We start from the raw sequence: 130346 nt of genomic DNA, 5'->3' as shown, positions 1-130346 counted from the left end.
ACTGAAAACCTTTTGACGAGTGCACACGGTATATGCTGTGCAATAATGCCAGCTACATCCGAGCACATATTTGACCGGTAAACCACCTCTGGGGAGTAAGAATTAAAAAAAAAAAAACTTCAATAAACTTATTTATTATAACTTTGAGAGACTTCAAGACACATGAAAATATACTTTGGATCGAGAAAACAATGTCATTTCAAAACATTTTTTTAATACATCACCTTCACTAATATCTCTATTTAGTTCATCTATATCACCAGTTGTGTACAGAAACTCCATAGCATCACTTGTAATTTACAAAAGAAGAAACGTTCACAGTTATATTTACGAAAACCAAATATTTATGGCTACAAAGGGCACAAACATCTATCCATTTCAGCGGCAATCGTAACACTGCTGTAACCTGTAAGCTGATGGCGCGCCAAACTCTTACACTGGAGTATACGCATTTCCGTCGGAGACCAACGCCATACTGAACTAAGATTTGTACGACGACACTATTTGAGTAACTGAAAAGGTTCCAAAAAAACGCCGCCAAATGTCATACTACGTCAGTAAGCAATTAATTCCTTAGTACTAGCCTAAAACTACAAATGCCGTGCGCACTCTATTGACTGTCCTTAGGTGCACTCGTCAATAGGTTAAGTTACATTTAACTGAATCGACACTGGAAAGTATGGCTTCCTTCTTAAAGAAATGTTACAAATTGTAGGCGTAGATACCAGTCATTGTCTCGATTGCACTGTGACATGTAATAAGTGCATGTGATGTTTAAGAATCTTAAAAGTTGGCTGAAGGGGACATCTATACAACCAGAACTGTTGAAAACAGTGGCTCAGTAAAGGTGGTTGTCAATATGGATTGATTGTATGTTATCGAGAATGTCTGGAGAAAGAAAAAGAGAGAATCAAACCCGTGTTTGGTGAAGAAAAGGAAATATAAGAAAAGACTTACGTTATATGAGACTTACACCCCTCTCACACAGCCTTATGGGTATCTCTCTACTATGGCAGTGTGCGCAGCACTTATTGCTATATTGAAGGAGAGGCTGGCGGTAGGAGTCTAAGCTGAGGGAGGGGTAGTGGTGAGAGGCTGGTGGGGATATTGGAGGTTCTATTCGTAGTGGGTTGGTGATTATTATAAAATGGAACGATTATGTCATATAAAATATTAGGCTTTTCATCAATTTCATTGAGGTTGTAATTGGCATTAAAATATTGTTCCAAATGAATAAAACAGCTTTCAAGAATATAGAGCAGAATACCTTTGTCCACAGCATTTAAAATGTACATATCTTGGCTAATAGAAGTAAACTTCTGATTTGAATCAGACATGCACTGACAAAAAAAGTTAAGGACCCAGGAGTGGTTGAAAGTTAATAAAACTACATATGCAGAGAGACCATGCGCCTTTATTGAAATTATTACAATATGGGATTAAACAGACAAGGCCGTTGGAAGTTACAGGTGGAATGTTGGCACCAGGTCGTTAGGGTGTCTCACCCCCCTCTGGCCACAGTGCATGCCCTTATCTGGTTCAGAATGATGTCAGACAGCCTTTGGATCCTCTCCTGAGGCAAATTTGTCCACAATTCTTGCAGCTGTCCCTCCAGATCCTGCAGTTTGGTACTGGGATGCAGTTCCCTTCCAATCTTCCAAACCCCCTGTGGGTGTGGGACGCAGACGAAGAATTCACCCACGGTATCCCCTGCCTGTCGTAAGAGGCGACTAGAAGGGGCGACCAAGGTATGATTGTATAAGAACCACGAAACTATTTGTGATTAGTACCACCACGCGGGGAACACCATGGATTGCTTTTACTTGCGCGTAGTACCACTATGTAGGGTACCAAATAGGTTTGTGATTAGTAGCAAACGAGAGCGCGATGGCTTTTACAGTACCTGTGATTAGTAGCACTATATGAACGACACCATGGGATGAGCAATCCCATGGTTCTGGCTTGCCTATGATTAGTACCCACTATATGAGGAACACCACGGGATAGTACGAGTCCCTGTGGTTAGTACCCTTATGTGATGAACACCATAGGTTTGCATTGCCTATAAATGGTGCCACAATGTGCGAAACAGCGTAGGTCTGTAATACATGTGCGAATTTCATTACATGTGAGTAGTACCATAATGTGTGGAATACCGCGAGTTTTCGCTACTCTTGATTAGTACCGCAACATGACAAATACCATGGTTCTACTTTTCTAGCGAGAAGTGCCATTGTGAGGACCTACTGACTTGGATTTTATCCCCTTTCGACTACAAGTATCATCAATTCAGTATTGTGCCATAGAAGCAGTCCCTCGGTCAGTAATACTAGTGTTCTACGCCAGCTTCTGTGCATGTGAGGCTCTGTGGGTCGCTTCCACTGATCGTTTTTAATTCATATCCATCCATTCATTCTTCGTCCTCACGTTCTGAATTGTGGTCAGTGGATGTTTTTCGGCTTTTAATTTGTCGTTTCATTTAGTCTCATTTCGTACTATTGGGGGCTGATGACCTAGATGTTGGGCCCCTTTAAACAACAAGCATCATCATCAACAACCAATCTTCCAATGTCATCCCACATGTATTCAATGATGGAAATATCCGGGGATCTTGCTGGCCACGGAAGGATCTCAACATGCTCTATCTAGGCAGTCCATAGATACACCTGCTGTGTATGGATGTGCATTATCTTGTTGGAACGCTGTCCAACTGTGCTGTGCCATAAGGGGTAGGATGTGCGGACGCAGAATGTCTGTGACATCACTGTGCCGTCAAAATCTACCGAAGCACTAAGAGGTGACGTGAATGCATATCCTATGGCACCCCACACCATGATGCCAGATTTTACGCCTGTGTGTCTTCCCAAAGTATGGGCAGGATCTGCCCTCGATGCCGCCAAACCTGCACACGATGGTCATCAGAGGTTATGGAGAAGCGGGACTCATCACTGAACATGATGTGACGCCAGTCGTCCTCTGTCCATGCCTCCTGGGCAAGGCACCACTCCAAACGCACGTGTTGGTGTTCTGGTGTCAATGGCAAGCGCCGCATGGGGCGGTAAGACCCCAATCTGACAGATGCGAGTCGTCGAGACACTGCGGTAACTCGCAGGATGTTTTAGAGTCTCCAGTACATGTTCGCGGATGGCGGGTGCCGAAATTATGGGATCCCGCAATGCTTGGCACACCATATGACGATCCTCCCTCGGGGTGGTGTTTCTTGGTCGACCCGAACCTTCTTCTTCTTCTTCTTCTTACTTGGACTCTGCTCTGCGCACTATGTCCAGCCACTGGGCTGATTTAAGTATTACTAATCACAGGTACTGTGCAAAAGAATAGAATAGAGTGGTATTGAGAAAAGGAAGTATGAACTATTTTATTGGAAGAGGTTGTTTATGGAAGATACGTTAGAAATATTCTAGTCTTCTACCGTACTGTTAGGGACAAGTATACTTTTGTTGGAGTACAAACACGACCAGATGACAAATAAGAGAGTCTGGATCACCCATATTAAATCATGATATTACATTTTTGAAAAAAATTTGTCAGTAACTCTGCTAGTTGAACTGTTGGATGATATACTAAACAAGAAATACTTAGAGGAAGTTGAAAGCCGAGTGATTTAACTTGGAAATGAAACTTTGTTACTTAGATGGATATTTATCGCATTGAAACAAGATATGATTTATAGTGCCGACATAATTAACACAAGTAGACAAGTTGTTATCCTTAATCTTTAAAAGATACAGATGTTCCAGTGTACAGGGATGATTCAAGCGAAGTGTGACTATAGTAGTTATATGACGTCTGGTATACTGTCCTGTTGCGAACCATGGTTTAGTAGCAATTGTATTTTGGATATTGTATAAATGTTTACCTTTAGATTGTGCTGATTGGCACCATTGTTCGTTCCACTTTTCTCGGATAGATTTCTTACACAATGTCAATGCGTCATTTTGTGGGATTGCAATATGATATTGTAAGCCTTGTCCGTCAGCTGCCTTGTTTGCCAGTTATCGGCCATGATATTGCCTTCTATTCCAGAATGTCCTGGAATCCACGTAAATAAGACTGAATGATTTAGTATGGTTAAATCATACAGTAGTTTTCTATATACCAATTGTTCGCCCTTGTCGGATTTTCTAATGCTTTAATAACACTGAGAGAATCTGTACATATCAGAGGTTTTTGGATAGTTGAATATTTAATAACACTTGACGAACTGCAAATATTTCAGCTATGTATATAGATGCTATATGGGGTAGTATGGATTTTTTGGATAATTGCAGCTGAGGGGAGTAAAAAGTGGCTCCAACATTGGATGTGTCACGTTTTGACCCGTCGGTATAAAATGGGATATATTGTTCGTATTGATCTAAAGTAATTCTTAATTATATATTTGTTATCTGTCTGTTGATATTCTCGGAAATACTGTTATACCAATATAAATTGTCCATTATTGGACATTATCAATTTTCCACCTAACTCATTCCTGGTTGCCAGCATTTCACCCCGTTGTGCTAAGTTGGGCTCATCAGTTGGTAAATAGCACACCACGCATGGCTAGTGCATACCGTGGAGGCCACTGCGTAGGCTACTTGGAGCCATTGGGAGTGCCGATGCTGCACTATGAGAGACTGTCTCATTACCAAAAATCGATGCCTGCCTGGCCATCAGATGATATAGATCTTGAGTCCCATAGGAAAACCAAAATATTTGTCCCTAATGAGTAAATTTATAATAGCAATATAAATGGTCCTTTATTGGACATTTGTCCAATACGAATGAAGGAAATTCATACTTAAATGTGGCGCGCTAAGCAGCCTGCAAGTGCCACATGCACCGTGACAACTGGCGTACGCAGTGTATGGTTCATGGAACCGAAGATAGCCGAAACATTCTGAGCGGCTCCACACTCTGCGCTCCCGAGACACATGGCAGTGTAGACGTCAGCTGTCCACTCACGCACACGAAAGCTCGAGCGATAGTAAACAAACATGACCGCCATCTGCTCTTCCAGTCATTATATGTTGTGTATGTCAGGTAACGCAGAAAACCACAGTATTCTCGCACCTCTGCTCCTTCCTTATACCCTAATGAATATATCTAATAGCATTTCACGATGTCTAAAAGTGAACTGGCGATGGTCGGCTTGTGTACCCTAACCCAACATGTGCCTGATGTTGACAGCTGGCACAATAATTATAAATCAACAGATCCAAATTTCAAGAAATCGCCGTTTACAGCGGTTTCAGCCTACAAACTACTGCGAGGTATGAAACCAGGGACTGAATAGAGTTTTTCAGTTGCTTTTTACCGATAATTTGTTTAGTGAAATTATTAACAAAACCAATCGGTATGCGATAACAAAAATATTATGTGCTTTTATTTGCTCCAGTATAGCTGGCTGTAAATGTGTATAGCCTAAATACATCATTTGAAAACAAGTGCTATCTCAAAAATCGTGAAAGATGAATACAGGTCATATAAGATAAAAATTCACATTTAAAATACAAGTAGTAGAGACAACACAGAGAACTTTAACTCAAGGGGTAAGGGTTCATATGTTGGCGATGTGTGCAATGTGGCTTACAAGATACGCACCATCCTCTGTTGACAAATTAGAACTGGTATTTCCAGTTACTGGACACTCATATTTGCCCCAGATAGGATTTTTGGACTCGCTGAGAAAGATGACGACCATATTAAGTCCTGATGAATATCTTGAGGTGTTCAAACTGTATGGCACAATGAAAGTGATTGGACAAACCTTGGAACCACTGAATTGGAAAGAACAAGCACAAATTTCTGCTAGTCAACTTCATTTCAAGATTTCAGAGTGTAAAAGAATTGTATTCAGGAGCACGAAAAGAGGCAATGTTGTAGTTAAAGATGAGGTTGAAACGGTTGATCAGTCTGTCCGCGTGTCTTGTACAGAGCGGGTCGTTCTTTAGCTGGAGTCTGGTGTTTGCTTTCAGTGACAAGTGGTGTGTGAGTGAGTGTCCGTGTAAGCTTCGACGATGAATACCGATAGTGGAGAAGATGGAAAATTCTAAATTTCCATAGAGGGAATTAGATATTTTTCACCAACAGAGCATGTCAAAACATATCAGATGTAAGGCTTTTCAGGTGTTTGCTCTATTAACCAGCGTTTCGTCTTAGGTCTGACACTAGACTCGTCAGAGTGGGATGTGTCAGACCCTACCCACTGACGCTGGGTGTATGCAGGTGAGCTTATCAGAAGCCTTATATGAGGCACAGTCTGATAACTGCATACGGGAGATATATCTCCACAATGGAATTATTGCCCGCCTAGCAATTCCGAATGGAATGGTTAATGGTTAATAGAGCAAAAGCCTGAAAAGCCTTACATCTGATATGTTTTGACATGCTCTATTGGTGAAAAATATCTAATTCCCTCTATGGGAATTTAGAATTTTCCATTCCCACTCTGACGAGTCTAGTGTCAGACCTAAGACGAAACGGTGATTAATAGAGCAAACGCCTGAAAAGCCTTACATTTGATAAGTGGAGGAGATGACGCACCAGATCCCTCTTCTAATGGAAATGTCGATCATGAAGAAACTGTGTCTATGCAAACTTAATCTCAATTCCAATATAAATTCGTTACAGCTGCCATTGACACCTCAACAGTCTAATGACATTCCGCCACCTCTGGAATTGGAGGTTTATCAACAAGCTCATTTTGGTCCTTTCATTGTCTTTATCTAAAAATATTGGATTACATCCAATGTCCCTTGGGCAATTGTTCTATGATAATATTTTCGTGAAAGGTATAACGCCCAAAGGCCGAAATAGATTACAGGTGGAATTTAGTTCTGTGATTCAAGCTAATTCCTTTTTACGCCATTCGATGCTTGAAACTCATTCTCTCAAAGCGTATATTCCCAGCTCAAATAACTTCCACGTTGGAATTATTCGCGGTGTGGAAACGAATGTTTCTGATTCTGACATTCTTAAAAATCTCAAATCCTCTGTTCGGGTCAAATCGGTATAGAGACTTAACTGTAAGGTTGTGGAACCGAGTGGAGTGTCGTATGTTCCTACAGGATCAATTAAGATTGTTTTCCGCTCTCAGAATCTCCCACAACATGTATCGTTGTTTCAAGTGCATTTGGAAGTTCACCCTTTCACATTCTCTCCGATAATATGCTCCAAATGCCAGCGATATGGTCATATGATCAAAAACTGTCAGGCCAAGTCACCCCGATGTGGTCATTGTTCGTTGCATCATCTTACATCTGAGTGTCAAGAAAACATTTGCCGATGTGTTCACTGTCAACAGGAACACTATACTGGTTCATCAACCTGTCCCACACATCGACAACAAACTGCTATGAAAAAACTTACGTGTACAGAAAATCTTTCCTTTTCTGAAGCATCTGCTAGAATGCCGTCAGCACAATTTGATCTGTCTAATAATTCCTATCATTTCCCACCTCTCCCTTCTAATCGCTCCTCTTCCCCAGTTGAAACCCCCAGGAGACGTAAATTTACACAGGTGGCTATGAAAGAGTCCCGTCCTCTTCCTCCACCTGGTTTTGAATAGCCCGGGTATCTCAATCTCATTAGATCTCTTCCAGTTTCCGCACATACCTCTGTCTTTGCATCCACATCATCTTCCTCCTCCCCATCCCCTATTCCGTCTAAGTCCCGAAATTCTCAGTGTCCCCCTTCTGTTCCTTCTCAATCATCTAATTCCCCTGTGCTACGCCAAAAGGCTCATCTCCAACATGGCATTCAACAACTACTCATTCAACTTATTCAATTATTAGGGGGTCAGCCCCATGTTACAAATACGCTTTATCAACTCCGTGATTGTGTTCATACCATGTTCTCTCTAGATGTTACGAATCCTGCAGTGGAATGCAAGGAGTATTATTCATAAACGAAATGAATTACAACTCTTGTTAACAAAAACTACCCCTTTAATCACAGCATTACAGGAGACTTGGTTTTCCTCTTCCTCTGAGTTTAATTAAACGACTTTAATGTCGAGCGTTGTGATGGTGTCTGCTTCGGTGGTGTCGCTTTATTTATTCACCATGTCTGTCTGTTAGGTCATCAGCCCAGAGGCTGGTTGGATCCTCAAATAGCACCATCAAAGGCTATGCACTTATAGGGAAACCTCAAAAACCAATGGCAGAACCCAAATAAGGCATACTAGGCAAGATGAGGAGTGAGGTAGTTTGCCATTGCTTTCCTCACTGGGCCAGCCGGTGCTACTGCAGCACGACTGATCCTATGAGCAACACTTTTCATAACACTCAGACACTAGTTGTGCTCCAAATGTCATTACTCAGCACCACCCATACCCCAGGAGCTTCCACATTGTCACAGCCATGGATGAGACTGGGACTTCGGTGGAAGCTACACTTTGCTCTGGCCTGTGCCAACAAACAGATACAAAAATACTGTGTCCATTAAGAAATGGCAACAGAGTTTATCATATCAACGTCTTCATCTCTCATATTGTATACTATATACCTTTGTAATCGGTATCCCCTATAATCGCCTTTTGATTATTAACCTTTACTGCCTTCCAGATCTTCATATATCTCATATTCAATTGCATCGATTCTTACAGCAATTTTCTTCTAATGATGAGCTTTTAATATTAGGTGATTTCAATATTCATCATTCTGTATGGGGAAGTAGTATTAATACTTACCAGGGTTCTTATTTCCTTGCTGCTTCTCAATCTCATGACTTTGTCATTTTAAATGATTGTTCTCCCACTCGCCTCACCCCTCCTCTCCAAGTGCCGTTGATTTATCATTATCTCGTACTGCAATGGTTTTGGTTGTAACTTGGCATTGCCTATCTGATACACGTACCAGCGACCATTTCCCTATTACTCTTACGTATGGTCCTGGACGGTTTCCTCACTCTCCTTCTACTCCTACCTGTGTCAGTAATGTTTGCTCCCTCCGTAATTTTGATCAAGTATCTTTCATCTCTTATGTTACTCATCGTCTTGAGTTTCTTTCAGATAATATTTTGCCCTTTTCTACTTTATTTCAAATTATACAAGATTAACTTGATCTTTACCATCCCTATAAACTTATTTCCCTCCACTCTACTCATCCCTATTCCTGTTTGCGATGGTGGGATTCCGAGTGCCACAATCTTGTTCTCAAACGACGCTGCTTATTTTGGATATATCGGAAAAAATTAGCCCCATCATTATTTCCGTCTTAAACAACATATTGCTTATTCTAGAAGAGGTTTTTTTCTAAGCGCTGTGCTGCATGGCTTCACTTACCCGAGCTTCTCAACACGTTCTGCCCTCTGTCACCCCTCTACAGATACTATCTATCTTTTTCAATTCGCTTACTCCCGATATTAATATTCCCATGTCTCCTTTCCCTTCTCACTTTTCTGTATTACTTCAACCCATACAACTCCCTGAACTTGAGGCCACCTTGTGTAAGGCAAAGAGTTTGTCTCCAGGCCCCAATTACATATCATATGACATGCTCCGCATCCTTCCCCTACGTGCTCAACAGGCTTTATTAGCTCTCTATGATAACATTCTTCTCACTACTTCTGTTCCCGCCTCTTGGAAATTTTTTTTTTTGAGCCCATCCTTAAACCCCGTCAACTTTCCACGGATGCTAACAGCTTTAGAGGGATTGTCCTTGGTTCGAGTATCCGAAAGACTTTTTTAAAAATACTCCTTCAGTGTTTCCTGTGGTCCCTTGAATATTATAACTTAGTTCCCAAATATCAATTCGCCTACTTTAAAGGTCGTTGTGCTCAGGATGCTGTTAACATTTTAATTCTCGATATCTTGTTAGCTAAAATTCGTAAGGAAAGTACCATTACTATTTGTTTGGACATTGCCTCTATTGGCCTTTGACTCCATACCCCTTCATCTTCTCTGGGAAAATCTTACGCAGAAAGGATTTCCTGCTCATTTGTTCATCTATCGGAAACTTTCACTTAAAGCCGCTCATTCTTCCCTGCCTTCTCGTCATTCGTTTGTTGGCGTTCCTCAGGGGGTTATTTTAAGTGGTCTCTTGTTCGGCCTGTATATGAGTAAACTTGAACACTTGGTCACACAAAAAGCTCGCATTCTCTCATAAGCTGATGATATTGACATTTATTATTCTCACAGTGACGTAGATGCGTGTCCTCACCATCTATATCAGCTAATGGAACAAGTAATTAGGTGGCTTACTTTCCATGGCCTTCAACTTTCCACCTCTATATGCTGTGCTATGCTTTTTACTTCTAAGCGTAGATTTAATTCTGAGCCACTTGTTTTCGATCCGCATGTGATTCCCTTTTGTTCCTCTCATAAACACCTCGGTGTACTTTTAGACCGCTCCTTATCTTGGAAACATCATATCAATTGGTTACGTAATTCCTCTGATGCGCATATTAAAATTCTCTAATCAGTTATGAGACGATTATGGGGTGCTGATCCGGGCACAGCTCAGTTATACTCGGCTACTGTGCGCATGTTATAGATACAGCGTCTGCTTCTTCTCTCAACCACTTAAATACTATACAATTTAAAGCCCTGAGAATTTGTGTTGGAGCCTTGTCGTCTCACCCCTACAAATGCCCTTCTTGTTGAGACTGGTGAGCTCCCTATTCCAATTCGTCGTAAAATGATGAAATCCAAATATTTATTTAAACGCTTTGCCGTCGCTTCCCAAATTACAGTTATTAAATGACTACTCGCTTCTATCGCAAGCCCGCCGTTGCAGGATGCCTGCTTTTTTTGTATGCCTATCAAGTTCTCCTCTCTTATAAAATTTCCATCTTACGCACTCTTGTTCCTCCATTTTATTCAGTTAATTTTGACTGTTTATTTTTCGTACCTTCTATCATTTTCTCCCCTGCATCTTGTTTTTCTTCCACTATTTCGGGTTCTTCGTTGAATGGTCCTCCTCTTAAAAAACTGTTTCCCTAAATGATCCTGGCTTCAATATATATATATATATACCTACTGATGGTGCCAAAAACTGTTTTGGCGTTGGAGCGGCGTTCTTTATTGCCAATACACATGTTGCTGAACTCTATTGTTTACCCGGCGAGTTTTCTATTTACACTGCGGAACTCTTTGCCTACCGAGCTCGATAGCTGCAGTCGCTTACGTGCGGCCAGTATTCAGGAGATAGTGGGTTCGAACCCCACTGTCGGCAGCCCTGAAGATCGTTTTCCGTGGTTTCCTATTTTCATACCAGGCAAATGCTGGGGGTGTACCTTAATTAAAGCCACGGCCGCTTCCTTCCCAGTCCTAGCTCTTTCCTGTCCCACTGTCGCCGCAAGACGTATCTGTGTCGGTGCGACGTAAAGCCAATAGCAAAGGCAAGAACTCTTTGCTATTTGCCAAGCACTCATGTATATTAAGCATCAGTCTATACCTAAAGCCGCTATTTATACGGATTCTCTCAGCGCCGTCCAATCATTAATGTCCTCTCATTTCTCCTTCAATTGGTATTTGTATCATGTTAAACGTCTTATTTATACCCTGCATCAATCTGGGATTGTTCTCACCTTTGTTTGGGTCCCTAGTCATATGGGTATCTATGGGAATGAATCAAGCTGATTTGTTTACTAAGCGAGCCGCTCGTGAAGGGAATTCCCAACTTCATCTTGTTGTTCCTCTGCCCGACTTTTACCCTTTTCTTAAAAATTCTGCCTATCGTCAGTGGCAAGAGGATTGGAATCATTCTGCCTCTTGTAAAGGTCGCTAATACTACAATATCTAGCCTTTTATTCCACCCCACCCTTGGTATCTGAAGGGTACTTATTCTTGTCGTCATATTACTAACATTATTCGCCTTCGCTTTAATCATGCCCTAACTCCTCTGTACAAATATAAATTTCACCTCTCCACCCATTCCTCCCGTATATGTGGTACACCGAATGCTGATGCAAATCATTTATTATTTTAATGTCCTGTGTTTGATTCTTTTCCTCTGGCTTTTCTTTCTTATCTTGTCAGTTTCCATACACCTCTCCCCACCAACATTTCCTGTTTGCTTACTGATATGTCTCTTGCCATAATACATGTTATCAATCAATATCCGGATGATGCTCATATTGCTTTGAAAACTTCAGTATTTTTCATCTTGGCAAGGTTACATACTCCTGCTTTCACTGTGTTCGATTCTGTGCACTTCCTCTGTTTTGTCTCTTGTTACTTATGATGTGTGATAAGAAATGGTGTTCAACTCTGTTCTTGCGCCCTTCATTGTGCAAATAATTGCGTGTGGTTATGCATTATCAGTGTAATTTCATGCTTATACATCTTGTCAGTGGGTAAAATAATAGAGCCCATAACTTCGCCAACAACAACAAAGGTGAGGTAGGCTACTATTTGGACACAGATATTGAGCACAAGATCACAAAGGCAGGAAGTCTAATGTTAATGAATCCTTTACCGACTGATATTGGCGTGAATGTAAACCCGCAGAAACATAAAGGTGTTGACAAATTACTAGGAAAGCACTTCGGAAAAGATTGGAAATTAAATGCCTCTCTTAAGTGGTATGTGGAAGTCATTAATAAGAACAGTTGTAGTGAAAATGAACAAGCTATTAATGATTATGAATGTGATTGGTTCATCAAAAGGGTCTCCAAAACAGAGGTATTTGCCCAGAAATACAGTGAAGCGAGAACTGAAATGAATATTAAAAATGTTGAAGTATAAGAATACCCTTATTTCTTTCATATTTTATTTTCTTTTAAAACTGAAGTTTACTTTCGTGTCATCCTGCAACTTTTTTTTTTTCCAAATATTGGGATAGTTTGTTTCAAAAGTGCACAATTACATGGATGTTTGTATAAAAAATGGACATAGTCATATTTGAACGTGTTTTACATTGACTTAGAATGAAATTCTTAAGTGTCGATCTTGGTTTTCTTGTTCATAGGGCTGGCAATATGGCATACAAATATTTTCACACTCATAACAGGGGGTTAACATAGAGAAATAAAAATGTGGCTCTACTGAAAAATTAACAAAATGGCTTTTGTCCATGTTTGATCCTAGGCACCTCATACGTATAAGATGTTCTGGATGGAGCATAGCATTGTGGACAGTAACCAGTGTACAAACAGAGAAAATGAACGTAGTGTTACAGAATGCTAAGGGTCAGATGGGTAGATTAGCTCACAAAAATGGAGAGATATTGAATCGAGTTGGCAAGAGGAGAATGATTTTATGAAATTTGATCAGAAGAGATGCAACAAATCTTGAGACTCCCAGGACTTGTTCAGTAAACTTATGAAGGAAACGTACGGGTAGCCCAAAATATGATGAATCCGACAGATTAGAGGAGATTTAGAATGTGGTTAGTTACTTTGAAACAAAAAGGTTAGCATAAGAAAAAGGATGTACAATATAATAGGTTAGGATCCACCTTTCAATACTCCGTAATAAGATGGTAAGAAGTAGTTACAACCTGTTTAATGGGACCGGTTTCAACACATTTTAAGTGTCATCATCAGCCAATTTTCGAAGATCTTAAAACAACTAGCACATTGAATACAGGCAAAAAATTAACAATGTATCATAACGTAGCAATTCAGTAAATGTTCAAAACACAATAATCACAGTCAAGAGAGTAAACAGAACATCACTATCTTGCGCCGAAAACAAATATAGCTGAAGTTCATAAGCAGGTCAAATATTCGCTTATGTAAAGTCGTTGCTAGGCAGGTCTTGTAGGCATTTGTTTTTCCGGCCGAAGAGCAAAAGGTGACGTGAATGAAGTCTTAGGAAAACAGTATAGGATTTAATTTCGTCAAATTTCAAAGTGGATATATAGGTTTTATAAAATAATTTAAAACGTTAAAAAAGAATAAAGCCAAATAAAAATATATTTAAAAAAAAAAATAGGGAGAAATAATGAAAGAAAAACGAGGTTCAACTCGAAACAACTTGCCGTAGTAATTGATAAAGAAATGATAAATAGAGAAAGGGGGGACGTTAATTAGAGGGTGGTGATGGTGGTGGTGGTGGTGGTGGTGGTGGTGGTTATTGTTATTAGAGGAAATATAATTGGGCAAAAATCCTTAATATAATATGAATTCGAAGAAAAAAGAAAAAAGAACCGACACTTCGAAAAATGAAGATATCGGTTAAAGGAAGACAAGGGCCACGAAGGGCGTGAAAATGAAAGACTCCCTAGCCCTCGCAAACCTAATAGCATCGGGGTCGGAAAAGAACAAGAATTGACCAAGGGAGGTCGGACAGGATAGATGAAAGTGAGGAGCCTGGCACAAGTAAGTGGAAGCAATGCCAGGACTCAGCTAAGGGCCCCGTGGTCGCCAATCCACGCTCTGAAGTTCAGAGCCCCTGGGGGATGGAGGATGGGAAGGAAAGAAAAAATGAAAAAATGGAAGGGATCCGATACTTCGAAAAATGAAGATATCAGCCAAAGGAAGACAAGGGCCACGAAGGGCGTGAAAATGAAAGACTCCCTAGCCCTCGGAAAACTAATAGCGTCGGGGTCGGAAAGGAACAAGAGTTGACCAAGGGAGGTCGGACAGGATAGATGAAAGTGAGGAGCCTGGCACAAGTAAGTGGAAGCAATGCCAGGACTCAGCTAAAGGCCCCCGTGGTCGTCAACCTACGTTCCGAAGTTCAGAACCCCTGGGGGATGGAGGGTGGGAAGGAAAGAAAAATGGAAGGGATCTGATACTTCGAAAAATGAAGATATCAGCCAAAAGAAGACAAGGGCCAACGAAGGGCGTGAAAATGAAAAACTCCCTAGCCCTTCGGAAACCTAAAAGCGTCGGGGTCGGAAAGGAACAAGAGTTGACCAAGGGAGGTCGGACAGGATAGATGAAAGTGAGGAGCCTGGCATAAGTAAGTGGAAGCAATGCCAGGACTCGGCTAAGGGCCCCGTGGTCGCCAACCCACGCTCCGAAGTTCAGAGTCCCTTGGGTGAGGAGGAGGAGAACTAAGGAGGATCAAGGGGGGTGTTGCGGAAGGGGGAAGTGGCATGAGAGGGTGTTGTGTAAATTGTGAAAGATTGATTCCTTATTTGTTGACTTCAGGTTATTTAAAAAGGAGATGAGAAAATCGAAAAGGGGATTGGGTTTCTCAGAAATATCATTCAGATTAAGATTTGGATTGAAAAACTGGTCAAGGTGTATAAAACAGTTTCTGAGAAACCCAATCCCCTTTTCGATTTTCTCATCTCCTTTTTAAATAACCTGAAGTCAACAAATAAGGAATCAATCTTTCACAATTTACACAACACCCTCTCATGCCACTTCCCCCTTCCGCAACACCCCCCTTGATCCTCCTTAGTTCTCCTCCTCCTCACCCAAGGGACTCTGAACTTCGGAGCGTGGGTTGGCGACCACGGGGCCCTTAGCCGAGTCCTGGCATTGCTTCCACTTACTTATGCCAGGCTCCTCACTTTCATCTATCCTGTCCGACCTCCCTTGGTCAACTCTTGTTCCTTTCCGACCCCGACGCTTTTAGGTTTCCGAAGGGCTAGGGAGTTTTTCATTTTCACGCCCTTCGTTGGCCCTTGTCTTCTTTTGGCTGATATCTTCATTTTTCGAAGTATCAGATCCCTTCCATTTTTCTTTCCTTCCCACCCTCCATCCCCCAGGGGTTCTGAACTTCGGAACGTAGGTTGACGACCACGGGGGCCTTTAGCTGAGTCCTGGCATTGCTTCCACTTACTTGTGCCAGGCTCCTCACTTTCATCTATCCTGTCCGACCTCCCTTGGTCAACTCTTGTTCCTTTCCGACCCCGACGCTATTAGTTTTCCGAGGGCTAGGGAGTCTTTCATTTTCACGCCCTTCGTGGCCCTTGTCTTCCTTTGGCTGATATCTTCATTTTTCGAAGTATCGGATCCCTTCCATTTTTTCATTTTTTCTTTCCTTCCCATCCTCCATCCCCCAGGGGCTCTGAACTTCAGAGCGTGGATTGGCGACCACGGGGCCCTTAGCTGAGTCCTGGCATTGCTTCCACTTACTTGTGCCAGGCTCCTCACTTTCATCTATCCTGTCCGACCTCCCTTGGTCAATTCTTGTTCTTTTCCGACCCCGATGCTATTAGGTTTGCGAGGGCTAGGGAGTCTTTCATTTTCACGCCCTTCGTGGCCCTTGTCTTCCTTTAACCGATATCTTCATTTTTCGAAGTGTCGGTTCTTTTTTCTTTTTTCTTCGAATTCATATTATATTAAGGATTTTTGCCCAATTATATTTCCTCTAATAACAATAACCACCACCACCACCACCACCACCACCACCATCACCACCCTCTAATTAACGTCCCCCCTTTCTCTATTTATCATTTCTTTATCAATTACTACGGCAAGTTGTTTCGAGTTGAACCTCGTTTTTCTTTCATTATTTCTCCCTATTTTTTTTTAAATATATTTTTATTTGGCTTTATTCTTTTTTAACGTTTTAAATTATTTTATAAAACCTATATATCCACTTTGAAATTTGACGAAATTAAATCCTATACTGTTTTCCTAAGACTTCATTCACGTCACCTTTTGCTCTTCGGCCGGAAAAACAAATGCCTACAAGACCTGCCTAGCAACGACTTTACATAAGCGAATATTTGACCTGCTTATGAACTTCAGCTATATTTGTTTTCGGCGCAAGATAGTGATGTTCTGTTTACTCTCTTGACTGTGATTATTGTGTTTTGAACATTTACTGAATTGCTACGTTATGATACATTGTTAATTTTTTGCCTGTATTCAATGTGCTAGTTGTTTTAAGATCTTCGAAAATTGGCTGATGATGACACTTAAAATGTGTTGAAACCGGTCCCATTAAACAGGTTGTAACTACTTCTTACCATCTTATTACGGAGTATTGAAAGGTGGATCCTAACCTATTATATTGTACATCTTATTTCTCTATTCAATACGGAACAATAATGAAGTTTTTAACTTTAAATAAGAAAAAGGAGCATGGAAGGCGCAACAAATCAGTCTGGTATTTTTGTTTTAAGAGGAAGTACAACTAGATAATCATTCTCTGAACAAATTATGAAGAAAAATAATATTTATTCAGCGAAGGAATTTTGAAATTAATTACAAAATAAAACACAGGATATTGTATTAAGCTGAAAAGCTCACAAACGGATCAAAACGGAACACAAGTAACAGACCACTTGAGATGTATATACCCTTGATTAATCCACTTAAGTGAATGGCGAGATCAGCAATATTCTCGTCATCGGGTATTATGAGTGTCTCCTGCAAGAGAGATCGGTGCCCTCTGTGTGGATGTGTGTGTTCCCTCTTTAGGAGGTAAGAGTGGGTAGATCTTCCATGACCTATTCTCGCAAAAAAACTATGGCCTCCCTCCGTGAAGGCCGGAAAGAGGAGCACCACAAGGAAGTTGTCTTCTTAACTGCACTCAGATTCCCAGGACGCCAAGATGGTTCGATGTAGCTGAGAACAAATATCCCCAGCAGGTACATTAACAGGTATAGGAGATAAAATTACCACTTCCTTTGCACCTTCACCCGCAATCTCACACAAAAGTGATTCTGGTGCGAACATCACATGACCTGGCTATTAGGTTGTGAATGATGAACCAAACAACAATGCATCCCTTAACAAGTTGCTTTATGTCGCACCGACACAGATGGGTCTTATGGCGACGATGGGATAGGAGTGGGAAGGAAGCTGCAGCATTTGCCTGATGTGAAAATGGGAATCCACAGAAACGTTATCTTTACCACCTATTGTATTGTGTATCGCCAGTGGAACACAGCAGCTCACAGAAAAGCCAAGCATGTACCATGGATGGTAGACATGTGATCAGAAGCCTTTTCTCATCAAAGCTACCTGCAGTTCTCTTTAGGAACATTAATACATCAGGTAATCATTAACATAGTGGTAAGGCTCCAGAGATTTATAAACTCAGTGAGTCTTCCCCATCATTATTGATGGTTCTGGGAGTTAATTCTCGTTGTATGTCCTACATTACTGCTGCCAGGTGCAGCCAATAGTTACACTGTCTCCTGGAACCATATCACAAGAAATGAATTCTCTGTTAAATCTGCTGAGAAGGCAGTATAAAAGCCTGCATCACCAGTGGTACATGCCATCGTGAAAATGGTAAGTAATGCATTTCCACAAGAAGATTCAACTCGACTTCTTGTACATAACAATGTCAAAACAGGGTAATTTCAATATTTGGCAGCATGGATTTTGTGAATTTAGAAGTAAAGGAAAGATTTTAAGGTGTATGACTAAGAAACACACAGGGGTCATTCCATATCAAATCTAACACTACTGACAGTCTGACATCACCAATGTTAACCCTGAGATGGTTATTTATTTCCATTATGGCTTTTAGTGCTGGGGCTGTCTGAGGAATGTTTGACTTGCCTGGTGCAAGTCTTTATTAATTAAGTTTCTGAAAATAGTATTTAAAATTATCATCAAAGGTCCAATGATAATACCCAGCAAGTGTCATCACTAGTGAAGACTGAGATATTTGCTAACCAAATACAATACTGCAAATGCATTAACAAGTAAATAAATAAATAAACAAAAATAAATTATATACCAAACCTTATTCCCAGTAAACATGACTGGATTGTTGACGAGAATATCAGATCATTTAAACTCTGAATATTTCTAAAGCATAGTTTAACATTCAGAGTTTAAATGATCTGATATACTCGTCAACAATCCAGTCATGTTTACTGGGCTGATTTATAACAGTACCTGGTTTGCTAGAGCGGATAAATGACAACAATTATGATGATGGGTTCTTATTTTTGTACCTTCATGAATTTTAAATTTATGAGTGGAGACAAAACCATAGAACTGGCACTATGTTGATAGAGATCTTTTTATTTCACTCTCCTTCTTCTAGACTTCTTTGAAGCTGTCTACTTGCAGATTTTTCATTTTCAATCTCTATGCCTTCTAGCACTTCTTCAAATCTAAAGCTCTCTACAGGCTTTCTATTATAATATTGCAGCATGAATTCAAGGGTCAAGAAATAAGATTTATATTTCTATACCACTGAAGGGCCTAACACACTGTGGCAGATGAACACTCAATATCAAAATATACATATGTTTTGGTAGTTCCTGCTCTCTGTGGCGCACTTCAGTCACGCTCCATTACTGCAATACTATCTTCCCAATATCAGACAGACATATTTCAAGCAACATCACAGCAAAATCAATAACTGATCGAATTCTTAGAAACAGTCATTGCACAACAAAAGGTAGCAGTAACCTAACAGAAATATAATAACTTCCTCTGAGAATAAGATTATGGGTTAGTTCTTGTCTTTTTTCCTTGCCTTGGAGTTAGAACAAATTTTACATTCTCAGGGATTATTCTCTTACATCGTTCACACAGCTCAGTATCTACGGATGTATAGCCACAATACGAACACACGGCCATTGCTTCTAAATCGTCGCGCGCTGCCATCTTAATTACATCGGCTTTCAGATAGGACGAGGACTGAGGTGGAGGCGTAGGCGTAGGCTGTTCTGATCTTGTCACTTTTGAAGCCTTCTTCTCGCCACATCTATTCCGATCGTCGGATGTGGGCACGCTCCCACAGTCACATCTCCGAATCTTCCTTTCCGGGTTCGAAACAGCTGCCTGAAAATATAAATATCACTTTGTAAATTAAAATAGAACACACAGTGCCAATTAGAGAGCAGACTTTTGCTTGTGTGTTATGGAAAGGGAGAGAGAAGTGAAAAAATTATGTCATATATAGATAGAAACAAATAGAAACACACAACACGACAAACACAATGACAGGTCAGCATCGGAAGAGGGAGCAATAGAAAGGAAGACAAGGACAATCTCCCCATCTTCAAATAGATAGGCTCTCTCCTTATCAATCTCTGTTCTTTTACACCCATCTCTTATTAGCCCCTGATGAGCTAGTTTCTACCTTCCAGCATCAACATGAGCGTGGACTTGAACACTCACCGACATCTTCTGTCATGACTGGGGAAATGTGTAAAAAGAAGAAAGTCAGACGAACACAGGAAAAGGGAAGAGACAAAACATTTTTTTTCTATTTGAAGACAACTCGATTGTGTGTGTGTGTGTGTGTATAAGAGTGTGTGCGTGCTGTTACAAATAAAACTAAGTCGGTTTTATTACTCTAATTCATTTCCAGCATGACCCAATCAGTGTTCTTCCTAGGACCTTTCTACTGGACACACTGCCCTGCTGTTTTTACAGACCGCCTGGCTTACATAACCTAGATACGTGCTATTTACATAATATTAATACATATTTAAGTCACTGGATGCTCCAAATTAAAGTGTATATACTGTAAAACTGGCTATTTACATGATAAATCTTCATTAATGTTAGCATAATTGCATCGGGGTTTAAATGTTTAGCTTGACTATCATGTAATGTCGTGCGCGAGAGGTGTCAGGATTAGCGTGGAATCGCATGCGAGCACTCGATACAGCATGTCGTCACAAATCGGTATGGCATTCCACAGCAACCGAGTGCGAAGTTCCGGCGTTGTAAGATTATGAACGAACGGTAGAATACTAGAAGTTATGTCTTGTTCATGATAATAACACTAAAATAGTTCAATTTTTCAGTTAATGCCACGCGTATTCGTAAGTATTTTCCCGTTTCACTAAGAGATGGCGTCAATGAGCAGCACGCAGCTTATGAATTTGACATATTATTATTTATAAATTTCATTTTCCGTATTGACAGATTCAAAGTATAGATAAGAAAAGTGTTTTTCCACCAATCAATACACAATTTATTTTAAATAGATTAAACTAGTACCGGTTTCGGCTCTTTAACGGCCATCATCAGCTAGTACATGATTTGTTTCAACCATTAGACGATTCACAAGTTGTTATTGTATTAGACATCCGGATGTCTAATGGGGGATGGAAATGTGTACAATAGCATGTAATTAAAATATCAGTAGTCAAGGTAAAAAGTTACAATAAGTTAGAACATGAGTATGTAGGACATATTAAAACATATGGGTCATAATATAAAACACTTAAAAATTTTTAACAAGTGTCTACCTATACTTACCAAATTTTAATGTGTTAAAACTTTTTAAGTGTTTTATATTATGACCCATATGTTTTAATATGTCCTACATACTCATGTTCTAACTTATTGTAACTTTTTACCTTGACTACTGATATTTTAATTACATGCTATTGTACACATTTCCATCCCCCATTAGACATCCGGATGTCTAATACAATAACAACTTGTGAATCGTCTAATGGTTGAAACAAATCATGTACTAGCTGATGATGGCCGTTAAAGAGCCGAAACCGGTACTAGTTTAATCTATTTAAAATAAATTGTGTATTGATTGGTGGAAAAACACTTTTCTTATCTATACTTTGAATTTGACATATACGTCAGTTTGTTCATCTGACCTTAACCTACCAACACACACAAGTTGAGTCCGCCAAACACTAGCGCCTGTATTGTATTGTTCAGTGATGATGTCGACAATTGTTCCTGAAAAAGAACATTTGCGGCACTCATTGCTTCTCTTATTTTTATTTTTTTTGCTTTACATCGCACCAACACAGACAGGTCTTATGACGACGATGGGACAGAAAAGGCCTAGGAATAGTTAGGAAACGGCCATGGCCTTAACTAAGGCACAGCCCCAGCATGTGCCTGGTATGAAAATGGGAAACCACGGAAAACCACTTCAGGGGTGCCGACAGTGGAATTCGAACCCACTATCTCCCGGATGCAAGATTACAGCTGCACGCCCCTAACCGCACAGCCAACTCGCCCGTTCTTTTCTTATTTCATCAAAAGAAAAAGGCTGTGGGAAGTCATCGTTTGATGGTAGAAATATATGGTGAAAACGTTCGATTGATTAGGTGAGACTCGGTTTCGACAATTTAAACGTGGTGATTTCAATGTGATAGACCATACTTTGTGTCTGGTGGGACCAGAGCGGTATTGTGTATTATGAAATCTTGAAGCCCGTTGTATTTTCATCACCATTATTTTGCTCTTCTACACACTGATTTTCATACCATATTTCACTGGGCGAGTTAGCCGTGCGGTTAGGGGCGCGCAGCTGTGAGATAGTGGGTTCGAGCCCCACTGTTGGCAGTCCTGAAGATGGTTTTCTGTGGTTTCCCATTTTCACACCAGGCAAATGCTGGGGCTGTTCCATAATTAAGGCCATGGCTGATTCCTTCCCATTCCTAGGCCTTTCCTGTCCCATCGTCGCCATAAGATCTATCTGTGTTGGTGCGTCGTAAAGGAAAAAAACAAAAAAAACCAACATATTTCTCAATATTGTCATTTAAAGCATCTAGTTGGATTTGAACTTCTGTACTGTTGACTCCCCAGATTACTATGTCATCTGAAAACAACAATATTTTCATATAGGCCTACCCCCATATCTTGCCTTTATTTCCTTCAGAATTTCATCCATAACCATTATAAACATAAGTGAAGACAACACACTTCCCTATCTTAGTCCGGTTTGGTTTCTAAACCAATCTGTTCTCCCCACTGGAGTCCGTACACAACCGAAATAATTACTGTGGCCTGATTGGTCACCAGGTGAGCGAGACAAAATTTCGTGGTCTTTTCGTTTCTTGTCAGTCCAGCGATCAGATGCACATTGGAGGATCCTCCCTCCCAGGATGGGCTGCCTTGGGTAAGCGCTGTTGGTTTCATTTCCACCTTAATTTATATTTAATGTACTTTCACACAGAGTTTATCCCTACTCGCCCCTCAATTCTTCAGATGCCTTAGCTTTTCAGCTGGGCCTTCCTGTTGATTTTGGAGGCATTCCCCTTTCTTTTAGTTTTGTAAATCATGTAATTAGTATATTTATTTTATTTCCATTGGGGGTTGCCTCCAGTAACTTTGTATCACTTGATGCACACTAGCTTTCCCTCTGCCCGCATCAGAAGTGTTTTTGGTGTGGGAGCAAGTTGAACTGGCCTCTGCATCAAGTTTTAAGTATTTCTGGTTTCCCCTTTGTTTCCATTATGTGGCACAATTCTCTGAAAGCTCTTTTTCTTATTGAAAGCAACTGTACTCAATACTCTCCTGCTGACTTGCTAGGCCTAACGCATAAGAGGATTTTCTTTCAGGGTTTACTCCCTTAGCCTTTGAGGATGCCTTTCTCGTCCTACAAGGCAGTAGGTTCCATCTGTACACCCCAGAAGGATGGGTTGCCTCTTCCGTCATCTCCACCGTACCGAAGTCCATCATCTCCGCCGTAGATGCCGTTGAGGTCTTCACCCTTAACCCAGGGCAAGGGCCCTCCATATTTATGACCCCTGGAGAGAGGGTGTCCCAGTATTTTAAAACCCACAGGAATTGGGCTACCTGTTGGTCCGCGGGTTGTATTGGTTATTTCAACCAGCCCTACATACTGTAGGGGCCCCCTATCCGCCACCTGGGGACGCGCTCTGTAAGGGTCAGGTTCCCCTGGTTACTTATTAGAAGTTAACCCCACCCACAAGGAGTAAGGTTGTATAGTGGAAACAGAAGCTGTGTTCAAGTAGGATGTGGTTTGTCGGACTGGTTTGAAACAAAGAGAGGAGTGCAGCAGGGCAGCTCATTGTCACCACTTCTATTTATTACTGTAATGGATGTAGTAATGAAATCAATTAAAAGGAAAGAACATGGAGATATCAAAGCCTTCACATTTGCAGATGATGTTGCGATCTGGAGTGACTCAGAAGAGGAACTGGGAGAGAGAATACAAAGCTGGAATGAGGAGTTTAAGAAATATGGTTTAAACATCAGCAAGACCAAGACGGTGGTGATGAAAGTGTATCGGGAAGGAGCAGAACCAATAGTCATGTTAAATGAAACTCAACTGGACACTGTTCCAGTTTTCAAATACTTGGGTAGCGTTATATCAAATGACAACCTAGCAAAACATGAGGTGAACAATCGAATCAATAAGGCAACACAATTTTACCACCAGGTAAGATACCTGCTGTGGGATGAGCAAATACCCATGAAAACAAAAATGACATTGTACAAGTATGTAAGCTTTGGGAAGGCATTCTTTCTGATTATATTAGACATGTTTGTGAAATTAATAACTGGTTCGATAGAAGGCAATTCGGTTTTAGGAAAGGTTATTCCACTGAAGCTCAACTTGTAGGATTCCAGCAAGATATAGCAGATATCTTGGATTCTGGAGGTCAAATGGACTGTATCGCGATTGACATGTCTAAAGCATTTGATAGGGTGGATCATGGGAGACTACTGGCAAAAATGAATGCAATTGGACTAGACAAAAGAGTGACTGAATGGGTTACTATATTTCTAGAAAATAGATCTCAGAGAGTTAGAGTAGGTGAAGCTTTGTCTGACCCTGTAATAGTTGAGAGGGTAGTTCCTCAGGGCAGTGTTATCGGACCTTTATGTTTTCTTATATATATAAATGATATGAGTAAAGGAGTGGAATCGGAGGTAAGGCTTTTTGCGGATGATGTTATTCTCTATAGAGTGATAGATAAGTTACAAGATTGTGAGCAACTGCAACGTGACCTCGAAAATATTGTGAGATGGACAGCAGGCAATGGTATGTTGATAAACGGGGCGAAAAGTCAGGTTGTGAGTTTCACAAATAGGAAAAGTCCTCTCAGTTTTAATTACTGCGTTGATGGGGTGAAAGTTCCTTTTGGGGATCATTGTAAGTATCTAGGTGTTAATATAAGGAAAGATCTTCACTGGGGTAATCACATAAATGGGATTGTAAATAAAGGGTACCGATCTCTGCACATGGTTATGAGGGTGTTTAGGGGTTGTAGTAAGGATGTAAAGGAGAGTGCATATAAGTCTCTGGTAAGACCCCAACTAGAGTATGGCTCCAGTGTATGGGACCCTCACCAGGATTACCTGATTCAAGAACTGGAAAAAATCCAAAGAAAAGCAGCTCGATTTGTTCTGGGTGATTTCCGACAAAAGAGTAGCGTTACAAAAATGTTCCAATGTTTGGGTTGGGAAGAATTGAGAGAAAGAAGAAGAGCTGCTCGACTAAGTGGTATGTTCCGAGCTGTCAGCGGAGAGATGGCGTGGAATGACATTAGTAGACGAATAGGTTTGAATGGCGTCTATAAAAGTAGGAAAGATCACAATATGAAGATAAAGTTGGAATTCAAGAGGACAAACTGGGGCAAATATTCATTTATAGGAAGGGGAGTTAGGGATTGGAATAACTTACCAAGGGAGATGTTCAATAAATTTCCAATTTCTTTGAAATCATTTAGGAAAAGGCTAGGAAAGCAACAGATAGGGAATCTGCCACCTGGGCGACTGCCCTAAATGCAGATCAGTATTGATTGATTGATTGAGCATGAAGTCCTATTATACACCAATTCTTACGTAGTCTCGAAACCAAAACACTGACCAATAGAGATAATTCCAAACTTCAGGCAGCTGAAATGAAATTCCTACGCACTATGATCCAGAAAACCAGGAAAGACAAGATTAGGAATGAGAAAATTAGAGAAGAAGTAGGAATAGATGATTCTCTCCTCAATAAGATTCAGATATCAAGACTGAAGTGGTTTGGTCACATGAAGAGGATGCCAATAAACAGAACTGCAAGGAAGGAATTTGACAGAAAGGCAGAAGGAAGACGACCCGTGGGAAGACCATGAAGGAAATGGATAGATTTAGTTAAGAACGATGTAATGCTGAGAGGTCATGATTGGGACAAGTTGGTGGAGGAAGAATGGTACAAGGACAGGATGAGATGGAGGAGGCTCATATACCACACCCGGGAAACTGGAGATGGTTTAGGATGATGATGAATTGTCTGAAAGCGCGTTAACTTTCTCTTAATTTTGTATTTGTATCATGTGCTTTCTATAAGCCTTAAATGTTGTATTCTGGAAGTTGCATTATGTTAAGGTATCTTTAGTTAGCCTCTTGACCTAAAAGAAAAGTCCTTGGCAAATTACATCTAATTTGTGGTTTGGAGATATCGTAACTGGATTTTTGAACTGATGGATTTTGTTCCAAATTTTCTTTGCAATGTTTATTTTGGAAAATAATATCACGGATCAAGGGATCACCGTAGATTTTTCTAAAACCCGCAACCTATGTATCCCAATGCCCCTGGCAGGGTTTCCATGTCCGCTCCACATCCTTTTATTATAGTCGTCACGTTGCCCAACTTGATGTTCATTTGTTTAGACTTGATGTAGTTTATCTGACGTTTGGTTTGGCGCTAACGACATTAAAGTGCCGTGTAATTTAATTTTTCCTTTTTCTTTGCTATGTATTGTGTAACCACCTGAAAGCCAGTTACAGTTCTTATACATTGATTTGACTAGTTCCCTTGATTGCCTTCTACATCCTTTTCTTTCCTGGCATTAAATTACGAGTTGCGGTCTTTAGTCGCCTATTGAGGGACACTATTGGCTTTTGGCCATCGGTAACGGAACTAGACCGGCCGTGAATTTGACTACAACTAGGCTGACCTTGAACCTTACCACTCACTGCTGCCATCACTGCTTCACTCACATTGTGATTCTTGTTCCTTACTCTCTTGACACTCTCTTCATTCCTTTTCCTACTGGGGGCCTTTCGCGATTTTACCTCAGTGGATATGTATTTCGGAAAATTTGGAAAAATATGAAGCACCATTCCTGGTTTTAATTTCCACCTCACACAAGGAAGTTCAACGTTTTTACTGTTCAGAATGAAACAGTTTGCCTTTTTAAGTTAATTATTGCTTATCTTTCCGCAGAATAACTCTCGTCCACTTTGGAAACAGATTATTTTCTTTTGGCGGTATAAAAAGTTATCTACCATCAGACTTCCTTCCGTAACCCAATTTATAACCAGGAACGAAACAATAGGACACTTTCTCAAAAGAACAGAAAACTAGTTGATTGCACGCACAAAACAATCCACAGATATTAATACAGTCTTTCAGACAATATCAAAACAAACAATTCCCTCGACAGGCGTTAAAATTGTTACCATGACTTCACACATGCACACTATTAGCTTCGTCAACAATTTGGCGCACATGTTGTTGCAGCTGGTTCATTGTGACTACAACGCCACACTCCAATGATAATGTTAAGAGAGCGTAGTGATCACAATAGGTATTCTATTGGTCATGCTAATACTATTCCCCGAGTATTGGGTTGCCTCTTCTGCAATCTCCACCATTCCAAAATCCATCTTCTCCACCGTAGATTCCATTGAGGTCTTCGCTCGTAACCCTTACCAGATGTGCCACCACTTGGGCAGGGCTGCCTCCAAAGAGGGTCACTACCTGCTACCCTGTATTATTACTATTAGATATTATAGTTGTTCATAATTTATTTTAGAGGTTCCCTTAATTAGTAGAATTTTACAGATAAAATTAGATATGTATTACCTTGTTTTAATGGCAGTTCCTTGATATTGCATTTATACTGTTACCAAAATCTTATATTGTTGCATTTACACAAGCTGTGTGTTCACAATTTCTTACCTTCACTGGCTTTACCTCCGCAGTTGTATTCTTGGAGACTGGAACAGTTTTCACTCGAGCAGGAAGCTTTCTTTTACAGCGCTGGCACCTATTGAAGTCCATCGACGTGTAGCCACAATGAGTGCACACAGCCATTATTTCCAAGTATTTAGGTACCTGAAAACATACACATTATCAGACTACCAAATCACTGCAAGTTAACACTGATCATGGCATAAACCTGTTTAAGAAATAAGAAAAGACAGTCACTTAAAATAGTCTGCAACACCATCATGATCACCTCAATTCCCCTTAACTAAATGCACCCAAATTGGAACATTTTATGACAAGAACTGTACTGATCACTTGAATCAGAAATCCCTCATGCCCAATTAAGGGTTTCTTTCAAGAGGAAAGGGAAAATTTCCACAATTATCTACCATCACATCTAAAGTTTGTGGATTAATGGACCTATCATACAACAAAATTTCAAGTTCATATTTGTAATAAAAGTTGAGGAAAACATTATGAAAATTGAATAAACTCACCAACAAAGGGTATTTCTGCAATACATTAGACAAATTAAAAGGTTAAGAAATAAGTCATGACAGGGCCAGCAAGACGGTGATGGATTAGACTTATTTTGTGCCAATTCTGACATATGGATCAGAAACGTGGGTGATGAAGGAGAGGGATAAAAGTAGAATACATTCAGTGGAAATGAAGTTTCAGAGGTGTCGAGTAGGTTTAACAAGAATGGACAAAGTAAGAAATGAGATAGTTTGGAAACCGGTAAGTGAGGTACCACTACAGGAAAAGATAGAAAAATCAAGACTGCAGTAGTATGGACATGTTAAGGGAATGGGAGAAAAGAGGATACCAAACAGAAATCGATGGAGAGGCTTATGTTCCAAGCAGACCCAGCCTGTGGTTGGAAACTGTTCCAGTTGAGGATGAAGAAATAAATAGTTCACTATGTCTAACTCCCTTACCACATGCCAGTAACTACTATCCTTTGCCCAGATGCAAACAATATTTACCCCTTGTGGATTGGCATCGCCACAAAATAAACTAATGAAGATATTCAGTGCTGTCTCTCTTCAGTGATCTCTTTCGTGCCATGTCATGATGCCGTAAAAATTTTTTCAGAGCCTGCACTGTGAGGTACGGATGGAAGAAAACAATGCACATCAGCAACAGGAAACAGAAGAAACCATCAGCTGACAGAAACATGGCTGGCAATATATGTCTTGAAATGTGCAGAAATCTGAACTTAATGAAAATGCCATTGTTCTATATTTGAGGAGTATAATGGACAATACAATTTTACAATGGAAACAAACAAAAAACTGATTACAGAGCCACACCAGGCAAGTAATTATGAAGCAGGAAAATTGTAGCTGTTCTCTGTTTTGCAAGCACCCAAGAACTTTGCAAGATGAGATCATTTCAATATTGGATTTTACAAAAACCAGAAAAAAACTCTGAATCAATTAAGTTATAGAACTGTATTGCAAGTGAAGGAAACAAATGCTTTTTACAAGAAACATTAAAGGATAGGAAAGGAACAAACAGGTGCCAAATCAAGGGGGATAGAGAGATATATATATAAGAAAGGAACACAGATAATAGGACGAACATAACAGCAGGTCAGATTGGGAAGAGGGAACAACAGAAATAGAGGAGGACAAACATAGAAGCACAAAAAGACTAGGACAATGTCCACATCTTCGTACACTGCTGTCTACAAATAGACAGGCCCTCTCTTCATTGATCGTAATTCTTTTCAGTCCCTGACAAGCTCATTTCTGTTTTCCAGCTTCATCACGAGGGCGGGCATCAAGGGGCCAACTTGACAGAGCTTCAGTCTTGATGTGGGTAAGTGTACGATAAGAAGAAAGCTGGATAAGTACAGGTAAAAAGGGAAGAAACATAAGACAAAGATAAATATATTGCGTGTGTTCCTTTCTTCTTCCTCCCTCTCTCTTTATTGTATATTATAGATAAAAACATTTGTAAAACGACAGTCTTTTCAAGTTTAGTGTCCCCTACACCAAGATCTTGCTCCATCATCATACTGCAAGTGAGCTCAGCCTTTCCAATGTTCAACAAATTTGACCATTTTCGGTCCTCACTCGGTCAATATTGACTAAGTACTACGGGCGATGGTTCGGTCCGCCCTGTCAATTTATCAAGTTGCTAATTTTGTATAATTATTTCACTCGTACATGTTTCTGGAGCCCCCACTCCCTTCATCAACAATTTCTACCTCATAAAGTAAGATTTCCCATATCTTAAGATCTAGGATCATTCAGCTATACATAAAACATTGTCAATACATAACATACATACAAAATGAACATTTCTTGATAATGTTTGTTACGTAACAGAACACTTTAAAGCACTTGTAAAACGTTCAGCTGGTTATTCTTATGTTATATGAGACTTTAAACTCCACTATTGTCCGGTCCCAAGTCCGGAATGGGAAAGGAGGAGGGTTAGCTGGCTTGGCAACAAGCTGTAAAAACAGCTAATGCCGAGTGTCGAGCAGCAGTAAATAACTCGACCCTCCCATAGGGGCCAACGGCTTCGGGCGGTTGAGCCCCTTTGGATGGGGTGATGGTCCCCTCAGTGTAGGGAATGACATTGGAACCCATCATCTGTGTCTTTGGCTGGGAAGACTTGGGAGAAAGGAGACGAGCTGCTCGACTAAGTGGTATGTTCCGAGCTGTCAGTGGAGAGATGGCGTATAGGAGGACATCAGTAGACGAATAAGTTTGAGTGGTGTCTTTAAAAGTAGGAAAGATCACAATATGAAGATAAAGTTGGAATTCAAGAGGACAAATTGGGGCAAATATTCGTTTATAGGAAAGGGAGTTAGGGATTGGAATAACTTACCAAGGAAGATGTTCAATAAATTTCCAATTTCTTTGCAATCATTTAAGAAAAGGCTAGGAAAACAACATATAGGGAATCTGCCACCTGGGCAACTGCCTTAAATGCAGATCAGCAGTGATTGATTGATTGTTTGGAGATGATTCTTGCAGCATGGCAGCCATGTACAGTGGAAAGAGTGTAAGAGCAAGCACACAGCCTTGTTTCAATCCATGAGTGATTGGGAACGAATCTGATACTGAGTTCCCATGAAGAACCTGTCCAGACATGCCATCATGAAGAGCTTGAACCAATTCCACATAACGTTCAGGACATCCAAAATGTCTCAATACTTTCCACATAGCAGATTTTGGTACTGAATCAAAGGCTTTTTCCTGGAGTTGTCTAGCACAGAAGGTCATATCTGTTGTACCTCTGGAGGTTCGGAAACTGCATTGAGACTCAGGCAAAATCCTGTCGGAGATAACTCGGAGCCAGTTTAATAGAATTCTTGCGATAATTTCACCTGCAATTGACAAAAGCGATATACCATGGTAGTTCCCACATACACTACGATTACCTTTCTTGAAGATAGTGATGATGGTAGCATTCTTCAAGTCGTCAGATACTTCTTGAGTTTCCCAAATCAAGACGATGAGTGTGAAAAGTCTAGTCTTCAAGGGTATACCTCCATTTTGTATCAGTTCCAGAGGGATGTTATCAGGACCAGGAGCCTTTCTTGGTTTTAGTTCAATGAGTGCTTTGGTGAAGTCTCTGTATGTAGGTGGAACTGCCATCCATGGTTGTTGGGGCTGCTGAGAGGCATGACGAAGAAAGTCCTCAGCAACATTGGAGATATGATTTAGAAGTGCAGAGAAACATTCCTTCCAAAGCTCTAAAATTTCTCCATTATCAGTTAAAATTTTTTTTGCTAGTTGTTTTACGTCGCACCGACACAGATAGGTCTTATGGCGACGATGGGACAGGGAAGGGCTAGGAGTGGGAAGGAAGCGGCCGTGGCCTTAATTAAGGTACAGCCCCAGCATTTGCCTGGTGAGAAAATGGGAAACCACGGAAAACCATTTTCAGGGCTGCCGACAGTGGGGTTCTTACCTACTATCTCCCGAATACTGGACACTGGCCGCACTTAAGCGACTGCAGCTATCGAGCTCGGTATCAGTTAAAATGATGGAGTTGTCAGCAGTCTTCAGTGTTCCCGATAACGATCGAATTGGACCATATATCTCCTTTATGCCAGCATAGAAGTTTTGCAGGTCACAGGCATCAGATAGTCTTTGCAGTTCTTGAGCTTTTTTTTTGCCACCAGTTATTCTTGATTTCCCTAATTTGTGCCTGATATTTTCCTTTAAGTTCCAAGAAATGTGATTTCTTCACATTGGTGATGGGCTTCCCATTTGGCATTGATCAGACATTTAATTTCTTCATTATTTTCATCAAACCAGTCATGTCGTTTTTTCCTCACAAAACCAGTTGTTTCCTCAGCTGACTCAGTGATGAGCTTCTGAAGCATGGCCCATTCCTGATTTGTACTATCACTGCTGACTGGATGACTAGCCAGTTTCTCTGACATTGCATTTCTATAATCTGTAGCAATGGATTCAGTTTGAAATTTAGAAGTGTTTAATTTCTTTCTGGACATGTTGTGGATGGATCTTTTTGGTTTTCGACAGATTGAGATTCTCAACCAGCAAAAAAGGAGCTTATGATCTGTCCAGCAGTCATCGACGTTTCTTGCGGTCTTTGTAACAAGGACATCTTTTTTATCACATTGCCTGGTGATGATATATTCAAGGATGTGCCAGTGCTTTGAGCGAAGATGCATCCAAGTGGTTTTGTAGCGATTAGGCAGGCAGAACTGAGTATTAGTAATGAAAAGTTCATGTTCAACACATAAACCAAGGAGCAGTAGACCATTGGCATTACAGTTGCCAAGTCCATGTTTTCCCATCACACTGCTCCATAATTATGATCTTCACCAACTCTGGTGTTGAAATCGCCAAGTAGTAAAAGTTTGTGGTACTTTGGTGATGGTAGTGCTCAGCAGGTTGTAGAATTGCTACATCAGCATCCAAGGTGAAAGCATATGCGGAGATGAGTGTCATAGATTTGGCTCCAGAGAGTGGGGATTCGGAGAATCATAATTCTTTCACTGACAGCGGTTTGAGTTAGCTGATAATCATTCACCAATGTGATCTTCACAGGGAATCCCACACCATGAATGCAGTGTTCTCGCTCATCTTTTTCCCTCCAGAAGATTGTGTAGCCTGAGCTGAACTCCGTTACGTTTACCTTTGCTGGACAGTCTGGTTTCACTTAAAGCAAGTATATCAATGTTCATTCATCCAAGCTCAAGGGTGACAAGTGCTGTTCTTCTCTCAGATCTGTTACTGTCTTTCAAATCAAGTAGGATTTGAACATTCCAGGTTCCTATAACCAAAGTTTTGGTAATCTTCGTTTTTCGACCGCATAAGGGGTGACCCGCTGGGTGCGGCCTCCCAGCTGGCTGAGAGTGTGACTACCGATGTTTAGCCCACATTTTCTAGGGCCTTCCCCGTTCAGGGTGGGCAGCGGTGATCCTAAATAGGCCTGCCCAAACACAGATGCAGGACCGAATTCCTGAATAGTCATGGGGTCTCAGAAAGATGACCATCACACATCTGCTGCCAACGTGCAGGTCCGACCTAGAGGCTTCCAGTTTCACCCGGAAACCTGCCTCCACCATTCTCATCCCATTGCCATTGGACTTGAGTTGAAGGGGGTGACAGCAGGAAAATGTGCTACAAGCGGAATTTTGCAGCTTGCAAGGAAGTGTCCCGCACACTATGATCTCGGAAGTACACCCTGCGGTACAAATGAAATGCGACATGCAGGTTATAGTACCACGACTGCAACAGACTGCCGCAGACTCGAAATACGATTGAGTTGCGCCTTCACAGCCAGTCAGGCATGACCTCATCTGCCTCCGCGACCAATGAGAACCAGAAAAAAAGAGGCCTTTTCAATCTGGCAAGACTTCACTCACAAAGATGTACTGTGGTTACCCGGGTGACAGAACTGCAGAACTGACACCGTATCTCTTACTTTAACACCTGCAGAAGTACAATAGTCAGTTAACGGCTTTAAAACTGCATGTGATCGCTTTGCTCTTGCCATTAATGGAACAAAAAAAATGAAGGTACTTGCACAACCTGCCCCAGGATTAACTCTTCCTGAGTTCAGTATCTCCATCTTAGACACAACACCGGAACAGGTTGATCACTTTTTGTATCTTGAAAGCATCTTGTCTAAATGGTGTACCTGTGAACAAAACATTGATAAAAGAATTGGGGCTGCTCGTGCAGCATGCGGACGGTTAATGCACAGAGTCTTCATGAATAACGATCTAAAACTGCATACCAAACTCACGGTGTACTTCGCTGTTGTCATTTCCACACTGCTGCATGGTTGTGAAACTTTGACACTCTATCGACGTGATATCAAAAACTTGAGCGCTTCCACCAACAGAATATTAAGTGGGAGGACTATGTGGCCAACACGGCAGTTCTCAACAAAGCGCAGTTAAATAGCATTGAGGCAACAATCATCGCTCATCAACTGAGATGGTCAGGCCATGTTCACCGCAAGGGTGATACCAGGCTTTCCTCCAAATTCTTTATGGTGAACTTTGCTCTGGCAGTAGACCTCATGGAGCTCCTCTTAAGCGTTTCAAGGACCAGTCAGTGCTTGTCCCCCACCCACTTCTTTGTTACATGGCCTGCCTGCTGCCTCCAGCAAGTCAGTGCTTGTTTCACATCAGACATTTACTTCTTTGCCTGAGGTCCTAAGTGAACTTAAAGACATCATATAATTACAAGATCATAACCACAAATTTTGTTATTGTATGTAATTTAATCTTATAATTATTTCTGCAACATTGTCTCTGTTATACATATGTTTTAGTTATCACATAACCTGTTTAATTTTATTTAGCTGAAGATGGCCACTAGGTGGCTGAAACTAGTCCCAAGACTGATGTAATATCACTTGATATATAGTATTGAAAAGGTCGACCCTCTTGTCAATTTATTTCTTATACTTAAGTTGTGGCAGTTCGAAATTGTCATTGCCTGGATCTGCCTGTCTGGGTTACAAGTATGCTCATTAGTTTTCATGATACATACATACATACATACATACATACATAACCCACGTCGTTCCATCTTAAGCGATGGGTCGGCAAACGAGGCTTCTCCACCAGTTGCGGTCCCTGAACTTCTCTCCTTCTTCCATGCTTTCCAAAGTATGACCGCTTTGTTGAATGTCAATCTTCACCATGTCCTTGTACCTGAGTCTTGGTCGCCCTCTTGGTATTTTGTCTTCAAGTTTTAGATCGTACATTTTTTTTGGTAATCTGTTATCACCCATGCGTCGCATATGTCCATACCATCTCAGTCTGTTATTTTGCACTGTTATTTTGTCCTGCAGTCTTACAACTTGAGCCTGCTTGCAGATTTCCTCATTACGGACTCTGTCCCTCCGTGTTTTGCCGATCATGCTACGGACAAATTTCATTTCTGCTGCCTGGATTCTACTAACATCTTTGTTTCTCATGGTCCATGTTTCACAACCATAGGTCAGGATTGGTACGTAATAAGTTTCATATATGACTCTCTTACATTTTGTTGGTATTTTCTTGTTCCATATGTCTTTAACTATTTTGTAAAAGTTGCTACCTGCCTGAATTCTGTGGGAAATTTCCTTATCTATGGAACCAGGATCAGAAATAACACTTCCAAGATATTTGAACTGATGGTTCATCTGTAGCTGTTTCCCCTCCATTTCAATGTGTCCCATTGGTTGCCCGTATCTCTTCATGACCATAACCTCACTTTTCTCTTGGCTGAAGATGAGTCCATATTCTTTAGCAGATTCTGCCCAGGAGTTTATTTGTCCTTGAAGATCTTCTTTAGAGTCTCCCCACAAGCATATATCATCCGCGAACAATATAACTTTCATTTCCTTACCTCCAATGGTTTGTTGAACTTTTCTCTCAATCTCGTTCATCACAGTGATGATACTGATACTGTAAGTTTAATTACAGTTTAATTTTTTCACTGATATTCCAAGTTTCAGCTGTTCTTCCTCATATATTTTTAAATATTTTTTTAATCCTTCTCATGCGTGCCGGGTCTCACTCCTCTTCATATTCACACAACACACGACACTACCAACCACCACAGAAACACGCACTAGTGATTACATCCCTCCATATAGGGTTGGCGTCAGGAAGGGCATACGACCGTAAAACAGGGCCAAATCCACATGTGCGACACAGTTCGCACACGCAACCCCACAGCTGGAGGAAAAAGCGGTAGAAGAAGAAGTGCATGTATCTGCTTTTATTTCAATGGCCAAACCAAGTTCAAGGCTGAAGTGCTCGAATATTAAAAATGCTTCAGACAGAGACAGTGACTTTACTGTTGAAAGCGATTCTGATTACGTGGAAAGTGACAACTGTAACTCCTCGAGATACCCCTAGAGTCAGAAAGTATCCGACAGTGAAGATGAGAGCAATCAAAGTGATGTGTGCAGCGAATAACTTTAAGCACGATACTTCACAAGGGAACTGCAGTTCACAAATCATACTGGCATAAAATTATTCGAAATTAACTGCTTTCCTTCAGGTTTAACAGGTAACAAGTCAGATAAGGTAATGTGTGATGTTTCTGTTGATGAAAACAACTTGTATCTTGTTTTTTTAAATTTTTAAATGCTATTTGTTCGGGGCGTCGACCCTTGTGGATCTTTTGCCCCTACTGGCACCATATGATATGAACCTGCGTGTAAAGTGGCAGGGCAGAACTGCAGAGTGTTATATGTGAGGAAAGGAACATTAAGGACGATACAAACACCCAATCCCCAGGCCAGGGATATTAATCATCTACAATTTTTTTTTTTTTTTTCCTAGGGGCTTTCTGTCACACTGACACAGATAGGTCTTATGGCGACGATGGGATAGGAAATGCCTAGGAGTTGGAAGGAAGCGGCCGTGACCTTAATTAACGTACAGCCCCAGCATCTGCCTGGTGTGAAAATGGGAAACCATGGAAAACCATTTTCAGGGCTGCCGATAGTGGGATTCGAACCTACTATCTCCCGGATGCAAGCCCACAGCCGCGCGCCTCTACGCGCATGGCCAACTCGCCCGGTAATCATCTACAATTAAAACCCCCTGACGCCACCAGGTGACAGGCAGACGCATTGCCCCCTACACCGCGGGGCCAGACATCTTAACCATGTTACTTATAAAAATACAACCAAGGTATTTTTGTCTAACTTGCTCATTGTTTTATATATCAGCGAGATATTGTCATTTGAATATACAGTGGAACCTCGATTCTCTGTTTTTAGAGGGAATGTGGAAAAAAGCGTACAACACGGGAAAAGGGAAAATCCGGGAACGAATTAAAACCGTCATCAATTTGGCTAAACATCACAAAAATGAAATATGTATAATTATAATCTTACAAACACTCCTCCACCAAACCAAACTACAGCTCTAATGGGCCTTTGCCTACCTAGCGACTGCTGCTAAGCCCAAAGGCCTGCAGATTACGACGTGACGCAGGGTCAGTGTGACGAATCCTCTCGGCCATTATTCCTAACTCTCTAGACCAGAGTCACCATCTCATCATTAGCTAGCTCCTCAATTAAAGGTAATCATGTAGGTTAAGTAGACCAGGAACCAGGCCTCATATCCAGGTAAAAATGCCTGACCTGCCCGAAAATTGAACCAGGGGCTTCCGGATGAGTAGCGGGCAAGCTAAACTGTGGAACTGGTTACAAACATTCATTACGCAAGTTAAAAATCTTGATGCTTTACATTCAGATTTACCGGGGAAACTTGGTCCCTTTTCCGTTAATACTTATTTCATGTCAGTAAATTTGATCAGCCAAACTCCTCAAAAAATCTAATAACGCCAAGCCAAATAACAATTGACCACAAGTAGGTTTTAAATTCTCTAATCTAATAATATATATTGCACATTAGGTACAAAAGCACCCATAATGACGATGAAATCCCTTCTTTTTATTTTATTTTGATCTTCTATTGTGATTTGGTCACCAGTATACAGTTCGTAGAAATTTTATGGAAATGATGTACCATGTAAATTAGGCCTACATCGAATTTTAAAGGTTGTTGATAAACTTAAGCACAATAGGTATTTTATTTGATCCTGTATTGACTTGTTTAAATCTATTAAAGAAACTATTTCGAATAGTTTATATTGGGTCCAACTTGTCAACACACTTTTAATGATTGAAAATTTTTTATTCTCTCATACATGTTTCAGGAACAATATGCACATTCCCTTCATTGGTGAAGGATTTGACATTTTCCTGAAACATGTATGACAGAATAAATCATTTTCAATCATTAAAAGTGTACTTACAAGGTGGACCCAACATAAACTATGTTAAATAGTTTCTTAATAGATTTTAAAGGTTATGTCGAACTCAAGAATATGGTTTCAAAGTATCGATTCTCAAAAGTTTTCGAATGCATTATATTCAATTCTGCCCGTCACTAATCACAATCAAATTGGAAAGCGAAAAAATACTAGTAATGTTCGTTATTTGTAAAGCTGTAAAACATGCTCGCTGCACAAGCCAGTACGAGTGGGAAATGTTACGATGCGCATATAAAACAAGTGTGGTTTTTTATGGCATTTTAACACAAATACATAAATGTAAAATTCCCCGTCTTATATTAGAACCAAAACAGTAACAGGCAATCCCAAGCCCTCCCATGGCTTTATGTATGTAATGATTTCAATTCCTGTCTGAAAGCCCAGTGCCTATACAGTGCCCTGTGGGAAGTGCCAAAAACTTGTTCAGCGATTCAACTGAAAAAAGAGAGTAAAAACAAAAACAAAAAACAAATCTCTAACCCTGGACATAATGTAGACGTTTTACAAGTACAAACATTTGACTAAACTCATTCTGACTCAAGTAGAACTGTTGAAATGTGCTGTCTCCTTCGAATCATTGTGGACACACTCTGCTTTATGATTTCCAAGGATTCCTTAAACAATACCAGCGAATGCGATTCTAAGATAATGCAAGTTCACTGTCGATCACTTTTCCAGCACTTGTTCTAACTATCGTAGTGACAGGATGTTAACGCCAAGATCCATACATATGCCGTAGCCGTCCTTTTGTGAGATAATGTTTCTTGAAAAATGCTTGACTGAGGATTTAGCGTTGATGAAACTGACATTTCTGGACAGTTGATCTGGGAAATTGTTTCTTTGAGGAACGAATAATGCCAGATTTTTACAACATGATTTAATTAGAATGCTCGCAGGACCACATAATCTGAACGAATAATCTGGAAAAACGTAGTTTCTGGGAATGGATAATCGAAGTTCCACTGTATGTTATACTGTTTGTGTGTTGATTCTTTTTACATTTCGGTAACAGAATCGAAAAAAAAAAAAAAAAAAAAGTGTCCGAGCTCCTTCAAGAAGATCCTGCAGGTAAGCACAAAGCAAGAAGGTTACGAGATAACATTTTCTAGTTCTTTATTAAGATCTAAATGATGACATTACTTACTTCTTGTGACTCAGGGAACTTTTTATCCTCAACAACACTAAGCTCCCTGAAAAAGAGAAAGGTAAATTATCAGTAAAAATATGAAACGTAATGTTTTGGAAAATGGAGTGAAAGGGAGACAACATGTTCAAGGATTAACATGAGGAACCAGAATAAAGATCTAAATGTAGAAGTATGGAAGATGAAAGTACAAGGAGGAAGACCATCAAAGACGCAAGGTTTTAATATTTCTAAAATGAAAGAGCTTAACCTTTAAGGAAAGTTGTCTACTAAAGCCATTACCAAGTTACATTTTAAAAACTAAAAAGTTAAAAGACTTTTTCTAAACTTAGTGCACATTTCTAACTATCCATGAAACACAAATATGACATTTATGGAACTACCTTATGGCGAGTTCCAATGGTCTTCAGTACCTTCACAATGTTAATTTTATGCCCCCTTTTCTCAGAAACTACTCAGGGAATTATGATTAAATGTTAACACTATAATCATAAGCATTCCTTATTACTTTACCATGGCATTTTTGTATTCCTATGCATATATCCATGTTAATAACATTTTTCTTCGACTCCAATATATTTCTAAAATTCTTGTCATAAAAATACCAATATTGTGAAATTTATAATTCTTACAACAATGTCCCATGTCAAAATGTTGCACATACTGCATAGAAAAGTGGTAAAAATTAAAGATGTTTAAAGTATGTAAAAGTTGAGAAAAGGGAACATATGATTTTAAAAATTTATAACACAATAAGGATTTAAAGCTTTGCAATTCAAGGTTAGTGTCTTCTGATATACTAGGCCTCCCTAGTGCATCTCTCAACAATATGATAGGCTGAGTAGATGAACCTCAGTGTGTTTAAAGGTGGGTGGGAGGGGGGTGTATGCAAAAAAAAAAAATGGGGATAAATTGTGAAATTCTTTTACTGCCTCATAATTTAGAAAAAAATGTCAGGATTATAAATCTCAAAAATTGTAATTCTATCGCCGACGTCGGCGGCAGTTACTTGTTTCCGAGTTTACAGATTTCCTGGCTAATAGCTCACTTCAATTCACAGCAGTTTGTGTTTGAACTTCCAGTGACTGTACAGGCCTATTCTTGTGTAGAAGATATGTCCACACATCACGCAGCTGAGGGACAGGAGAGATCTTGGCTGGGTTTGGCGAAGTTTGCGTTCCAGTCGCTTAATATCTTCATGTCTGCGGCGTTCTTGTTCGAAGTGTTGAACTGAGGCACAGACACTTTGCCGTCAAAGTAAACGGTCCTTGGCAAGTGTTTCCCAGGTTTGTGGTTTTATTTCTGCCGTCTTTAAGGTTTGTTTCAGTTGGTCTTTGAAACGTCTTAGGTGGACACCCCGTGGTCTTGAACCGCAGCCAAGTTCACCACAGAGGATCTGGTATGGTAGTCTGATGTCATTCATATGGCATGTCCTGCCCACCTGAGGCAATACCCAATGACCAATGCTTCTATTCTCTTAGCACACGCTTTCTCTAGAATATCAACATTAGAGACGTAGTTTTCCCATCTGATATTCATGATGGAGAGTAGTTTGATGGTGAAAGCTTTTCGATGTCATGGCAGTATAAGGTCCACACTTCATAGCCATAGAGAATTGTAGAGATGACCAAAGCCTGGTACACCATTAGTTTTGTGTGAATTGTAAGGTTTTTATGCCTGAAGACCCTGCGTGATAGTCGGCCAAAGACCACGTGGGCAGCACGAAGCCTGTTTTCCACAATCTTTTCTGAAGTACAGCTCTTTGACAAGATACTCCCAAGGTAAGTGAAGTGGTCTACTTGTTCTACTTTGGTGTTTGAGATGGTAATGTTAAATTCTGCGATGTTAGTCCCTGGTGCAGCCTGAGCAAGTGTGGCCAAAAAGGTCATATGCATCCTTGAAATTGTTGACTGACTGCTCACGTGTAATAACCGGTGATGCGGTATCATCAATACTGCTTTTCAGTTACTCTAGTAACACTGGTATGTCTTCGCAAGTGAAGTCTGGCGATGTTGAAGAGGCCACCATCAAAACGGTATTTAATCTCTACGATGGGGTTGTCTGTTGTTTCATAAAGCATGGCCGCCAGATACAAGGCAAACAAAGTTGGAGTAGTCTGATGCAATCTCTGTGCCTAACCCTGCGCGTCTCAATCTCATATGTGCCACAGGATATAGCTTTGAGACCATCGTGCGAGGGTCACTTCCTGGCAAGTCGGGATCCTCCTTAAAAAAATCCACGCCAGTGGCACTTTTCCTGCTACTTTCTTCACTTCGATCAAGTTCAACGGCGATGGGGCAAGGATGGTGGAGGCAGGTTTTGGGTAAATTGGGAGCCTCTAGTCCGGACGTTGGCGGCAGACGTGTGATGGTCCTCTTCATAATTCTATAGACATGTCTATAAGTATGGGCCGTGAAAGCATCAATGGTAACATTATAGTTCTATTCTGTCTCTAAGTGTCAGAATGTATTAAATTGCATTTCAAGACTTTTTTAGCCACACAACAATATATATATATATATATAATATTTTGAGAAAACATAAGTTTTACTGTGCTGCTGCTGTTTCTCAGATACCTCCCATCAAAGTTATCTACGGTAATGGTCGAACTGGATTACTGCAGATGCAGCAAACACCCATCAAGCAACCCCAACACCACAATTACAAACCAGAGACCGCAAGCCAGCAGTCTGCAATTGCTCAGAGAGCAGTATCCCGTTCCAGTATATACATGTACCAACAGAGAAACCATCACATACGAGAGTTTAGAATGCTCCACCAGTTTGTTAAGGCAAGTTGCTCAAGCCTTGCAAATAATTTACATTTGGAAAATTACTTTTCAACAATGACAATATGATGCACTGTTAGTGTTACAGAAAAACCATAATTTGTATTAAATGTACCACCAACCTTTCTGTTGTGAAGAAGAAGAAGAAGTAGTAGTAGTAGTAGAAGACGAACTGTCTTATCCAAGAGTCACAAAAACGTACCTGTGTTATTACGGCAGTCATCATCATCATCATCATCATCATCATTTCCCTTTATCCAGCTGTAGCCAGGTAGGGGCAAATATGGTTCCTCTCCATTTTCTTCGGTCTTTCCACCACTCCTCCTCCAACACTGTGTCTCAGTCCAGGTTTCTTTCTTTAATGCTGCGTTGGATGGTATCCTTCCATTTCAATCGTGGTCGTCCACGGCCTCTCCTTCCTTGGATTTGCATTTCCATCACCTTTTTTGGCATTCTTTCATCGCTCATTCGCTTTATGTGCCCAAACCATCTTAGTCGGCTCTTCTCTATTCTATCATTCATTTTTTCCACTCCGATTTCTTCCCGGATTTTCTCATTCCTTATTTTGTCTCTTCTACTCTTCTGTATCATACTCCTCAAGAACTTCATTTCGGCTGCCTGTATTCGACTCTCATCCTTCTTTGTCATTGTCCAAGTTTCTGCTCCGTAAGTTGTTATGGGTACGTAATACATCTTGTACATAGTATCCTTTGCTTCCGTTGGCACATCTTTGTCCCATAACATGTTTCTTACACTATGATAGAAACAACTTCCAGCTTGAATCCTTTTACTAATCTCAGCATCCAGTCGAGCATTCTCCATTAATTCACTCCCCAGGTATTTAAACGTTTCCACTACTTCCAGGGGCTTGTCTGCAAGTCTAATCTGACCTTTCCCTTCTTTCTCCCCTCTAATCATAACAAGAGTTTTACTCTTTTCTACAATTATTTTCAATCCACATTCTTCGATCTTCCCATTCACCACATTCAACTGTTCTTGAACCTTCCTGTCGTCTTCTCACCAAATCACAATATAATCTGCAAATAACATCATGTTAATTTCTCTTCCTCCATATGCTGCTTTTGCTGTTCTCATGATGTCATCCATTACTATTGTAAACAGAACTGGTGATAGAACACTTCCCTGTCTCAGCCCACTAGTTATTTTGAACCAACTTGTCCTACCAACTTGTGTTTGCACACAACTACAACATTCCTTATACAATGCCATGATCACTTTTATTAATCCCTGTCCAATTCCTTTTTGCACCAGAATGTCCCAAACTTTCGTCCTGGGGACACTGTCATATGCCTTTTCAATGTCAATGAATGTCATCACCATATCTTTCCCGTACTCCCAATGCCTTTCCATTAGTTGTCTCATAATGAAAATGGGCTCTGTTGTTGACCTTCCACTTCTGAACCCAAACTGATTTTCCTGTATCTGATTCTCAGTAAACAAGGAAAATAATAATCTCTGGTAATGACAAAAGAATATTAGTTTTTAAGGTTTAGAACTAATATTGTCTAACCTATAATACGAGTACATAGGATTCTGGGGCAGAGTAATAGTAAAGTTGCCACACAACAATGGAATACTTACAGATTGTCCTCTCCTATCAATTTACTCCGGACTGTCCTGAATCTGGCTCTTATTTTAGAGTTGAGCAGGAAAACATCTTCACCCATTTGTGTTGCTGAGGGAGATGCCTGGAGGAAATAAACAAGTACTGTACAGTATTCAAGAACATACAATGGTAAAAGCTTATAAATGACGAGAAAAATATTTATAAAAAGGCTATTTTTATCATATACCTTACATTAGGGACAAAAAGGTAACTAACGAAAACAATAAATACGATGCCCTGTACGCGACCTGCATGTCTGTGAGGATGGGGCTCTACCTAAGATGAATTATAATGCTTAACACAGAACAAGCACGGAAGCCGCGAGCCAGAGGAATTAATCAAGGGAAGTTAAAATCCTCGACCCAACCATGAATAGAACTTCCCTGCTCAGATATCTTTCATTTCTTGGTTTTGTTGTAGTATAGCTTCTTCTGCTCTATTTAATTTCAATCCTTACTTAACCTTGATTTGTGGGCTTACTGTATCACCTTTTGGAAAGAATTTCTGCCATGCAGTAGTGTTTCAGGGATGCTGAACGTTTCAAGATCTTGTTAGACTTGTTCGTACCAGTGCTCTTGTTTCCTTAGCATCATCATAATCTGCCATTTAAGTCTCTAATCTTCATGGGCACCCTGCATTGTAAACAACTAAAATTGACCTCTGGTGAGGTGCAGTGCCATTTGGCAACAATCCTCTAGCTATACGGAAAGACCCAACACGTTCATGAAAGTGTCACTATCTTCACCTGAAGTATTTATTCTATGATAGGACAGTGTTACGGTTCTGTTAGCATCGACCAACTTCCGAGTAGGGCCCACTTCCACGTTACATCCTCGTGAATGGACAGAAGCATATTGTTATTTCAAGACCACCACTACCACCACAATAAATAATAATAATAATAATAATAATAATAATAATAATAATAATAATAATAATAACAACAACAATAATAATTGTTCCAGGGATTCTGTGGAACGCAGAGGTGAAAGAAAGTGTGGACATGAACGGGTGGATAGAGAAAAGATTAAATAGCAATTTAAAACTTTAAAATTTTGGAATATATTTCTTTCTTTCCTTTTCAAACTTCTACACTTTGCTAAGCAAATAACAACATCAGGTACACGGTCTAGCTCGTGCGCTTGAGTAACAATATTAGAAAAATCTTGAATAATCAGATAACAGCCATTTAACAACTTGAGCTTGAAGCTCCCTAGTTACAACACTAACAATCCACTGTCAAGGAGACGGAGCTCCCAATTTTTACATCATTAGAAAGAGCGTCTTTGCTCTACACAATTACTTCCTAGGAGGCTATCCTCCAAAATTACAAGTTCGAGGCCTCTTAAGGCACCTACCTACATTTGATGATGATGATGCTTGTTGTTTAAAGGGGCCTAACATCGAGGTCATCGGCCCCTAATAGTATGAAATGAAATGACAAACAAAAAGGTCAAAATCATCCACTGACCAAAATTAAAAAAATGTCATGAAGAATGAATGGATGGACATGAACCTCAAAAAAAAAAAAAAAAAAAAAAAAAAAAAAAAAAAAAAAAAAAAAAAAACAGTGGATCCGACTCAAAAAAGTACTACCGACCAAGGGACCGCTTATAAAGCACAATCTTGATGTCTAAAGGGGTCTAAAATCCAGGTCAAAGGCCACTCAGAATGGTACTTATTGCTAGTAAAGCAGAATCATGATATTTGTCAAGTTGGGGTACTAATCAAAAGTAGCGAAGACTCACGGTGTTCCACACATGATGGTACTACTCACAACTTTTGTACGTCGTACAGGTAATGCAGACCTATGGTGTTTCTCACACGATGCCGCTCATAGCCAACGCAAACCGACGATGCTCCTCACCTAGGTCTACTAGTCACGGGTGCCGGTATTCCCGTGGTGCTCCTCACATAGTGGGTACTAATCACAGGCAACGCAGACCCATGGTGTCGCTCATATAGTGGTACAACTCATGGACAACGCCCAGACCCGCGGTGTTGCTCACATGGGTACGACTCACGGGTACTGGAAACTCACAGGAGAACCAACTCATTGCTGCTACTAATCACAAACCTGTTTCGTACCTAATATAGTGGTACTACTCGCAAGTAAAGGCAACCCGTAGTGTTCCCAGCGTGATGGTACGAATCAAAAGTAGTTTCATGGTGCTAATTCAATCATCCCTTGGTCGCTCCTTTTAGTCGCCTCTCACGACAGGCAGGGGATACCGTGGGTGTAATTTTTGCCTGCATCCTCCCACCCACAGGGGGTAGAGAGAGAGAAAAAAGAAGAGGAAAGAGGGGATCCGTCACTTCGAAAAATGAAGTAACGGATGAAGAAAGGCAAGGGCCACGAAGGGCGTGAAAATGAAAAGACTCCCTAGGCCTCGAATGCTCTAATACCGTCGGGGTCGGAAAGGAACAAGAGTTGACCAAGGGAGGTCGGACAGGATAGACGAAAGTGAGGAGCCTGGCACAAGTAAGTGGAAGCAATGCCAAGACTCAGCTAAGGGCCCCGTGGTCGCCAATCCACACTCCCAAGTTGAGAGCCCCTTGGGCCCCTTGTAGTCTCCTCTTACGACAGGCAGGGGATACCGCAGGTGTATTCTACATGTGCGTCCCCCACCCGGAGGTGGTGCTACCTACATTTAACAAAACCAAGCAGTAAACACTGTCTTAATCGCTCAACAGTCTGATTTACCAAGACACAAAATTTAAAAAAAATAGAAGCTGATTTTAACAGGGGTAACAAGTACCCGTTCTACGTGGCCTTATTTAAAAACAAAAGGTTAAAGTTACTGGCTGAAAATCAACATGTTAGGAGGCGAACTCTTACACTCCTTTGGAATTCACCAGAACATCATTAAAACCCTAAATAGGGTCATGGCCCGAAGTTACAAAGGCTAAGCCTAAACTATGGAGGTGACTAGATGGAGAAAAAGCTTTAATTTACAAAATTAAGAGGTATATTTAAAAGTTACAAAATCAGAGTCACCTCAATATCAAGTTGAAAGGGAATACAAGAGGGTCCTCACTCTTTATTCCCTAAGTTCCGTTAAGTTCTTTAGACTAGCGAGAGAATTTACATTGATAAATAAAAGTTACATTACGAAAGAAATTTGAAACTTTCCCCTCGAGCTAGCGTTCAAAGACAATTACATGGTTAAACAGAGTCTGCCATTACCTTGAGCTGGTGGACCTCCCTTCCCCCTGCCTCCGTTACGAACACACACTAAACCTCTTGACTGGAACAATCACAAAGACAGTATGGCCTGAACGGTCCCAGCTTTTATAGTGGAGAGGAAGGTTCCAGATTTCTCTGGGCCGAAACTCTGACACACCCACAATTCCTATTGGTTATTTTAATAAATACCAAAAATATCTTATTGGCTGAAATATTAAGTTGGCAGGAAGAAATAGAAGAGTTTATAACTTTATAACACCAAAAATAATTTACAAACAATTCAGTTTTACCAACTAATGAACACTAAATTTATAATGAATTTTAATTGTCCATCCTCTCATCAGAGGGAGTACAAAGTTTTACAGCAGAAACCTCTGTCGAAGAACGTCCTAACTTCTTCCACTAGTAGTTTCTAGTTTACATTATAGATGGCCTTCTAAAAGGCGCTTATTTTAAATGAGCGGGCCGAGTGTACCTCTGGTATAATAATAATAATAATAATAATAATAATAATAATAATAATAATAATAATAATAATACAATAGTGTTAATAATCCAAACTCAAACCCTCAACTTTTAAAAAATGTGCATTTGAAAAACGCGAGCACGCTTCATTCTTGGTCCTCTCGATTCTGGTCGCAGTGTTGTGTGGCAGAGTGGGGATGGTTGAATTCCTGAATCCGCATTGAAGGAAAATTCAAAATGTTTTGAATTGACAGGCAAGCTGACAAAGACACAGTGTATGATATACTTTTAAATGAAGGCTGTGAGAGCCACAAATATCAAAAGACAAGATTTACATTCAACTGGCTCGCATGACTCCACGAATTATTATCAGACATCAAGGTCAAATATAATGATACACAGGAGACAGCAGCATACTTAAGACAAGAAAGTTTGTAAAAGTTCTCAAAGCAATGGAATAGAGGAACGTCCAACAGGAGTGGATGCCTCAATTTTACAAGACCATTTGTTTTCAGACAAAATATTTTTAATAAGTAGGCAATTGATAAATTTATTTTACTGAGACCAAAAATTGAAACACGAGGTGATTAATAACTTCCAAAAATTTGTATTTGTAATTTATTTGTAAGTCAAGATATGTAAAATAGTGATGTTAACAAGTCCTGGGAATGCTCGGTAGATTATACAGCCGCTCAAGAAGAGAACACACATGTTCTCAAAACATGTATGATGCTTAGCTAATGTAAGGTTGTAGTAAGTATTGACAAGGTGGACTGTAAGTTTTAAGTTGTTGCTAATGGAGACATTGAATTGTAACATAGTAGTCAGTACTCCTGGTATTACAACCAAGCAACACCTCTTCCCACTTCGTTTGTGGTGGTGGTGATTTTTGTTTTAAGAGGAAGTACAACTAGGTAATCATCCTCCTCTCTGAACAAATTAAGTGGAAAAGAAATTTAAGATTAGGCAAAATTATTTATTCAATGAAGGAATTTAGAAACGAAATACAAAGCAAAACAAAAAAGTATTGTATTAAGCCGAAAGGTTCACTAACATATCAAAAGGGAACAAGAGTTCCCTGAGTATCAGAACGGTTGCAATTTATATACCCTTGATTAATTCACTGTTGCACATAATGCAGATGACAAGATCAGCAGTAGTCGCGTCATCGGCTAATGTGTGTTTGAGCGTTTCCTGTAGGTTGAGGCTCCGTCTTAGGCCAGAGATATCAGCGCAATCTGTGAGGATGTGGGTTACGGTAAAGTCGGCACCACAAGAACACACTAGAGGGCCTTCCCTCTTTAGTAGATAGCAGTGAGTAGATTATCTATGACCCCTTCTCAGCCTACACAATACTACGGCCTCTCCACAGATACCGAAAATACATCTGCTCGTACTTTACATACATATTACAGGAGACTGACTTCTATCTCAGGATATTTCAGCACATTTCTCCAAAAGGACTGTCTATTTTGGGACACGCTTTCAAGTGCATCCTTCGCTTAAATACATTTTTGTTCTTTTAATAGATGTTGATTTTCCTTGCTGCCCCTCTATTTATTTTCTTCTACTGCCTAACGCACTGCTTATAATTTAAATTTCAAAGTATAACCCGTTCTTATGTGAGCTATGTTTCAACTATAGTGTTCCGCTAACTCAAATATTGGTGGAGAAAGGAACGTTAAACTACACTTCAATCCCTTTGTTGAGAACAGTACCATTATATATCTTGGTCTCAATCATAGAAATCTGCAAAGTTAACATATGTCGCTCTCATTATTTTATTTTCACTGTCATGTGAAATTCCAAGATTCTTTTCCTTTTGAATTTACCGCCCTGAAACTAGGGTAAGGCCAATACATACAGGAGGCCTATACTCACAAAAATACAGTATGTATGTAAAACGGGAGATCAGTACAAATCTAACAGTTTAGTGATAGAGACTACATCGTTCTATAAACTTACAGGTTCCGACTGCTCCAGTGGATCTCGTTTCACATATTCAGCAGATGGTGGCTTCAGCTCTTTCAACACCATAATATCACTGGGCGATGAGGGTGGTTTCTCTCCGTTCATTACATCATTGGTGAAAGCTTCCTTCTTGATTACTGGCTATAACAGTTACCAAAAAATTCAATCTTGACGGTACAGAAATGAATTAAATAGCATACCTACAAAAAAAAAAGTCGGGAGGTTATGTAGAAATATGTTGAAAAATAAGCCAATAAGAAACTTCCCTCTATTCAGCACGGGAAAAAATATATTTTTTACAATAGAACACCAACTTTGAATGAACACATCAAGCTATATTGCAATGATAACCAATTTCGTCAATTAAACTAACTCTTACATGGAAAGTAGCACTGTCTCTGGCTTTATCCCATGAATAAACATTTGATTCCACTTTATTTTAAAACTGCATTAACAATGAACACAATAACTGAACTTATTGAAGCCAAAATTATAAACCTCCTGAACAACACAACAATTTTTTTTTTTTTTTTTTGCTACTTGCTTTACGTCGCACCGACACAGACAGATCTTATGGCGACATGTGACAGGAAAGGCCTAGGAATGGGAAGGAAGCGGCCGTAGCCTTAATTAAAGTACAACCTCTGCATTTGCCTGGTGTGAAAATGTGTGAAACCACGGAAAACCATCTTCAGGGCTGCCGATAGTGGGGTTCGAACCCACTATCTCCTGGATGAGAACTCACAGCTGTGTGCCCTTAACCGCACGACTAACTCACAAGGTCATCGCAACAATCACGACCACAGCAAATAAAAGCACTATGCAATGTAAGAGGAAGAAAGAATATCAGATCTGAGTATCATGATACAGTAAAATGTCACTGCAACGAACGCCAGTTTAATGAAATGTTAAGAATAGGGAAATTACTTTTAGGTCCCTTTCCTTTTCCCTATTTAATGTGTATTAAAATATTTCATTGTAACAAATTTCTAACTTTCAGTATAACAAATTAAAATGTAGCGTTTTTGCTTATATTTTACATCTTTTTCCTTCGAAATATAATTGAAATTCATCTTGTTTTAATCACCAGGTATTTCGCACAACATGTCTCTATACAGCTAATACCAGACGGCACACACTATACAACACATAGGTGAAAATACACGATTACAAATCAGAGGAAGGTAAGCAAACACATCACAATTCTAATGAGCGGGTTGCTTACCCAACAGCATGAAGATTACGCTATCTTATTCACTTTTGGTGTAATGGTACTGAACATCATTATGTAGGATTAATTCCTTATACATAAAAAAATAATTAAAGCCAATTTTTCTATACTAATATTATAAAGAGGAAAAAATTGTATATTTGTAACGGATAGACTCAAAAACTACTGAACTGATTTTAAAAATTACTTCACCTATAGAAAGCTACATTGCCAGTGAGTAACATGGGCTGTATTTTATTTTCAAAACAATTCGAGGGATGGGGCAACAGGGGGAGTGGGGGATATATACTACCCCTGCTCTACGAATCGGATAAAGAAATGAACTGCCGTAACCATGGCAACTTCACCTCCAGTATTCTTACAGCAGCGAGATCATCTACAATATATCACAAAAACCTAACATGTTACAGACATGAAAACTGGTATTTGGAATCTCTTTTAAAAATAAATGAACACACTTTTTTGTGGAAAATACACTCAAGGGGGTGAAATAATTTTTAAAAAGCGGGTGAATTTTTAAAATGAGTTATCTTCTTCTACCGCTTTTCCCACACCTGTGAGGTTGTGGGTGCGAACTGTGTTGCACATGTGGATTTGAACCTCTGGATGCCCTTCCTGATGCCAACCACCTATGTAGGGATGTAATTACTATTGCGCATTCCTGTTGTGGTAAGTAATGTGGTGTGTTGAGTGAATATGAAGAGGAGAGTATTGGGACAAACACAAACAACCTGTCCTGGAGCCAGATGAATTAATCACACTCGGTTAAAATCTCCGACCCAGCCCAGAATAGAACCTGGAATCCTGTGAACTGAAGGCCTCAACGCTCATCACGCAGCCAAAGAGTGGGGCAGTTTTTAAAATGAATATAACTCATAAACTTAACGTGTTACAGACGTGAAAAATGGTTTTTGTAATCTCCTTTCAAATAAAGAAACCCTGGTTTTTTTTCGACTTAAAAGGGGATGGATTCTCACATGTAGAGTTCCATGTCGCATGTTCCAGACTTAGCTCTGTCAGTAGCCTGGTCATCTTAACCCCAAAAGGCAATGCCACAAACGTGGTTTGCAAAGAGGTTCCGAGGTAAATGAAATGCAATTTTTCGGTGAGTTTTTATACTTTAGGGATTTTCAGATAATATCTTAGTGCAGTACCGAGGAAATTTTTATCAACTTACGAAATCCTCACAAGCGAAACCATGGGTAACAGCTAGTAATGAATATTCCCAACTCAATTGTGAATGGCAGTAGGCAAGTAGACCTGCCGTTATTGTCACAACTCCGCAACTCACACTTTACTTTGGAAACAACGTATGTGGACCTCCCTATGCTGTTGTTTCCCGGATAACGCTAAGAGACATGGTATTTTAAAAAATCTTATTCACTGCATGTACAGTAATTTTTCTCGATGTCCGTATACAATATAGAATACCATAGCGAAGCGCGGGTAAATTTGCTAGTCTATTAATAAAAATATTTTCAAATTTTGGGGTACACGGATCGGATTACAGTATTTGCGTTTACAGGATACGGTTCAGGTAGCCATTTTCCATACATGTACCCGATTGGTCAAGCTGGATATCGATTCCAAAGTAACCAGTACATAAGAAGTAACGGTAACGCTATTGGCTGGGTAGGAACATCACATTTATAATCGACCAATGAATGTTACGGTTTCCCATCTCTACCTTCAGTACTGCATTTTGTTTATTCACATCTCATGACGTCTTTGTTGTTTATCTTTCGTTCATGAAGCAACGTGTGTGTATATTAGTGTGCCAGTTAACCCTTTTGCCAATATGGATCAAAAGAAAACAGCTTCCTTTAAAAGAAAAATGTGAAATACTTCAGGAAGTGGAGAAAGGAAAAAAAGGAGAAATAGTGAAGTATGCAATCAGCCCTTCAACACTATTTACTTTTCTAAAACAGAAAGGTAAGACAGAGCAGAATATTGATGCTGATGCCCTAGGCCCACAATGAAAGATGAGTCTTTTTGTTTATCCTACACATCTGACATCAAGACTGGCCCCTTGCATCAATGAGTAATGAAGTACAACTCCTCTGGTGAAGCTGGGACGTAAAAACAAGCCGGAAGACAGCTGAGAAGTAACAGAAAACAAAGAAATGAACTTGATAAAGATTACGAAGTGTTGTGATAGTACATATCACCCCCTCGCACTATATGTAGAAATGAGAGATGTTATTGTTAGTATTCGATTATTCATTCATTCAACTTCGCTAATCGGCCAACTAGGGACCACGATAAGCCTCACTTTACATTCTGGCATTTGTTCGTCTTTCGCTTGATCCACATCGTCTTCATTAGCTCACTGTGTTTAGCACGACGTTCTTCTGTCCATTTAGCAGCAGTTGCCCGTTTTTCGTCCCGGAAAGTCCCAAAAGTCTTGATGGCTGCTCTGAAAAGATTTCGGTCTTGTGCATCTTCTGCTTGTAGGCCCAGTTCTTTAAGATCTTTCTTGACATTAACGTACCATGGCATTGCCGTTTTTGGTTTTGCATCAAATATACTGAAGATACGTTTCGTCCATCGAGAGTCGATCATCCGTCGTATATGACCGTAGAAGCGAACTCTGCCTTTACGCATTGTGTCCGTGATCTTCTCTATCTTAGAGTATATTTCTTGCCTGGATTTTCTAATGTAGATGCCATTTTTGTAGTTTGGACCAAGTATGGTGTGTAAGATCTTTCTTTCTCTCCTCTCTAAATCTGCAAGCAAACATTTCTCGGACAGGATAAGGCATTCAGATGCATACAGTGATACTGGTTTGATGACAGTGGTTTGGAAAGTGACTTCCATTTTCTTGATTCTTGCTGCTATGGCCTCTTTGTCAAGTCCATTTTGCTGAATCCATTCCCCAAGGTATTTAAATTTACTAACACGGTTTATCATTCCATATTTGGTGTTTAGTTGTGCCGTATCATCTTTGATATTTGACATTACGTCTGTCTTTTGAAAGGAAATTTGTAAACCTGTTTGTTCTGCTACTTCCTTCAACACATTGATCTGTTCTGTTGCACTTTCGAAATTTTCTGCCATAAGGGCTATATCATCAGCGAACGCTAAGCAATCTATTTTCACTCCATTTTTCTTTGTCCCAATCCTTACGGGTTTGTAAAGGTTTCTTTCTTTTAATGTCTTTCGCCACTCCTGTATTACCTTCTCAAGTACGCAGTTGAACAAAAGAGGTGACAGCCCATCTCCCTGTCGAACGCTTATTATTATTATTATTATTATTATTATTATTATTATTATTATTATTATTATTATTTTTGTATATTTTGTCATTTATATTTGTAAGCTGGGAGATCTCCATATATGTAGTATGAGTAATTTGTTTTGAACAATGAGTGGGAAAACAATGCTTTAATAACTCTGGTAATTTCGATGAGTCATGTGTCTACCCCAGTGTTTGATGAGATGTACTTGTTGTCGTCGGGAAGTTCTATGAGTCATGTATATATCCCAGTCTGATGAGATGAGCTTGTTTTTGTACTAGGAAAGTTCTATGACTCATGTGAAACACCCCAGAGTGTGTTATTGCCTTGGGACACTGGAAGAAGTTCAGGGCATGGTCTTGACAAGAGGATCTACCATGATTGGCTGGCGAGGATCAATCTCGGCGTATCATGTGAGAGGAAGGGGAATGCTGGTGTCTATAAAGGTTGATCAAACAGCGGGAACCAGACACACACTGTACGGGGATGAAGTGGTGCTAACACGATACGGGAGTAAAACTGGATATACGGTACTGGAGTGACACTGCTGCACTATACTGGACTTCAAACGTTTGTGGAACGTAGTATTCTTATGTTTGTGAGAAGTGACTGACGTACAACTTAGTATTGTAACACTTGACGTGGTTTGGCATTATATGTTGGTGAAAGCTATCTCAGACTTTCCATAATTTATGTTCAGGATCGACAAGCGTGTGTTGCTCAGATGTATATATTTTTACAACAAGTGTTAAAGTCTGTGAACACAGTATTACGAGGTACAGTATCTGTGAGATGTTATAAGTGCCGATTATGAGAATCGGCAAGTCGTATTGATAGAGAGACAGTGAAGGGTTCTTATCTACATATATGTACATTGTTCAACGAACTAACTACACATGGTGGCTTAGTTCTTGCTTTCGTTTTTCCACTGTTTTCAATGATGATGTTGTAAATATGGAGTCTTCCAGCAATCTTTTGTTTGTGTATTATAAGTGTATTTTCGTGTGTTAATGAGGTGCTCATGTACGGATTTTATTGAGAATATAGTTAGATATTTTAGAATCAGTGGAGTTATTGATGAACCTAGGTGCAGTTCCTACCTATTTAGTCATTTTCAGAAGGATAGGTAAGGCCTGAAGCAGATGTACCAGTACGCAGCATTATGTACACGCCCTGGGATATAAAGAATGATCATGCTCTATCTAAATTGGAGGGATTCTGGTGAACTCTGGCGCCCATACTACAGACATTTCGATTAATTATGTTTATTAATTTAATTTATTTATTCATGTTATTTATTTTATTGGTATTTATTTATCAAGAAGCTACAGTGTGAAGATAAAGATTTCTTATTCTCTTTTGTTTCTTTTGCTCGTTATCATCTTGTCTTTCTCGTCGCCCTTAACCCATTCACCCCTGGCCATTTAAATCTCCCGTTGCCCAACAGACTTTGTGATTTCACTCTGTGCATTTAACTGGAAAACAATTCATATCTTCAGTAAATTTTATGATATTTTTATGAAATTAAAACTACAGTGATTTTGAACCTTTCATTTACGTACTTAGAGACATGTTACATAAATATATGAGGTATTATATTTTTATGAGAATTTTCTTTTTTTTAGGTTAGTAGCAAGAAAATACCAACAGTAGTCAAAAATTTGTGTTTGAACTGTACAATCTATGCAGCCAGACATTTCCGCTTACCTTATGAAAGAAACCTATACAGGGTGGTCGGGAACAACGTGAACCGGGTATACGAACATTAGAGGGTTGGTCATACTGATGAATAACTGGAAGAAAAAAAAAAAAGAAGGATATCTCGCACCATTGTCATTTTATCAGCTGCTGAAGGTAGCCAATTGGATCGCTTTGCAGGAGGCGACTTCAGATGGGATTTGTGAGGCAGTGTTATAAATCTTCACGTGGCTTATGACCTGCTTGAGAGCACCAATAGAAGAAATAACTTCTCCATGGCAGGGACTTGAACAAGGACCTCCCTGCAGACAGGCTCAGCCCATAGCAAGGACGCTACGGTGGCACTGGCTGAAACCCACAGTTAGTTAGTGTTTGATGATCATTTCTCGGTATGGCTCTCAACCTCCACATCAATATACACTGCCATCTGCTCTAAATCAATACCAGTTCTTCTCAGCCCCCGATAAGTCTTATCCAGCTTTCTTCTTATTCCACACGTTCCTCATCAGGACTGAAAATCTATCAGGATAGTCCCTCAATGAGTATTGATGCCTGCCCTCCTGGGAAGCAGGAAAAAGCTCATCAGGGCCCTTTTCTGTTTTCATGTTTGCCCTTCTATCCTCTTCTTATTGCTTCCTCTTCCCACACTGTCCTGTCATTGTGTTCACCCTAATATGTGTTCCTTTTCATGTTCCTATCTCTATATGAACTAAATTATGGTTTCACAGAACTTACCACACACTGATCCTGTTGCGTCATCTGCTTCACAAACATACCTTCTACGTTCTGGTCTATTGTTGGCAGAATATTCTCAGGCACCTGGAACAAACAACATTATGTGAGTAAGAGGTAGTGTCCACCAGAAGTGCCAGGTTAATTAAAGAATTTCCAGAAGTATTTTGAAGATCCATACTTTTAATTTTCAAGATAAGCAGGTAAATTGTTAATACAGTTAAACCTGCCTTATACGTAACTCTGTTCTACGTAATTCGTATTTGTACGTAATTTCCTTTAGGTCCCGGCAAAATATAATTTAAGAGCGTGTTAAATAAACCTTATTTATACGTAATCCGTTTATACGTAATTCGCTGTTATACATTTTTAGTGTCAGTGAAATAAAACTGAGTTTTGCGTAATTGTAATGAGAATGCGCTTTTTAAAAAGAAACTACTTTATTTACGAAGTTTCCTCTTTGTCAGCGAAAGCGGAAGTAGAGCGATCGGGTTTCGGTGCTGAAACAGAACACAGAGTTTCGCCGAGTGACTATGTTGACCCTTATTTACTAGCGGCTTAACAAAGGCGAGTCCTCTTAGCTCCTCCTCTACCTTTGTCGTTTTTGACACGCCGCCAAAGATTAAGATACATTACAAGCAAAGCGAGCGGTTTCGGTGCGGAAACAAAAGAAAATGCAGTAAATTTGTTTGAATATGAGAATGTCTTTCATGGGAACAACGGAGAAGTAAAATGTCCACGGTGCCAGTATCTAGTGTTTACTGTTGAAAAGCAGTTTTGTCATTCAGTTGCTTTCGATTAGCCACGCAGAACTGGAAAAGGATACGTTATACGAGAAGTGGACGCTAATCCACACAAAACAAAAACTGAAATTGCTTCAGACTTAGGGATTGCTTATTCCACGCTATGTACAGTCATCAGTAAAAGAAACGCTATTTTGGATGAGTTAGTAAAACTGGGTTCAAAATCAGCAAAGCACAGCCGTCAGCAAGAAGGATGGTACGTAGATTTGGAGAAAGTACTTTTCACATTGTTCCAGCAAAAGCGGGCCGCAGCTCTACCAATTAGTAGAGATATGCTGAAGGCAAAGGCGATAGATTTAGCTAAAATAATGAGTATCACTGCTGCTTTGAAGGCTTCATCAGGATGTTTGCAAGGATTTAAAGAAGAGATGGAAAGAAGAGGTTCTGCCGGATATCGTAAGCGATTATCAGCCTCCAAGCATCTACAACTGTAATGAGACCGGCCTATTCTACAATCTCCTTCCTAATAAAACATTAGCTGAAAAAGGTGACTTATGCCATGGAGGGAAGAAAAGTAAAATTCGTGTAACAGTACTTGTCGTCACCAATGCAGATGGATCTGACAAACTTCCTCCACCTGTGATAGGAAAATCGAAGAATCCGAGGTATTTTAACGGTACGAAAACAAAACCTAAGGAATATGAATCCAATGGGACAGTGGTTCAAAAAACTGGACATTAAAAGGAAAAAGAAACAGAAAAGATCCTTCTTCTTATGGATCGTTGTGCAGCACATCCACCTCAAATCGTTCTGGATAACGTCCGAATGTAATTTTTCCCTCCTAACTGTACCAGTGTTCTACAACCGCTTGATTTGGGCATCATTGCAAATTTCAAAGTGCATTATAGAAAAATGTTGGTTCAACATTTAATAACACTGAGTGATGCAGGAAATGAACCTCTCTCCATTAAATTGCTGCAAGCCATGGACTTCATTTCGGCTGGCTGGAAGCAGGTGTCATCCTCCACAATCAGCAACTGTTTCCGCAAAGCTGATTTCTTACTAGAAGAGGCTGCCTCTAGTGATGATTATGGGGATGAAGTTTTCCCTGGCAATGAGCTAACGCTACCGGAGGGTGTAGAATTTGATACTTTTGTGCATTTCGATGACAATCTGTCTGTATGTGGAGAACTACCGGATGAAGAGATTAATGCTGATGTATGCCAACAACGCGGATGGACCAGCTACAAGCGATAGTGACAACGGAGATGGAGATAATGACTTGAATATTGACACCTGAACTGAGTGAAGTGTTAAGTGCAATCGAAGTGCGCAGGCGTTACATCAGTGCGAAAAGTTATAGTGAAAATGCTTTGAATTCATTACAAAGTTTGCCAAAGGAGGTCTTTACTCTTAAAGCAAGGAAAGTGAAACAAGCCGAACCATCTGATTTCTTTAAGGCTGGGCCAAGTTCGAAATAATATTTTCTTTCTTAACGTATTTATTATTTGCAAGGGTTTACACATGTAGGTCTATTCCATTGGTTTTTCAGTAAATTTGTGATGTATTGCGTAAGTCTGACTTCTAAGTAATTCTGAGTTACAAGTAGGTTTTTTCTTTTCCCCTTGATATACGTACAAGTCAGGTTCAACTGTAGCTTCTTTTTTTAACCAGAAGATAGATACACTACAATGCCATTAATGACGGGACATCTATAGATACTGCCTTTTGCCACTGTTACAGCTTCTACTCTTCTTGGAAGACTTTCCACAAAAAAATGTCCATTCCTTCTGCAACATGGCAAAAGCCGTTTTGGGGCAGTCTGTTCTGGCTGTCAACTGGCGGTGTAACTCAGTTGGATTTAGATCCGCGCGGGCCATTCAATTTCATTCACTCCCATTCTGATAAACCACTTAGTTATTGCTTCATAACGGTGGATATTCAGGTTGAAAATAGAAGTGCCTAGGTCCAAATTGTTCCCACAAAGTGGATAGCACAGAACAGTCCAGTACTATATGACAGGCTTCAGCTTTCATGTTCTGGAAGAACCAAAGCCACTGGATCAAGCCCAAACTGCACCATAAAGCTTCTTCTGTCAAATTATGCAGTGTGAATAAAGCACTAAGTAAGGAATGCTCACCAGGCATTGGTGGTGGTGATGATGATGATGATGATGATGATGATGATGCTTCTTGTTTAAACGGGCCTTACATCCAGACCTAGGTCATCAGCCCCTAATGGTACGAGGTGGAACGAAATGTAATAATAATTAAAATTTTAAAATGAATCCACTGACTAGAATTTAAAACAAATGATGATGGAAAATGATTATGAATTTAAAATAATCAGTGGCTATAATTTGCAATGTCTTATTTTCTTATAGAATGATAGAAAAAATAGATTATGATAGAATAAGGCAATGCTTTAAAGCGCAATCATATATATATTTCAACTTAAAAGTTACAAAAAAATAAATTAAAATACGGAAAATAAACTAAGACAGATTCATCAAAATAAAATGTAGTTAACAATAAAATTAAGTTAAAAGCAAGTAAAAAACTCACTTTTATACATGATTTAAAAAAAGCCACTATCACTCATAAAACGGATGACGGAGTCTGCTGACTACTCGTCATCTCGTAGGATGAGGGAGAGAAGTTTTAGACTATGGCGCAGATTGGCCAGGTCCACACACTCCGTTAGGATGTGTACCACCGTAAGATGACCGCTGCAAGTACACAATGTGGGGGGGGGGCTTTCTCCCTTCAGTAAGTAGGAGTGTGTTGATATACCGTGGCCGATTCAAAGACGGCATAATATCACTGCATCTTTCTGAGAAATCTGAAGGGAAGTCTTCCATACCTTCATAGTAGCCTGCCACTCCATCTCCCAATAGGACATTACCAAAGGTCTCAGCTGAGAATGAATATCACTGGCCAGAACCTGTGACTGCCTCCTTGGCAGCTATCTCGTTTCCTTCTACACCTATGTGACTTGGGAGTCAAAAGAACATGGATCTGCTGTACCAGACGGTGTCGAAGGAAACATATATCAGGAGATTGTAGAGAGCTCAAGGAGTCGGTACACAGTAGGAAGTGCCGGCGTTCACTGGACAGCACGTAATGCAGAGCTTCAAGGATAGCTTATAGCGCTGCTGTATACACACAACAGGTTTCCACTAGAGGAAAAAAGAAACCTGTTACTATTGACAACGAACACACAGCCACACCAGGCATTCACTAGGTCCATACAAGTCCACTGGACTGCCACAATTCATAGCGTGACTTGTCACTTCATACAGTCCACTGTTCTAGGAGCCCACAGACATGTTTTGCACCACAGTTATTGGCAGTTTATGTTCTGCAGCTCGCCCATGGAATACAAGTACAAACAACAACTGACAAATGAAAAGTACTGGCATCAATTCCAAATGTCAATTGAAAGCCTGCAGCCATAGTTTCTAATGAAGTTTGCTGGTTTGACCTTACCATACTTCAAAAGACATCAAGGGTCCCTATCTTTTAAATGTTTTGGCTTCCTTGGTCAAGGTGATGGTTTTATAACTCCCTTACATTTCTGTTTCACCACTATATCAATCACTGTTGAACATGGTACCGAAACTTGCTGAAAATCTAACAAGTGAAATGACTGAATCGATAGGCACCAATAATCCAGCCTCTTGGAGCTTCACTGAGCTTTCCATTGTACATTAATTTTGACCCAAGTAGCCACTGCGATTTCCATTACAACACTGATAAAATCTATTAGAATGTACTTCAAGAGGATGAGTCTCATAAATGCTACTATGTTATCAACTCTTTTCTTCTTTCAAACATAGGTTTATTTGTCTTTCTTTTTCTCTTTCTTTTGGACATCATAGCTGTCTAACCAGATCTGTGTTGTAAACAAAACCAACTTTAATGGACTGTATTTCTTATTGTCCGAACATTGAGAGGTCCCGAGGGTAGCAGGTAGCGACCCTCTTCGGAGACAGCCCTACCCAGGAGTGACCCCTGCCTATGTGAATTCCAGGGCACACTGACCTGGTGTGTACCATCTGGTATGGGTCCCAGCTCAGGGTTACGAGTGAAGACCTCAACGGCATCTACGGCAGAGAAGGTGGACTTTGGTATGGTGGAGATGGCGGAAGGGGCAAACTGTAGCGTCTGTACTCCAGAGGAGCGGCTACGAAAGGTGTCTGACACCATGTTAGGGGGGCCTAATTTTGAACCTGGTAGTAGGTATAAAATGCCTTTAGGTGTGGCGAGCCCATCGTAACAATAGCCTATATGGATAAAGCAGATATGGTGCCTTGGAAAATGTTCAGGCGTCCCCTACCGAAGAAAGTGGAGAGGAACCATGTTTGCCCCTACCCGTCTACAGCTGGATAAAGGAAAATGATGATGATGATGATGATGATCGAGAGGTCACTTTGATGAGATAAATTACAATATTTAAACTACAATTATGAACTTCAAGATACATCACCTGGATGTAATATTAACTGGATAAACTGAAATTTTAACTACTGTCATTCATAAGAAGAGACTACTGTATTTTAACACAGAATGTTACATTAGATTTTAAGACTAGGTTTCATAGTAGTTTTATTGTATATAATTTGTCGATGTCTTTATCAGTTTTAAGGTTAAGTGGCTGAAGATGACCTTATTGTTAGGTCAAAAGTAGCCCCACAAGGTTGTGATGTTCATATAATTACATCAATAAAAGTGTACTGAATAGAGGGACCATCCTTTAGTGTAGGTAGTAGGAGTACTGCTTCTTTTGTTGCTTCGTTCTATACGAAAGTGATTCTGGTCGCACAACATGGATAGAAGGTCATGAATCTGCTGTACCAGTGAGTGTTGTGGTAAATAGGTATCAACAGACTGCAGGGAATTTAATGAGTCGATACACGTTAGAAAACTGTTCCATTTGTGATTCAGCGCAAACTGCAGAACTTCTAACATGGGGAAGAGCTCCGTAGCATACATGCTGCAGCCACTATTAAGCGAGCTCTTGGTTCTGACATAATGGGAAATGAACGAGCATCCAATATTCTCTGCTATCTTAGAACCGTCCGTGAAGACAAGTTTCCAGATAGTGGTGAACAAGGTCCCGGAAATACCTTCAATGAACAAAGCCATCTCTATTCACCTTAGGTCCACAGAGTAAATTTAGCGGTACATCCGGTCGCGGAAGTAGGTACAGACTTACCTTGCCAGAGTTCCACTCAAATTAACCACCAATAGCCACTTCCAACTCATGGCACAAGCTATCAATTCGAATCTCAACCAGTGCCTATCTATTTGAAGACGGCAGTGTACAGGGAAAAAAAAAAAAAAAAGTATATATATGGAGACTGCCCTTGTCCTTTTGTGTTTTCATATTTGTCCTTGGCTCCCTTTCTACTGTCCCTTCTTCTAATGCCTTGCATTGTGTTTATCTTATAATGTGTTCCTATCTTCCTACATATGACTTCATATGACGACAACTTATTTTTTCAGAATTTCACGTGAAAAATAATCCGTCATCTTCCATTCGCGATGTAACAGTAATGAACACAACTGACAGCTACCACAGTAACCAAGCTGCTTCCATTCACACACCCCCCCCCGTGTGAATAAAACTCGACCTGCAAAGTCTGCATCTTTATTATACATCGCTAACTGCAGTCAACTGCACAGTGCCTCTGTGTAACATCAATGGTTCTTGGAAAATAGCCAAGATTGAATGACATTCTACTAGCCTCTACAAACACTTTTCTGAAATCCGCAGAATGGCATCCAAACATTAGGCCTACTCTTTTGAGCTAATTGCAAGATCGACCATAATATACCGTATTTCCGAGCCCCAGCTGCACGGGAAATGTCATTTGAATTGAAACAGCAAGGATGCGACCCTTAAAATTCTTAGAAAGACCATGACTACTCAGTGACAGGGTTATAACACATTTCCTGTACCAGACGCTTAGAAAAAGTAACCGTTTTATAGACAGCAGAAATATTTTCGCGATGGATTGTCGTATTGTAGACACACGTGGAACAGGTATTGCAAACTTTCAATGGGTTCTCGGAGATATTACTATGCCAATTTTAAGTTAATGGTTATTAAACGCATGGAAATGAAGAAGAATTGGGCAGCCACAAGAAAATATGGCATAACTAAAGGCAATGTTCGGCGCTAGCGTGAGCCTAAGATAGCTTTAACACGTTCAGTACCTGCTTCTGAGCGGGACACTTGAATGCCTGGACCAGCCATTTTCATGTCCGGCCCTCTTGACGTGCATCACTTAATACAATTTACAATTACTCCTAAACTATAAATGTTAGAAAAATGATACTTTGTGCTTACCTCTAGTAAATATTTAGGGTGTGATATCTGGTGTCACAGGTTCCAAAATACGTCTAATTTTACACAGCCAATCTGTATTTTCGGCATAATGATTACTGTCACCGAAGTGAAGAAATGAAAGAATATGAAGGAAGCGTGTTCAGAACATTGTATTAGAAAATATCGGAGTAAGAAAAACAGGGTTTTCGGTCCAGTACATTTTTATATCAGGATTTTGGACTGTTTCCACGTTTGCAAGATCGATTTCTTTGTGAAAGGCCGGGGCACCGCACTTATCACTTGACTCGCATATAGATTGGTCTGCTCACACACATACTGATAAAATTCGTCATTCATGAAAATGCTCATGTAACTCAAAATATCCTGCTTATTTTCTATTTGAACGTTTATAGCTGAATTCTCTGTAAATGGTGGAACGGGTGGACAATAACTAGGATGATATGCATCAGGCACTTCACTTTCTCTATAGGCCTATCGGATTCGGGAATCGGAATTTCCTCGTCACTCTCACTTTCACTATTTGAGTATTTCAGGAATAAGTTCATCACAAGAATCATTGTGAACAATATCTAATAATTAATCTTCCGTAAGAAATTTTGTTTTATAAGCCATTATACTAAACTCGGCAAGAACGACACGCACTGCATTGGAACCTTAAGTACCGTCTTGACGCGCGAGGAAGTGCTGAGATATTCCCGCTAAAACAGCTAAGATAAACATGAGCCCACTCAACACGAGGGTTATCTCAAAAAGGTCAACCAACTTCCTGCTACAACCAGTAACGCTGACTAAGGTGTAAGAATGCATAGATGATGAATATAAACAGCATTGCTTTGTGTGGAACATTAAACGTCTTACGTCGTCCACGGCCCGCAGCATAGGAGCAAGCTTAAACGTCTTACGCCATCCACGGTCCGCAATGAGTTAAAAAAGAATACCGTACAAAAATCCATTCCGTGGTCCTCCACAAGGACATTTTACAGAAGTCGAAGAGGAAATTGTAAGGTATGTGCATGAAGGGCAGAATGGCCATATCACTGCGCACAAAACTCGTTGACGTCTGCATGGTTATTATACTGTACATCGCTAGCTGCAGTGAGCAAGACATGCGTCAAGCGGCAGCCAGTTTACCTGATGCTTAGTAAGAGTTTTACAGACAACAGGAATACTTGTGTGACGGATTGTTATATTGTAGACACACGTGGAACAAGTAGTTCTAACAAATTTTCAATGGGTTCTCTTTGATATTATGATGCCAATTTTAAATTAATAGTTAAACACGCAGAAATAAAGAATAATTGTGCAGCCACAAGAAAATACGGCATAACTAAGCCAATGTTCGGCGTTGGCGTGAAGACAAAGGTAGGAAGATAGGAAACTTAAAAGGGTCCACCTTTTCAATACAAATAAATGTTATAGTTTATTTACAACATATATTTACACTTGGAACTAGTTTCAATGCTGTTTGGCGTCATCTTCAGCCAAAATGTGGGAAATAGGCTAGCATGTAGACATTTATATTACAAGGTGTTACATTAGTGTGATTAAATGAGAGAACATGAAGACGCGAAGTACAATGTCAGTTTCAAAGTGGTCATGAAGGGTGAGTCAAAATTGTATAAACATGAGATAACATAATCACTTAAACAATAAAACATATAAACATATAAACTGTAACAAAACCATGCAGAAGTACGAGATGATTGGCATTGGAGATTTAAATTATTTCAGACACTCTTCCATTGAATGTTGCCTGCCGCGAGTGTAGTACAAAACATAGGTTATATTTCAATAAACACAATCTTCTCAAAAATGTACATAACATTATAAAAAATATTTGGGTTGAGGTGAAATTTGGCAGTTAGGGATTGAAATCACTTATTCAATAAGCGCCAATTCAAAAAACAGCTGTAAAGGGTGAGACAAGAATTGCACAAGCGTGAGTTTGGATTCGATAAATGCAAACACCACATGAGACACACTCAAAAATGTAGGTTCGTAATGGATTTGGCACAAAAGGTCTGCGTTCAATCATTCGTTGAATGGCACCGGTGCGAGTGTAGTTCAAATGTGAGTTAGGATTTAACAGCCTCATAGAATTGCACGTGACATCTGAACTTATGTTGCGAGATGGACTTGGCAGTGAAGGTTCGAATTGTAGATATTCAGTAATGTCAATTCAAAACAGTCCATGAAAGGTGAGTGCAAAAGCTATAATTCATACAAGGACTCATAAAAATCATTTACAAACAAGATGGTTTGGCTATGGGTTCACCAGCCTCAGGAATTTTAGCAGAGATCTACCTTGATTTCCTAAAGCACACCGCCATCGACAATAACATCAAATTTGCTAATATCCAATTCTGGGCTAGGTACATAGATGATACATTTATAATCCTAGATGAACGCTCCATAGACGCGCCATCCACCCTCAAAAACCTTAATAACATTGATCATGACATTAAATTTACCTTAGAATCAGATAAACAACTCCATCAACTTTCTACACCTAACAATCAATAGGCACCCCTCTTTGTTCACATATAGTATCTATAAAGCCCACTCAAACGGCCACTACTATAACAAATGACTCACTACATCCCCAAACACACAAAGCGGCTACATATAATAGCTTAGTAGACCGAGCATTCAAGATCCCGATGTCCAGAAAAAACTTCAATAAAGAACTGAACACCATTCGCTCCATAGCAAGATTTAATGGATATAATGAAACCTTTATTGAAAGAATAATCAATAAATTCAGACACCGCCCAAAAACCACCCTAATAAAAGACAATACTAGCACTGCCATATTTTCTACATTTACCTTCAATAAAGAAATTTACAACGTCACTAACGTTCTTAAAAAACACAATGTTAAAATAGCCTTTCGTACTAACAATAGAAGCACAGAGATCCTACACAACTCTTCATCAATAAATAAAAGTAGTCCTTTTTCTAAATCAGGTGTATATAGGTTTTCTTGCCAAGACTGCAAAAGTTCTTACCTAGGGCAAACAGGACGCAGTTTTAAAATCAGATATGCAGAACATGTCAATGCCATAAAACACAACCGTTTTTTGTGGTCGGCCTACATATAAAAGAATTCAAGCACAACTTTACTGAAATAAATCAAGATCTTGAGGTATTAGAAATTCTAAACAAAGATTCTTTCCTAGACGTCACTGAAAACCTATATATTCATTTAGACCAATATTTCAATCCAAACCTAAACTTAAATGATATCTCAGAGAAACCAAAGATCCTATTCGACTTTCTCATTGAATTTTTCAAAAACATTAATATCCCGAAAAACAGATCTGTCTTTCACATTATGCATAATACTTTGTCACGCCACACACTTTCACCACATCACCCTCCATATTTCCCCTCCTTCCACTCCTCCTCCCCTACCGCTCCTTCCCTCTCCCCTCCTAATCCAACAATGGCCGCTCCCCAGACCTAAACTTTCCAATACGCTCTGTTCCTCTTCATCTCACGCCATAGCTTTACCGCCTTAGGTCCCGCAATAAACATCATAGAAACCTGCCCCCACCCTACACGTACGCTGCAACAATACACCACAAATACTGGCACATTCAACCTCTAAGCTCTCAGAGGAACGTCTTCCTTAATTCCAATTTTATATCTATTGTCGAGCTGAATATGTTTACTACACCCTCAACAAAGTGATTCTTTATCTACCATGTTCATCTCACACTTGGATTCAAATATGCATTGTACCAGTTTGGATATGTTGAACACTGTCTCATACTTACGCTGCGCTTGACTTATATGGCACCTGACGAAGAAACCTACAAATTTTAATTATTTAACTGCCAATTTCACCGTGTACCACGAAAAGTTGAATATGTTATTTGTATTTGAATATTTTATTTTATGAGTCCTTGTATGAATTATAGCTTTTGCACTCACCTTTCATGGACTGTTTTGAATTGACATTACTGAATATCTACAATTCGAACCTTCACTGCCAAGTCCATCTCGCAACATAAGTTCAGATGTCACGTGCAATTCTATGAGGCTGTTAAATCCTAACTCACATTTGAACTACACTCGCACCGGTGCCATTCAACGAATGATTGAACGCAGACCTTTTGTGCCAAATCCATTACGAACCTACATTTTTGAGTGTGTCTCATGTGGTGTTTGCATTTATCGAATCCAAACTCACGCTTGTGCAATTCTTGTCTCACCCTTTACAGCTGTTTTTTGAATTGGCGCTTATTGAATAAGTGATTTCAATCCCTAACTGCCAAATTTCACCTCAACCCAAATATTTTTTATAATGTTATGTACATTTTTGAGAAGATTGTGTTTATTGAAATATAACCTATGTTTTGTACTACACTCGCGGCAGGCAACATTCAATGGAAGAGTGTCTGAAATAATTTAAATCTCCAATGCCAATCATCTCGTACTTCTGCATGGTTTTGTTACAGTTTATATGTTTATATGTTTTATTGTTTAAGTGATTATGTTATCTCATGTTTATACAATTTTGACTCACCCTTCATGACCACTTTGAAACTGACATTGTACTTCGCGTCTTCATGTTCTCTCATTTAATCACACTAATGTAACACCTTGTAATATAAATGTCTACATGCTAGCCTATTTCCCACATTTTGGCTGAAGATGACGCCAAACAGCGTCGAAACTAGTTCCAAGTGTAAATATATGTTGTAAATAAACTACCGTATTTCACGGCATAATCGTCGCACTTTTTATACCAAAATTTTCGAAAAAAATTGTAGGGTGCGACCATTATACGATGAATATTTAATACCAGTATTTGTATTACTCAAAAAATGTATTTATAACTAAATTGTATTTGATACAAATTTAAGATGCACGTAATACTCGCGTTTATACATTAAAATAGTCTAAAACAAAATTCATAATTTTTCGCAACAATTCGGCGAACGTTTTTCCAACCTGAAAATAAAAATGAACGTATTAAGTTAATTTGTCATTAATTTGAGTATTAAAGTTAAAATATTACACTTGCAAAAAATTATCGCTTTGTTGTGAAATGCGGACTTACCGGTACGCAATTTATTCCAAATCTTCGGTGTCGCTATCGCAGGTTTCGCTATCTGATGCGCCGTCCTCGCCTCTGTTAATACCAGTATCAGATTCTTCGTCTCCCTGCCACACTGCGTCATCTTCGGAACCGTGTAGTGCATTCGAAATCCCAGTCCTTTTGAAGCTCTTGGAGACTAGTTCAGGTGGTATAAGATCCCAACTCTTCTTCACCCACGAGCATAACAAGTCCAAGGGTGGACGCCTGATATTTCCGGCGGGCGTCAATTGCTGATCGCCGCTCATCATCCACTCGTTGTAAAATCGACGTAAGTGGTCTTTAAAGGGTTTATTAACACATACGTCTAGTGGCTGCAAAGCAGATGTTAGGCCACCAGGAATGACTATCTGTCGTGTCTTATTTGTAGTGAGAATTTGCTTCAATTCGTTCACGAGGTGACCTCGGAAACTAAAACAAGCAGAGCTGGTTGTTTTAGCAGTGCACCAGGTCTTCTATTCCACACAGTTTTAACCCAGTCCAGCATGAGTTCTACATCCATCCAACCCTTTGGTTGCACTCGTACATGAATTCCACGGGGAAACTGTATATTCTTAGGCATCGTTTTCCTCTTGAAAATGATGTAAGGCGGCAACTTTCTCCCGTCAGCTGTAATGGCTAGCATTGCCGTGCATCGCAACTTCTCACTACCGCTGGTTTTCATTAATACACTCCGTGATCCTTTTAGCGCAATAGTGCTGTTGCGAGGCATATCAAAAAAGATTGGAGTCTGATCGGCATTACCAATTTGAGAAAGCAAGTACGAAGTTTCCTTGCGCAAACGTATGACAAAGCGGTGAAAATTTACAATCTTGTCCGTGTAATCAGCTGGCAACTTTTGGCTTAGTGTTGTTCTCCTTCGCACTGACAGATTGTGTCGTCGCATTAACCCCTTAACCCACCCACGAGTCGTCTTAAAATGAGTTACCGGTATGTTGTGTTTGCGCGCTACCTCCTGTCCCTTAATTTGTAACATTTCATATGATACACTGCAGCCATTGTTACGTATTTCACTGACGTACCTAAACACTTCTTCGTCAATTATAGGAAACTTCCCTGTTTTAGGACCTCTAAACGCGCGTCTAGTAAGGTTTGTGCTTTTTAGCTTGTTTTTTACTTTCCGCCAGTCACGCACCAACTTTTCACTCACAGAAAATTTTCTTTCTGCAGCTCTGTTCCCGTGCTGTTCAGCGAAGGCAATTACGCTTAGCTTGAAGCCTGCAGAATAGTTTCTATATTTACCCATAATCGCTTATAAATGCTTCACACGTTAATGTTTTGCGATATAAATGACTTTCCGTAATTGTTCACTATTAAAACAAATTATTTCTGCAAACACCCAAAACACAAATTAAAAACTTAAATTCTCACGCACACATGTCTACAGTAATCACGTAAATCTGAAACAAATAAATGCATCTGTGATCTGTCCATTCCAGAGCAGCCAATACTGTTAGGCAGCAAGGAAGCATGCAACAATTTATCAGTTTAGCTCGTTGGTTGCGACACACTACTGCGCTTGCGCAAAGCTCGCAAACCGGAGCTCTAGCTAGCGCGGTGTAGATCTACTGTATAGTTGACTGTATTCCGAGACATCAGTAACAAACATTCATTTTTTTCAATTTCTTTTAAACATACGGTAATTAGGTTAATATTTCTTCCCAGTAATTGATGATTTTACATTACATTACTGACGAGTTTATAAAATAAAACTTTAATAGCATTGGATAATAATTATCTTGACTGCTTGGATAAAAGTTTTCATCCCATGCCCGGACACTTATGACGTAGTAGTAAGATAAGAGTCTAGCGATGACAACTGAGACATCGTAAATAATTCGGCTGAATAATTCCGTGGAAATCTGCGTCATCGTCTTGGATTTCACTTCGTGCGCAATAACACAGGAGCCGGCCCCATGGTGTAGGGGTAGCGTGCTTGCCTCTTACACGGAGGCCTCGGGTTCAATTCACAGCCGGGTCAGGGAATTTTACCTGTATCTGAGGGCTGGTTCGAGGTCCATTCAACCTACCTAGCCGGTATTTCCTGGCGACGTTGCCGATAAGCGATAACTTACAGCCTTACGTATTTCAAATGGGAACTCATAATATGTAGGTGGTGAATAAATAGTACACTGTCTCGCGACCACGTTGTCAAACTGCCGATAGCCTACCGGTAAGCATAATATGTAGGTGGTGAATAAATAGTACACTGTCTCGCGATCACGTTGTCAAACTGCCGATAGTCTACCGGTAAGCCATGCGTCGTACATATACCGGTATTATTTATTTATACGTTGTGCAACATGTCGCAAACGTGACTGTGTTGCCAAATTGCCCATAAACCATACACGTATTTAAATTGTGCATTCATGTGCAACTTACGTTGCAGTTCCATTTACCTTTTAACCAGATTAGTGAACAAAATTTGGACGTGCGACGATTATGTAATTAAAGGTTTAAAGTCCGATTTTTGTATTGAAAATAAAGGATGCGACGATTACGTGGTGGCGACGATTATGCCGTGAAATACGGTATAACATTTATTTGTATTGAAAAGGTGGACCCTTTTAAGTTTTCTATCTTCCATTCTCAGTTCAATACGGACAAAAATGAAATTCTTTGATTTAAAAAAAAAAAAAAAAAGAGAGACAAAGGTAGTGTAAAAATTTATACTGTACAAGAAAGGCATTCAGCGGCCCGCAACAAGGACGCTTTAAAGAAGTCTAACATGAAATTGTGAGGTATGTGCAAGATAAAATGCATGATCGGAATGGCCATAAGACGAGATGTGATACGAACATGGGCTCGCGAATAGGAATTCTGTTACCGCTAATGAAAATGATTAGGGAAGTAGGTAGAATTTACATGAAACTTGTATTTATTTTATTTCTCAAATTAAATTTGAAATTTTTATAAATAAGATAATGGTTTGACCAAGCACTTTTTAAGCCTGATTTAATTTTTTAAATAGAAAAACTGGGGGGTCGTCCTGCATTCAGGGTCATCCTGGATTCAGAAAAATACAGTACTGTACTTTACATGACACCTGTAGTTGAGTGAAGACCTTCAAAACAGTCATAAATTGATGTCAGAGCCAGGCATAAATCCAGGTCTACATTGTACCATCCCGATACCACAACTGTGAATTTATATTTAGAACTTTGAGTGGATAATATGTAGTTTTTCTGGACATTTCTAGGAAAGAATTTTCCTGAATGTCCGAACTTGCCATCACACTCACCTGACTGGGAGCTTTGTTCTGTACTTCGAACTTAATTAACCGCTGTTCACCATTTTGAAGCATCACCAGAAGCTCTTTAGTGCCAGGATCATAAGAGTGATTCAAAGCTGGAGACAGAGAGCTGCAACAAGATTGTACATTCCAATTGAATCAATGAATACAAAATCCAGTCACTTTCAACAAAACTACTTTATCGGAGATGAAGAAAATCTGAACACTTTCAATATATAACAGACATACAACGCTTTTTATTTATTTTTTCTAGGACATAGAAGTTCCCACCTTTTTAGGCTCATTGAGTGGACTCTGTCAAGTGACCGTGTTGATGTAAGATGGATTGTGAGTCCAAAACTAAACAACACATTCAATGTTTAACCGTAACGTTTTTCACGATATAGAATAATAATAATAATAATAATAATAATAATAATAATAATAATAATAATAATAATAATAATAATAATAATAATATATCAAGGTCCAATAACAATAATGTAGCAGAGAAATTCCCTAGCCTACAGTGTATTTATTATCATTCAACTAGCATTTGTTTTGTTTACTGCAGTATGAGACCACTCCACATTTACACTGTTGCTACATATCATCATAATAAAGAAGAAACATTTAGGACGAAGAAAGACATTGCATATTGTTATTAAAATTTTTAAATGTGTTCACTGCTTTTTTTTTTTTTTTTTTTTCATATTTTATTTTCATCATGTTTTATGTCCAACATATTTGAAAGATTTTTAAGGCGTCTTCCATAATAACTTAGTAGTTGGGTTGAAACATACACTACATTTAACATGGCTATATCATACCTTTATTTCCTTCTACAACATAACAAATTTCTCCATCAGCTACGTAGAGGAAATATAAACAAAACAACAAAACATAAAAAAGGTTACACTTGTCGACTATGACAATGAACTTTAGCTGTCAACACGATAGGGGAACCTGGGGTAATTAGAACATTATCATATAAATCCCAAAAAGTAACTAATGATACTTCTGCATTCCCACACATTATACAGTGTTACTCAATTAGTGCAAGAGTTTCTTTTTACTTACCCTATCAACTTTGTATTTTATTTTTCTACATATGGTATTTATATGATAATGTTCTAATTACCCCGGGTTCCCCTATTCCATCTCTTGGATAGTCCCCCCACCCCCACCTCCCAACAGCTAACCTATTGTTAGAGGGGAGCACTCCACCACCAATTCCCTTCCTTTCCTCTCTTTCCCCTCTATCATAGAATCCTGTACTGAGAGAGGGGAGCAACTCCCAGGCTTCCCAGTCGGAATGCCAAATGTGGTGGTGGTGATTTTTTTTTTAAGAGGAAGTACAATGAGGTAATCATCCTCTCTGAACAAATAAGTGGAAAAGAAATTTAAAATATAAAACAAAATTATTTATTCAACAAAGGAATTTGGAAACGCAGTACAAAATAAAACAAAAAACAATTATAGAATTAGGCTGAAAGGATTATTAACGTATCAAAAGGGAACGTACGTTCCCTGAGTAACAGTACACTTTTAATTTATATACCCTTGATAAGTCCACTGTCGCGCATAAAGCGGATGACGAGATCAGCAGTAGTCGCGTCATCGGCTAGTATGTGTTCGAGTGTTTCCTGCGGGCCGAGGCTCCGTCTTAGGCCAGAGAGATCGGCGCACTCTGCGAGGATGTGGGCCACGGTGAAGTCGGCACCACAAGAACACACTTGGGGGGGGGGGGGGGTCTTCCCTCTTGGAGATAAGAGTGCGTGGATCGTAAATGACCTATCCTCAGCCTGCTCAGTACTATGGCCTCTCTCCATGAAGGTCGGAAAGAGGACCGCCACACGGCAGTTGTCTTCTTAATTGCTCTCAGCTTGTTGGGAGTTCGGATATCTAGCCACTCCGATTCCCAGGACGCCAAGATGGTTCGACGTAGCTGAGAACAAATATCCTTAGCAGGTACATTGACTGGTCTTGGAGGTAAAAATACAGCTTCCTTTGCAGCTTCATCCACTAGTTCGTTTCCCGCAATCCCAACGTGGCTTGGAAGCCACGCTAAAGTGATTCTGGTGCAACGCCAAATGTAGAAGCCTCTTATCTCTCCCCTTCCTTTGTAAATTCAGACCTGACCTACCTTGCTTGAGTTACATCACTATCATTGCTACATTTCCCATTCATATTTAAGTGGACAGTCCCATTTATATTGAAAAGGTGGACCAATGTACATAAATTATTTTAAAGTATTATTGTTAGGAAAATGTCGAGATACTGTGAACCAAGGGAAATCAATCCGTAACAGCCATCTTGCATGTTGGGGTCACACAATGCACCATTCCAGTTTAATGAGAACTGTAGCAAACCTTCATGAGGAAGAACTACAGGAGTTGAATGATGTAGAGATAAGCGGACTCGTATTGAAAAGCCATTCTAGCAGTGATGAAGAAAGTGTTTGTTTTGAAACTGAATAGAGTGATAGTGAAGAACATGAGCCATACCCTACCGTTCATAAAGAAAGACAAGAAACTGATACAACTTGCAAACTTGAACCATTTCCCTCTCTTCTAACTGAATATAAACAACATTAACTGTTATAAATAATAATAGTCCACTCAAAAATTGTGAATTGCTTTTGAACAATATTAGGTATGATGGAACAAATTGTAACAAAAACTAAAAAATATATTCTGACGGTTTTGGCTAAAAAGGGTGCTAAAAGGAGCAAAGATTGATGGAAATGAAATCAGAATATTGTTGGCATGGTATATTCTGATGGAAACTATTTCTAAGAGAAGCGTAACATTGTATTTCACTAGGAAACATGCTGGAAACCAAGAATTTGGTTTAAACAATACAATTTGCAACATGTGAACTCTCATCTATTTTAACGTCGGACTATTATCTCCAACTGCCCCAGAGTTGATAGTTTTTAAAACAAACCTACAATACTGTACAAATTACCTGGAGCTATGCTTTCAGAGGAAGCCTACTTAGCTTACAAGCCACCCCGCTCGACAGGTTAAACAGAGCAGCAACTGAATGAGAACTACGAATGTGATAAATTATTTGAGCCAAACAGTTAATTCAATGAAGTCTTTGGTCCATATATTTTGGAAAAAATACAACTTGTGCAGATGTGACAGTTAAACGACAATCTGAAAAGGATGAGGGTCTAAACAGAAGAGCAAGATGTACCCAAAGTGATTATAACAGCATGTGCTGCTTGATGGATACCCGATGTAACTTCTTAGTGTTTGGTATCATCTACACCTTAGCTCGCCAAACTCTATAAACCCCTATCCTATCTCAACATTCTCCACTTCACATTACTGGTTATAAAATAATTAAGACCGAGCTCGATAGCTGCAGTCGCTTAAGTGCGGGCAGTGTCCAGTACTCGGGAGATAATAGGTTCGAACCCCACTGTCGGCAGCCCTGAAAATGGTTTTCCGTGGTTTCCCATTTTCACACCAGGCAAATGCTGGGGCTGTACCTTAATTAAGGCCACGGCCGCTTCCTTCCCAGTCCTAGCCCTTCCCTATCCCATCGTCGCCATAAGACCTATCTGTGTCGGTGCGACGTAAAACAACTAGCAAAAAAAATAATAAATAATAATTAAGTTATATAATCCATTTCACTTACTTCTGAGGTTGCTCAAGCAGACTTTGAAGTAGACTATTGTTACTAGTAGGAAGTATGGCTTGTTGCTTTGGGTCTGAGTATACCCAACTCGTACCTGTTAACAAAAAGCGCGAACAGAATTATTTCAAACACATTTAAGGTTTAAGACAAATGTTACTATACCAGCCGTGAAAATCATTGGTCATACACTTGTGGTTAAGGAGGAGGCCAAAATTATGGCCGAAACATGTACCTAATGTAACTATTTGTTAAAGATTTAGACCTTTTTAGGGATATGTATCGTATTGAATAAGGTGGAATTTCAACGGTTTCCTTTCAAGGAATATTTTACGTGATTATTCTCTTGATAGCCTCCTGAATACAATTTTGGATTAGTCTTTCTGACAGTTTGTAGGTCATGCTGAGGAGTGAAATTGGTCATTAATCTCATGGTTGAGTACCTTCCTTTCCAAGTTTCACTTTGGCTCATTCAAATAGCTTAGGCAGATGGCCAGTCTGCAAGATCTCATTGAAATATTCAACTAGCCACTGTTTCATAAGAAGTCCTGTGGATCTGAGCAACTCTGGGTGAACACGATCAAAACTAGCTGCTTTATTTGTCAAACACAGTAAAAGCTGTATCTAGCTCCTCAACACGGAAGTCTCATGAATAAACAGGATTTCCTTGTAAGCATGAATCTTGTCTACTTTGCATTGAGAACTCCCAACAGAATAATTATGATTTCAGTTCCTTGGTGACACAAGGGTCTTAAGGACAAGTGGCAAATGTGTTAAGAGCACTTAGGAGTACATTCACTACAATTTTGTCATACTTCTCCTTATACTTCACATATACAATAATTAATTGCATACTTTGGATCAATCTTCATGATAACCATGTGGGATGAACCTTGCCAGACTGACTTTCATTGTACTGACAAATCTTTCATAATTAGCAGGAACTGGAAGAATCCATGAACAGCGTTGTCAAGCCCCTTCGCGAAAAGGTTGTACTTTGCACACTGGAAGTTCTATCCTGGTTGAGTTATTGACGAGACTACTGGAATTTCAACACAATGTTTCATGATAACTGGTCGATGATAACTATGTGTAAAAGATTTCAGTATCCTCTTTTGTGCTGTAGACCTATAGTTAATTTCAGGTGATGGTTTGGATATTATGCAGAGATCAGGAGAATAATCCTTTTGTCACCTTCCAGATCTGAATGTACCTGGGTCCTTACCTTTGTGTATAATTTTAAGAATGTTTATTCCGGTTCATGAATTTAAAGCAACCCCATTTCCATCTTCATATTCGCACACTTCAATACGGCTGTTAAAATCCCTCGCATAAAAAAGGTGGGTGGCTGAAAAGACATACTGGCAGGTTAAATCAAATCAATTCCATGGGTTTGCAAATGCTGACAATTGTAATGCCAGAATGTTCTACAGCCAGAACGAAAATATCTGCTGTTCTGTCCACTTTGACGTCAGTAAGATGCAATCTTGCATCCACTGCAATGCTGTATGTTCACTGCCCTAATTACAGTGTAGCTATATATTTTGCCTCTTCTGTATAGATCTGTATCTTTAGTATTGGTGTCCTGTAATGTAATGACATCTACTCTCTTTACAAGCATAAGAAACGACATATATGGTAAAACTGATTCAATGTTTAAGTGGCACATCCTTAACTTATCGCCAAGATGAATCAATGAATATTCAGGGTCTGGTTGCTCCTGAAAAGGACTACTCGTGGAGCTATTATCGTTCATCTATATTTGTGTGTGTCACTGTGTAGCAGCAACCTGCCAGTACTATAATGCTGTCCAGGGAACGCCAAATTGCTGTTATCACAATCTTTAGGGTTTACCTTCGATGGAAACACCAATGAAGGGATGTCACAGTTTAAGTACCGAGGATGCTAACACAACAACGGGTTTCAAACATTGTAATCAAAACCAGAATCAGCATTGCAAGAAGAGTGTGTCTGAAATTACCTTTGACCTCTAATTCAAAACTTGGTGTGTCACAAAAGACAAGAGTATATATGTGGTGTAACTTGGCAGAACCTAAACAAATTGGACCAGAAGAAACTGTTTTTTTGGATGGCAAACTACTAACAATGACAGAGAAATATAAGTATCTAGAATTTATTGCCACTACTGATGTCACGTAAAATGCTGACATTAAACATCACATCAAACTGACTCAATGAAATGGCATGTGCTAAGTAGAGTCATGTGCGACAGACAGATGCGGGTCAAACTGAAGGGTAAGGCATATACATATACAGGGTGAAGTGAAATTCGCGCACTCAGGCGTTGCAGCGCGACTCCTCACATGCCAGCAATAAAAAAATGTCTCACAAAAGTTCGTCTTGCGAGTATATCCGGCAGAAAAAGAATGTTGAAGAGTGGCAATCTGGCAACACTGTAACAACATGCAGGGTAACTACCTCTGTCAGCACATACTAGTTGTGCTGACCAGTTGGTGCAGTGTATAGAGTTTTGGTAGGACAAACTTTTGTAAGAGACATTTTTTTAATTGCTGGCATGTGAGGAGACGCGCTTTGATGCCCGAGTGCACAAATTTCGCTTCATCCTGTATAATCTACCCAGCTCTTCTGTATTGCTCTAAAGCTTGGATTGGGAAAAAGAAGCAGCGACGAAGGCATGTATGCCGTGGTCTTCTGCCGGCATCACACTGAAGGATCAGCTCCAAAATGAACAACAGCCAGGTCAGCCTTATCAGCGAGAGAAGAGAAGCAGTTTCGCTGATGTGCTCATGTAATGAGACAAGATGTATCCCACCTTTACACTGTTCCTTGGACATTTATGAACCGAGCTGAGAAAGAGGAAGGCCAGAGGTGACTTGGAGAAGATTTACTGAATCTGCCTTACAAAAAGAAGGAGTACCAAAAAATCTGGCTGTAGAAATAAAAATACACTGTCTCAGTGCTAGACGTAACTTTGGAAGTGCCTGACTGAAAGACGCAGATCAGACAGGAAAGAAGAATAATTTAAGAAAGGTAATCAAAGATATTTCTTCTACTTCTTCTACTGCTTTGTCCCAACATAGGGATTATGTATGTGAATTGTATCGCATTTGTGGATTTGGCAGTTTTATGGCCAGATGCGCTTCCTGACACCAACCCTATATGGAGGGATGTAATCACTATTGCGTGTTTCTGTGGTGGTTGGTAGAGTGGTGTGTTTTCTGAAGATGAAGAAGAGAGTGTTGGGACAAACACAAATACCCAGTCCCCAAGCCAAAATAATTTATCAGTCACTATCAAAATCCCCGACCCAGCCAAGAATCAAACCCGGGACCCTCTGAAACGAAGGCCTCAATGCTGACCATTCAGCCAAAGAGTCAGATAAGATAATACAATAGCTTTAAAATAACAAAATAGAAGACATTTTAGCTAAAAGCAGCGCAGTGGGACACAGCCTGAATCTCAGAAGAAAAAAAAAAAAAAAAGAGAGAGAGAAAGAAAATGGAACAAACAACAAACAAAAATTTTCCAAACATACCTGTCAAAGGAAGTGTATTAACATAGAAGCCATTCTCTGTTTGTGGTTGTGCTTCAAACACCAGCTGCTGGACTTGAGGCTGATGTACAAACTGAGCTCCCTGCTGCCCAGATGCGTCACTAGGTGCCATTGCAATTGCGCATAAACCCCTGAAACAAGACACGTTATTGCTAAAATTTAAGTTGATATATTGCCTGAAGCATACATTATGAAAATAATAATTTTGTTAAAAAAATGTTCATAAAAACTTTCCATGTCACATAAGAGAGATCACTGGTTCAATTTCTGTCAATATGAAAATGGACATCCACAGCCTGTTTCCAGTCACTGACCGCGCCAGGAATAGAATGAATGAAGGTCACTTTTACAACTGAGGATAGGAAATTGTGCTGGCTGGCAAAGCCTACTGCACTCCTCTGGGGCAATAATTAATGAACAACAAATAAAATGCTTATAGAAAATGTGATGATGAAGCTTGTTGCTTAAATGGGCCTAACATCGAGACCATCGGCCCCTAATGGTACGAAATGAGACGAAATGGAATGACAAATTAAAAATCCGAAATCCTCCACCGACCAGAATTCAAAATGTGAGGACGAAGAATGAATGAATGGATGGATGGATATGAATTTAAAACAATGAGTGGATCCGACCCGCAATGTCTCGCATTCACAGAAACTGACATGAAACAATAGTATGCGTCTATAGCATAATACTGAATCGATGATGCTTTTAGTCTAAAAGGGGTTCAAAATCCAAGTCATGGGCCTCTCATAATGGTACTTATTGTTAGGAAAGTATTTGTATGGTATGGTATTTGTCGCTAGGAAAATAGAACCATGCTATTAGTCATATTGTGGTACTAATCAAAAGTAGCGTAGACTCACGGCATTTCACACAGTATGGTACTACTCACAGGTAAAGAAATTCGCACATGGAATACAAACCTACGGTGTTTCGCACACTGCGGCACTATTTACAGGCAATGCAAACCTATACAGGCCATGCAAAACCTAGGACGTTCCTCACAAAAGTGGACTAACCACAGGGACCTGCACTATCCCGCGGTATTTCTCACATAGTGGGTACTAAGCATAGGCAAGGCAGAACCATGGTGTTGCTCATATAGGGGTACGAATCACAGGTACTATAGAAGCCGGCACCATACTCTATTGCTACTAATCACAAACGTATTTGGTACCTAACATAGTGGTACTATGTGCAAGTAAAAGCGACCCATGGTGTTCCCCGCATGGTGGTACTAATCACAAGTAGTCTCATGGTTCTAATTTGATCATCCCTTGGTCGCCCCTTTTACGGCAGGCAGGGGATATCGTGGGTGTATTCATCTGCATCCCCCACCCACAGTGGTATATATAGAAAATGTTGCCGGAATGAAAGATGAAAGTGGTGGTGGTGGTGGTGATTACTGCTTTAAGAGGAAGTACACCTAGGCAACTATCCTCTATTAATACTAATCAATGAGAGAAAATTGAAGGTATCTGACACTTCCAAGAATGAAGGTATCAGCCAAAGAAATATGGACTACAAAGAGGGTGAAAATGAAAGACTCCCTAGGCCTCTTGACCTAATTCCACTGGGGTCGGAAAAGAACAATAGAAGACTAAGGGAGGTCAGATACGATAAGACAAACGTAAGGAGCCTGGCACAAGTAAGTGAAAGCAATGCCAGGCCTCAGCTAAGGATCCCGTGGTCGCCAACTCACTTTCCCAAGTTAGGAGCCTCTGGGGTCCCCTTTAGTCGCTTTCTTATGATAGGCAGGGGCTACCGTGGGTGTTATTCTACTGCCCCCACCCACAAAGTTGCCCTTGCTGGCAGGACCTAGTGTTTACAGTGCACTATGTCTTCTGGTATGGGCTAGAATAAGTTTGTTACTTTCATTGACCTGTCTGAGTCTCATCCTTGGCTTTGACAATATGAAAGTGACCAAGGTATGAGTGGTTCTAGTAATACTGTTCCTTATGCAGCCAGTCCTTGTTATGAATTGTGTGAAGATATCGCTTATAGGGTCAGTTGGTGCATGCATTTCAGTGGACCTGGCAGACTGATATGTAATAGCACCTTCTGGCTCAGTGAGGAAAGCAACGGGGAAACTACCTCACTCCTCATTTCCCTAGTATACCTCTTCAGTGATACCTAGGCTACCTACAGCTGTTGGTGGAGCTGTACAGGATCAAACCAGCCTTTGGGCTGAATACCCAACATACATACCCACCCAAAAAGGGTTGAAATTAGCCCAAAGAAAACCGGCCCCGCCTCCTCTTTGTCCAGCGCAAATCTGACGTGGAGTGACCGGGGTTTGAACCACGGACCTCAGCAGTGAGAGGCCGACTGTTTGCGGTCTGAGCCACAGAGCGGCCTTTCTGTCTATATGTGAGTGTGTATGTAATACTTATTCAAAATATTATTGTGCTTGCATGGGGAGGCGCATTTGTTTGTTTATCGCACAGAATAGCAAACAGCGGGGCGAGAAGTCAGCGATCCCAGTACAGTCATCACGCGAGTTTCGAGTTACCAAAGAAGGCAACATGGATTTTGGAGAAGAATTTGTGAATGCTACAAAGGCAAAAACAATAGGGCGAATTCAGAATGGAATGTGTGTTAATCATCAAGAATACTTTTGCTACTGATATAATCTGGTAAACACTATAAACAAAATCTATGAGATGAACGATCATTCCATATGTAAGTACATTTTTTACAGATTATTATAAGATTGAAATTTTATCTCGTAAAAATTAATTCGGTAGACATCGCCCGTTCACATGCAGTTCCATGCTAAAATCGTTAATTCTAATAGGTACTAAAATATATTTTGAGGGCATTCGTTATGTCTTGTTTATACACCGAGCTGCAAGATGTATTTTAAATACGGTACTGACCAGTCTTTTGCAGATATTTTCCCTGATAAATTGTCCGAAAAATGAGGAAAATATTTGACATGATTTTCTTCGTCTGCCTCCTTTTGTTGGTCCTCCTTTGGCTTTGTTTGGAGAATGTCAATTTCTTCTCTTTCCTCTAGCAGATTTTTGCGCTTGTTTCTACTTGCACTACGTTGATTTGACGTTAAATTTAGAAACAATTTCGGAACTGCACCTGGACACAAAATGGGATGATCACGTTTACGGAACCACGTCTTTTTGTCCTTATCGATGTATTTTTCAATAAAGCTCAAGTCACTGTCCTCAAAGTGTTTCATACACACCACCGATCTGGTGGCTGGTAACCAGTCTGCGCGTGAGACTGAACGAATCCATTTACTACGAAGATCAGGATCCTTAGGAAATCGAAAACTGCTTACGTACCCCTCTAATTTTAATGAATTATTGGAGTTGCTTCTGCATCCCGGCACCACACATCTATCTGGCATAATTATAAAATGTTGATATCACCATAGACACCATAATACTAGAAATTGCAATACAAATATATAGACGTGGAGGGCGTCGTACATGCAATCGTACGACATACGTGCAGCACACTGTGTACTGTTCAGTTGTAAAGACGGGCTGCGACGTTGCCACATGCCAAAATAGCGCAACACGGCCTTGACTAGAGACAGACGTACTTTGCTGTTTTGATATCATATGGAGACCACCACACACCATGAAAAAAAGATATTAAATTCCACCCCCACTTCGTACACATTCGCCCACTATCTGGCTTGAGCTATACCAAATACAATCCCATGCTGCCGTATTCATAACACTCGCTCCTCCCCTCCCGGGCTATAAGACAACAGCCAGGTAGCAAACGTGTGATGTGGAGTTACGTATCTCTACCAACACAAGGCTAGTGTTATCAAATACAGTATTTGGTGTTATGTCAGTGCAATCAAACACCAATACCACCGATCTGAGGTGGGATCGAACCCAGTAAGAAAAAAAGTATAATAAGAGTATATTATTATATTACCGGCGTTTTGCCGAAGACAAAATGTTATCAATATATCTAGGCCTATATAAATAAAATAGTGTTGCCCTGTTGTCTGAACACTTCATTTTTTTTGCTTCATGCTGGTAGATCGTGTATTTTAAATTTTTTAGAATTTGCTTTGCGTCACACCGACACATAGGTTTTATGGCGATGATGGGATAGGAATGGGAAGGTAGCAGCTGTGGCCTAAAGTACAGCCTGGTGTGAAAATGGGAAACCACTGACAACCAGTGGCAAAAGGGGGTCTGGTTAAGACGCAGCAGGTCGTTATCCACATTAGGTACCAAAATGAGTTAGAAAAAACAAAACAATGTACATTTAAATCTCACTGTATAGTATTTTTTGAAGTGATTCCACATACTGTATGTGAGTTGATTATGTAAGTACAGAAGATATGAGTAGAATTTTGTAAATAATATAAATTTATTAAGGATGAGCTGTGTGTTTAATAGAAAAAATGTTAATGTAAATTGTATAATACTGTATTTTAGGAAACATGTCTTCTTTTATTTTTAACTTAAAATGTAGTTGTTGAGAATAATGTATTTTTGTGTATCATTTGCCACTGAGGTAGAGACCTAATAATTTTTATATTACAGAACTAGTAACAACAATGGACATATTCACGAATTTAGATTTTTATTACAAAGTCCATTATATCACCCACACCGTGGAAAAACAAAATGTGATGGCCAACAACGCCCTAAGTTACTAAAACCTTAACGCTAATATTACAGGGACAGACGACTGTTGTTAGCTGAGGTATGATTGAGACTGGGCTTTCTCTCTTCTGCTGCTGCTCATGTCTGTTAGATGGCATTACTGCTGCTATTATACGAAACCCAACTAGTCGTAACATAATTAATTTTATGTCTGACTCAGACATGTCTTCAGGGGACAAATGGAATACAAATGGAAAAGCCACTCAGCCACTCAGTGTCACTGCGACGTAAAGCCCCTAGCAAAAAAAAAAAATTTAACTTAAACATTTCCGTCCAACAACTGTCTGATTGGCTGAATGGTTAGCATTGAGGCCTTCGGTTCAGAGGGTCCCGGCTGGGTCAGGGACTTTAATAGATAGCCTCTGATTAATACTTCTGGCCCGGAGACTGGGTGTTTGTGTTTTTCCCAACACTTTCCTATTCATATTCGCACAACCCACTACGCTACCAACCACCACAGAAACACGCAATAGTGATTACATCCCTCCATCTAGGGTTTGCGTCAGGAGGGCATCCGGCCGTAAAACAGGGCCAAGTCCACATTTGCGACACAATTAGCACCCAGGACCCCACAGAGGTGGGAAAAGTGGTAGAAGGTGAAGAAGAATTCCCGTCCAACAACTGTTGGTAAAAAATTACAAAACATGAAACCGAGACTGAAATATAAAGTAGAATTAAAGCGTACGGGAAGCAAATGCACATTGTTAAAATAATAGGAGAAGCGGCTGATGAATGATGCAGGGGGAGAATAACCCTACCATCGGCCGTCTGAAAGGTGGGAAATCATAGCCTGAATATTACGACATTAATAAATTGAGGAAAATGGTAGACCTATAACGTAAATAACAAACATTAATTATGATGAAAATAATATATTGACAATTGAATGATATTTTTAAGGAGCCAGATATGCAGGACCGGATGACTTGGCCCTGTGGTTAAGGGCGCGCAGCTGTGAGCTTGCATCTGGGAGATAGTGGGTTCGATCCCCACTGTCAGCAGCCTTGAAGATGGTTTTCCATGATTTCCCATTTTCACACTAGGAAAATGCTTGGGTTGTACCTTCATTAAGGCCACGGCCGCTCCCTTCCTACTTCTACGCCATTCCACCCAATGTCACTCAAATTTTATGGACGTCGCAGGACAACATGATTTCATCTTAACATAAGGCAACACACACAGCAGAGCTGAACATATTTTACCCTAATTTTATCCATACGTCTGGCACCTTTTTAAAATTGGAAAGTGTTTTACTCTATGTACATACATGAAGACAAAATCTTTTACTTATACAATTTTACAAGCAAACCATATCATTTAAACTCCAGGAACAGCAGCTGAGTGTACAACTGTGTAAATAAGACTTGAACACGGGAGTAAGCCAACAAGCAAGACACGAACGTTCATGTGCATGAAGTGCTCCCATATATTGTATTCATCTTGTACATATATATATAAGTTAGTTTTAAGTAGAGATATGTTTTATCAACTAATTTTAAGATCTTAAACATACTATTTTAGACATACAATGCATTGTTGTACATAGTGACATATATGCCAGTTCATGTTACGACATGCCCCATTTGGATGTGACCTAATGTTTATTATCGTATGGCATTCCTTTGACAATACTATCTTAATCATAGCTTCATCACATAGATATGTATGCATGGTTCAGCTGAGGATGACCTTATGTAAAGGGTCGAAACCGGTCCTGTAGCATAATAAGTGCAATAACAAGTATTGATAGGTGGAAATCCTTTCCTATTTCTAATTGAGTGGCCTGTACATTAATGCTAGGGACGCCTTTTCTGTAAATGTAGTCATTCCCATGAACATGCGGCTTCTGAATTTGTACACAAGTACAGTCTACAGTTCCGACAGCAAAAGGGAAGCTCAAACAACGTTCTTGCCACTAAGCCCGTGCTTCCTGCATTTAAGCAACATTTGTTAGAATTTTATCTAATAATCTGCTTTTATTTCTGTTCATGTCAAAACCTGCGAAAATGTTTTTTGACACAGTTCTCCAAGATGTCTTCACCAACTCCACTCTGAAGCCCAGGGTCACCAACATAACACAAGAAGATTTAAATTTTTTCTTCATTTGTTAGTGCACCACCTCTTGTTTCTTTGGAGTGCCCAAGGAAATGCTCCGCTAACCATTCAGTATGCTCCTTGAAAATCCAAAGCCTGTTTCCAGTCATCTGACCAGGTCAGGAATGGAATGAATGAAGTGGTGAAGATAGGAATCGTGCTGGCTGCCAAAGCCTGTCACACTCCTCTGGGGCAATGATTAATGACTGACAGATGAAATGTTATGATAGTGGAGAGTGTTGCTGGAATGAAAGATGACAGAAAAAACTGGAGTACCCGGAGAAAAACCTGTCCTACCTCCGCTTTGTCCAGCACAGATCCCACATGGAGTGGCCGAGATTTGAACCACGAAACCCAAAGGTGAAAGGCCGGCGCGCTGCCATCTGAGCCACGGAGGCTCTTCAGTATGCTTCTTACTGGACCTTTATAACACACTGTAATCAAGTTGAGATGATTCCCTGCAAAGTTTATATAATTTTCTTTTCCAATTAATCACCACCGTTACCTCTGCCATGCTATTGAACTTGACACTATCATTTGGTGTCACCTACTGAGTTAGCTCAAGGAAACATGAGCAGGTGCTTACCGGAAAAAGTGCATGCTTTATCTTTATTCACCAGAAATCTGGAGCGCACACTCTGCTACTCGAGTGTGTACTCAAGGCCACAGGTCTGCTGTGAATGACTGCTTCCGACAGGCGGTTTTTATTCACCTCATTGCGAGTGCCTGCTCTAAATTCGCGAGTAAACAGTGCGTGCTCATTTTTATTCACACCACCCATTGATATATATGTGAGAAAACAAAGGCCCAATAATACTGCCTTGAATTCCCCTCTCAATTATTACAGGGACAGATAAAGCTTCGCCTACTCTAATTCTCTGAGTTCTATTTTCTAGAAACTTAGCCACCCATTCAGTCACTCTTTTGTCAAGTCCAATTGCACTCATTTTTGCCAGTAGTCTTCCATGATCTACCCTATCAAATGCCTTAAATAGGTCAATTGCGATACAGCCCATTTGACGTCCTGAATATCTTGCTGGAATCCTACAAGTTGAGCTTCAGTGGAATAACCTTTCCTAAACCAAAACTGCCTTCTATCAAACCAATTATTAATTTTGCAAACATGTCTAATATAATCAGAAAGAATGCTTTCCCAAAGCTTACATACAATGCATGTCAAACTGACTGGCCTGTAATTTTCAGCTTTATGTCTATCACCCTTTCCTTTATACAGAGAGGCTATGACAGCAACTCTCCATTCATTTGGTATAGTTCCTTCATGCAAACAATAATCAAATAAGTACTTCAGATATGGTACTATATCCCAACTCATTGTCTTTGGTATATCCCCCGAAACCTTATCAATTCCAGCTGCTTTTCTAGTTTTCAAACTGTGTAGCCTACTGTAAATGTCACTGCTGTCATAGGTAAATTTTAATACTTCTTTAGCATTAGTCACCTCCTCTACCTGGACATCTTTACATACTGCTGACTGAATACTTCTGCCTTTCGAAGGTCCTCACATACACATTGTTCATTAATGATCCCTGGAATATCCTTCTTGAAATCTCATTCTGCCTTAAAGTACCTATACTTACTCTTCCATTTACATTAAAATTTGTATGACTGCCAATTATGCTTGCCATCATGTTATCCTTAGCTGACTTCTTTGCTAGATTCAATTTCCTAGCAAGTTCCTCCAATTTCTCCCTACTTCTACAGCCATTTCTAACTATTTCTTTCCAACGTGCACCTCCTTCTTAGTCTCTTTACTTCTCTGTTATAATATATTGGATCTTTACCATTCCTTACCACCTTTAAAGGTGCAAACCTATTTTCACATTCCTCAACAATTGCTTTAAACCCATGAGTCTGTTTACATTTTTATTTATCATTTTCCACAGATCATAGTTACTTTTTAAAAACTCCCTCATGCCTGTTTTGTCAGCCATATGGTACTGCTTAATAGTCCTAATTTTAATATTTTCCTTTCTTTCACATTTATTTTTAACTACCACAAAAAGAGCTTCGTGATCACTAACACCATCTATTATTTCGGTTTCTCTATAGAGCTCATCTGGTTTTATCAGCACCACATCCAAAATATTCTTCCCTCTAGTTGGTTCCATCACTTTCTGAATCTGATGCTCTTCCCGTATTAACTTATTTGCCATTTGTTGGTCATACTTCATGTCGTTTGCATTACCTTCCCAACTGTCATTTGGTAAATTGAGATCACCTGCTACAATCACGTTCCTTTCCTTATCGTTTCCCACATAGCTGATTATCTTATTAAATAATTCTGAATCAGCGTCTGCGCTACCCTTTCCCAGTCCGTAAACTCCAAAGACATCACACTGCCTATTATCTTTAGAGATGAGCCTTACACCTAGAATTTCATGTTTGTCATCTTTAACCTTTTTGTAGCTTACAACTTTTTCTTTTTCTTTTGCTGTTGGCTTTACGTCGCACCGACACAGATAGGTCTACAATTAAGTATTTATTTATTTTCCACCTAGTCGATACAATGATTGCTTAAGGCAATTTTTTATGTTCAAAAGTGGTACATGTTTCGTATATTATCAACATCTTCAGCCACATAACACTGTTTAGATGAAAAATATATAAAATTGACAAAGTAATGCTTTAGAGGAAGTGTTAATTTTAAGGACACTTTGTCAATTTTATATATTTTTCATCTAAACAGTGTTATGTGGCTGAAGATGTTGATAATATACGAAACATGTACCACTTTTGACCATTAAAAATTGCCTTAAGCAATCATTGTATCGACTAGGTGGAAAATAAATAAATACTTAATTGTGAATCTATTGAAGTGCGATACGGACCATGAAGCTGATTTTATGTAACAGATAGGTCTTGCGGCGACGATGGGAGAGGAAAGGGCTAGGACTGGGAAGGAAGCGGCCTTAATTAAGGTACAGCCCCAGCATTTGCCTGGTGTGAAAATGGGAAACCACGGAAAACCATTTTCAGGGCTGCCGACAGTAGGGTTCGAAGCCACTATCTCCTGAATACTGGATACTGGCCGCACTTAAGCGACTGCAGCTATCGAGCTCGGTGCTTACAAATTCTTCTTTCACCACAATGAATACTCCCCCTCCTACCATTCCTATCCTTCGTACTATTTTTTCAATTATCTGGTACATACTGAGAATTGATTCCTTCATTAAGGTACAGCCCCAGGATTTGGCTGGTGTGAAAATGGGAAACCACAGAAAACGATCTTCAGGGCTGCCGACAGTGGGGTTCAAACCCACTATGTCCCGGATGCAAAAATCTGATCCTAACAGCCCCTCTGTGGTCTGAAACCACACTGGTTTTCATCCAACTTACTCTCAACTACTGACCGCACCCTTCTTTCCAAAATGCCAGTGAACACCTTGTCTGGTATACTGATCAATTCATATATATTTAATAATAAGAAGAAGGTGCGCTTAGTTGAGCATCTTAGTCCTTACTGTAGTCTGTGATTGACTTTGTTCTTTTCATGCACTTTAGTATGTGGTATGTCAAAATTTTTGCCGCACAGCACACACGCGCAATCTACGTCCGGTATGTGAAATCGCTTGTTAATACACAGCTTGTAGTGAAAGCTGTGTACTGAAAGTCTGGCTATCACATGTCTTTACTTCTGGTTTTCTCTGGTCCAGGACTTGTCCACCATAGCAGGCGAGCTGTAGAATTCCAGCTGTATTTCTTCTGTATATATATATATAAGAACACAAAGAGGCCCCCTGGAGTTCTGTTAAAAAGTGACTAAGTGATCAAAAGTAATGGTTATGAGCGCACGTCATGACAATTTGAAACTGCACAAAAGGGGCCTTGCAGCAACACATGATGTGAGTTCTATTGGAGTCAACAGACAACCTGTCTCCATGAAGCCGACCCATGCTGGCCAAAAACACAAAAAATGGTCACAAATATCAGATGTACTCAGTCTCAGTTTTAATTCTTCTATATAAGAAAAAATACTTCTAGGGGTTGCGATGGTGAGTCCCTAGCAACCATTGAGAAAGGAGTTTTCCTCTCTGCTACTTCAGGTATTGTTAAATATTACTTTTATATGATTCCAACATTCAAACTGGGTATCAAAGAACCACCAAGTTACTTCTTGGGACAGGTCAGTGGGTCCTCAGCAGTGACAATGATCGTCTTCTACCTCTCCTACATGTCATATGAGGTAAGTTTTATAAGACTGCATATCCTAAGTTATTTATTATGACCAATGGGACAGTTCAAAATAATAATAATACAAAAAGCAAAAACAACCCTGTACCACATCTACTTCGCACCGATCCTCACATATGATCTATACTGCGTTTCACGAGAGTTTAATCCTGATGTAAACAAATAGACGAAGCACCTTGCCCTTAAAACGTGGTCATAGACGTAGTTGATTGGAGAAGAAACTCTCGCACTCACTCGACTGTATGTGAGCTCGAAGAAAAATAGTACGTCGCATTAATTTAATTTTAGTTTATTACATTTAGAGAGTTTGGAAGAGTATGTAATGAAATTAAAATATGGTTTTCGTATATACCAGTAGGCCTATATATATATATATATATATATATATATATTTGGTTTTGTTTTAATAAAATAGTGATTAAATAATGAGAAATGAAGGCACAAGGCGTGGTGTAATACAGGAAGTCTTCTCGTAATGAGGGTAAGTACCAAGCTGTACAGTGTGGAGATAAGGTGCTGCATCTTGCAGCAGTAGTTACGAGTATTCATAGTGAGAGAAATGGAGCAACAGGTAGGACCATTGAAAGGACAAAATCAGGAATGAATGATGTAAACAGGAAGGTAGCTGAAACCGAGGTCCCTATTATCAGTGTAATAAAGAGTTCTGTTAAAAAGTGACGAAGTGATCAAAAGTAATAGTTATGAGCGCACGTCATGACAATTTGAAACTGCACAAAAGGGGCCTTGCAGCAACACAACACTTCCCATATCAGAATGAAGAGCGAGAGAACTGCCAGACCTTAGGCTACTGTCCAAGGAAAGAGACCAAGAAGATCCCACTTCCTTCTTCCATTGCTTAGAAACAACGTCCTCACAATATTATCCACTAAACACATAACTGCGAGAATCACAGCATAAAAATAAATACTGGCTAATTGACTTTAATTCGGAGAAACACGGCTGATCACTGCATTTTGCTGGACACAGTGAAATCAGATGTAGACGAGAGAGGTCCCAAATGAGATGATGTCCTGGAACAGAAGATTTATGCTGACATAGAGAGATGGCAAGCGCTTGGGCACACCACACCCAGGAAACTAGAGTTGGAAAATTATGACGATACATACTGTTACTAGTATCAATTCCCACTCACTTTTTTCTTTACAGTTTTTGAATGATGCCTAGGTGCCAGAATTTTGTTCTGCAGAAGTTCTTTTTACATGCCAGTAGACCTACTGATACGAGACTCTCATGTTTGAGCAATTTCATACACCACCAGACTGAACTGAGATCAAACCCGTCCACCAGAGCTCAGGAGGCCAGCGCTCTACCATATGAGCTACTCAGTCCAGCTATTGGTAAAACAAAACCAGCTTCTAAACTCATAGTATCTATGTAATTCCATTGGTATTAGGTCTCTGAGCCTAAAAAATAAATCTCTGCTCTAAAATTGAAAGGTGAATAAAGGAAAAGTAAGATCAAAATATATACAGAAAGTTGAAGTTAGAAAATTAAGTTATAAAAATGTTCTTTCTTGCAAATTTCACACATAGATAAGAATTTTGGAATTCTCTTATGTAGCGTGGTCAGTAGGCAACTTCAGTCTCAAAAAGTGAGCACATGATCTGTTTAGAACCTAGACCAGTTTTCTGAAGTACTGCACTTTTTGGGTATTTCACACACTGTAAGTTACATCAGTATGGTTTATGTGACAAGGAAATATTTTTGAATAAATTCTTAAAATACTAGAACATGATGACTGGCAGTCAGGATGTTTGTTGCTATCAGGTACAAAGTGAAATGATTTGCTGCTCTGATCCTGAAATATTAGCTATTATTTTCACCGAGAAGGTTATACAACTAGACTTTGAAAATGATAATAACATGTAACATAGGTTACTTACTGTTGTTGCAGACCATCACCAACAACTAGCAGCTGTTGTGGGTGATATGCACTAATAGGAATGACAGTTCCTGGCTGAGGAGAAATACTGAACATATGTTGATTATCGATGGAACCTATTAACTCGGGACTAATAGAATATGGTACAGCACCACTTCTAACTACATTCGCAGCACTTGGTACCACAGTCCCTAAAAGTTCCTGTGGGTTATCATTCAACACAGCTGCAGTAACTACTTGAAATTGATGAGACATGTTTAAACATACTGCCGAACAACAAATCGGAGTTGAATAAACGATGACTATCGTTAAGTAAGACTTAAGTAATCAAAATGAAAATGAATCAGACTAATACAGAGGTCACTAATACCACTGCCTTCTTCCATTGCCTAGAAACGACGTCCTCACAATGTTATCCACTAAACACATAACTGCGAGAATCACAGCATAAAAATAAATATTGGCTAATTGACTTTAATTTGGAGAAACACGGCTAATCACTGCATTTTGCTATTATTTCAATATTTAGGAAATAGGGTTATGTTGATGCAGCAATGCACTCGGCGCCATTAGCACATTAGTCATTACAGTTTTCATCGTTATCAACAAGGAATATTTACGGATTTCTTAACAAATATTCCTGAATGAACAAAAGTTTGGAAGGTGAAGTATTTTCCAGAACTCCTAAATCTGTGGAACATTAAACTCGTAACTATAACAAAACAACCGAATTGTCAAAATACGTTCCATTAGTCACGTTTTAAGAGCATTTGGAAGAACGAAAAGCCATTCTCGCAACCACGTCATTTATGACAAAGTTCGATATTATTCGATATAGCTAATTTCTCTTGTTTCGTGATATAACCCAGAATGAAGGAAAAATCAAAATAACAGACCCTCACTGTTAAAGTTCAAATTCGTATCCCGGTCATAGCATACGGAAACCCCCAAAAATTAATGCCGAAGCGATATAGATATAGCATATTTAATTTGGGATCCAAGAATATCTGTACAGGTAACACCCCCTTGAGTTACAGAGGGCGCTGCTGTAGGTGTTGTTACGGATGTGCACTTTCTAATCAGACAGATTATCGAAAAGCGGAAGTTAGGTGTACTTCATATTGCTACTCCTTGCTTAGGGACTTGTTGAAGGGGAGCGGTCTCTTGCTTATTGTTTCCTTCGTAATATTGAAGTGCTTCGCGGAACAGGCGCCGTTTTGAAAGTGACAGGAAAATACACCCTCGGAAGGCAATGGCAGTTATCAGCTGTTAATGTCCTATACGAAATGCTAGGCTGGAGTACGCAAGGTACAAATAATCAAATTAAAGTTAGTGACAGTTTTAATTAAAATAATGGAAGGATGATTTGCTCTTTCATGGGAAAGATACTTATATTTACCATAAGTCAGCGGGAATTATTGCTGTATTTATAAAATGCAAACTCATTGGACAGAGACCCAACATCTTGTCAAATTATCTGGAGGCCGATTAAACTCGGGTGTTAGTTAACTTGTACCCTAACCTGTCACGAAGTCTTCGAACTTTTATGATCATCCACTGATCCTCTCAGCATTGCTTTGTAAGCAGTTTGAAGACATGGAAATATATTTATATATTTCATTCTGAAGTTGAGTCGCCTGCTTTCATAATTATTTATTTTTCCACTTAAACCCTATGGCAGCTGTGAAGATTGTTCCCCATTTTCACACCAGGCAAATACTGGGCTGTTTTGCAATTAAGGCCACGGCCGTTAGGCCTAAGTACAGAATCCCAGCCCTATTGCGTCTTTGCGTCGCCGGAAACCTTGCTGCGACGTTAAACCACTAGGAAAAAAGAAAAAAAAATGATCATATGAGTCCTCTGTAGTGCTGGGAAAGGAGCGGTAGGAGCGGAGCAGTTGTTCGCGCAACATGAATCGGTATCTCCGATTACCTCCGTTGCCTCCGCTTCCTCCGTTAAAACCGTTATACAAGGAAAGGAGCGGTAGGAGCGGAGTAATTTGTTTTAGTATGACCTATTTTAAAGTAGAGTGTCAACGCGGCCAAGCCGTTGGACTGTTACGTACGATAACCTTTTTAAGCCACAGATATAGTTGTGTTTTTTACTGAAGAAACTACCGTATATTATATAATACCGATACATCATTTAATGTAACAATAATTCATAATTTTTTGGTATATTAAAGAGAAGTATGTTATAAAAAGGCAGCCTCATAATAAACACACCCAATTACTTCGAAGCCACAGCCATACACCAAACATATAAATAAATAAATAAATAAATAAATAAATAAATAAATAAATAAATAAATAAATAAACGTTTCAGTCAAGAAGCAACTAAGTTCAAGGCTACATACGTTACTTGAAGAAATATTTAGAGTTTCCACGTAAGAAAAGCGAAGTGTTTGCTCGTTCTGGCGATAAAGCATTTCTTCTTGCGGTGATTACTTCTCCAGCAGCAGAAAACATTCTCTCCGCTGAGACAGAGGTAGTTGGAATACAAATGTTGTATCCAGCTTTTTCATGAAGCGGATTAGATTGGTTCGCTAACTGAGCCAGGCTCAGGCTCTAATTCCACGTACTGCCTTAGGAGTATCGTGATATTCGACGTAGGCGTCGCAAAACGTCGCTTCTGGGCCAGTTTTGCCTCCAAAAACGCTAAGCAGTGGTGTGAGTTTTTCAAATATAGCCCTGACATTAAAAAATTTAGTGAGCAGTTTAAAATTTGTCATTTTTATTTCGCTATTCCATGTTGCAACGCAACCTTTGAAAGAGTGTATTCCCTGATTAATACACAGTGGTCAGAAGAAAGAAACCGTTTGCTGACCGAGTCGGATAAGGGTATTATAATAGTAAAGTACAACTGTAAAAACATGTCATGTGGAGAGTTTTACAATTATTTGTTACAAGAAAATAATTCATCTTTGCTGTCGAACGTGGGTGCAGTCTGTAAGTACCAGCATAAAATAGCTACAACTTCAGCATCTTCGTCAGCATAACAGTTATAAGGTATGTAATACTAAATATTGTACGTAAATATTAAAATTCCATTTGTCCTCCATTTTTAAAACAATTTTAAGAAAAGTCCTCCTTTTATTAAGAGTCTGTCCTCCGTTTGAAAATTTAGAGTTGGTCATCCTAAATGAATTAGATGTGCCGCCTCCCGTTGAAAAACTACGTGCACATAATTTGCACTCGGTGGAATATTTCTTCTGATCGCCTTCTGCATCGAAAAATTTCAAAACAACTCATGGTTTTCGTGGCATTAGCTACATAATGAAGGTGGTGCCAGAAAGTTCACCCGTCACACGCAGCAACTGACAGGAAGGTGTGTTTTGAATGAATGAGCAGAGCAGGTTCGCTCCGTTTCCTCCGCCAGCCTCCGTATACCTCCGCAATTCTCCGCAGTAGTACCGGAGAATACCGGTGGAGCGCTTCACTTGCTACAACCGATTCAATCACTCGGAGGACTGCCTCCTCTCCCAGCACTAGTCCTCTGAGCTCATCACAATTTTGTCACCCATACCTTCTGTCCATATATAGTAATTTCCCGTTGTCTTTCGCGGTTGTACGTCAGTCGTGCTTTCACATCCTCTAGCCATGATGCAAGGGCTTATCTATGAATACTTACTGTCAGATTTATTTTGTTTATTGTGAGCTTGAGATGGTTTCTTCATTAACATTATTAACTCGATAGCCCCCCTGTGGACTCTGGCCCCCTTCAATAGTTCAATATTTCTCTGTTACCTGTGCGTATTACATTACCTGTGAGTAGTACCACACTGTGAGGAACACCGTAAGTCTACGTTACTCATGATTAGTACCGCTACATTAGGAATACCATGGTTCTTACTTTCCTAGCGATAGTACCATTATGAGGGGCAGTTGACCTCATCAGTTTAGGATTGTGCTTTGGAAGCAGTCCCTTGGTTGGTATATAGGCTACTGTTGGTTTAAGATAGTTTCTGGGAAGGTGGCATTGCAGGTCAAATCCACTGATTGTTTTAAGTTCATAATCATTGTTCATCTTCTCTTTTTTTAAATTCTAGTCAGTGGATAAATTTTGGAATTTTTTTAAAACTTTTGATATTGCGAGTTGGATCCGCTGATTATTTTAAATTCATATTCATCCAATCATTCTTCATCATCATGTTTCGAATTCTGGTCATTGGATGAGTTTTGGACTTTTACATTTTCATTACATTTCGTCTCATTTTGTACCATTAGGGGCCGATGTTCCGAAGAAATGTAATAAAGTATTATATTCAACCTATTATGAAAACATACTAACCTATGCAGCTGGATCGTGGACTACAACAAAACGAGAGGAGAGTAGAATACAGGCAGCGGAGATGAAATTCCTAAGAGGTATCGAGGGCAAGACCAGAAAGGATTGAATTAGAAGTGAAGAGAGAAGGAAAAGGACAGGAATCTTGAAACTTCAAGACAGGATAGAAAAAACAAAGCTAAAGTGGTATGGGCATATGATGAGAATGGGAGAAGAGAGAGTGACCGGGCGAGTTGGCCATGCGTTTAGGGGCGCGTGGCTGTGAGCTTGCATCTGGGAGATAGTGGGTCCAAATCCCACTGTCGGCAGCACTGAAGATGGTTTTCCGTGGTTTCCCATTTTCACACCAGGCAAATGCTGGGGCTGTACCTTAATTAAAGCCATGGTCACTTCCTTCCAACTCCTAGGCCTTTCCTATCCCATCGTCGTCATAAGACCTATCTGTGTCGGTGCGACGCAAAGCCACTAGCAAAAAAAAAAAAAGAGAAGAGAGAGTGCCAAAAGAAAAGCTTTTTCAGAGAAGTTAACAGGAGAGAGACCACGAGGAAGACCCCGAAAGAGGTGGACAGATTCAGTGTGGAAGTGCATAGATAAGAGGGAAGGAAAACCAGAAGATGTACTTAAAAAAAAGAGAAGAGTAGTGGAGAGACAGGCAGCGATGGAGATCCTTGATTCACAACCCAACCCGGGAAGCTGGAAACGGGAAATCAAGAAGATGATGATGAGGAGCTGATGACCAAGATGTTAGGCCCCTATAAACAACAAGTATCATCATCAGTCTGTCAACAGGTCTGTTTTCAAAAAGGTTTTAAGACCCCAAAGAGCTTAAGACTGACTTCATTTTGTCATGCCTTTATTTAAGAATGTTCCCCATTACTTCGAGCTTGAGCTAATTTATGTACAGTGCGGCACCCAGCTCAAGGATATATTTCTGCAGTCCAAAAGTGTGTTTTAAGATTTTTACAAAATACTTCCTTATATTTATCAGTAACCTCAACTGCACAGGTAAGCAGCTGAAGTTCTGTCAATGTTTGGTTCCATTTATAAATGCAAGCATATTTCTTTTCTGTTTCTAAATTGACCAAGTCCTGGTAAAGTGCAGGTTTAGCAGCCTTTAACTTAACCTTAACTTAATACTGCATAGAATAATAACTAAGTTACAGAATTGTGAGGAACTGCAAAAAGACCTCGACAGAGTTGTGAGTGGATAGTATGTAATAAAGAGTTGTGATATGTACGACAGACAATGGTAGGGTTTTTTTTTTTTCTCCAAGTTGCTTTACTATTACATGTAATAAATGTCATCGTTGGGTCCGTATTGAGCAATGTATACCTTTCTAAAATAAATTTAGAGTCTACCTTTCCAATACATTATGTTTTTGATTGGTTTACATAAATATTTTTACATTATTGTCACTGTATGTCATAAGCGGGACCTGTTTCACCTAATTTTTTAGGCATCTTAAGCTGCTGTTCCTACTACCTAAGATCAAAATAGCCAGAATCCTGGATGTTGCTTAGTAATAAAATACTTAAAATGGTTAAGCTGGTATGAATTGTTTTATATGTGTGTGTGTGTGTTTTTTTTTTTGTAAAAACATCCAGCTAATGTGGATAATAATGACTAGTGAATTTTGTTAACAAGTACCATACATAAAAACATTTAGCTTGTTAAGTTATACAATTGCTCTGTCAAAAAAGGGTGAGTTTACAATTATTATACATTTGGTAAAAACATAATGATGTGCTTTAAAAAACTTGTGATGACATTGCTTGGATTAGGTTATTTAGTCTGTAATATTCCAAAGTCAAAGATACCCGTCTCCCTTAATCTCGAAAAACCATAGATTAGGGAGAGGGTATTGTTTATTGTAACCGTTGCATAATTTGTGATACATGCAGTATACAAAATTAGAAGGAGTAACCTGAGATAACTATTGAGAATTGTGTTAATAAATGGTACATTCGATGAATATTAATATAAAACAGATGATTAGAAATTGAACAGAGAAAGAATAATTTAAACTGAATGTTGGAGTTGCATTGATAGATGGCATTTTGAAAGAAAAACCGAAACATCTATGGATATTGATATCTTTTCAGATTATAAACAAAACCTCAAAGAATCTCAATATTGCCTTTACGGACTATTGAGAAAAGGGAAAAAATGAAAATTAGTATTCGGCTGTAATATTCAGTGTGCGTGCTCTCACTGGAATGTAAATGGACCTGAGTGTCACCTTGGGAATAAAATTTGGTGGCGTTTTCATAAGATATTGCGTGATCTGTTGTCTGAATGTTGCTTTATGGTGATTAAATTATTTAAAATCCTGCCGTCTGTCACTGTGTGGGTTTGAAGAGGGGACTTCTCAAGGTGGTTGTGACATTTTTTGTGGTCTTGTTGCGTCTTTTTAAAAATTGATATTGGTGGACTGAGAGTCTCCAACGAAAAAATATGTCATAGTTGTGAAGTTTGTGTGAACTGAGGTATAAAATGGGAATGTTTTTCATTACAAACTCTCAGTCCACCAATATCAACCTTTAAAAAGACGCCACAGCTAGGAGTGGGAAGGAAGCAGCTGTGGCCTTAATTAAGGTTTGCCTCATGTGAAAATGGGAAACCTATGGGCTGCAGACAGTGGGGTTCAAACCCACTATTTCCCAACTGCACACCCCTAACTGCACAGCCAACTCACTCATTACTGAGATTTTAATTACTGTCTTGATGGAGTGAATGAATCTCATTGAGACTGATGAACGTATCTAGGTGTTAATAAAAGGAAAGATTTTCATTGGGGTGATCACGTTAACGAGGTTGTAAAGGAGAGGGCATATAAGTTTCTGGTAAGACCCCAGCTAGAGTATGGTTCTGGTGTATGGGGCCCTCACTAGGATTGCTTGATTCAAGAACGGGAAAAAATTCAAAGAAAAGCAGCTTGATTTGTTCCCTGTGATTTCCAACAAAAGAGTAGCGTTACGAAAAATGTTGCAAAGTTTGGGCTGGGAAGACTTGGGAAAAGGACGAGCTGTTTAACTAAGTTGTATATTCTAATATAAATGGTCCGTTATTGGAAATTATAAATTTTCCAGCTAACTCATTCTTGGTTGCCAGCATTTTGCTCCTGTGTACCAATTTGTTCTCATCAGTTGGTAACTAACACACCCACCAAGATGCATGCATAGGCTGCAGTACTTGGAGACACAGGCGGTGCCGGTGCCTTCTGGGCCATCAGATGATATACAGTAGATATTTATTCCCTTGGGAACCTGAAATATTTTCTGAATGAGTAAATTCATAATTCCAATATAACTGGTATGCTATTGGAAATTTCTTGATTTGAGAACTAGAAAACATCTGCAGGAAATCAGCACGATTTGCTGTGGGTGTTTTCGGACGAACGAGTAGCGTAAGGTGACAAAATTATAAGCATGAAGATTAGATTTCCTTATGACCTATCTGTGTCGGTGCGACGCAAAGCAAATTGTAAAAAAAAAAAAAATTCTTATCACGAGCCGTAGACCTCACAAAAAGTACGATTCATTTATAGAAAACAAGTATTGATTATTATTATTAAAACTTGAAGCGGCCCAATTCCAATACATAATGTGTTGCAAGAAAGAAATTTTTCACTTTGCGGAAAACTAATGATCATCATAAATATGTCTTTCAATAAATGAAACTCAAATATTGATAACAATTTATTTACTTCATTTCAAAGAGCATCTTTGTTGACCAAGGCCTACTGTAACAACTAATTTGACGTCACTTCCTAAAGTAGCGTTATGAAAATGTTACCATCTTACAAGGGGAGGCTATGGCACATGGGTGACCAATTCGATCCACCTTTGGTACATGTGTAGGGCATGACCAGGAGGATAACAGGTGCAAGTAGCAAGGTGCAATTCTCAGCCGTTTCCAAGAAATTAATTAATTAAAAATTCCAGTGCGCTTATGTGCAAGCTATTTTTGCAAATAAAACAACGAACTCGTGGCGCAGCGGCAAGTGCTCCGCTTCATAAGCGGGGGATCGCTAGATCAAATCCCGCCGATTGACGATTTTTTCAAATATTTCACATCTCTCACAAATTAGGTGTCCTTTTCAGTTCTGTGTAGTTTGTCACATCTAATATAATTTGGCTCGTGTATTCCAGACCCAGCCACCCTTGATTGGTTTCGGCCTTCTATTCAGCCCTTTGCTATTGTTATTTTGTTATGGTGTAGCAAACACGGCTGCCAGCATATGTGTCAGTAGAGTTAGATCTTGCACACTCCACCACGAGGATAAGGTAAGCATACCATCAACGTCCTTTATTCTTTCATATCAGATTTATTGGAACATTCCTGTGGAATTGGTGACATTGTGGTGGTGATGATTTTTTATTTAAATGGAAACACGATGAGATAATCATCCCCAATGTGTGACATCATCACTGGATTCTCTCCCCCCTTGTGTCATTTTTTAATCAATTCCAATAAATTATTTTTTAGCGGAAAAGGGGTTCTGAAAAATCGTTCAAAAATGCAAAATACGGCATTTATCACTTGCACAAGATACTGCACTAATTATTGTTTTTGTGCTTCTAAGACCATGATATTCCTAGTTAGTGCAGTAATTTCTCGTGCGAATAGCATGATAAAAAATAGGGTAGAATAAGTTGTACAAAATACAGGGAATTAAATTATTAAATTTTCAAACAGCTCCTGTACGATATTTTCAGAACCCTTTTCCTGCTAAAAAAATTTATTGGAATTGATTTGAAAATGAAGATTATTGAAGACACCTTAATTCGTGAGAGATGTGAAATATTTGAAAAAATCATCCATCGGCCTGATTTGGTCCAGCGATCCTGTGCTTAAGAAGAGGAGCTCTTACCGTTGCGATACGAGCTCATTGTCTTTTTTACAAAAATAGCTTGCACATAAGCGCACTGCAATTCTTCATTAATTAATTTCTCGGAAACGGCTGAGAATTACACCTTACTACTAGCTCCTGTTATTCTCCTGGTCATGCCCACACGTGTACTAAAGATAGATTGAATCAGTCACCCATGCACCATAGCCTCCCCTTCAAGCTGTCAGTAGAGACATGGTGTGGAATGACATTGGTAGACGAATAAGCTTGAGTGGATATTTTAAAGGTAGGAAAGATCGTAATATGAATATGAGGATAAAGTTGGAATTCAAGAGGACAATTTGGGGCAAATATCTTCTACTTCCTCTTCTTCTTCTTCTTCTTCATTATTATTATTATTATTATTATTATTATTATTATTATTATTATTATTATTATTATTATTATTATTATTATTATTATTATTTCTTAACCTATAGGTTGATTTGCAGCATTCCTCCTTTCTTTCGGGCTTCCTTTTCAGTTCTGTGTAGTTTGCACATTTCACATCTAATATAATTTGGCTCGTGTATTCCAGATGCAGCCACCCTTGACGGTATCGGCCTTCTATTCAGCCCTTTACTAATTGTTATTTTGTTATGGTGTAGTAGATTGCCTACCAAGCCGGCCCCGTGGTGTAGGGGTAGCGAGCCTGCCTCTTACCCGGAGGCCCCGGGTTTGATTCCCGGCCAGGTCAGGGATTTTTACCTGGACCTGAGGGCTGGTTCGAGGTCCACTCCGCCTACGTGATTAGAATTGAGGAGCTATCTGACGGTAAGATAGCGGCCCCGGTCTAGAAAGCCAAGAATAACGGCCGAGAGGATTCGTCGTGCTGACCACACGACACCTCGTAATTTGCAGGCTATCCGGCTGAGCAGCGGTCGCTTGGTAGGCGTAAGGCCCTTCAAGGGCTGTAGTGCCATGGGGGGGGAGATTGCCTTCCAGTTGGTCTCTTCTAATATGTATCTGACACCAAAGACATTCTCGATTCTCCTACTCTGACAAACACCGCATCGTTCGTTACTCTGTCCATCCAGCTGATTTTGAGCATTCTCCAGTAGCACCAGATTTCTGAATTAGGGATTGGAATAATTTACCAAGGGAGATATTCAATAAATTTCCAACTTCTTTGAAATTGTTTAAGAAGAGTCCAGGTAAACAATTGATAAGAAATTCTGCCACCAGGACGACTAAATGCAGATCAGTGGTAAAAAGAAAAGAAAAAGAACAACTCAGTACGACTGACTTTTATGAACCCTTGTTGCAAACATAGAACTCATTGTACAGTCAAAAAATGTAAATAATAATCTAACGTTCGTCCCATCTCAGGTCATAGTGTTCTTAGTTTTACTGAAAAGAGTGAATACATGTGCTGGTGTGAAATTCTTTACGTTCTGCAGAGAACTTTGCTCCATGTCTTATTTCACCTTGTTTTCTGACCGACAAAAGCACAAATTTTATTATCATGTCTACAATTATGGGTCATGAAAGCATCAATGTAAATATAAAACGTGATCAGAAAGTTTCCATTTGAGGGCGTTGCTGCAGCAGACATGCAACGTAGCGCGACTCCGATACGGATATGTAGGCAAAGGGATCAGTGTGGTGGTTGTGTCGTGCTGAGGCGCGTGCGTTAAATGCAGCCACGTGAACTATGGCGACCTTACTTCCAAATGCATCCAAACAGGACCAAAGTGATGTTATTCTGTTCTTGGCTGCAGAAGGACAAAGACTGGTGGACATCCATCAGAGAATGAAGACTGTGTATGGGACAGCATGTCTGTCGAAAACCACCATTGTGGAATGGTGTATCAAGTTCCACGCAGGTCGAATTTTGACACAAGACGCTGATCGAAGTGGGAGGCCAGCCTCGTACTTTACGGACGACAACAACAACTCAGGTGGGAGAAACTCTAGCACCTGCCCTATAGTTCTGATCTCTCCCCACTCAATTATCACATCTTCGGTTCCCTCAAAAAGGCCTTGAACCGTCAACGCTTCCTGTCAGACGATGTGCAGGAGGCGGTTACGGACTTCTTCATGCAGCAGAATATGGCCATTTTACCACACGGGGATCTTCATCCTGCTGTGTCGGAGTGATGAGTGCCTCAATGCTCATGGCAATTTTGCTTGATTTGTATTCTGATTCAGGACTGTACGGCTATCGAACAGAAACTTTTTGATCGCGCCTTATACCTAACAGTTTGTTTGCCATTATGTTATGTTTGTTTTCACACCAGGCAAATGCCGGGGCTGTACCTTAATTAAGGCCACGGCCGCTTCCTTCCACTTCCTAGGCCTTTCCTATCCCATCGTCGCCATAAGACATATCTGTGTCAGTGCGACGTAAAGCAAATAGCAAAAAAAAAAAAAAAATGTTATGTTTGAATACAAATGCTGTGAACATGTATTTTGCTTATCAGTCTGATTACACCATAAACAGACCTTCTGATACTGTCAGCATACATGATATACCTGATACAGGGTAGATGAGACTATATACTTCGTAACTAACTACAGTTTTATGTCTTGTGCTAGTGAACCCCCAGCCTGGAGGACGAGAATATTTCATTTAGCCTGCGCCATCACCTTGACTTGAGAGGCCATACCAGTAGCTACACGGCTGCGAGCATATGTGTCAGTAGAGTTAGGTCTTACACACTCCACCACGAGGATAAGGTAAGCAGACCATCAGCGTCCTTTATTCTTTCATACAGATTTATTGAAACATTCCTATGGAATTGGTGACATTGTGGTGGTGATGATTTTTTTATTTAAATGGAAATACGATGAGATAATCATCCACAATGTGTGACAACATCACCGGATTCTCTCCCCCTTGTGGGTAGGGGTGATAGTATACACTCACGGTATCCCCCACCTGTCGTAAGATGTGACTAAGGGCACGTAACTTAGGAGCTTGGTTTTTAATGATCACCTACCTTCCTTCTAAGTTCTTCTACACATCCTAGATAGTTCTGGAAGCCACGGCAGGTTTGTTTGTTTGTTTGGTTGGTTGGTTGGTTGGTTGGTTGGTTGGTTGGTTGGTTGGTTGGTTGGTTGGTTGGTTGGTTGGTTGGTTGGTTGGTTGGTTGTTTGTTTATCGTATGGCTTTTAGTGCCCCGACTTTCTGAAGACGTGTTCAGCTCGCCTGATGCAGGTCTTTACACCCATGGGTGACCTGCGCATCTGGATGCGGGTGAGGTAGGGAGAGACTCAAACCCGGTGTCAGCGCACACAGCCTACTCCTGTCGAATAACACCAAGGAATCTGCTCAAAGCTTTACATTTCCATCCAATGGATTAATCACCATCAATAGCGTCATGTGCCCTCACTCCATATGAGCACTGAGGAGAGGTTTCTAATTGAATTCAGGCTTTTGGCACACAGTCGAGTGATTAGAAATTGTATACTACCACCTCTCCTACCCTGCTGGCCAACATTCTGATGGTGATTTTCCTTTTCCAGCCAACAATACTCAAACCGGCTAACCGCTGCGTCAGACCATTTAGACTTCAACGCCTTAACGATGATGGCCATCAGGCAGGTGCCACAACAGGTGATACCATATTACTACGATTGCCTTTGCTACATCCAAGTTAACACTACACGTTCCATAACTTTCTGGAAGCACCAGCGTGTATATTGTTGACCAGCGATCACCGGTCCTACTTCCGAGCTCTGTACGTTCCAGATTGTTCTGGAAGCTTGTGACATCAGCTACATCAGGTCACCAGCCCTGCTTTCAAACTTTCTAATGATGTAATGCCTTTTTCTGATTGGCTGACTTATTTCTCAGTGTGGGAATATAAGCAGCTCTCTGCCTGTTATTATCGTTCACCATCCTTGAGGCATCGTCTGTTGATAAGCAAGGCAGGACAGAAGGACTCAACAGTTTCCTACCTCTGAACATCATGGATTTGCTGCAAACTTACTATTATGCTGAATTTATTCACTCAAGCGCTATTGATCTCCTGCAAGTGAGTTTTGCTTTTCTCTGTTACAACTTGCTTATCATTCTCTTCACTTGCGCTTGGGCAGCCTGATACTTGACCATGTCATTCTTTGTTAAATAGTGTATATTTTTTACTGGTATCTTACAGTGTTATATTTTTGAACTTGGAGCTTCTGTGACTTAGGTGGCAGTGCTCTGGCTTTTCACAAGTGGGTTTCATGGTTCAAATCCCAGTCACTCCATGTGAGATTTATGCTGGACAAAGCAGATGAGGGACAGGTTTTTCTCAGGGTACTCCAGTTTTTCCTTTCATCTTTCATTCTACCAATACTCTCCAGTATCATTTCATTTCATCTGTCAGTCATTAATCACTGCCCCAGAGGATTGCAACAGGCTTTGGCAGTTGGCACAGTTGCTATCCTCGCCGCTAGATGGGGATTTCATTAATTCCATTCCTGACCCGTCACTGACTGGAAACAGGCTGAGGATTTTTATTTTCATATTATATTGGGTTGATAAGTTGATCATTTGTGTATTGATTGGGGTGGCCTTTCTTACTTTATTGGAGCGGGAGGTTTTAGGTTATATTCAAATTCGTAAAGGGCCTAATAAAGTAGGGTTTATTGGGTTGCCACAACCTTTTGCTGATGCAATTAAGTTATTATTTTATATTTTATATTATTTTATTTTATTGTCACTGTCACATACTGTAACTCACAATTACTCAGTGATGTATTCACCTCCACTCTCTATGACCTTCTGCCAACGTTGAGGTAGCAGTTGAATGCCTCACCTGCATAGAACTGTTTTGATTTTGATTGGAAGAAATCTGTTAGCTTCGTCAGGAAACACTCGCCCCTGAATGTGGTTAGAAAGAGAGCGGAAAAGATGGAAATCTGAGGGGCAAGGTCAGGGCAATGCAGAGGATGAGGAAGAGGTTCCCAGCCAAGTTCAGCAATCACACCATTGGTCAGTTGCACAGTATGCGGACGAGCGTTATCATGGAGCAATAAGACTGGTTGTTATCTTTGTCTTCAATATCTGTACCTTACCCACCGAATGCAAATGGCGTACAATAGTTGACTGATCATATTCAAAAACTTGCTCCATTTCCTGCATTGTTTGACGAGCATTCTCATGAAGCAACTCATTCAAGCTATTTTCGTCAAAATCTTAAGGTCTTCCAGAACTTGGATCATCAGACAAGTCAAACCGTCCTGCTCGAAAGCGGGAAAACCATTTTTGTGCTGTTCTTTCAGCAATTGCTTCATTCCGTACACTTCACAAATTGTTCTCGCAGCTCCTGCTGCACTGGATCCTCGGTTAAACTCAAAGAGTAAAATGTGTCAGAAATGCTCACTTTTCTTAACTTGACATTCCATATCCGTTTGTCTGAAATATACATAAATAATACGTTCACAATCAAGACAACCTGTGTTTCACAACACACAAACTCCAAAATCAGTTAAAACAACGGAATAACGGTAAGCATTTGCTTCACGCCGCATTGTTGCCAACCTAAAAGAATATTGCACAAACTTGTGCATCAACTCAGTATTTTGAACTTGTATGTTTGACAGACTGAAAAAGCATATAAGTTCCACTCCATCCTAAAAATAGCTCCACATTCATTGTCGTGTAAAATGTAATTATATACAGAAAGATAGGAACATGAAAGGGAACATGCAACAGGGTAAACACAGTGGTAGATCAGTATCGAAAGAGCGAACAACAGCAAGAGGAAACAAGGAGAAACATTAAAATACAAAAGGACAATGAAATTTCCACATTTTCATCTATCCTTTTGACCTTCTTCTCCATCTCTTATTTAAAACTATAAGCTTCCTTCCTACCCACATCTCTACTTTTTTTTTGAATCAAGCAAGTGGCTGGACCATACTTTATGCAGATGATATTGTTTTGTTTGGTGAGTCATGACAGGAGGTTGAGGCAGTCTTGGAACAATGGCGAGTAATCCTAAAGGCAAATAAGTCGCAGAAAGACAGATTATATGTTCTTGAATTTTGTGCATCCAGGGCAAGCGGGCCCACACAACACTGTCTTCCTTGTTGGAGAACCACTGATGGTGACTGACAAGTTCAAATATCTTGGATCAGTCATCACAACTGATGGTAATATCGATGCAGACATCAAGCACCGCATCAGTGTTGGATGGATGAAATGGCGGTTTCTTACTGGTGTTTTGTGTGATAAGCAGATGCCAGTATCCTTCATGTACGGCTCCGAATGTTGGGCAAGGCAAAAAAAGCATGACCAGCGAATGCATGTCACTGAGATTCGGATGTTGCAATGGTCGGCGGGAGTAATTCTGCGTGACAAAGTGCACAATGAGCACGTGCGAGGATCTTTCAAAGTTGTGCCCATCAGCAACAAGATGGAGGAAGAACATCTCCGCTGGTATGGTCACGTCAGAAGAAGAAAGGAACATCATTTACAGTAGTACAGAAAGCTCTTGCCATCGAAGAGCTGAAGAGAGTGAAAGGACGTCCTAAAGCAACATGGACACAAACTGCTGAGGCTGCCTTAAGGAAAAGTTAAGTTCCATTAGATTAAAACTCTGTATGACAGTAAATGTAATCATGTGTTATGAAATAATTAATCCTGTTACCAGTCACAGTTTTGATAAAGTTGTATTCCACAACACATTTCAGAGTGGATACTGAATCGTCAGGTGGTGAAATGGTAACATTTAATTCTTGCTCTACTTGATGCACAATTGTTTTCAAAGAATATTTTACTATTTTGTTTAAGAGAAGGAGCAATGTGCATAATGAATTTACCGGGTGGGCAATATAAAACCATCCCGTAAAATTTTTACAATAGGACTGTCACGGGATTGACCCTTGTTAATGAAGATCTCAGAAGATGCTGGAAATGGCCTCATCTGAAGAATTGAAACACTGAGGATCCAAAAGTCCTCACTCCATTTCACTCAGAGGCAGAACTCAACACGGTAGGCTTCACTATACAAAGGAAAAATTAAGTGTATCCTCCTAATTCAATACGTCATAGAATTCCATCATTAGATGGAATAATCAAATTCAAACATGTTTCAACTCATTTGAGCCATCTTCAGTGAAAAGGAGGGAAGGGGGTTAAAGTAATTTACGTAAGACAAGCTCTAAAAATGTGCCAAAAACATAATGAAGGAACAAATGAAAAAACAAGAGAGAGACATGACAGAAATAAAAACAGCACAATATACAATATTTACATCATCATATGGAGCAATAAACAACTCGCTGCAATAAAATTCAGTGAAAAAAGGGGTTAATACAAAACATAATTGAATTTAAAAACTGTGTTAACCTAAGAAGAAAAGAAATGAAAACAAATGATACAGATGGAAACGAACAGTAAGTGCACATAGTGAGGTTGCGGACCTCTTAATCTAAAAAAATTTGGTTTTATAACAGTTCGAAACAGGATGAAATCACTGCGTCGAAAATTCAGGCTGAAAGTCTGCCTTTGGGGAGCGGGAGCGAAAAAGTTTGAGAAACCAAGCCTGATATAATGTGCAGGCGAAATGCATGTGACGAGTGATTGAAAAACGCGATGAAATTTAAAACTTTAGAACAGCGGCATTCTCAATTTCTTCTCAATCTAGCGGTCCGTTTCTCAATTGTTTCACAATGTTGGCTGGTTTGCCTTATTTTAAAAGGTCAGGAGGGCCATGACAAAAAATTGATAAGCTGTGTTAGAGAAGATGACATATGCATGGAAAACTGTAAGTGACCATAGTGGAAACCATCAGTCAAGTTCCAATCTGTAATGGAAAAAATTAAATTGTGTGAAAAACTTGGGCTGGTAAGTAAAAAGTGTAAAATGGGTCTGAAGAAAGCTTTAAACATACAGTGTTTAAAAGGTGGTTGTCCACTTGAAACGGCCTGTCCTTCTCAAAGTTAATGGTCCTGTTCGTATGATCGAGTCTATTGTTGGCTCAGCTGTGTTTTCGAGGATGGAAGGAGCGGATAGGGAAGGGGTGGTGCAGGGCTGGTGGGAAGGGGGGAGTGTTGGAGAGATGGAGGCGAGGTTTGTTTATATTATGGAAGTACTGAAAAATATATGGAATGAATTGTTTCAAGTAGAATATTCTTTTTTTTTCCGTTTATTTCATTTAAATTGTGAGAGGGGTTCAAAAAGGGATCTAAATCGATATGGATGCTCTCGAAAACGTTGAGCAAGGTGCCTTTTTGCTAATTATGCAAGATAATCTTGTAACGCTAGGGTTCATCTGGTCACTATAATGCATGCACAGCAGTAAATTTGTAAGGATACAAATGCAGGTCTGTTTTAATAATGTTTCAACACAACAATCTCTTAATACCCACTCGCACAGATAAACAGCATTGAGATTTTTTTGGGCTGGGTTCCTGGCTTTCCTTCACTCGAGCAGTGTTTTCTGATGTTCGAACTCTTTTTGGATAGTTACAGTTTCTATTCGCTATATAGCCCGTTTCACGTCGTTTTGCCACAAAGTTTTGCATTGCGGACTTTGCTGGAGGATTTGCCTAAACACTTCCAGTCTTAAACTCTTGCGCAAACAGTTCCGAACAGGTTTCCCATGAATTGTGCTTTCATTTTGTGTTGCATTCAACTGGTCAATAATCACGTCTGCTCCTCGCATTCACTCACACATGATACAGATGTGGATTTCCATAGGGAATCTGAAATATTTGTTCCGAATGAGTAAATTTATAATACCAATATAAATGGTCCGTTATTGGACATTATAAATTTTCCAGCTAACTCATTCCTGGTTGCCAGCGTTTAACCCCCGTGTGCTAGGCTGGGCTCTTCAGTTGGTACCCAGCACACCCACCAAGACGCTGGCCAGTGCATACCGTGGAGGCCACTGCGTAGGCTAATTGTAGCCACCTGCAGTGCCAATGCACTATGAGAGACTTTGTCTGATTATTAAAAATTGATGCCTGCTTGGCCACCAGATGATACAGATGTGGATTCCCATAGGAAATCTGAAATATTTGTTCCGAATGAGTAAATTTATAATACCAATATAAATGGTCCGTTATTGGACATTATAAATTTTCCAGCTAACTCATTCCTGGTTGCCAGCGTTTCACCCCCGTGTGCTAGGCTGGGCTCTTCAGTTGGTACCCAGCACACCCACCAAGACGCTGGCCAGTGCATACCGTGGAGGCCACTGCGTAGGCTAATTGTAGCCACCCGCAGTGCCAATGCACTATGAGAGACCTTGTGTGATTATTAAAAATTGATGCCTGCTTGGCCACCAGATGATACAGATGTGGATTCCCAAAGGGAATCTGAAATATTTGTTCCGAATGAGTAAATTTATAATACCAATATAAATGATCCGTTATTGGACATTATAAATTTTCCAGCTAACTCATTCCTGGTTGCCAGCGTTTCACCCCCGTGTGCTAGGCTGGGCTCTTCAGTTGGTACCCAGCACACCCACCAAGACGCTGGCCAGTGCATACCGTGGAGGCCACTGCGTAGGCTAATTGTAGCCACCCGCAGTGCCAATGCACTATGAGAGACTTTGTCTGATTATTAAAAATTGATGCCTGCTTGGCCACCAGATGATACAGATGTGGATTCCCATAGGGAATCTGAAATATTTGTTCCGAATGAGTAAATTTATAATACCAATATAAATGGTCCGTTATTGGACATTATAAATTTTCCAGCTAACTCATTCCTGGTTGCCAGCGTTTCACCCCCGTGTGCTAGGCTGGGCTCTTCAGTTGGTACCCAGCACACCCACCAAGACGCTGGCCAGTGCATACCGTGGAGGCCACTGCGTAGGCTAATTGTAGCCACCCGCAGTGCCAATGCACTATGAGAGACCTTGTCTGATTATTAAAAATTGATGCCTGCTTGGCCACCAGATGATACAGATGTGGATTCCCAAAGGGAATCTGAAATATTTGTTCCGAATGAGTAAATTTATAATACCAATATAAATGATCCGTTATTGGACATTATAAATTTTCCAGCTAACTCATTCCTGGTTGCCAGCGTTTCACCCCCGTGTGCTAGGCTGGGCTCTTCAGTTGGTACCCAGCACACCCACCAAGACGCTGGCCAGTGCATACCGTGGAGGCCACTGCGTAGGCATTATAAATTTACTCATTCGGAACAAATATTTCAGATTCCCTATGGGAATCCACATCTGTATCATCTGGTGGCCAAGCAGGCATCAATTTTTAATAATCACACAAAGTCTCTCATAGTGCATTGGCACTGCGGGTGGCTACAATTAGCCTACGCAGTGGCCTCCACGGTATGTACTGGCCAGCGTCTTGGTGGGTGTGCTGGGTACCAACTGAAGAGCCCAGCCTAGCACACAGGGGTGAAACGCTGGCAACCAGGAATGAGTTAGCTGGAAAATTTATAATGACCAATAACGGACCATTTATATTGGTATTACTCACTCACACACTCGCTTACTCACTCAGACGTAATGACACAGCGACTTACTCGGGAGATGCACAGACATGTGAGAGCAACCGATTAGTGCATCAAAATCACGGTTTCCAGCATTTCTTCTCCTGTCCATTAACAAGGGTCAATTTCACGTCAGTCTTATAATTATTTTCCAGGCCATTATCTTGGGTCAACTATACTATAGGTTTGTGTCGTCTCAGAAGTACACAGTTGCTGCTAAAGCTTAATATTGTTTTCAAATACTTATTTTCAATTTTATCATCGAGTGTGTGTTTTAAGATCTGTTAATTGATGTCTATAAATTTCCAGAGTTTCTAAAATGTTGAGTTTTATCCCTTTTGGATGTGTGGGTGTGTAAAATGGTAAGAGAATTTTGTATATTTTATACTTGATGTCATGTGTCATGTAGATGTGCAGCAACTGCTGTTTTTTCATGTTTATGCAGCCTAAATGTCACCAGGTGTCTTTAAATCCGATGTCAAATCCTCTTCCAGTTTGTCCAATGTAAAAGTTTTCACACAGTTTTCACAGGTGATTTCACTATCTTTCTTTGTATGGCCAGACTAGATATTTAAGGATATTCTCCACATAACCTATACCCGTGTGGGTGGGGGCAGTAGAATAACACCCACGATATCCACTGCCTGTTGTAAGAGGCGACTAAAAGGGGCCCCAGGGGCTCTCAGCTTGGGAGCGTAGGTTTGCGACCACGGGGCCCTTAGCTGAGTCTTGGCATTGCTTCTACTTACTTGTGTCAGGCTCCTCACTTTCATCTAACCTATCTGACCTCCCATGATCGACTCTTGTTCGTTTCTGACCCCAAAGGTATTAGATTTCCGAGACCTAGGGAGTCTTTCATTTTCACGCCCTTCCTTGCCCTTGTCTTCCTTTCGCTGGTACCTTCATTTTTTGAAGTGTCGGATCCCTTCCATATTTCTCTCTGATTAGGATGGCTGCCTAGTTGTACTTCCTCATAAAACAATCACCACAACCACATAACCTAATGTTCCCGTTATTTTTTCAGGGTTGATCTGCTAGTGATGGGAACTGAGAATCTGAAATGCAGTTTTAAGAAACAGTACCAAGATATTTGTCGCTTATGTGCCAAGAGGAGAGAATATCTTATTCCAATTTTTAATGAAGATGGTAGAAATCAAGATATAAAGATGAAAATTGACATATACCTGCCTGTCAAGGTAAACATGGTCCTTGGAACTCTGTTTTATCTTCTCTTTTCCTGGTAACAGACTTACCACCTTAGGGTAACACCTAGTTTAAACGATGCCAGTTAATGAGACAATTGTCAGAAGACAGTTGACTGGCTTACAATTATTAGCTACGTGTGAACACTTCGGTCCAGTTGTCTAGGCAATTACCCTCACAATTGTCCAGATAATAGATTGTCTCCAGCACTAGACTGAGAACAACCAACTGAGCCCAGCTGCAACCCCCACCACCCGGAGCTCAGTATTATCGGGACAATTTTTGCTGTGTGAATGTGACAAGCCAGTAGCTGTATATTTATTTTGTGCCAGTTCGCTTGCACCAACAGAGAGGTGCAGCCACCTGCGTGATCTTGATATTTTAATTACCTTAATTTTTAAATTACTTGTAGGCTGTACACGTAAATATGGCTCCAGAGTGGGGTGACAATACTAATTCGTTGAGCTGTTTAGGGAACGACGGTGTTTGAGGAACCAGCAAGACGACCTATGTGAAGATGAAAATGCCTGTCATGGCACTTTCTAAGATTACCGATAAAATTAACATTGAATAAGTCAGTGTGATTGAGATAAAAACTTTGCATGACTAAGCAGTGAATTACTGGCACATGTAATTACAAAATACAAAATAAATTTAATTCCTCATGCAGACGCTGTGCACTCCACCATTTCTCATCGTCTACTGCCGCAGCAATAGCTTCCTCACATGAACGGGTTATCGTTCAACTGCACTGGTCAGCGATAGTCCCGCAATAATTACAGGACAGCTGTCGCCAGCAATTGTCTTGGCATCTGGCATTGTGTAAACTAGGCATTATAGAAATAACTGCAACCTCCTGTGGGTGACTTTTAGAATACTCCCGTGGTGTCGCATGCCTGTTGTTGGAATGTTCCTGCAACCTTCTTTCACATGGAGTGCTGTGTTAACTTGCTTATTGAATATGTGCACGGCTTTTCATTATAGCTTGTTCTATGTTAAATAAAACAGTGTTGCTCTTATGATAACAGGGTTGCCATATCGGACGGCTCTGCTCCACGCCATCACGGGAATGCGGCGGCACACAAATTCAGTATTTAAGTTCAAGCCAAAAAGCGGAAGAAACTGAGCTACAAATTATTTTTATGAACTAAAGGGTATGAGGAGTTTACAGGAGCTATTTTTGGTTTGTACGGAATCAGAGGTAACCTATGGCACATAAAAAACCTCGGCAATGAAGTTTAAGGCAAACTGGGGGAGAAATAGACAAATCATTTTTATGGGCTCGAGGGGTGAGGGATGTATTTAATTACGTTTAATAAAATATTCCAGACAATAAAGGCTAGAAAACAGACGCAACAAATAAATACTGTAGATGACTCTGCGAAAGATCAGAGTATTAACTTTAAAGAAAGAAATCACACACTCTCACTCGACACAAGACAATTACGCTCTGATTTAAAGCCTGAAAACACACACGCAAGAAATAAATACTGCAGATGGCTTCACTACGGAAGTGAGCTGCCGGCGGTTCACAGAGTGAGGGACTACACGGTGTTTGTACCAGAGCAACACAGAAGACGAAAAATGAAGGATGGCAACGAAGTGATGACTGTTCCCTCCATTGTGCTTCCTCCCTATAAATATATTTATGAAAAAAGAAAATGTTACGTAGTTGTTTTAATAATTCACGAGCAAAAATGCCTCATCCTTTTTATCTATCTTTCATAATATATTACAAAGTACAGTATAATATCCCTTAATCATGAGGAATTATGGGCGTCTCAGAGGGGTTATGTTCACTCCCTGTAGGTTCATAAGAGCAATACTGCTTTTTTTAACACAGAATGAGCTATAGTAGACCTTGGAATTTAGGCTAGAGCTGACATAGTCTTTTTTTTTCTTTCTTCACATCAGAAGCACCAGTATTTGATGTTTTGGAACAAGTTAACTCACCACAGGTGTTGAACAGTAAGAAGTGGAATACAAGATACAGTACAGTAAATTGTTTGGAAAAAAATACAGTATTCAAAGTATTTGAAACCTAACTGTTGGAAATAAGCCTTAATATCTCAATTTAATATCTGCAAATGGACCTTAATATTCCTAGCTTAATATTCTTATGTTACTTTAAAGGACTTCACTTTATTACAGAAAAACGGTCTTCATCTTATTTATTAGGATACAACAGGTAGATAAACAATTGACACTCAAAATCCACATGTAATTCTAACATACTCCCACCTTAAGTTAACAAAATCCTGATGAGTTAACCTAACCTACCTTACACTCAGACAAATCAAAGCATTACAAATTTAATCTTCTTGGGGTCCTTATTTTCCGACCTCTAGCTGTCCTTGTCTTATCTTTCTGTTGCTCCCTCCTGCCACACTGACCTGTTGTGTTGTGTGTTCCTTTTCATGTTCCTATCCCTCTAAATATGACTTGATAACATACGAAGGTTGATCAAATATAAACAGAATTTTTGTTCCTGAACATCAACAGTTGGTAGGACTGGCCCCGCGCTTCTGCTGTGCTGAGGCGGGACCATTAGGATTGGGAGAGCGTGCTGGTAGATATTCCCCGCCGTTTCGTCGGTAACGCTTACGATGTCGAAGCAACAGGCGCACCCCTCCACTGCGCAACGCATAATTATAAAATTTCTTGCTCGTGAAGGAGTAATAGCAACAGAAATTTGCCGGAGATTGACTGCACTGTTTGGTGATTAAACATTGTGAAGGATGCTTGTGTTTGCCTGACATAAAAAGTTCAAGGAAGGACGAGAACTTGTGGAAAATCAGCAACACGATCGCCCTCCTCTGACCAGCATTACAGACGAAAACATTAGTGCAGTTAAAGACATTATTGACGACGATCGAGAATATCGGAAATTGCAGAACAAGTCAGAATCTGTTATGGGAGCTGTCAAGCAATCATCACAAACAACCTACAGTTCCGTAAAGTGTGTTCCAGATGGGTCCCTCGCATTTTGACTGAAAATCTGAAATTAAGACATTTGGAGGTCTGTCAGAGGCTTACAGCAAGGTTTGCTGAAGAAGGTGATGCATTTTTGAGTCAGATCATCACCTGCGATGAAGCATGGGTCCACCACTACACTCCCGAATCCAAACAAGCCAGTAAGGAGTGGTGGAGGAAAGGGGAGACAGCACTAGTGAAAGCCAAGACTCGACTGTCAGCTGGCAAGGTTCTTGCAACCAGTTTTTCGATCGGCAAGGCATTTTTCTGATTGATGTTTTGCATGAGCGATGCACAATCAATGCTGCTTACTACTGCGAGCTGTTGAACAAGGCGAGGGTTGCATATCACCGCAAAAGAGGAGACCAACCCATTCGACAGGTCATCCTCCTCCATGATAATGCACGGCCCCATACTGCAGCTCTAACTGTCTCCAAGCTACAGGAAATGCACTGGACACATACCCTCGTCATTGGATTGGAAGGGGAGGTCCCGTCCCATGGCCAGCGTAATCACCGGATCTCACACCTCTGGATTTCTTCCTCTGGGGTTACGTCAAGTCATTGGTGTATGAAACCCCTGTAGAAATGGATGAAGACCTGCTTGCTAAGATCCAGGCTGCCTGTCTCCTGGTACAACAAACACCAGGGATCTTTGAGAGAGTGTGGCATAACTGCTTGCACCGTTCCCATGCATGCATTGAAACTGGCAGTCGTCACTTTGAACAGTTACTATGAGCTGCATTGTTGTTATGCAGTGTACGCTTTGTATGTTCATAACACAACAAATATGCATTTACGACCATTGGTTCCCAAATGTTCTCCCCAGAAATTTTCATCAGCTGGTTGGCAGGAATGAGTAGCCGGGTGGGGTAAACATTGTAAAAGATGAGTATAACATTTCAATTTATTCCTCTCTGGGCATTAACAATATCGGGCAGGTAAATGTTAACTGTATAATTGAACTATTTTAGTGTTATCACAAACGAAACATAACAGAGTATTTTGAACTTCTAGTGTTCTACATTCCTTTCACTGTTTGTTCACTGGAGACCATGGGAACACAAGAGAGGCTTTGGAAGACCCCAGAAGAGATGGCTCGATGACATAAAGCTGTTGGCTGGAACACGTTGGTTCCAAGTGGTTCAAGACCGAAGACAATGGAAGCATATGGAAGAGGCCTATATCCAGCTGTGGATTGAAATAGGCTAAAAAATAAGAAGAAGTGTTCTACAGCTCGTTCATAATAATGTAACATCGGGGCTTACACTCTGTTGGTGTGGAGTACCATATGGGTTTTGAAATGTCATGCGGAATCGAGTGCTCGCATGCGATTCAGCACTACTCCAGACATCGTTCGCGCTTGACACACTGTGATAATCAAGCTAAACTGATCCAATTATGCTGACATTAATGAGGATAAAGATTTGTCATTCAAATAAACTGTTTTACAGTATTTACGTTTAAATTTGGAACACCCATTGACTCAAATATGCTTTAATATTATGTAACTGGCACAAATCTAAGTTATGTTAGCTGGGCAGTGTGCCCATTAGTAAGGTCCTAGGGAGAACACAGGTTCACTATCTCAATATAATCGGATGTAGACCCACTATCACGTGTTTCAATTTGAACCAAAAGGTTTCAGACACCCTATATTTACTGTGTACCTGATACTCATTTTCTTTTTTTTCTTTTTGTAAATTGCTTTCCTTTAATGAGAAATTTTGAAGTGTACATTCGAATTGTTGCAGTTAGTGTTTATAAAGTGGGCTCTTTTAATGAAACCTATGCTAGATTTCCTTCAGGCAAGAAAGTAAATATTACCCCCGCTATTATTGTCATGTGAATGGCTTTGTTTCTATTAATGTGATAACTTCCATTTTATTTATTTATTTATTTATTTATTTTTTGTAGGTGGAATGTGATGATTTCCTTCCTATCCAGGTGTGTGATAGATGTGTATCTGCCATGGCAACATGGGACCATTTCTCAGCCAACTGTTTAGCTGCTGAACGACGACTAAGAGCAATAACGTGTTCCGAGTGTAGTAAGGTACATTAAGTTCCAAATCAACTGTTGTCAGGAGTAAGCCGTTTTGGTAGAAAACCCAACAATTGCATGCACATTTTGTACTTTCCTCTTTTAACTAATTTTTTTCCTTTACCATGGTCATCATCATAATCAATTAACCGTCTCCAGTTTTCCAGGTGCGGTGTATGAGCGTTCGCCACTTCAGTTGATTCAGGTACCATTCTTCTTCCTGTACTTGGTTCCAATCCACTCCTCTATGTTCTAGATCTTGTTTGACTTGTTTGATCCATCTCCTTCGAGGTCTGCCTCTAGGTCTTTTGCCATCTAAGGCTTCCTCCAACCATTCTTTAGCTACTGAGCATTACATGGCTATACCATTTCAATCTTGATCTGATTATGGTATCACATAACGATTCTCTTATTTGAATCTCTTGGCGAATCCTCGTTGCAGACCTTATATCTCCTGGTTTTTGTAGCATTGTCCGGAGGAATTGGAGTCTACTTTTATCTCTGCCTGTGATGATAAAGTGTTTGTTTGGCTAGTATTGGAATATGGCTGTCCCAGAGAAGGCTTCTAACGTGATGGTAAAGGACAGCTCCTCTTTGAACTCTGTTTGTGATTTCAGCATTTGATCGGTTATCTTCAGTCAGGACACTACCGAGGTATTGGCAGTGGTTAACTTCTTGAAATTTCTGTCCGTCTACTGTGTTATTTGCTCCTGACTTTTGTCTGTTGACTGTCATAACAACTGTTTTCTTAAGGCTGATTTTAAGTCCAAATTCCTTAAAATGACAATTCCAAACATTAATCTTTCCTTGAACTTCTTTGACATTACCTCCCCAAATCACCACATCATCTGCAAATGCAAATGCCTTGAATGCACTGTTCTCGCTGTGCTGTTTCACTCTTCATTACCTCATCCATCACTGTGATAAATAGTGGAGGTGACAAAGTGCTGCCTTTTTGCACTCCTTTACTTGTTACAAACCAGTTGGGATAGCCATATTCTTTCCTCACACAGCTCTGGCAGTGTTTGTACAACATTTTTACTTTACTGATTAGAGATACTGCAACATTTCTCCCTCTCAAGCAATCCCAAAGTTTATACCTCAGTATGCTGTCATAGGCATTTTCTAGGTCCAGAAAGACAAAGATGACTTTTTTTCCCTTTTCCTGTAATCGAAGGACATATTTCATTGAATCTAACATTTTTTAAATAACTTTCTGTAATCTTCTTCAAGTGCCACATCCGGTTCTTTCTACCTTGTAGAACATGGTCTAAATAAGCTGTTTTCCTGGCTTTGGTGATGTTTTCTGGCTCACGCTCAGTTCTGGCTCTCCTTAACACTTTATTATTTGTTACAAAATCTGTCCAGGCTGTTCTGAGCATTCTGCTGTGTAACCACATTTCAAAGGTCTGTAATCTGTTCATGGAGGAAGCGTTGACAAGTCCAGGTCTCTACTCCATAAAGCAGTGTAACATCTCAACAGCTTTTGCCTTTGTTTGGGGTTTAGATTATCATCACAAAAGAATGAGCTCATCTGTAATATTATTGCGTATAATTCAGTATTTGTGATACAATTCCTTTAGTTTTGCCAATTGCCACCTTTTCAATACAATAATTACCTTCAATACCTTCAATACGGACAAGGAAAATGAAGTTTATAATCTGCAATAATTCAGTATTTTCATATAGAGTTCATGTTTAGTTTTCATGTTGGTATACACAATGCCAAATGTATTTTTCTTAATGAATTGTATGTATATTTAAGCACTCCCATGCTTTCCTTTGGTAGTTCCTATCTGTTCATAGTTTAGTTGGCAAGTTGCATTTTTATGGAGACTTGAATGACAGAATTGCATCAATTAAACCTTTGTTACATATCTTATGCATTAAATACTTTATTCCTACAATATTATATATAGAAAAAATATTTTGTTATCAATTACGTCCCCCCTTCCCTTTTTATTTTTTTTATTTTTATTTTTTTACAAACCTTATCAATTTCACTCACCAAAATGTTATTCATTAAAATCACAATACAATACACCTCTGTGGGAGGAGGCAGTAGAATAACACCCACGGTATCCCCTGTCGTAAGAGGCGGCTGATAGAGGCCCAGGGCCTCTTAACTTAGGAGAGTGGGTTGGCGACCACAGGGCCTGAGCTGAGTCCTGGCATTGCTTTTACTTACTTGTGCCAGGCTCCTCACTTTCATGTATCCTATTTGACCTCCCATGGTCAACTCTTGTTCTTTTCCGACCCCGATGGTATTAGAGCACTCGAGGCCTAGGGAGTCATTCATTTTTCATGCCCTGAGTGGCCCTTGAACTTCTTTGGTCGATACCTTCATTTTTGAAATGTCGGATCCCTTCCATTTTTTCTCTCTGATTACTGTAATATAGGGGATGGTTGCCTAGTTGTACTTCCTCTTAAAACAATAACCGCCGGGCTGAGTGGCTCAGACGGTTAAGGCGCTGGCCTTCTAACCCCAACTTGGCAGGTTCGATCCTGGCTCAGTCCGGTGGTATTTGAAGGTGCTCAAATACGACAGCCCCGTGTCGGTAGATTTACTGGCACGTAAAAGAACTCCTGCGGGACTAAATTTCGGCACCTCGGCGTCTCCGAAGACCTTAAAAAGTAGTTAGTGGGACGTAAAACAAATAACATTATTATTATTATTAAAACAATAACCACCACCACCTCTCAGTAATATAACCCACTCAGAGGGTTGTCCGATTATTGGGATTTACAGGCTGTAACTATTTGCTGTTTTTATTCAAATCCACTTGACCATTTATGAAATGTCTAATGTGTGAATTTTAATGTGTACACTGGTGTATGTTATGCGTTTGTATTTATTGCCTTAACTCGAGAGGTTTAACACCCCCACCTTTCATTTATGACATCTACCCTATCTGACCTCCCTTGGTCAACTCTTGTTCTTTTCCGACCCCAGTACAGTTTACAAACTTCATTTTAAAGATCTGTATTGATACACTTCTTGCAAACAGTCTTACTGCAATGTTAAATATGAACGACCTTACTTGAAAATGTTGCAAGCATTGTTGGAATCTGGTAGTTTCAGTGTGTTAACTGGGGAGATCGAAATTCTGGCCTCGGAAATAGGATTGCTACAAATCCACATCAGGACATTTAAAAACTTTAACTTGTAAAGAATACTTTCAAATTGAACTATTCTGGTAGAAGAAATCTGAATTAAATAGCTTTTCACTTGTAAAGTGATGTGTATTGATTGGGTGGACCAAAACCTAACATTGTTTCCTGGTATTAGAGCACTCAAGGCCTAAGGAATCGTTCATTTTTCATGCCCTCCGTGGCCCTTGTCCTTCTTTGGCCGATACCTTCATTTTTGAAGTGTCGGATAATCTTCCATTTTCTCTCTCTGATTACTGTAATATAGAGGATGGTTGCCTAGTTGTACTTCCTCTTAAAACAATAACCACCACCATTAATGCTAATTTTTTTTAATTAATAGCTGAGGATGACCCCTATTTACAGTCAAAACTAGTACTGTCTGAGATTAAATTGTATTGATTAGGTGGGCAATAAACAGTTTTTTTGTAAAAAGTAAGTTAAATCCATCAATGCGGGCCCAACTACAAAATTTATTGTTTATATGGCTGTAACTGTTCCATAAATGAGCTTACTCCAACATGATTTGCAGTAACTTTTCATCTGACATGGGCAGAAAATGCAGACCAGATTTTTTTTTTTTTTTTCAACTTGTCCAGCTATCCGCAAAGGAAGATATTAAATAACTGAAGTGTTTAAGGAAATAGATAGGTATGTATGGTCACTATATGTGACGTAGCTGTTGAGGCTTTCACAGCCTGCAATATAAACAACGTCTGTATTTTCCGAGCTTGTAGGCCATGATCCAGGAACATTAGACATTCCCGACATTTTAGCGAAAACTGTGTTCGGCATTTTGAAGAGTTCCACTGTCTTGGATTGGTACGAAGGTCTCTGTCAGAATAACCCTTGAAAATGCCGAACACAGTTTTTGGTGGAACATCGGAAGTATCAAATGCACCTGGACCACGGCCTACAAGCCCGGAAAATACAGACTTAGGTCATTATATTTGAGTTTGTAAACACCAGGCAAGTAATACAACCCACAAAACTGGCTTTCTAATGACAGTGTTGGTAATGGACATGAAAGATCAAGTGTTCCTGTCAGTTCCTGTTATCAGACGGGAGTGTGACAGGTTTAATTCTGTGAAATCAATTAGGATATTCACATGGTACTCCTAATGGCATCAGTTATAATGACCTGGCACGCTGAGGCAAAATGCTGGTAACCAAGATTGTGTTAGCTTGAAAATGTATCATTTCCAATAACGGACCAATTATATTGGAACTATGATCCTTCGACTGACGATAAATATACTACATCCTTTACTACATGCCAGGGATAGAACTTTTAAGAAAAATTGAAGAACCTCATAGATATTGATCCTGAAGCCCCAGCCAGTTAATTCAACCCCCAAATCCCTGTATCATGACATTAGAGCTTAAGTAGGATTTCAGAGCATTAACTCATTGAAAGAGATTTCTGATGTCAAAGTAGATAAGTTGATGATAGACAACTGTGGTATAGGGGTAGATCCACCTAATCAATACAAGTTTGTTCTCTAAATCATTGTATTATTTACATATATAGATTTGTATTGATTAAGTGGATCTAACCCCATACCACAGAGATTTCTAATGGTCTGAAACAAAGGAATTTTAAGTTATATTTTTCTAGAATTTTACCTCTGCCTCATATGTCAAGCTTCAGATTGCATAACAAGTCCATTTCAGTAACTATGATGTCATCTGTAGCAGTGATAGTTGGTAAAGAATATTTAAAACGACATATTCCCTCTTGCAGATACATGATGTACCTGACGACGTTGAAAGCAGTAGCTCTTCAGTCCACACAGCCATCACCAGTAACAGCAATCCTGTTCAAGAAGAGGTAAATTTATCAGTATATTTTTAAATTTAAATAGCACAGCTGAACATCCGCATAACAATATTTTCACGTCTAAGCTGATACCTCGTTGTTGTGCATAAGACATTTTCCTGCTTGGGTCTGTGATGGCTTGTGCTATCTCACAATGAGAGAGTAGCCATTCTTTGGAAAGTGGAATGCTGCATGATTAATTCAGTTTTAATTGTGTCCGTCTTTACTCTGTTGATCATCATCATCATCATCATCATCATCATTATCAATGTCCCACTCTAGTCGCCCTCTGTTGATGAGGGTGGTTATTATGGATTTCATCTGTTCCAAATGATGGTGTGAGTTTTCATGTAGGTACCAGTTGATATGCGTGGGCTTCCTGTAGACAGTATGGCTTAATGTAATATTGGTGTAAATATTGAAGGAAAATTTTAGTAGTTTTCCCAAGCAATGGTTGTGGATTATGGATGATTAGAAAATACCTACATATTAGTTTTATGTCAGATACAGAGATAAGAGCTTAAAAAGGAACAGAATAACTGCTGAGTGTGGAAAGTGGGGGCATTAGAAAAAGGAGACGAGGACATACATGGAAACACTTACGGACAAGGACAATATCTACATAGTCATACACTGCTGTCTTCAAATATTAATCCCAGTTCTTCTACATCCATCTCTTCTCAGAGCCCAGTGAGCTTATTTCTGCTTACCTGCTTCATCAGGAGGGCGGGCATCAACACTCGTCGAGGGGCCATCTTGACAGATCTTCTGACTTGATGTGGGATAACTATAGGATAAGAAGAAAACCAGATAGAGACAGGAAGAGACAAAGGTAAAGATAAATACTATGAACGCAGGACAAGCAAGCAAGCAAGCAAGCAAGGAGAAAAGTATTCCAATGAGTTATTTATTTACTGTATGGCGGATTGAAGAGGCAAGGACTGCATTCAAGAGAATGACTAAAATCCTCTGAAACAGGGACTTTAATACTAGTCTCCGTCTCGGTTGACTTCTGTGTTAGGTATTCTCTGTCTTACTTGATGGGGCTGAGACACCACCAAAAGGTTTTGATCCTTTGAGAATGTAAACAACTTTATTGCTTAATAGAATATAAACTTCCTGTTCTGCTTGTTCAATACTTCATTAGACAATTCACATTTAAACATTCACTATATAAACGACTACATGTTTTGGCTCGTACTTGACCATCCTCGGCTAGAAAAATACAGTTGTTCTTGAAATGTTACCATATATTTTAGCTTTTAAATTGGCACATTGTTGCTTTCCTCTTCTTCCTCTTTTTCTAACATTTTTCCCACACCTGTGTGGGGTCGCTGTGCAAACTGCGTTGCACATATGGATTTGGCCCTGTTTTTGTACTGCCAGATGCCCTCCCTGACGCCAACCATATATGGAGGAATGTAATCATTATTTTATGTTTCTGTGGTGATTGGTATTATTGTATGTTGTTTGAATATGAAGAGGACAGTGTCGGAATGTACACAAACACCCAGTTCCCGAGCCAGAAGAATTAATCAAAAGCGATTAAAATCCCTGACCCGGGACCCTGTGAACCGAAGGGCAGTACGCTGACCATTCACCCAATGAGTTGGACTGGTACGTTATAGTATTACATTAAAATGTTACAAAAATTTGAAATGTGCATGAATAAATGTAAGTCATTAAAATAAAATAATAATCTCCCATTATTAGATGAATGTTTTAGAGTGACACTGCTTTTTGATGGATTTATGTGGATAAAGAAATGTAAAAGTTTGATGGTTGCTGGAAGAGATCACATTGTAGAATGTTCATTTATGCTGATATTAGATCTGAGAACCTTATTGTCAATAAGAAAGCCTGTGAAGTTTTTGTTATTGTTGATAAAATTAAGAAGGTCTTCTTAAATAGGTTGTATGACCATTCTGTCCTCCAGCACCTGTTGTTGTAGTGATCAGGTTTATCTATTGTAGTAGGCTAGTAATCACATTCTTCTACGTCGGTTCATTCTTTCGTTATCAGTTACTGTATTTGCACATGAATTGCAACCAAGAATTTTCACTAGCAGGTAGCAGACACAGGGATGTATGGCAGGATGATTAAGGAGGTAATGATTTTGCTCTGGTGTTAACAATTTCTGCTGGTCGGTCAGTGCACTAGAGTATGATATTCAATTATGTAATGTTGAATTAGCTGTCTTTGAAGACATCTCTCCTATTTTCCTGCAGAAACGGAGGCTAGAAATAATCCCTGTCCACCTTAGTGGGAAGGGCAGTGGGATAAGAGTAATAATTTTGTCCTGTTCAGAGGCTACTGTATCAAGACAAATTTTCAGGTAAGAATGCCAATTGGTTAAAATGTCACTGTTTTCTTTTCAGATTAGTGATAAGCCTCAAGACGCAGAGGATAGTGACGTTCCTGGCACCCACGATATTACCAGTAGGGAATGTTCTACTGAAGGACAAGTATGAATCTTGAAATATCTTTACATTGTGAAAATAATTTTGTTACTTTGTCAACTTGGAATAATTAACAAAATATACATATAAGGATCTTCAGTTAATAGTTTCTGCTAAGGAAGAGAAATGCTCAAACAAGTGACAATATCAAGTCATATTACGGAGAGAAAGGAGCGCAGTGACAAGAAGAAAGAGTAAACAAGGCATTTATCCTTATCCTCCGAGAGGAGCTCTTTGTTTCTTTTTGGCGGGGAGGGGGGTCAGTATCAACGGTTGTTGAGAGATCCTCTACATCAGTGGTGGCATGTAAAGCTATACACTAAAAAGCAAATATCACCGTCCTATTGTCTTTTTTTTAATCGCTCATTACTGCTGTCAACATGACTAGTTACATATTGAAATCACCAGGCATAACCATCAACAAACTAATCTCAGTGTAAGTATCAGTAATGGAGGTTCCCTTACCCAAATAAACGATCAATTAAGATATTCATAATTAAGTCAATTTTCAAGGTCAATGAGGAATTAAGGAAATGCACACTTTCTCTCAACCTCACTTCATTTTATGTTATATATTTCTGGATTTATTTTGATATAAGCATTACTATAACCGTATTCTTCGGTGTTTGCCTGGTTTAAATAATTCAGCTCCCTTCTTGAAATTTGCTATTTGTTGTCACACTGAAGTGAAACCACACTTCAATAATACACACAAGCAAATATATTACATGTACTTATGCTGTAAGCCAAGAAGAATACACAAAGGCTAAGTCTGCAAACCGTACCAAAGTTATGACGTGACAAGGTTAGGTTAGGTTGATAATGAAATTTCCTTCCATTTGAACTTAACTGATCTTTATAGAGGGGGGTAATGTTGGTTTCCGTTACAGAGGAGTGCTTGCACATTTTTCTTGCTTCTTATACATCCTAATTGAATTATCTACATGCAAATTGGACGAAATAAGACCGTATTAATAAAATGCTACATTCGTCATGTAATACCAACTACGTTATTAAATGCATTATTCGAATGTGCTACAATTCTACGCTGACTTAGTTAGAAGGGATGAGGAGGTAGACGATGGAGAGAATGAATCTCCTCCTCCTTATTTCAATCCATGAGTGATTGGGAATGAATTTGATACTGAGTTCCCATGAAGAACCTGTCCAGACATGCCATCATGAAGAGCTTGAACCAGTTCCACATAACGTTCATGACATCCAAAATGTCTCCACATAGCAGATCTTGGTACTGAATCAAAGGCTTTTTCCAAATCATAGAAAACCAAATATAGAGGCTGCTATTGTTCTCTGCATTTTTCCTGTAGCAGGAGAAAGAGTAAGGTTGTACCCTTAGTGTATAGGCTTACATGGAGGAAGGTATATTCAAAATGTGGTATGCGTACCGCTAGGGGTACGCGAGTCATCTCAAGGGGTGCACAAATTTATCATCGCTTCTAAATTTTTTCACTGAGCAGTTCAGAAAAGAATCAAGACTACTCATTTTCAATAAAATCTTGTTTTTATTTACAGTAGTGTTCTTCTCTACCACTACACAGATTCCCCTTTCTGAACTATTCATTCTAAAATATGTGTCAGTTTGTACCTCCCAATGACTAGGTATGTAAAATTACTCAGTTATGCTGCATTGCTTGTTTTATTTTTTGTTTCAAAAGCACACTCATTTGTTTTATTTTTTGTTTCAAAAATACACTCATTTGTTTTATTTTTTGTTTCAAAAATACTCTCATATGTTTTATTTTTTGCTTCAAAAATACCCTCATTCAATTTTTTGTTTCAAAAATACACTCATATGTTTTATTTTTTGCTTCAAAAATACACTCATTTGTTTTATTTTTTGCTTCAAAAATACACTCATTTGTTTTATTTTTTGCTTCAAAAATACACTCATATGTTTCATTTTTTGTTTCAAAAATACTCTCATATGTTTTATTTTTTGCTTCAAAAATACTCTCATATGTTTTATTTTTTGCTTCAAAAATACACTCATATATTTTATTTTTTGCTTCAAAAATACACTCATATGTTTCATTTTTTGTTTCAAAAATACTCTCATATGTTTTATTTTTGCTTCAAAAATACACTCATTTGTTTCATTTTTTGCTTCAAAAATACTCTCATATGCTTTATTTTTTGCTTCAAAAATACTCTCATATGTTTTATTTTTTGCTTCAAAAATATAATCAATTGTTTTATTGTTTGATTAAAAAAATACACTGATATGTTTATTTTTTGCTTCAAAAATACCCTCATTCAATTTTTTGTTTCAAAAATACACTCATATGTTTTATTTTTTGCTTCAAAAATACACTCATTTGTTTTATTTTTTGCTTCAAAAATACTCTCGTATGTTTTATTTTTTGCTTCAAAATTACACTCATTCAATTTTTTGTTTCAAAAATACACTCATATGTTTTATTTTTTGCTTCAAAAATACTCATTTGTTTTATTTTTTGCTTCAAAAATACTCTCATATGTTTTATTTTTTGCTTCAAAAATACACTCATTTGTTTTATTTTTTGCTTCAAAAATACACTCATTTGTTTTTTTGTTTCAAAAATACACTCATTTGTTTTTTTGTTTCAAAAATACACTCATTTGTTTTTTTGTTTTTTTCAAAATACACTCATTCATTTCAGTTTTTTCAGTAGCAGTGTATGTAATACAATAGTAATTGTTGCATTAATAATACTCGTGTATATATATCTTTGCCAGGCAGTGAAATCTTGTAATTCCACTCACGAGGAAAGCGTTCCTCCATCTGTCTTGTGAAGGCTTGTCGCATTCCCTAAGAAGGGAACAGAAGACACTAATGGTTGAATAATTGGGCTATCATTAAGCAATGAAAATGGCAGGAACAGTTCTCCGGCCATTGCTGACCGCTCACTTTTATGCTTCTACTGTAAACTTCACTCCGAAGGAGTTACGAGGTTTCCTTTGCCCAGCAAAGATTATTAAATACAATACATTATTGCTGTTATTGGGGAACAGGGTAGTGTAGCGGCTTAGCTGCTTGCCTGTCATCCCGGCGACTGTGGTTTGATTCCCGGTGTTGATGGGGTGGAGTAATCCTGTGGTGTCAGGAAAAGGCATGCGACCATAAATCCCTGGCCACAACTATTTCATGTCTCAGTGCGTGCAGGGATCCTGAGCAAGCGGGATAAGCTGCGGAAGTTGATGACGATGATTATGATGATACTATCATCATCATATGCATTTTCCTGCTGTTGGCCACGTCTGCTTGGAACATAATCCTCTCCATCTCCTCTTGTCTTCTCACCACTTCTTCCTCTTCACTCTTGCCTAGTACTCTCCTCTCTACTCCTTTTATCCACCTGTCTCTTGCTCATTTTCCTGTTATCTCCGTTTCATGCATCCTCCTCAGTATTCTTTCCTCTATCATTCTCTTCATGTGTCCGTAACATCTAAGTCTAGATGCCTCTACCTGTTCTGCAGTGGCTCTTCTTTTACTATATCTCTAACTTTCTCGTTTCTCATCTTATCCATTCTTGTCACTCCTATCCTGGTTCTCAGAAATTTTATTTCACTTGCCTGTATCCTGTAGCTCATTCCACATTAAGAAACGGTATTTCTCATATGGACCTACAAGGAGTGAACATACTTTCTCTGAGACACCCATAATTCCTTGTGATTAAGGGATATTATACTGTACTTTGTAAGGTATTATGAAAAAAAGATAAAATAGATGAGGCATTTTTGCTCGCGAATTATTAAAATAACTACATAACATTTTCTTTTTCATAAATACATTTTAGAAAGGGTATTTACCCTAAAATGGCAGTGGGCAGGCCATGTTGCTCGGAGAACTGATGGTAGGTGGACAAAGCTTGTGCTTGAGTGGTGTCCGAAAGATCATCTCAGACCAAGGGGAAGACCACCGGACAGATGGGATAAAGACATCCGGAAGATTACTGGGATCAATTGGCAGAACATCGCTCAAGACCGTCCCAGATGGAGAGACCTCATGAAAACCTACCTTGCTTTGGACTTAAAGAGGCCACATCGTAAAAACGATTGAATATGGCTGATAGTGATAGTGATATACATTTGTGGGGGAAGGGAAGCTCAACGACTGTAACAGCCATCGCTTCGTTGCCTTCCTTCATTTTCCTTCTTCTGTATTGTTCTGGTACAAGCCCCGTGTATTCCCTCACTCTGCGAACCGCAGGCAACTCATTTCTGTAGTGAAGTCATCTACAGTATTTATTTGTTGCATCTGTTTTCTAGCCTTTATTGCTGGAAAAATTTATTAAATGCAATTAAATGCATCCCTGATCCCTCAAGCCCATAAAATTATATGTCTATTTTCTCCCCCAATTTACCTTACACTTCAATGATAAGGTTTTTTGTGCCGTAGTTTACCCCTAATTCTGTACAAACCAAAAAATAGCTCCTGTAACCCCCATCCCCTTTAGTTCTTGAAATTAATTTGTAGCTTAGTTTCTTCCACCTTTTATCTTGAACTTAAATACTGAATTTCACAAATTTATGTGCCGCCATTTTCCTATGATGGCATTGAGCAGAACCGTTCGATATGGCAACCCTATTTTCTTGACATGGAATGAGCTATAGTCACGACTGTCTGCCTCATTAGCCAAGTTTCAGTTGTATATATCAGAATAGGAATGTAGTATGCCCTGTATATCACTCTTTTGCTTCTCTGAGGAACATCCTTGCTCCAAACCAGGCTTCTGACACTTTTCAGGAACGCTCCTGCTTGTCTTCGACCTCAGGTATTTCCTTATCACTTCTTATTTGGCATCCAGCAACAATTATTTCTTTTATTTTTGGTATAAACGCAATTTACTCGTACTTCAGGGGTATGAAGGTAAAACAGTTGAATTTTGGGGGACGCCAACCAAAAAGTTTGAATACCTTTGCTCTAGACCAGCGATGTGCAGATGCTGGGAAACTGGCAGCAATCACATTGCATTGACATAAGGGTGTGACATACAGTCCACCATGCTCTATATGACAGTAGTACAGTAGATATTCTCAGATACCATAATAAAGCTTACTGCAGAAGCAGAGGCTCTTGACTTCATTTCAAAATGAATGGAAGGATATTATCATTTAGACTTTCATGGACTGAACTCGATAGCTGCAGTCGCTTAAATGCGCCCAGTATCCAGTATTCGGGAGATAGTAGGTTCGAATCCCACTGCCGGCAGCCCTGAAAATGGTTTTCCGTGGTTTCCCATTTTCACACCAGGCAAATGCTGGGGCTGTACCTTAATTAAGGCCACGGCCGCTTCCTTCCCACTCCTAGCCCTTCCCTGTCCCATTGTCGCCATAAGACCTATCTGTGTCGGTGCGATGTAAAGCAGCTAGCAAAAAAAAAAGACTTTCATGGCCCATGTAACTATTCATGAAGTATATTTTGGGCTTATGCCATGTAATTAATTATAAACACACTCTACGTGTTTCAAAAGGAACCTTGCCTTTCTTCATCAGGAGACAATAGAGAAATGAAACGACGCATTAAAGGTTGCTAGGAGAATGTAACAAGGAACTTAAAATGGTGCCATAAGATGTAAAAGGGACGCCATTTTAGCCCCATGCTAGAGACAACGAATGGCAGCAGTAAAGCATCATTCTCTAATGGTTCTGATAATAGGGCGCCATGATTCACTGAGGTTGTAGCCTGTTTCGCAGTTGAAATTATCTGGGTTTTACGTATTTCAACCGCTTCCCTGATAATTCTTGGGTGATATTGCTTTATA

At 39.7% G+C, this 130346-nt stretch overlaps 2 protein-coding genes across 6 annotated transcripts; one reads left to right on the top strand and one right to left on the bottom strand.

Annotated features, from left to right (window-relative positions):
- Nucleotides 1-16958: 16958 nt before the first annotated feature.
- LOC136884297 (uncharacterized) lies at nucleotides 16959-92137 on the bottom strand. Of its 4 annotated transcripts, none has more exons than XR_010861342.2 (11): nucleotides 91349-92137; nucleotides 78460-78608; nucleotides 74946-75039; nucleotides 71304-71424; nucleotides 55865-55948; nucleotides 48959-49105; nucleotides 43317-43423; nucleotides 38927-38972; nucleotides 27458-27613; nucleotides 18768-19605; nucleotides 16964-17421 (listed from the first exon to the last, which is right to left on the bottom strand). XR_010861342.2 is itself a non-coding variant. In XM_067156368.2 (11 exons), the coding sequence occupies exons 1-11, from the start codon at nucleotides 91600-91602 to the stop codon at nucleotides 17387-17389; spliced, it is 1455 nt and encodes a 484-aa protein (XP_067012469.2). In that variant the 5' UTR covers nucleotides 91603-92137; the 3' UTR covers nucleotides 16964-17386. The 4 variants fall into 4 exon arrangements, 3 of the variants coding, with proteins under 3 accessions (XP_067012470.2, XP_067012468.2, XP_067012469.2); XM_067156368.2 differs by having other exon boundaries at nucleotides 19344-19605; XM_067156369.2 differs by lacking the exon at nucleotides 91349-92137 and adding an exon at nucleotides 81786-81940 and having other exon boundaries at nucleotides 16959-19605.
- A 375-nt stretch (nucleotides 92138-92512) lies between these two features.
- Nucleotides 92513-124726, top strand: LOC136884298 (uncharacterized). Of its 2 annotated transcripts, XM_067156370.2 has the most exons (6): nucleotides 92513-92655; nucleotides 103066-103206; nucleotides 111960-112131; nucleotides 117028-117165; nucleotides 122048-122134; nucleotides 124501-124726. In XM_067156370.2, exons 3-6 carry the CDS (start codon nucleotides 111976-111978, stop codon nucleotides 124591-124593), a joined length of 474 nt encoding a protein of 157 aa, XP_067012471.2. In that variant the 5' UTR covers nucleotides 92513-92655; nucleotides 103066-103206; nucleotides 111960-111975; the 3' UTR covers nucleotides 124594-124726. The 2 variants fall into 2 exon arrangements, with proteins under 2 accessions (XP_067012471.2, XP_067012472.2); XM_067156371.2 differs by lacking the exon at nucleotides 103066-103206.
- The last annotated feature ends 5620 nt before the right edge of the window (nucleotides 124727-130346 follow it).

The sequence above is a fragment of the Anabrus simplex genome, chromosome 12 (genome assembly GCF_040414725.1).
Source record: "Anabrus simplex isolate iqAnaSimp1 chromosome 12, ASM4041472v1, whole genome shotgun sequence".
In the NCBI taxonomy this organism is placed as follows: Eukaryota; Metazoa; Arthropoda; class Insecta; order Orthoptera; family Tettigoniidae; genus Anabrus; species Anabrus simplex.
Note: the sequence above shows the minus strand (reverse complement) of the source record. Positions and strands in the feature narration are given on the sequence as shown.

Bases quoted from the DNA above. Each gene is read 5' to 3' on its own strand.
- LOC136884298 (XM_067156371.2), top strand. From the start codon at position 111,976: ATGGGAACTGAGAATCTGAAATGCAGTTTTAAGAAACAGTACCAAGAT. The intron at 112,132-117,027 runs GTAAACATGGTC...TATTTTTTGTAG, and splicing joins ACATATACCTGCCTGTCAAG to GTGGAATGTGATGATTTCCT. The intron at 122,135-124,500 runs GTAAATTTATCA...TTTTCTTTTCAG, and splicing joins GCAATCCTGTTCAAGAAGAG to ATTAGTGATAAGCCTCAAGA.
- LOC136884297 (XM_067156367.2), bottom strand. From the start codon at position 91,602: ATGTCTCATCAATTTCAAGTAGTTACTGCAGCTGTGTTGAATGATAAC. The intron at 27,614-38,926 runs GTAAGTAATGTC...GTATGTTTTCAG, and splicing joins AGTTCCCTGAGTCACAAGAA to GTACCTAAATACTTGGAAAT. The intron at 19,606-27,457 runs GTAAGAAATTGT...TTATATTTTCAG, and splicing joins CGGAGGTAAAGCCAGTGAAG to GCAGCTGTTTCGAACCCGGA.